Raw genomic sequence first — 144,179 nt, forward strand, 5'->3', positions numbered from 1 at the left:
CTTCTATTTAGATACATATGCCTTAAGTGATATGTATCTAATAGAAAAAATTATTTAAGTGATATTAATTAAATTTACTATATTGGGTACTTACTTCCCTTTAATAAATGGTTAGAAACTGGGTAGTTGAGTTATTTACTACATTTAACGATGACGATGAGTGTTATATATCAATCAATCGAAATTACCAAATAAATTAATAGTTAGGAGTAATTCAATTATTTTCGTTGCTCAGCTCAATAGTGTGTATATACTCAGTCAATTATTGACCTCACCTATAAATATTAAATTATACTACAATAAATAAATATATAATATATATATATATATATATATATATATATACAGTTACAAAACTGATAGAAAATATACGTTATGAAGGAAAGGAAAGGCGAGCACACGGACCAGGTCTGGTGTAGCAGTGAAGCTCTCCTGGGCCGACACGACGGGCTCGGAAATGAGCTCAGTTTTATTTACTTCCGGTGGCCACTATGTTATTACCAACTGACCTGCCAGTTCTGGCCAATCAAGCAACTGCCGTGACGTGACCCTGCGCGAGGCTAGCGGTGTGGGAGATTAGTTGTTCCCACATCTACCCCTAACTGACACTCTCTTAATTGTAATTTACAGCGCAACCTTCGTCTCCCATCACACAAACGCCCATTTATAGATTAAACCAAATTAACTTCAATCTAAATCGAGCATTGTCTAATTCCGATTTCCATTACACTTCTGGTCAGTTCTATGTAGACCATTAGTTATTGAACAAAGCATAGGAGACTATAGACAATACTCAACTAATAACAATATAACGTATACGTGTCTCTCAGGAGCTCCCTAAGAATGTTTCGCCCTTCAATTCCAGGAATATATTCCATTGCTCTTTAAAAGCTTAGTTTTAATAAAACTCCAAAACTAAGTGTATATGACAATGCGGCTATAATGCCATATTACAAGACTAAATAGCCTTGATCTAAGAAAATAAACGAATGATAAATAATGTATAATAATTCTTTTCTATCAACACAGTGACATATCGTTTACTAAAATGCCAATCGACCGAAAATATCTGGGCGGCATGATAAACTGATACAATGTAAATGGTAGAACGTAGCAAGAGTAAAAATATAAACTATTTCCTGGTCGTAATTTAGTCTTTCTTGAAACTAAGATACGGCCAAAATACCAACAATCTCTTTTACAAAACTAGAAAGACACAATGTTATTAAATCTTATTATTAAAGTTATTAGGCTATTTAATGTAATTGAAAATCAGCAATTATTAGAGAGCTTATTTTGTTATTGAGTTTTAAACTAATGAGGGCATTTTCCTAACTTTATATTAAGATTTATCATGATGGACAATTTATGGTAACTTTTTGGTTCCCAATTTTATAATTATGAATATTAAATTATCGTGGAGTGATAGGAATAAATAATTTATTCATACATCATAACAACGTACAATTCGGACGTGTTGTGTTGTAGCTTTTTACTGCACGAATAAAAAGTAGCAAAAACTACAATAGCAGAATATTCTTTTTAGTCGTTAGAAATTAAAAATAGTTTTATTTGTGTTATTACGTATTGCTTTAATTTTCGGCTCTATCGCTGAGTAAATATAGTCTTTTAATGACATTGTTAATAAAATGGTTACATGGTTGAAATGTTTTCTCTCAATTATAATATGTAGGCTATTTCGAAATTGCAAGATCATTTTTACAAACTAGACTTCTGTAAAAATATTGTGAATAGTTTAAAGAAACAACATTTGAGACAAAGAAGAAACCATTTTTGCCTTGTAGTCCCATAACTAATTTTGATAATCCAGTTGTACGCAGTTTTCACTTGTTGAAAATGTACATAGAATATGTGAAATCATTGTCTAAAAGTGTACTGCACTATTCAGGAGATAACGAACAGTTGAAGGATGACTAATGTATTTATATTATTGTCACCTCTGTAATGTAAGAGCCAATTTGTTCTGTATATCCAAACTGGTTTGTCGTGAAATCGATGGATGAATATTCCTAAGCAAGAAACTAATCCTCCGCCACACTAGTTTTGGTGGATGTCGAAATGATAGGGTGGTAATATGTTTGAAATTATTAAACTTAAATCTGTCAACAGATTAATATTTTCTAGCTTGATACACCTTGATAAATACACGGTCATCAGACACATAAACAATATTTATGTCACCATCAGACAAGTACATAAAGAGACCACTTTAAGATAAATATGATTTAATAATAAAATAATCACTTAATATTTTTAACCCTTACAACACCCAGCCATTTTGATCTCCACCAAAACTAGTGCGTCTAACGGTCGATTTCTTTTTTAGCAGACTCTATGAATTTTAAGAAATGCCAGGTTGTATGCTAATGCAGTGAAAATCGCCTTACGCCTCTTAGGCTACTAGCAAATTATTCTAAGAAAAAATATTTTCGATCAAGCAATACTGTGGATTAATAATCCTGGTAAATTCTTGATACACGAGTCTTGATGACAAAGAAGATAGTGCGTGTGTTAACAGAGTTAGGCTATCATCTATAAAGTTAACTATAATATGGTTATATTATAGTTAGTTACATTCTTAACTGACGCAAAACAAGACTGCGTCAATCCAACCTAGTCTGTTTTTATACTTTATGTTTGATTATACCCTATGCACAAAACGTGGAAGACGATCTTGAGAATTTCTGATTTTAATACTAGTGGAAAGGATTCTGCGTTTTTTAGAAAAACGAAATATTTTATGTTATTTTGTCTATTTGATCTTTTTACATGTTCAATCATTTAATTCCATTTATTTGAAAACATAACAAGGTAGGAGGATTGGGAAGGACACCCCAACCGCTAAGTAGGTAGGAATCTCGTAAAAGGCTTCACTGGAAGTTGCATGCATAATTTCAGGTTTAAAGCTCATATCATTCTTGAGATGGATTGCTGACATGCAGATAACCGAATAGATAAGACAAGAAAATATGTCACTTAACTATAGAGTTCAAATTGAAATAACTTTAGACATGCACCTCCATCAATTTAATTCTTATCTGCGAATAGATGAAGTTTCATACAACATTTTTAATTCTACAAATGGAATTGTTCTCGAAATATCTTGAGCATACTTAGGCTATGAAAGGCTCAATCAAATTCCGTAGAGGGACACACCTATCATCAAATACGATTTTACCCACATAGAAATTACGTTACATCAAAACTATTAAGTAATTAGCTCAATTCTTTCTTGAGATATCCAGCGTAATACATACACACAAGCACACAAGATAGACAGACAGAAGTGCATTTTTAAGAGAAGGCGTAGTGATGGTTTAGAATACCATACAAAGTTTCTAGTTTCTAGTTCAATTTACTATCGAGATATAGCCCTCACTTATAGCCTTTACTAACGCTCAGTGAAATACCATGTAGGAGACCTTTGCCTATATACAAATAAATTACTTTCTTAAAAGTTTTAACAGAAAATATTTACATATGAATACAAGTCTGGCTTGATATATACTCAAACATGTTTGTGGCTCCGCTCTCCTGATAGACGACAAAGTCCAAATTATTGTAACTTAATTGATTTTGTTTAAAATGAGAACCCAATTTCCTTTTAAGACTTATTCTACCCATTCTCATGGGCAACTGGTTTGTGCGTGGATATTATCACACAGATTAACGGAGAGAATCGATATAGTACAAGGTTGATGGCAATAATAAAAATTGCTACTTTCACAGACCTCAATTGAACCTGACCTATCTCTAGATTCAAAATCCGACGTCTTAGACCATTCGGACATCGGCACTTCCTATTAATTGGCACTTAGGATGGTCTGTTCTTGTTTTTTCACAGTGTTTCTTGTTGTAATTTAATAGAATTTTTCATTGTAGTTTCCATAATTTACATATTTTATACTAATACACTACAAATACAGAAAGTAACGTAACGGTGCTAAGTTCTTACTAGACATGGAATGATACTCTTCATGGACTGATAAATATTTGTTTCCCAAGCTGAGACCGTGGGGTGCTCTTATGTCAAGGGCAGTGTGCACAAGCAGTAGAATAGACTCCCTTGCATGTCCATCTCGTCCGAAGAGTCGGCATGGCCTGAGTTTGGTAAACAGAATACTGTGAGTTATTCACATTATAAAAATATTCCTAGAAAAACTGAGTATAGTTTCCCGGACAAAATATTTTAAGATTAATATCAATTACACAATTAAACACCGTGTATGTATATAACAAGATATGCATACATAAATTGAAATACTTTTATCAAACGTCTTCCTCCAAAGTATTTATTATAAAAAGGTACTTTTAGGTTTTCGCTACACATAATACAACTAACCTAACCTAACCTAACCGATATTCTTCATCGCCTGTCATTAAACGTTGATAATGTATCAATATTGCATCTTAAATATGTAATACCTCAATTATAATACTCCAATATGAGGTATTATCACAGCAGTATTATTATTTTAGAGGCTAACTTACAGTATCTGAGTAGTAACTTACTAATTTATCTGCAACATATCATCAATAAATTAAAAAAATTAAAGAGTCTAGTACCAAATTACCTCAAAGTTGACAAATAGATACCATTGTGAATTGTTGTTATTGCTGTTGTTTTAAGATAATGTAACATGTTATGCTTTGCGTTTCAGATTCCCTGAGAATGCGTCGACAACTACATAACTACTTTGACAAACTGACCTGACATCAAGCTCTATCCTGATAATAGCCAGATAAAGAGTGTGGTTGGTAACAAAATGGCGGGCGTGTTTGGCGGGAAGCCACTCCCAGAGCGTGCAAGTAATTGTTAGCACGGTACGGCAGCGTGGCGGTAGGTAATTGTAGTGGGTCACGGTTGAGCGCATACCGCGCCATATTGGTGGGTGAAAGTCCACTTCCCTTTCCGGCGGTTTCCGCAAGATTTCCATCCTCCGGGTGAAACAATGGACAATCAAACAGGGTGTGAACCAGTGGGCAATCCGCGCTGAGTCACGCCCGCTTGCGCTCAGGACAGCACAAAGACGACAGCTGACTGCCTTCGCTGATTCTTTAACTGTTAGAAAGTTGCAAACTGGCTGGAATAGTATGTAGGAAGATCCAAGAAAATCCAAGAGGCATTAACAATTTTGATAAGTAGACTGTGAGGATTCTCTCTGAAAGACCCGACAGCCCAAAATCATGTTGATCTATCATGATAGAAAGATCCTAGAGTCTTGAAACTATTTAGTAAATAGTTTACTATGGGTCTAAGGAAGAACTCTATTGATTTCGGAGTCAAATGTAGCAAAGGTTCAAAAATTCCGCAAAGCACTGACATTCCTTACAATCTGTCGGATCCTTTGATACTCCATTATTTCGGTTTATTCTTTGTAAGCTATAGACTATTTATAAAATTCATAAATTTAATATTAAGATTGATAACAGTACTGTTCATAATAACTTAAACATTTATGCATGATATTCATGGTTAAGAAAATTAGTAATACATCCAGTAAATAGTAATGAAAACTGGCTACAAAAACCAATTTGAAAGACTTTGGTCGACTAAATGTTTACAATCTGCAACGTTAAAGCGAATAGTAGAGAAATCGTGTTGTAAAGGGTATGTAGCCCTTGTTTGAAAGGTACAGTTGCACTTTTGGCAATGCATCCATATTTAAATGTTTGCAAAGTTACTCTAAAAAAATATCTGAGGATTAGGTAATGAAAACTTTATGCTTGAACTCAAAAATAAATAAGAGAAACTTGCTAAGAGCCTTCTGATGTTGATAAAATTCAAAGTACTTTAGTTATTTTAGTTAATTTCAGTCGCGTTTTGGCTGTTCAAAGACATTATGAAAATTAGTAACGTTAAGGATATTGTATTGGATATTGGATCATTGTTAGTTAATATTCTGTTATAAGTTTCTGTAGGTACATTTTTTTGCATTAACAGTTTTCATTTACTGCTGTTGTTAATGTTAGTGAGTTGATGAAAGTTTTTTTTAAAATTTAAATTCTGACATTTTTAGAAACAGATCTCGTAAACAAACAGGTGTATTGTAAGCTTACTCTGCTGGCACTCTTATCCCTGATTCGAAAGCTCCCGCATGATCTGAGCTTACTCTAATGATATTAAGAACATTATACAAGTAGCTGTCTTCGTTTGAAGACAAGTCGCATAAACAGACACGTTGCACTTCAGTTTAAAATATTACAGCATTTTTACATAATTTAATGCTCTTAATCATTGTGTAATATGCATTATTTTAATTAACTAATATTAACTAACTAACTTTGAGATTTAAGATGGTTTATTCTCTTCTCGGGTAAAAACATAAACAAAATATCGACAGAATATCTCCTTATATTGTTCATTTTAAAAACATCAGCATTCCAATGTATTATATTTGAGAATAATACTCTTTACGCTGCCAGAAACATTACAACTGACTGATAAATATGTTTTATTGTTTTTCTCAAAGTTAAATCACATATTATACCTTGTTAGCACATTCTCTTTTGTAATTAAAACATTTAAGTTTTCAATAGTTTACTTAATACGCAAATTTTGTTGTTTAAACTACCAAGGCGTCTTGTAAAAGTTTTTTTACTGCATTACTCTGGCCTTTGTATACCATAATATATAAAATTGTCAATGGTGACTTGAAATAACTAAAAATAAATGTATCTAATAATTTATCGCTATGCGGGTACACAGGTTTTCTTTATTTTTGTTTGGTCCAATATAATATATTACATTATTTATATTTTATACAGCAACTCAAAATTTTTAAAAATTACATAATGTAGCAGGAAATTTATTAAGTAGATTTAAAATACTCACCTGTCCATCACTGTAAACCCCAAACAAACTGTATTCTATCTTTTGAACTGTTTTTTAATTGCTTATTTTTCTGTTAAGCCTACTATTATAAATTCTACGTCACCACGTTTTTTCGTATGCTATATAAACATTACCCAAATATCAGTTGTTCATAAAAGAAATAGACTTAATCTTGTGAGAAAATTAATAGATATGACATTGCTGTTGTCCACGGACAAAAGAGTAACACTATGGAAAACAAAGTCATTTTTGACTTTGGATGAAAAATTAAACAGAACAGAATCCGATAGCCAATTAGCATTGTATACAACTATGCGTGGTCTGTTTTTGATTTATTTATTTTGTTTGTTTTTGAAATCGACAGAATACATTTTCCTGAGAAAGAAATTGATCGTGTGCCAGCAGCGCATTTTTGATTGAGGTTGAAATGAAACTATGCGTGGTCTGTTTTTAATTTATTTATTTTGTTTGTTTTTGAAATCGACAGAATACATTTTCCTGAGAAAGAAATTGATCGTGTCAGCAGCGCATTTTTGATTGAGGTTGAAATGAAACTATGCGTGGTCTGTTTTTAATTTATTTATTTTGTTTGTTTTTTAAATCGACAGAATACATTTTCCTGAGAAAGAAATTGATCGTGTCAGCAGCGCATTTTTGATTGAGGTTGAAATGAAAGGGTATCGAATGAGTTGATAATCTGAAATAATAATATTTTCTTTGATCGTATTTTTTGTAGCTTTACACACTTAAAAATAACCGCAAGGCACATTAATTGGCTGAGCTTTAGTGAAGGCCATCAATCATGGAGCAGGACACATTTGATATGTCTGTCCGCACGATATCTCGAAAACGAACTAACGTAAATACTTGTAATAAATAGTCCATTAAGCTTCATTTCTATATGAGGAACACTGAGTTCAATGATGGTGCATGTCACTAGATGGGATTTGCTGAGCGTTTATGGGTAACCATTGTGTAAACAAAAAATTACCGAATCAGTAACTCTGTAAACAAACTCAATAAACCCATAGAGATTCAAGCATGTAGCATATCAACACATACAGCTTAACTGAAATGTACAACATAATTTTATAATGACTTGTGTAGACTTTCATTATAGAAACACTGATCAAAACTCAATCTAATGAACACAATTCTCAATGAGGCATCACAAGTCGAGAATATGTTCATATCTAGATATAAATCTTTGCTTGAAAGTTCGTGTCTACAAGTATTTGTTCTATTATGCGCCATTTTGTGTCAACGTCTTTTCTGTATAGTTGTTTGCATGTTACCTATCTCCAGTAAATCTCGAGAATAAAATGAGTTATAGATTTCAAATTTTGTACGCAAACTCAGCGAAGCCTGTTACGACACTTAGTACAGCGTACTTATACCTTGTAATAGAAATATCATCATCTGACAACTAGAAGAAGAGACTGAAATTCGTCTTTATACGGTAAACCGACCCTTATTAAAAATATATTCTTACAAATGGTTTTATGATTGTTTAACGATTAAAATATAGGGAACAAATTATTGTTTCATTTTTTAAACTTTTTTATAGTCTCATATCGATATCTACCTAAAGTAGCGCGGAATACCTTTCTCAGAAAAAATGTCTCTATCGATATCAAGTAAAACAAAATTTTGGTTATAGCCTACCTGCAGGACTAAAAGACCGATCTATTCTTTTGTATAATGTGACTCAACTATTGTAATTTTAATAATTGACCACCAACGGCGAAGAATGTAGAAAAATATACAGAATTGATTTACCATGATTGATGTATCTTCTCCAATCAAATATGCAATAGTGGAATAATGATCAAATTGAATTCTTTATTCCTGGCTGTTGTAAGTTGAGGAACTCCCAGCCCGCCAAGACCGCGGTGAAGACCGAGCGAACCCTCCAGAACGCAACGCACCAGATGCCGGGCGTTCCGTTCATTAGCTGCACTGCCAGGGCCTCCCACATGCTCCTAATGTCGGTATAAATTCCTTCTCTGACATTCCTAGTGCCAAGACGGTTTTATTAATCTCTTACAAATTGGCTGCACGCAAATGATGATTGAGACATTAGCCAGGTAAACCCTTGCTTCCTCTTCCTCCTCGTAATGGTGTCGTTTGTCTTCTGAACATATGTCCGGATCGTCTTAGAACTCAACGGCTGTTAAGTATCGCCCTTTGACTCTTCTTAGAAGAGCACTCTAAGAGTCCTCGTTAAATAGAGGATGAAGGATTAAAGTATATTAAGAGTTTGGGTATTTTGTTCATATTTTATGATTATTAAAAAACGTTACCTTAATAAATAAAGTTGGTAAATCTCGAATACAAACAATTAAATATTACAATTGTAACAAGAACATATTAGGACAGCCTGTGTCATCTCATAATGAATATGTCTCGAAACCTTCAATATCCACTGAGATGACTGTGAAAATGAGATTTTTCACTGCTTAATATCAAACAAACTATAACGATATTTTATACATATCTGACTGAAGTTAGGGAGGTGTGATATTAAACATTACGTGCATCAAGTGATAGTTGAGGGCATGACTTTTAAGCGGTTTTTGGAAGAGAGATTGATTGAGGAATTAGACTGCTCAAGGAGCCAACCCTTCTGACTTATTTTCGTGACATAATTTAGTTAATATTCCTGAAAAACTTTGAAATATCAGAATGTGTAATCAAATTCAGCTATTTTACCCAATTTGTCTTACACGTACCGAATTCACGTTTTCCTTTATATCCAATTAATATAAGACTAAATAATAATAAAGTAATAAAAAAAATTACCTGTAGTGAACAAAATCGAGATGAGGCATATAAAGGAAACTCCGTTTCATGCAGTCTAAAGCTAATGCACTGGAGTGGAGTGCAATCATAATATTGCGTACACTGTTCGCATTATCTGGACAGTAATACAAATCAACAATACATGTTATTATTGGCATGTAATTAGACCAATACATTTTGCTTGCGACAAAACTTGTTAACATACGGAATATGACCACGTTTCTTATAGAATGAAATATATTATTCTTTAAAAACCAAGCATAATTCTCGCTATAGACCTGAATCAGGTATGATGATCCTGAATGATCATTAATTCTGGATCGTTATTTCATTTAGTCTAAGCGTACCGCAATGGATTTAAGTACTTTAGGTAATACTGTATGTCGCAGTTCACCACATTTGAGATTGTAGAAATGTGTAGTTCTGCCTGCATTGTTACATGTGTAATTCAATTAAAAATACATTGCAATATGGTGCACAAATATCTATAAATTGAAAATCACGTAGTTAAAATAATTGAATGAGGAAAGAAGAATAGACAATAGCCGGTAGTTTTTAATTTCCATAGGAGATAAACGTTAAATTCTACTACACCAACGAAATGGGCAGTGGACGAACTCTGGCGGGAAACCACGCAAGCCAGCGTGGGTAGGTGATGCCATCTCGCGGAATATGGCTGAACTAACAGCGCTGACCGCCACAGCCAATCGTTAAACCACCCGGCCAACTACTTGCTCTGTCTTCCCACTTTTAATGAATATCTCTTTCATGCTTTGACTTTGCAATTAGTTTAATCTGCCTTCCACCCGACCTTCCTTCTCCCTTCGGAGACCTTTGTGAGGACCTCCGTTTACTTGCTAACACATCGTATATTTATTCCACTCTTATGCTTGATATCCATTTCTCAGGTTGTTTCTTCCAGTTTTACTTTCCTTTTAAATACTCTACAATTTAAATCTGAAGATTAATTTAATACAATAAAAAATATTAAAATATAGTATGAATCTGTATTAAATTTTGTACATTATTATTACGTAAATCAAAGTGATGAACAATCAAAGGTACAGCGAGCGTCATTCAGCAAGTATTAAAATAAAAAGTTAAAATAATGAAAATTGTTTAAATACAACCCCCTTTCAATGTTCATACGTTTTAAAAAATAAAACATAAATTAATAAAATCACTTAATTTTCATAAAGTATGTGATGGCTCAGATATCACAAAAAAGCGGGTAGTACTAAAAACAAACATACTAGGAATAATCTTTATTGCACCTCTTAACAATATAAAATTGTACCACACACTTTGAATTGGTAGTGTTTATTTCTTTTATGATGGTAGAAGTAAACGTGTTCGTTCTTTCAAAAAAATCACTCTGCTCCAGACCCACTGTATAATTTTGTAACAAGGAATTTTAGAGCTATATCCCAGCGGTTCATGTTACCAAGGTAGAGCGAAACTAAGAGGCGTTAAGACGTTTTTCATTGTTGGAATCTTTAATTCTTTAAAGGAGCTTATTGATTAGCCTGAAAACAATGTGTTGCGGAAAATGTTAGAATGCTGTATTTGTGATTTAGAGTTCGAAAGTTGTCATGGCCTCGGACTTCATATTGGTGAACATTCCTGCCATGAACTTCTACAGTTATTTATTTATATTATGTGTTATAACAATACATAGTATAAATTAAAGTCGCTTTGTGTGTTGGCCTGCTTGTCGTTAGATATTTTCAAAACTAATCAACGGATTTTGATATGGTTTTTTCTGTCGGTTTCGTTATTAACTAGGGCAGGTTCCTAGGTATAATACACTAATATGTTAGTCATAGAAAGTAGAGTAACGTTTTTATAATGCGAAAATTTATATTTTTGACCACTTTCATTGTTAATACTGACTAAACCTTACGGTATATAACAAAATAATGTACCACGGAATTATAAATTTCAAAAGGTCCAACAAAAAAATCCGCGGTGGCACATATTTAATTCCAAAGAATAACCCACAGTAACCATTTTTCTCATTTAAAGTTTACATTTTTATAATCATTTCCGAAGCTATTTTATTAATCAGGGTAAACATCAATACTACTTATAGCACCAGAAACATCGCAAATCATAAACGCTTTTAAATCTAAGTTGGATTCCACATATATGTTTATTTTCTTTATCAGTGCAACAATATAAGCTCAACTGTGGAACCATAAATAAATTGGAATGGAAGTGTGTTTGATCAGTCTTTTGCGACTCTTTTGCAATGCAGTAACTTTTCGGTCGTATGTAAGTTATATATTTTATTAAAAGCAAACAATGACTTGGCGCTTGAAAAATCTTAGGCAGGAAGTAAATTTAAAAAGTCGACGCTAAAATTGGATGCTTTTTAATCGAAGGTTTTGCTAGTATATATTTTCTTGATCAGGGCACAAGTCAAACTCAACTATTGCACTTGAAATGCCTTAGATAGAATGTTAATATAAACTGACGGAAGTTGACAGTGTTTTACCAAATTAGGCTTTTGAGACTTATATGTATATATGTTTTCATACAACAAAACCTAATATAGAACCAGTGAAAAGATTTTTTACGTTTTGAATCTCTCAATCTTGGATACTGAAATAATCTCATATGTCTACTTATGTTTAAGAAAATTGTAGAGCTCCATCGTATAACATCATAAATGTTTTCTCCATCAATGGATTTAGATTTTGAAAATTGCAAGTTAAACCACGGTAACTGCTAGTATAATATAGTCTATAATATAATATACAGAGTGTAACTAAAAGGTTGGGCTGGTTATGTATTTTAAAATTTTGTGTAGGCCTATAATTCTAAGCTAAAAATGAAGAATAACTTTTTTCCAATTTTTACTTCGTTTAGCCAATAGACGCTATTTTATATTTGTTATTAACAATTAATATAAAATAAAAAACTAATACTGATATCTAAACTAATAAAACTAAAGAAACCAAATTTGGTACATAGATTTGAATAGGTAAGAGAAAAATTAAGTCGATTAACGAAAAATAAAAAAATAAAAAACAGTAGTATAGTTGTAGAAAGTGTAGTAGACACCAACTATTTGGAAAATTTTATTACAACTCTAACGCTACTTGTTTGAACGGGATCCGTCAAGGTATAAGCGAGCACAACAACTTTAACGGTACGCTTGCCCAATCTGTGAGCAGCAACAAAGTTACCAACTATTTTGCAACTTTTATAAAAATTCATTTTCATGTATTTTTGTCATCGAAATCCATCAACGCATAAGCGAGCATGACCAATTTGAAAGATACGCATGCACAAGCCGGGAGCGCCAAATATGTCATAGTTGAGAGTTGTCAGTTTTTTGTTGCTCCTGGCTTCTACAAGAGTATCTTAATGGATTTCGTTGAAACTAGTACCGTTGGAATTGCAATAAAATTCTCCCAATAGTCGTTTCTTAGTGCATTTTTTATAACTATACTGATTCTTTCGTTATTTGGCTAAACATTTTCAAAAGAAGCCATTTTATTAATATTAAAGGGAAAACACATTATTATCCTCTTAATATTCAAATCTAGGCGTCTCGATAAATGGCTAATCCAATCTTGATATAGGCGAGTTCTTCTACTTTGATTTTTTCTTCTTGTTTCTTCTCTTTTCGACTTCAATTCTTTTGGGGCTACAAATAGAGAGCTCTGACGTCTAAAGTCAATGTCACGCAAAGTCTACCGACTGCGCCAGGTATCAGTCGACGTCAACGTTTAAGTGATGTTAAATCTTGTATATTAGGTTCGTAGACAATATTCTACAGAACAATGGATCCACTAGCTCCACCCCAGATAACACTTGAATTCATTTTATTCAATTTTAGCAAGATTATATAGATTATACTTTGGTAAGATTATATTTTGATTTAATATCTATAAGTGGTGCTTTACAATATTCTCGTCACGATTAAAATTACATACAAACTGCGTTTTCGAGTATTTATCACTACAACCTCAGATATTTTCACCCCATCTGTTTTGACAATTCGGTGCAAATTTTAGCACACCTTGGTCTTCTGAACAAAATCACCTAACAGATACGGGATGAATAAAATTTGGTTTTACGCTCCTCAAAATGAGGAGTCACTTGAGAGATGTTTATATCTGAAATTTTTTATTTGCCCCCAAAATCCCGCATTTTTGGGAGTCACAAAAATCTTCAAAATCATCAAATCAAACTTTCTTTCCACATTCCACCACTATCCAAAAAATATCTCTTGGTATAAACTCTAGAAACGATAGAGGTGGGTTCGGACTTTTTATTCATCCTGTATAAATACAGGGTAATGTCAGCAATCACAAGTGTCTAAAATAAATACAACCATTTTATATGTTACAGTGTACATGCAACCACGTTTCTCGGAGGTTAAATTTAATCGTATCAATAATAGAGGAAACACGGAAAACTGAACAGATAATCTACCTGAAGACGATAGAACAATTAATTTTCCTTTGAAAACACTTGCCTTGCAGTTTTATACCTGTAACTCATGCAAATTCTGCCAATACTCCCTTAATCCTATTATGCAAGCAAAATGAATATGATCACTAATCACTGGAACTGAAACTCTGAAATTTTATTAATTTCATTGAGTAAAACATTTCTGGGATATAAAGCACAAGCAAATGCGTAATAACGGTGAGACAAACATGTATGTATGTGTTGCATATACATATTAATGTTTGAAGTTTTGTACTTTCATTTTAGTATCACAATTATTATGCCTGGGAATTGTATTGATTTTATAGATTTCAAGGAAACGAGACCATGTTTTATATTGTTAAGTAGGTCAAAACTGCCTTTTTTTACACAATCAAAAGGGCTTGAAGTTTCCTAACATAGGACCCGTCAAAGGAGTTTGTGCTTAAAGCACTTAAGGACACCTTGTATTTGGAGATTTCCACTTCACGGTTAAATGCTTACCTAATGCCATTAAAGTAGTCATAAACAGTGGACAACGTAATCACCTGTTTAATTAATGTAGACTCTCTTTTGTGTTCTAGTTTTGAAGCACAGCACCAGGAGTACTCGCTTCACAGGTACTTTGATATTTATATTCTAGCCGAATTGCAATATTGCAGTTACTAATATTTTTAACATTAGAGATTAAAGCTTAAGCTTCAAATAAGAAAAATCAAAACTGAGCCAGGGTAATTTTTAATACTATGTCGTGGCTACTAATATGCCCAATGCCCATGAGAGTCAAAATCAGAAGGTTCAAACTCCAACACTACAAAACCTTCTTTAAAATGCGTTTGAATGCTGTCTTTCAGATATTGCATGTGATTCAATGCAGTTACAAAACATACTATAATCGGCATTCTTTCATGATACAATAGGAGTAAAAAATAAATCACCAGTGTTGTACTGTAACACCACGCCTCCCCTTGTGCGCCCTTAGCACCCTGCGCAGAGAGTCAGTTTTCCTTAAGAACCCACATAGAGTTCACCTCATGGGTGAAACACCCTTCGCGATTCCACTCAGTGGCACCCTTGGAGACGAAAGCAACTGTTCTATTTGTATAAAATTCAATACTCACCCAAGGGTGCTATACGACATAATAGATGGTAAAGGACAAAGAACTGCTGAAGCCCTTAGGGTGGTTACGTTGCTTTTGTTGACAAGTTCTATTTTATTTTATTGACGCTTTCATTCTCTTAAGAGTGACTCATAATGAAACAATGTTCTCGTGCAGTGATGTTAAGTCAAATAATTCGTTTATAGCAAATGACACGCGTTACTCGGGTCAGTATGCCACACATCTCGTATTCTTTAAGATCCTAAAATGGAATTTATTTTTTAAATAGCATTGGAACTATGAGTTTATCACTTCATGGATTACAATGTTCATTATTAATGTACTCGCATTATGTCGTAAAAGAGACGCATTAGACGGGCAAGGCGGAGTATTAAAATACACGGCGAAATGTTACAAGGGTTATCAAACAGAGGCACAGACGGACTGCCATTCGAAACTTTTTGACCCCAAAATCAATAGCGTTCTTTCTTGGACCAAGAGGAATCTAACTTATTCACAAACCGAGATTTTCTAAGATCTTTCTTTCAAGAATTATCAAATAGACTGACAGATAGAGGTGCAGAAGAACTGCCTTTTGAGTTTTTTTCAATCCAAATTCAATGTAAGTGTTCCTTACACCAAGATATATTTGTACAAGTTTCAAAATTATAAGTATAACTAATAAAGGACAAGGTAGAAATACCCCACACTACTTTTAGTTACACCTTCACTTAGAAAAATTGCATTTGCATGCAACATTTAAAATCCATAGCTAATTTCATTCCAGAGATGTCTTGAGAACAGGTGGACAGAAAGACGATCATACAAAAACGTTATACGAAAATAACGCGTCATACAACTCGTTTTTGTAGAAATAAAAGTTAATGCAAAATTTAAAATCTAGATATGAAGTCTTTCTATAGATATCTTTCCACCTGATACCTGATAGATTTTTGTTCATTAAGTTGTGTTTCATATTAGTGTTTACATAATAATAGTCTAAAGACCAAGTCACTATAAAATAATGTTGAACGTGGTGGGATAGTTAGGGTACATAGGTTAATATGAAAAATACACATTTGAATCTCTTGTGAGTGTACTGAGTTTGTTTAATTAATACTTGTTACTATGCTATTTTCTCTTTGCCACTATGGTTACCAATAAAAACCAATGAAATTTTGCTAACGCTCAGCCAAACTTCATGAAGTGACATTCTTCAAATATACATGGAGTGTCATGCATAATTTAAAGTCAAAGGTCAGTTCGGTTTCGAGATATTGTATGGACAGAGGCAATCAAACAGAAGGAAATACAGACAGATGTAAAATGTCGACTCTGAAAGTATGTTTATTCATGACTTTTTAAGCAATAAATACGAATTAAATGATAACTCATCTTTTTCATTCCTAAATCAAATCCAGCTGAATTAAATCGATAAAAGTGGATATTTTGAATTTTAATTAACCAGTTAAAGAAAAAGAACCCATAGCGCAAAGGTATCAAACTAAGTTATTTAGACGGATACATTTTGGAATGTCCATGTATTATTTAGGTTAGCTTTTCATTGATCCGAAATGCCAGTACTGCATGTATGATTTTGGTTCAGAAATAAGTAAATCAGTCTAAAGTTCCTCTACCCCGCCTCATCCAGCAGTAGCCTCTTGATGAAACAACATAGGGAAGAAGAATATTTATTATTTACGTTCAGAATATTAACGCTTCGCTCTTTGGAGCTATAAGACGACGCAGAAAAGTGGCAAAACAGTTTTGGGTTCACCCGATCTTAGATGTTAAGTGAAGAGAAAAAGTTTTAAAACCTAACTTCGCCTCTATAATATACATTTTTCATCTCATTTCTTTAACTCTAAGCTTGTATCAAGTCAGTTTTACTTAATATACTCAATGCTTCAGGAAGATACTAATAAGTGTTTTATTACTTGTTTCTGTATGCCCGAAGGATTATTCAACGCACTTAAAATCGAGCCTAAAGAATGACACATTACTACATATTACAAATATGTAACCACCTATCGACCCTGAATAAAGATTTAGTGTCTCTCGGAGCTATTTCTTAAGAGTCTTAATCATTTTAAAGGAAGGTGTTACTTACATGTTTACAGTTTAAACGTGTGTACGTATTTTCAGAAAGTAAGTCTAAATACAAAAACATCTTATTTATTTTTTTACATATTTATTAGCTCTTTTGACGAGTACAAGGTGTAATTTTGGGGTATGTTGACTGAAAAATCAACTTTATTTATTTTTACTAATTAATGTTGAAATCAAATTAGAAATCAAATTTTTATTTGTATATTTTTTATTATAAATTTTAGTAAAATACTTTAAAAATCTGTAGTTTCTTACAACCTATAAAACCACAATAAAAGTAGGCTATTATTGTTAAAAAAAGCTTCAGACCTGTGCTCTGAGATTCGTTCATAACCTCAAAACATTTTACCGTATTATCGAATATCGCACAACTGTTCAAAGTTCTGTGGATTAAGAGGTGCTGCCTTATTCAATCTGTCTCGACTATACATAATGTACTTTTGACACAAACTCTACACTGTTTAAATAGTAAGCTAATAAATAAAAGCCACGTGAGTGAGTGCAGTACACGCTAGGAGAGATTGTTTCAGCTGCCACGAGTCAGGCTTGAGTTGGGAAAGTAGGCTTTTTCCTACTTTGTAACCCCTTGGATACAATATCTTGTCACCCAGTCTGGTGGTCACAAGACATTCAAGAGGAATATATAAATAATATGGAGGATTTGTTCCATAAATGTAAAAATGTTCATACTTGTTTGTATGTAGGCTCTAAAATATTTGTATAGTATATAAATAAATAGAAATATATGTAAGTTAATAGTAAATTGGCTTAAGTTGGCATGGAAACCAGAGTTTATACTTTGAAGAACAGTTGGGAATAAAGGCATTATTATAATGGCTTATAAATACACCCGAAAGAGAACGCTAAAAGATAAAAAAAAATGCAGAAAAATACGTTTTAACGTTAAATCAGTGTTATATCTTCTCAGAATGGTTACAGTAACAGATATTGTTACTTTAAAAGATCATTTGCACCAGTTTTATCAGATGATGCGGGAGAAATAATACTGGTCATATCTTCTAATAGTGAAGTCATTGTTTGTGTTTAGTACGGTGACAGATCTAAAACAGATGCGCATCGTACCATAGGTTTGCTGTTGAAATTTTGTTGCTGGTATAGCTTGTAAAGTAGTTGGAAGCTATTGCTGGTCAGAGGTAAATGATCGGTGGTTGTGTCTAGAATAACTACACTGGACAGTTTCATACGTTGGAAGGTAATGTATCCTTTTCCACTTAAGTACAACTAGAAGCAGTAAGAAAAATTTTACTGACTCTTTATGAGTATGCTTCGTTATTTACTGTTTTCGGAAAGTATTTTGGACATGTCCTGCAAAATATTCAGTTCAGTTGCCATACAGCATCGATGTTTGCCTTTTTTGAAGGTCACGCTGGGCGTACGAGCGCCCCCGCTTCACGGGAGGCGACGTTTCAGGTAGTTTAGTTCATGCCCACACTCACATCATCACAGCCCAATACGTCTTCTTCATTAGTTTCATTTTGCTGACGATCCTGTTCTAAATTTACATTTTATGGCTGGCTGTTACGAGAAATGGTCGGATTAAGGTTATAGGATGTTTTTCTTTTCCTCACAGAACTTCACAAGAAAAAATTGATTAAAGAATAAATTTTGTTTCTTCACTAATTTTGCAAAGACAACCTTTTGGTTAATTTGAATATTTAATACCCCCAGAAAACTAGGCGTTTCTACTTTTATCTCATTCAGGATTCAGAAATAAGAAGGTAGTATACATTTCCGGAAGAAAAACAATACACCCTTGTTTTTATGTAGGCTACAATATTATCGTTATACTATTTTAAGGTACTTGAGAAACGGATGCCCTTTCACTGATTTCCACTTTATCTACAGCATTGGAATATGAACGAATTCAATAGCAGTTTGATAAGTCTTTGCTGTTATATGCCAAACTCTTAGACCAACTTTAAAATTTTGAAAAGTGTATATGACTGGGTTTTTACAGAGAGAGAACTTTCCTAAGTTTGCAGAGCATATACATGGCAAAGACATCAAAATTTAAAAAAAAATCAGAGCATGATGGTTTTTTATGCTACAAAAACGGTTTCTATTTCCTTATATTGGCCGTATGTGAGTCAAACTACGGTTTCACTTTTTTGGACGTAGATGCCTATGGTAATAACTCTTACTCTAGCGTTTTTACTCATTTTAAAAAGGTGCTTGCTAATGATTTGAACATTCCAGGTAAGAAATTTGTACCTAACTTGAAGACTCTACTGTTGCATAGTTTCTTTGAGACGTAGGCTTTCATTTCTTTCCAAAAACCTAAAATGATATTATGGTAGTAAACACAGTTTTTTCACAGCATTTACAACTATCGACGCAAGGCCAGACGCTATATCGAACGCACCTTTGGGAATGGCTAACCAGTTGAGAATACTTCATCGGCCATTGATCTAGATTTGGTAAAAACCATGTGTGTAATTTTGTTAGAGTTTGGAATGGGCACGCATTTGAGGAAATCGTGGTTCACCGCAATAAAAGAGAACATATATTCAATGCTGGTGTTTGCTGACCTAAAAAGGTGCCTTTAAATTTATGAAGCTAAAGGACAAAAGCCAATATTTTGCACTATAGAGTATGATTAAAAAAGGGAATTTAAATATTGCTATAAACTTGATTTTTAGAGCACAGTAAGTTACAGTCGTTGGGCTTGTTATTACGCACTATTTTAATCAATCTAAGCTGAATATTTTGTGGTTTATAAAATTACTGTAACATTAAAAAATTATATCACAGTGTGACGTTTTTATTAATAATTATTGATAAATGAAACATTAGAAATAATGTATAAGAAATTTAGTAGATCGATAAGAATGATCTGGTCTCCACTGAAGTGCTCTCAAGGTCCTTAGATAATCCCACCCTTACCTCCCATCCCACCCCTCCATCAACTCGCAACACCACTTCTCGGTGACAGTGATCTCATCTGCAGACTCTCATCCTCCAACCAGGCTACATTGTTAAACTTCGGTTTGATAAAACCTAGTTTCTATTTGGCTGTAGCTGGCAATATAAATAGTAGATTAGTGAATTCATCTTATCTCTTTAAAATTATAGATTTTTTAAGGGAATAGTTACAGTCCCATACAAATAAATATTACAATGATTTGATGTCAATGATGTAAAAGTGTTATTTTGAATGTAAAAAAATAATTTTTATAAACAGAGTAAGAAATATACAGGTATTTCTTATTAAAAAAGTTTTAGAAATATTGTTTGTTTTTATTTTTATTCTTTGTTGTAGAATATATTTTTTCAGTCATGGACGCGTAATATTAATTTTGCTTTTGTATATGGAAAAACATTGGTGAGAGTCTGAAGTTGTTTGTGTTTCCATTTATACTTCCAAACTAGACGGGAGAGCTCATATCTTTTATGCAGGATACGTAGTCATTACTGGGTAAAAGTGTTTCCATGGGAGAACATATAGCTAGGTAGTGTTCTATTGTTTGTTGCTCTAAATATTACATATTTTACAATATGCTACGCAACTATGTGTCATAACAAAGCAAAAAGAAATGTCAACGACTCAGTTTAAGAAATCAGCTGTGTAAATCTCAATAGCTATTTTCCCATGCATTGGAAAGTAATAGAACGTATTTAAATCCATACTGATGTAAAATTAACTAGAATCTTCAAATAAAAATTAAATTACTCATAATTTTAAAATTATTTAAATATATGATGTTTTTGTTGGTTGTGAAAGACAAAACAACTGCTAAATTTACTCGTATATTCTATAACTTAATTCAATTAGTAGTTAATAACCAATACACGTATTGTGAAATGTGTGACCTACTGATAGGGTAGTTTTATGTTATATTTTACTTTAACAGTTCATTTACTAACTGAGAAAGTTACATTTTAGCAAACTTAGCTAATCATGTCCCTAGAGGGGTAGACGTTGCAAACGCTTAGCCAATTAATTCGTATATTTTTTCAGCACAAAATTTATTTCTGCTGGTTTAAATATGATTTCATTCCAATACATCTAGGTAAGTTCGTTACGGATTTCAATTAAAGACACACATTTTTGGTAAATATTTTTACGTTGTATATTGATGTCTCATGTACCGAAACATTCTGTCTTCCTACACTTATTTTTATACAATAGAATTGCTGTTGTTGTGCTTGTTGGTTGATGGGTTATTAAACACGTTGGTACAAGAATATTTTATAATTAAAGCTTTGTTATTATAGATTACATTTTAAGATGCATGCTACCACAATGAAGATCTTCAAATAATTCAGTCATGTTCAGAATAGTTATCTTCAGTTTAATAATGCTAGCGGAGACTGACAGAGCCAATAATGTATATTCGCTTATACAGGTGAGTTGGGGGAGCAACCTTAATGTGAAGCTCACCCAGACATAGATCAAAATGACAAATCGGCAACCAGTATGACGAATTAGAGATAAGTATAATTTCTTTATGACACTGTGTCAACTTGATGATCTGATTCTAATTTGCTGGGCTATAACTATATAAAGTTCATAGACGTCTGGCGTGAAACCGTCTGTTTTACTCTTAATACACGATTCTTACATTTTTGAGCCTGCTTGAATATAATTTTTACACTATTTATGTTTAATATCTTGCACATTTTATGAGTTGTTCTAGTTTGTAAGAAAGATAGGCAGACTAGTTCTGGATGTTCTTCAACTAGATTTTGAATTTGGCTGTGACACTTCCTGTCATAAAACTCTCATTATTAGTTTTTTTATGACATAATATCTCAATGTTTTAATATTGTAAGAAATGTTTCAACATTTAATGAACTAAGAACGTAGATAATAGTTATAAAAAAACAGAAAGAAAAATTCTAGATGGTGGTCATTTCAGGTTTTGTGAATAATATATCAGCAATAAAAGTACAATTGCTTGAGTAAATTGCTTAATTGTAACCAATTGCTATTAGTCATAATTTTACTTTCACAAGTTTTGAATGGGTTCGGAAAGAATTTCCAATGAGTTAAACCCCAATCAATGTACCGCGAAAGTTTACACAGGTTATATAAACGTTCTGCTTTTAGAACAGATTTTAATGCATCGTATTTCTTATTTCCTAAGAACTTAATTTTTATTTTACAAAAATAGTTCCAATGCTATAGAATTCGTTTGTATCGCATTTTAAAAATTATAGGCAACCTGTTATGATAAAAGTACTAAAACGTGTGATTAAATGCTTCGTGTTATGTGTAATTATAGTAAAGTTTTTAAATTATGACGTAAAAACGTAGGAAATGGTTTTATCCACATTGCGTAACATCAATCAGATTAAGTCAACTACGTAAGGATACCCACTTTAAAATAAGGTTCAAACTAGACGTTGTAGATAGAAACATGTGTTATGTACTTCTCGAAATAGTACTACACATGGCCTTGAAGCCAGCTAAATTTTTGTTATTTTGGCGATTTATTCCTTTTATATTAATTTATGAATGTTTACCTTATATATTACATTTTTTGTTATATTCGTATAAGATACCGATGACAAAGATCCAAAATGTCATCAAGCCTTCCTTTAAAATAATCCAGTTTTAATCAGAATTTAATTCAAAGAATTGATTTGCTTTTAAACATTCCGCATTGTACGTAAACAAATCAAAATACCAGGGGAGGGTTTTGATCGCGAATAATAAACTCACGTATCTATAACTTCCTAAGATTGTTACTTCTTGGGAATAAACAACAGAATAAAACATGAAATTCTACTAAAGAAGAACTTTATCGGGTATGTTTGTATATTTTGAATAATGTCAAAACAATTTTCAAACCAATTTTTAAGAAGGCAAAAATAATCTGAACACACATAAATTTTTTCTAACAATCATTTTCATTTGAAGCACTGAACATGTTTATGCAAAATATAATAATTTTAGCTTTTACCTACAGCATAAGTTTTGTTCTACTGGATATTAAAAAAAAAATTCTTATCCACTGTCAGCTTATATTAAATTAATTCAAATCTAAGCAAATTATATATACGGTATATCAACCTCAAAATATCAACCGTTTAAGAGAATCAACTCAGAATAAATTAGCCGTGGCAGAGGCCTGCTGACTGATTTTCCTTACTGAACTTTTAATATCTAACTAAAGGTTTCTACCTGCAATTTCAACTAAAAAACGATCATGATTCAATTTTTGTCAGATCGTCTTAGGTGTTCAAAGTTCATAACAAACTTTAATTGTTCTCTTTACGACATGGTAAGTTTGAAGCCTGCCTAGCCAGTAAATTATGTTAATAACTACATATCAGTGGATCTTCTGAGAATGTGCATCACAATTTCCAATCTCAAGCAATCTTCTTCTCTTCTTAAAAATAGCCTTTAGAATTTGTTTCTCGATTGCTTCCAGCTACGCCTCGGAGTGGTACACGCGAGCATCAATTAAATCATTTAAATCGCGTTTCCATTTTCAGAGCAAGATACTTTCTTCGAAAACCAAGTTTTAATCTAGTCATAATTGGTTGTATTTTATATGGCATGTCTATTATCTGTGCTGAAAATAAAAATCCAAATTACTGCAAGGTTGAATACTGAAATTGGCTTGAGGTCAATGTGTATTGGAACCGGATTTCGCGGTTATCTGATCAATTTGCTTAACAATTAGCGGTCACTTGGTTTTCCCGTAGCTCTTAAATGTTTATGGGTCTTTTTCTGTCGCTAAGACCTGAGATGGGATTGACTTGGATAAAAATGTCTGCATTTAATAATTGGTGGGACATGGAACAAATTTTAACTTGATCGTATAGTGTTTAGCTTTAAGTTTGGAATCATCGCAAGCTGAAAAGGAATATTAAGGAGAGATTGAGGCTATATCAAGTCCGATGGCCCGATCAAGGATGAAAATTTAATAAATGGTTGTAAAAAATAAAGTTTCTCATTTTAACCAAATCCGTGGGAAAGTTAGCTTTTTATCTGTTTTTCGAATCGTGTCAAAAATATTTAATATATGCAAACTGTAAATGTTTGATCGCAGTAGGTGATACCTCCAAGGCGATCACAAACAAACAAATTTGCTCTCTAATCATATCCTTCAACTGGACATGAAACTAACATAACTGTTAGATTTCTGAGATGGCCGGTTGCAATTTACAACATCGTTGTTTCATGGGAGATGTCTTAGAAACGTGTTTACATTAAAGTTGAGTGTCCAGCGTATTATAAAGTTAACAGAATGTTGGAAAACTACACAACCTAGTTTTAGTTAGTCTACAGCAACACAGACACTAAAAAATCGATTCTTAGACCTTAGAGTTCCACCACTTTGTCCTATTGGAGTTGTTTATAAATTGTAAATAACAAAAATCCAAAACAGGGAAAAATTTACCTAGCATATGATATTCATTAGTGCTTCTTGACGTTTTGTCCAAGTTATAATTTGTCTTATATAAATGCTTATTAGACGAAATATAAAGCAAATTTAATCATTATGAAGTGGTGTTGTTGAATTGTTTAATTTCTGCTAACTTGTTTTACATACGAGTACATAAGTAAATTTAGTGTTTTTAAAATACTTGTTGACTAATCTACTTTAAATTATTGTGACGCAGTATTTTTAGTTTAAATTTCCAAAAACATAGTCTAAAGTAACAACGATGTGGACGAAGCTAAATCAAGCAATATTTTACACAGATTTTAAGCCGTTAAAATATTAACCGATTTCGGTAAAATGCAGGCCAGAGGTAAAAATAGTAATTGGAGTTAACCGAACACTTAGTCACTTTGCGGTGAACCCATTAAAATTAGTAAAGTGAAAATCAGCGCGTTGTGGGGAGAGTCACTAAAACCAAAAGGCCATTAGTATTTTTTTACTATTAAATATAAATCGCTATTTATTGTCAAGGCAGATGGCGGGGCATCGGCTGGGCGGACTGCGCGGCTTTCAAAAACCACAAATAATTCATGGAAACAAGTGCGCGGCAATCGTTATTCACGGCCAAATATGTAAATGGATGCTGCACGAACAATCAATTTGTTAAAATGTTATGGCCCAGATAAAACCCACTGGCCGGCCCCACGCCGGGAGGATACTGCCAGAGGCGGGTATGACACCGCGCTCATTAAAATTCTATGAGCGAGTGCATTAAAAGCTGCACTTTTCCAATATAAAATAGTAGTCATATGCGCTTGGCCAACACGCGCCGCAAAATGGGAAATAGGGGCTGCTGAATTGTTAAAATGTAATGATTGCAAGTAGCAGCTATCGGACCGGACACTGCGAATCAATAGGGGAGACCCGTTTGAGGGAGCGGTAGTTGGAGTTTAATATAAGTAGTCGTAAACATGTCTGCATTTTACCCGCTGTCGAAGTTCCAGATTCATTGATTATGTAGGGTTGCATAAAACTGATAATAAGAATAGATCTCGATATAAAATGGGGTTTGAACACCCAACTGTTACATTAGTAATCTAAGTTTGGGTTAAGTAATTTGATAATGAAATAAATAAAATATTTGCTAGTTTATAAATCACAAATAATTTATAATGACGACTGTCGGTACACCTACACAAAATTATAGAATCATCAAATAGTCACCTAAATTCAATAAGAGGTAGTTGAGGTTGAGGAATGGAATCCATCCTTTTTCGACTGCAATTTGGCACAGGAAGAACTCGGACCCCGTATCCCAGGGATGGGCAAAGCGAGGCTGGCGGGCCAAATTTAATTATTTTGCAGCCTTTGACTGGCCTTATAACTTTAATATCATAAAAACCTAATGGAAAAATCAACCAAATCAGGTCTTACATCCGTTGAATCGAACCACGCAGGGCTTTGACTTGTTTCATAGTTTTACAAAACAGGTGAATGAATTCAATCTTGACTTCAAAAACTGAACCAGTGTACTGCCTGGTTGTCCTTCTATGGGTTGGGGAGATGCTGCTCTTACTCATTATCATTGGATAATACACAAACAACATCTTTGTGTCAGAAGAATAGGCATTGAAAATGTAATGAATGTTGTAATTAATGTTACATTAGATCCCAAGGCTTAAATAAATTTGGGTTATTAATTATGTTTTTAATGTTCATTGGCTCATTGGAAATATATGATAAAGAGAGTGCTCGTCCAAAACATCTAAAAATTTTTGAAGATGATGTGTTTTAATTTAGGTTGATATTTCCTCTCTATTTATAGTTAAAATATTTCTTAATATTCCTATTTTTAAGGGCAAATTATATTTGTTCTTTTTATAACTTTGCGGAACTTATAGCCTCTTGATTTTTCAAAGTTATCAACTCATGACCAAAGACTAAAACATTTTGCAAAAGATGTGACACTTTGGGAATCTCAAGTGGCAATTCGCCAACCTGGTCAATAGCCAATTGACAGTTTATAATTTTTCAGCTCGTCAATAGCCTTCACAACTGACTAGTCTACTATCAGGCTCTAACTTTTGCTCTCACTGGGGAACTCGTTCTAGAACTATATTCCCCAGATTTTCCTACTTAGATTTGGTTTACTGACTGGTAGTGATTTATATATGGTTGACTCTTCGTGAGCAACTCGGTTCAGAACTTTATTCCACAGCAGACGCTTCCAACCGACCAATAACAATTTGCTAAGACGGTCTTCTGAGTTTCCCAGTCTACTCTCAGGCATTGGACTTCTACTCAGTGTGGAGAACACTAACCAGAGCTGTATTCCGCAGTAGACGCTTCCAACCGACCAATAACAATTTGCTAAGACGGTCTTCTCGAGTTTCCCAGTCTACTCTCAGGCATTGGACTTCTACTCAGTGCGGAGAACACTAACCAGAGCTGTATTCCGCAGTAGACGCTTCCATTCGACCAATTAAACTTACTACAATGGTCTTTTCGACTGTCCTAGTCCAATATCAGCAGATGTGAGAGACTATTGCTCTCACAAGGGAACTCGTTCAAGAACTGTATTCCCCAGTTTTTCCTGGCTAGACTTAGTCTACTCTCCGGCATTGATTCCTACCCTGCGCGAAGAACACGGTTCAGAACTATATTCAGCAGCTGACATTCTAACCCGACAAATCATATACAATAATACCAATGAAACTTATTACAATGGTCTTCTCGACTGTCCTAGTCTACTCTCTGGCATTGATTTCTACTCTCCACGGGGAACTCGTTCCAGAACTGTATTTCGCAGCTGAAGTATCCACCCGACCAATGGCACTTACCACAATAGCCTTCTCGACCGTTTTCCGACCGACCAATGACACTAACTACGATGGCCTTCTCGACTGTCCTAGTCTACTCTCTAGCATTGTTTCTACTCTCCGAGAGGGACTCGTTCCATAACTGTATTCCGCAGCTGACGTTTCCAACCTATGTATATTTGTCTTCCTAAACTGCTATGGCTCGGAAGCGACGCAGGTGCAAATGTTGATGACATCGACAAATTAGTTGTTGCCTTTAAAGAGGTAAACCATAGGAAAGGTAGAGAACATGTTCGATAATATAAATTACTTTATAATTTATTTATCTCACAACGTTAGTATAGTCTTTTTATATTTTTGTTGTTATTATTTTCTTTACTATTATTTGCCCATCGTTATATTTTTATTGCTGCAGTTATTATTACTGCTTGTCTTTTTATGGGTTTTATATAGGTATTTCCATGTATAGGTAGTATTGGCCATGTTGTTATTTGCACCTTGTGTTTGTAAGTTTATTAAATAAGACCACTATGTTATACCAATATTTTTTATAGTTTAGATGTTTTATTACCACCAATTATTCCTACTATTCGGTTCATGATATTTTTTCCTTTTATTTATCAGTTTATATACGGATTATAATTTTGCCATCTTGTGACTGCTCTTTTTGCATCATCATTCCTTGTAATATTGCTGTAACCTGAACCTAATTTAACATATAAGTGGAGTGTCTATATTACTTTGTGTGGTGCAAATGACTGAAAATGTGATAAGGCTGAGTCATTGATGTGCTTCCTTGACTGCAGAGCCTTCGTATATTGTCAGAGATGGGACACAAAACGTTCCCGTGCTTAAGGTAGGAGCCAGTTCTCTATATGCACGTTCCTACACTCCGACAAAAGTATAAATACCCGAGTTGAACGTTAACCACAAACTAACTAGTAGAGCCACAATAACGAACGCTAAATACAAATTTAGCTTGATTATTTCTTATTTTATAGATACAAATTATTTATAAATAATAATCTCAATTTTTTATACTGTTAAGAATGCAACATTTTCCAGTTTATGAATTTTTTTCAACCAACTAAAGTTCACAGGTCATAACCTTGAAACTTGTACATCGATTAAGATCAAATCTCTATACAAGATAGTTTAAAGTGTACTATGTTTGAGAATGAAATTTTACAATTATGGAATAGTTTGAACAAAGTAGTAGTTGAATTGCCATCTTAAATTTTATTCTTGACTGAGCAGATTGAAAATTCGAATTGATCTCGTTATGGAGATGTTAAAGTCATTTTCTGGGCATGCAGTTTTGTTAACCACTATTTAAATATTACTAAACTTAATGAATCTTATAACAGAGGTTTAATTGAGCAGGTTTGCGTCTCCTCGTTTGAACGCGTAATCCGCTAGGCTGTCGAAGCAAAACCTCTCTTTTGCCTTATGGTCTTGATCCTTTACCTTTTTCCACTCTTTAAACTAGAAGTTATTGTTTTAAATAATTTGCTTTATTTGTCTAAAACGCATAAATAAACAACCTACATTTTTAATTCAACTCTTAATTATTTTTGTGGCGTTCAAACTCGTGTATCCATATTTTTTGATTCGAGAGTACATGCATCCATTAGTATGTAAATAAATGTGTTGAATCGTGGAGTGATTTCGCCTTTTATTGAAAACAACGTAAGATGAGGCAACAGGTGACATGATGTCTACCAAAACTCGTATGTCCATGAGTCAATCCTGTTATATTTAAGGAAAAAGACTATTCATATAAAATTTGGATACCCTCACCGACTCTTTCTTCCTTAAATTAATCCATACTTGAACCCGTTTTTTTCACTAAGCGCGTAAAATATTTGTGTGAGACTGAATCAATTTAACTTCTAAAAGTTTAACAACCAAGATTGGTCCATTTCATCCATCATATTTGGAGAGAATATTAGGAATATGTGAATGAAAAGATTCATCGACAGCAAGGACCAAAGTGAGTATGAACTCTGGAGATGTGCTCTATGACGATGGAGAAGAGAATGCAGCACAAAATTGTGTTCGGTTTTTAAATCATCGTAATACTGAGGTCGTCCCAGACCGTTAACTTGATGGAGTCAGGAAAAGCTGACATTTGGCTCAGTAAAGAGTTTTCCGCATTGAGATAACAGTTGAGGATCTAGAAACAGTTGCAGATTCTTCGTGCGCCTCGTATATCCCCAAACATGCAAAATACGTTAACTTTACTGACATAGCCTTCAAGGACTTTCTATCTACGGTCTGGAGTGTTTAACTGATAGTACAAGCTATCTATGGTTGGAATTTCTATTGTACACTTCACACTAATTTCTTGAAAATTCTTTTGTACAAGGGAGCCTTGACAGATCGTTTTCACAGAGTTTTTTTACTGGTTCCAGAGGCGAGAAATGTCACTGAGGCTCACAATAGGCAAATATTTCGCAACCAGTTCTAACAGATTCACCTGTATCTCGAAGCATGGTTTATCCTCTGGGATTCGATAGTATGTATATGAGCGGTTTCTCACTCTCGCCAACATCACGTTAAAACTCTCTATGAAGTCACAAAGATATTTGGCACTGGAAGAGTTTACCATTGCTAGTGTTTTAAGTGGTAAATAAGTTTTGGATACATTCTTTAGCATTCTTTGAAGATCTCCTCTTTGAAGAATTTGGTGGGGTCTTCGCACGCCTCCTCTGAAAGACATTCCATAAAATCCTCGTAGACATCTATTTGCATTATAAGTGTGACTTTTCAAGAAAATTACATGCGTTTTCTCTATAGTATTCAAGTCAGCTAAGGGTGAGAAAACGTTTGAATCGATTTCTTTGGCTTTACTACGCGATACTAGATCTAAAGTTTTGAACATATCTTTATGTTTTATATGCGTGATTGTTTTTAAAACTATCTTGTTGTGTAGTATAAATTAACATACACGGAAAAAAAAAAAAAATGTAGAAACAGGCCAATATGAAATTGTAAAAACCATTCAGAAGAATGGTTTTTAACAATTTCATAGTAAATGACGGACAGCAAAATACATTGAGGAAAAGACAATTAAGAAATAATCAATTTTCATAGGATCTCAAAATCACATCAGATGTATATCGATAACTATTATTTAAGTAGGTATGGTGAGAAGAATTTATTCAATGTGAATTTTGGGTTTAGCTGCAGTTTACCTTCGTCTCAGCTTGGCAAACTGATTTTCAGACACTTAATGTGAATGTGTTGATTTTAGCTCCAATTCACCTTCTTATCAAGACAGGATCTGAAATTTGTCACAGATTTGGTTACAGAAATTGGAGTCATGTTCGTCTAAGATATCTAAAAAAGATCAGCGATAAAGAAGCTAAAAACGAACTCTTTGCATCGTACGAGATCAGATACACCTGGACTACAAAATATAATTTGATTTGTGAATTGGAACTAAACTCAACACTCTCATTGAAAAGCCATCCCACATAGCTACGTTTTGTGCCGAAAACTCTACTGCTCCACCGTGCTTTGGGATCATGTCAGAAACATCGTAGTGTATTCAATTTTGCACCTTATGGAATAATGAGAACACTTCTTCATCTAAATTATTGTACATTTTGTAGTCCATGTGTCTATGATACTTAATTTTGAGCTTCCTCGTTGCCAGATATGTTTGGATCTCTTCAGGCTTGTAGTCATGCATCAGGCAAATATTATTGCAGTGTTAATGTTTAATAGGATCAGAGTTAATCTGACACTTGTATTATGTTTTGTACGTGTTAGAGCATTTCTGGTTTTAATTCATTATATTTTCGACGGTACAGCAAGCCTTATTGCCCTGATCAAGAAAATACAAAAACATAGGAGTTGGATACCTATTTCGCGTAAAAAGCTTTTACTTGTAGCCCTTGTCATTTACGGAAGGTCTAAGATTTCTGGTGCCATAATTTAGTTTGCAAATATTGTAAGAAGAGTTAGCCTAATTAGTTCAGCCGTTCTCTAAATTGCGCTTAGCAACACGTTTGTATAAGAAGATAAGAATTAATACAAATCGACAGAACACAAAGTATTTAAAAAAATTATAAGTAATTACATACTACCTGTATAACTATAAAGACATTTTGATATATATTAATGTTTCAGAATTAATGTTTCGTATGAGTGAAATTAAGGAAGTAAACTGCAACATAGCAGTGAGATTTAAACTAACTAAACTTTATTCCGGAAAAAATTAGTACTTAAACATGCCTTTGATAGGTCTGTTAGCTCAGTAAGTTTCAATATGGTGAATGTACGATTTTTTGAGAATTGTAAGCCTAAACCTAATTGTAAAAACAATACGAGAATGGTACCACATTGTGATTATTATCTGGATATACAAATCTTTCTACGGTTGTATTTATTCTGTTCTGAACAAGTTTGTAATTCATTTCCTATTAATTTAAATTATTTTTCGATCGGTAATATTTTATTTGTAAAGATACAATTTCAATGTTTTTATGAGCCATTTTTGTCGTTTAAAGCTTCATTAAAGAGCTATAACAACACATAGGCTTGAATCATCTTAGACGCATCCTTGCTGATGTTTATGCTCGGTAAAAAGTACAATTCTTTGTCACTGTAAAATGAATTGTTAATATGATATTTCCAGATGATACATATAAACCAATCTTTCTGTCGACTTTATCGGAATGGATATATTTTATTGTTGCCCATGAACGAGCAATAAACATGGCTTTAGTAGAATAAGGGAACGCTACTCGGATTGCCAGAAGGGATCGATGTCTATTGACCGAGGAGGTGGTCCAGACCAGAAATACCCCAGATCTGTGGCCACCATGCCGTTTCCTGTGCCCACACTCTGGCCCCGCTGTCCGCATGTCTTGGCGACCCTCTGACCCGCACCACTCCGAGACAAATTGGGGCAGCACGTGTCCAACATACTTCCGCCCGTCTCCCATAAATAAGTGTCACCTCGTCTTTGTTCACGTCGTTATTTGTTTTTGGGTCAAGAATGCACTTTGTCCCTCATCTGTCCACCAGTTCATTTATGGTTCACATATGTCTGGGCTCGGTACAAGCGTATTCTACAGGCTTTTGTTGTTATGACGTTTCCTTTATAATATTATATATATTGAACAAGCCGAGAACCAATATGATTAAATTATAATGTTGAATGGTCAATTAAATGTCTAATCATCATAAAGTAACCATATTATATAAAACGCCTTCTTCATTTAGTTTTCTAACGACGATTTAACTACCATTTATGTGTCTCAAGTCGGGTTTCAGTGTGTCAAGCTAAGTAAATTGTTACTGTCTTTTTGTAGACTCCCAATTTGACCTCCACCAAAATTAAAGCAGCCGAAGAACAACTTATTTATTTTTTAAGGAAAAAATCGGTTGTGTTCTTGTACAATGTAGATCGGCTCTCAGGTCTTGGACTAATACATTCAAGACTCATGAAAATATAAAAATATATAAAGGGATAAACGTAATAGCATTAAACAGGTTCAATTGTGAAATGTAATTTTTGGATACTAAAAACATTGACGCAACATTGTACCAGGATTTACATTGGAAGCGTATTAATATGAAACAAAGATGCCTATTAATTTTTGATCAAATGTAAAAAGATAATTTGTATGATAGAATATTTTAAAATGCCTAAGATCTAGTCCAGTTTTATTTTTTAGAATAGTTTCTTCAGACCATGGTATTTTCTTGTACTCTAGCCTAAAGACAATCCAATTACAGACATCTCACACAAAGGTTATCGCTAGGATCAGTAAATTAATTTGGTTGTGATGTGCTGTGGAAGGTCCTAGGTCTGGCCGTCGGATCGTGTTTTAAACAGTATTCTAATAAACTTCTTAGTTTCTCTTTTCTGTGCTAAAGAGATACCACAAATGCACTTTGGCATAAAAATTATTAGCCATTGCAGGCAAGGTAAAAGTACGCCACATCACGTTCACCATTCGTGATATATCATGGGGACAGAGATACAGAAATGCAGTCTTACAAAAAAGAAGTTTAAATTAAAATATCGTATCATAGAACTAATTCTTGTAGAAATAAAGTTTTATGCAAAATTAAAGTCTACATATAAAATATTTCTCTACATATCTTGCTACATGATAAATTCAACTTTTTGCTCATTAAATTGAGTATCAAATCAGTGTTTAAATAATAACATTCTATATAATATATGCATATTCACAATAATAGTGTGTTCATATGAAAACACTGTAAGACTATGTATGGGGGTAGTTAGGATATATGTGTTAATATGCCACTGTTTAAATTTGTTATGGATATACTGAGTTTGTTATTTGCTATTTTTGCCATCATAGTTACCCATAAGACCTACTTAAAAATATTCGCTAACGTTCAACCCAATCCCATGGAGACACCTACACCACAATCATACTCAGTATTCTTTACATAAAAATGAATCAGCATGCTTAATTTCAACCCTATGACTCAGTTCGTTTTTGAGATATCGTTTTAACAGTCAGAGATATAGACAGATATACAGACAGAGGGTTATTAGACAGAAATTAAAATTATCTAACCCCACGAATGATAGGCTTCGCTACAGCTCAGCTAATAATCGAAATATGAAAATAAATATATGGGAAGAAATGTTTAAGAGGCCACAATTAGTTTAAATTATAATTGGATATATTTCATTATTTTAACAAAGTTTTAAAGTAAAATTTAATTAAATTAGCTTAAATGGCGTACACATTGTGTATGGGCAAAACGTAACGTGTGTTAGAAGAAGCATGTATTGGAATTGCTAATATTAATAATAGTTTATATTCAATAATCATACAAAAGATAACTATCAGCATTAAAAAAATGCTAAATAAACGAAAATATTAAAGTTTAGTTGTTTAGTTTTAGCTGTATTCATTAACATATATTATTGATAAATTGAAATATATTTGACAGCTTTAACCGTATTTTTGTTATATTCTTCGGAAGATCGTTACACCGCAGGTGTGTAGTTTCTCTAAAGTTTGCATACTTTTAAGTCATGTTCCTTAGCTTCTATTGCAATTCTCCGATTATTAGGCTTAGACATGACCTCCCATAGCAGAAAACACACAGACATATCAGTGTTTTACCAATGAAAGCCAATTATCTTGATCACAGAAAACTGAATAATCCTGAAAATATATCAAAACACGTTACATGCTGAAAACAGCTTATGGTGTTGGATCGGTTAAATTCATTTTAATATTCACACTATTTTAATATGCTTCTAATAAACACTGAGAGATGGTAACCACTAAACGGTGTAATTTGGGCCATATTAGAATGAAGACCATTGCAGGTCGTTAATATCCATGAAAAGCAGTTGGAGATAAGAATATAAATTTTTTATAATATTTATTGGCTAAGCGTTAGCAAAGCTTATAACTCGAGGGACTGGAGACACTTTATTTTTGTATGTCCGCTGGATATCTAAAAAAAGAAGTGATCTACAGACTTGCTTGAAGCTTCATTTACAGTATATGTAAACAACATTGAGTTCGATGATGATATATGCACTAATGTAGGCAGATTTGACTGAAATTATGGAATATTTTTACATTGGTCTTATGGTTTAACCATGATGGCGGCGAGAAATTAGCGAAATAAATACATTTTCTTAAAACTGATTACAATCATGTGTCATTTACCTTATGTAACCTATCTAGTGCATTACATAAAACATAATCTTTTAGTGACTTATTATTTCAAAACTGCTTTTCTGCTATTTCCCTTGATTGTGACTACAAAATAACTGTTTTACAGCGCTATAATATTCTGTTATCTTTAGGGGAGGGATCTTTAAAAGTCGATGATGGCTTTGAAATTTAATAACATCTACTGATCCAAAAACCGATCATACAAATCATAAATTCCATACTTAAGTTGTAGTTATAACACTCAGTATGGTCCTGTAATGTTAACTCAAGAAAAGAGGTATTTAGAAAAAAAGAAATTATATTTTATTAGCTGTTAAGGATTTATATACTGTTTATATTTCACGGTATGAGGTTACGGAGGCTTTTAAATTAAATATAATTTAAGATTGTAGATTGTGATTAACTATATAACTCATGAAATGTGATTTCGATATATAAAATGTGTACAGATTTCTTTCACGTATCTTATCCAAAGTGGAATGGTGATTGGTGAGAAAGGCCAGTTTGTAATGAGGCTAAGGGTACAAGTACTGGGAAGTTTATATTGTTGATTTTTTTACCACTTGCCCATTGAAAAGTTTAGTACATTAATTAAAATCCCACTTGCGTGAATAAATCTCACAAAAATGCCCCTTTGCAATGATTACTCACATTATCGTCCACTCCAAACACAACAGGTGTCGAAATCCACGGGCCGGCCGCACATCCAATAAAACCAACGCTAACAATCACTATGGTGACCGATACAATTTCGACGCTAAAGTAATCGATTGTGGAGTTATGCAGATTAATAGATTAGTTTAGAGGGAGTGCCGGTAGGCAGCTAAGTTAATTTGAGCGGCGTTGCCAAGTTGGGCAACAAATGACGAGAGGTCGGCCTGGGGACGCAGACTTAGCACCGTGCGTATTGATATACGATGTACGCTGTACGATGCTTCCTCCGCCTCCTCTCTCCGTCTTGGGTAATTAAAGTAGCCCCGAAAGGGGGCGAGCGCTAAAAATGTCCGCGATATCGAAATGAATTGGATTACACAGCTAAACAGCGACGATTTATAGGGGTGGTCCGACTGCTGCTGACCGAGCCCCGACCGTATGTTACCGCCCTCATTAACTCGCCCCATTGTTCTAACCCTTTCTTCCGACAAGATTGCGTGGCCCCATTCTAGACTAGACAATGGATCTGATAACCCTGAATACGGTACACGAGGCTCGTACTGGCTTGGCGTGTTCCTACAGTAACTATATACGGTACTTGTTACGTCGAAACGTCTGCATATAAGCTATGAATCCTTCACATGTATGTTATTTACTGTTTGGTTGAGGGGAAATACAACAGTGTCAAGCAACAGGGTATTTAAATTTAGCACAATTTATTACAAACTACAACCACCTTATTACCGTTTATTTAACCAATTTTCGATAAAAGTCGTGTTAAAAACTTATATTAAAAGTCAAAAGCAAACAATGAGATTACTACACGAATATATTAATGGTTAGGTTTACGGTGAAATGAAGCAGGGATGATAAAAATTTTAATAGTCCTTCCGGCTAAGTCGGAAGAAATAGCTAGATTTCATTTATTGTATTTCATTAATTTCTTCTTATTGGACCTACGTGAACTCAACATATAAAAATATTTTTATTACAAAAAGTTAATGAAAAGAAAATGTTAAAAGAAATAAGAGTATTGTCATGTTTTTGTTTGTCATAGTTTAAACGATGAAATTAACATAATGAAACATCGTACCAAGAATACCAAACATTGGCCCCTTACATTAAAATATGTCCTACATAATATATATATACATATATATATATATATATATATATATATATATATATATATATATATGTATATATATATATATATATAATTATCATGATGAGTTCACACTAGTATAAAACATGAAAGTAACAAAATATTATATTGCCATTAAAACGCCTTACAACTTCAAAGAGATGGATTGAAAACAATTGTATTGATCTTATTATACACATAATATATATTATGTGTATCATATATATCATATATATTAAGATTACATTTGACTTTTTGAATCCTAAAACCGTAACAAATCTTATAGCAGTACTATTTAATGGTTAAATATTGTACTTGGTGTTTGTTACGTTATGCTTGTGTGATTTATTGGTTGCTGCTTAAGCTTTAATTTGTCTGTTAGTTGTTCAGTATTTTTTCTTGCTGTGTAATTTACATATGTAAATATTCATTTCATGATATATATATATATATATATATATATATATATATATATATATATATATTCTGGATTGGTCATCCATGGTGGACAATTTATAATAAATTGTCACTTACTACATTCATCAGAGAATTTATCCAACGAACTTACAATTTTCGACATTAAAACAAAGACCTTATGAATTAAGACATAAATCAAAATTTATTTACCTGTAATACTTTATATATTTTAAAATTTTCATGTCTTACTTGTAAAGCGAACCTAAATTACGTTACTGCACCGAATACCGCAGATCGAACGACACTTTACACTCATTCAACGCTTTCCGTCACAGACCGCAGCGAATAACCTCTACATACATTTTTAAACAACTCAAGATATATAATGCTACACTTACAAGTACCCGCTGTATTTAATTCGAAGTATATATCGTTTGTAATTCATACTATTATATACAAATACAATGGTGTCTCGGTGTATTCATGTGTGTATATGTGTGTGTGCGTGTTCGTTTATGTGTCACTCAAGCGCGTAACTACTGGACCAATTGTACTGAAATTTTACTGCTAAATGTAATGAACTGTCTCGTATAAACATTGGTTCATAGCAGCACAACCATATGTTTTAGTAAAAACTATTTTCAATTTGTTCAATTACAGTTTTAAACAAGAAAATTAAAAGTTTTAGTAAAAGTATTCTTTCAACCATACATTTTAAGCAAAAATCAAGTATGTACTGGAACATTTTGGTTGTTGGTTGTAGTCAGTATTGTACGAGATATCGATGCAAAGTTAAAGTCTTAGTTTTATTACAAATTAAAGAATATTATAAAAACCATCTTAGGTTTCTTTTGACAGAAGTAGGTTCTCAGACCTGTGTATATAACTTTTAATTTTCAGGAAAACAAGGCAAATCAACTATGGCACGAAATTATAAATGCGAAGTGAACTTCAAGGACTATAAATATACACTTTTAAAAAATTTTCCTTGATCGTATCAACAAGGAAAACACTGGAAATGCAAGTTACTCGATCCAGAAGTGCTCATACACGTGTAAAGCCTAAACAATTATGTGTGAAGCAGCGGGTACATACATCAAAACTGAAATATGTATATTTCACTCATAACTGGTCTTAAAGTTTCTTTGGATTTGTTGAGGTGACGTGGCACTTGGTCAATCTCTGAGCAGCTGGACTTGTTTCCCGTGTGGGATGCTAACGCTAGGGAATCGATCTGCGTATAATCGAGCAGCACTTGTAAAGTTCTGAAAACATTCTCCAACACCATAAGCGTATCAAAAGCTTCAGCATTTGTAAAACTCATTTCCAATCCAAATATATGTGCCTTGTGTATAACAAGTGGCCTAGTAGTACAAAATTAAAAAATGTAACTTAACACTTCTACTGCTAAAGATAAACTCAATAAAAGCTTCGTATTTAAGTTTAGCAAAAAAGAAAAAATGATAACTATTTTCAGAAACAGAAAATAATATAAAACGATTTTGATGTTGAGATAACAAAAAAATCAATTTACCAACAAGTATAATATGTTGTCAATCACTTAACACATTCATTCCACAAGTTAAGAAACATATTTCCGTAGTAAGTGTCATTCTTAATTAGCTGTTTTAAGTTAATTTTTAAGTATATTTTAGACATTTAAAAAGGCTTTAATGGATCTTGTGTAAATAACCACCTGTCTATTCAGATTTTAGGACTTCTTAGCGTATCATATATATATTTCAATTAATTTGTTTTATTGTTATTTATATTTTACCAATAAGAATGATGATTGAGTCATATTAAAATACAGTTTTTTCAAATAAATTGTACTATAATAGAGAGATATAAAATTTTAAATTTTAAAATGTTCCTTTATTATCACCCTTAAATAGTGATATGCCATGCAATGTACGTTTTCATTTAAAATATTTTGGTCCCGGGACTGAAAATTATTTTCAATTTGAACATTTTTGTACCGTTACTGTAAAAACAATTGAGAAAATTTTTATAGATATACTGCTTGAAAAATTATCTTCTGCTCTTTCTAATAACAAAATTGACACTCGCAAATTGCAAAAGTATAAGATTAAAAAAACCAAAAATAGCTACCGTTTGGACACGACTTTCAAACATTATTTACAAAATTGTTCAGTGTTCAAAGACCTTCAAATTGGCGTGCCAAATGACTTATCTTGTCATAGAGAAAACCAAGATTCGAACCTGTGTCTTATTTTCGTGCACACTCTTTATTTTTTTAAATGCGACTAAAACAATTTCGGATGGTCGCCGTATGAGATTTATTAGGGTTTTAGTTCATTGCGTCGCTCAATGTCAAATGGTTCGACCATAGGACATTCTGTATATTTAAAATTATTGCCAACCTATTTCTCACGTACCCGATGCATATACTTTAAAACATATGATCGTTCGTAATACAATATATATATACTAGCAGATCGAAAAAATGTATACTAGCAGAAACCTTTACGTTATCACAATATGGTGTTGTTTTAGAATAACAGATTTAATTCACAATTTTGTTTATAAATAAAAAATTTTTTTAATTTAAATAGTTTTAAATCGATATAATGTGATTTTAGTATATTAAGACAATTTAAACTAAAGGAAAAAACTGTTATAAGCCTCAGTTTACGTATGCCATTTAAATAATATAACATGCACAACATCTTCAGAAACACCCGTAACAATACAAAACCATTGTGAATTATTTTTTGTATAGTGTCTTTAGTGCAAAGAGTAAAATTAAAAGTTTTAATTATTTGACAGTTCACAGACTTTAGAGATTTAATACCCTCTGCAGAAGTCTAGGTTTATTTCTCGTAACATACGAAACATTGGTTTTCATTATTTTCTATTGTTAACCAAGGACAAAATATAATTTTACTGCACCACTGAGGAAATATAAGTTTTTTTACAGTACCCTGGTGCACAAAAAAATTAAAATTATATATCGTCGTACAATTTATTGAAGCTCCTTAAGTTGTGCAAACGTAACAAACATATCGATGAAATAGCCTTTTTTTACTTTTTTTTTACTTTTTTTTACTACTTTTTTTTACCAGGTACATTTTAATACATCATTTGATTTTCAGTTCTTTATTCATTTAAGATATGAACTGATTCCTTCTAAATTTTATTTCTTAAATAGGTTAAGTAAGCTGAGTAAAAGTTTATTCTTCTTCTCATTTTGAGTTGTTTTTATTCTTTTAACACAACTTGCCCAAAGTTTGAATCTACAGAGAATATATAATAACTAGGAATATTTTATAGATTAATTAAAAAACCAAAATAAAATATTGAAAAATTCGACTTGAGTTCAATACGATAATCAGAAAAATTATTCAGAGAAACGAGCCCACTCTTATTGTGAGGATTGAATATTATTCCTTATCACAATGATTTGAATTTGACAAGACATTTTACACATGACTACATATCACAAAGTAATCCGACGAGAATCCGATATAATTTAATACTTTTTCAATAATCACTTCGGCTCATTCATCAACTTAGTGCTCATGTATTTCAAATTTCAAAAATGGTTAGAGCATTAATAAATTTATAGATACAATATTATTTTTTAATATAAAGTGCCGGATTTCTACGATTATTAGATCTCACGTTAACACATTTTCATTTGTTCTGTAACTTCAAAAAATTTGGGGGGGGGGTGAATGGTCGGTGTGTGTGTCGTTGTCGAGCGATCTAAGACGTCAGACTTACAAATCCTGTCTCTGTCTTTAATACATTTTATCAGTACTATTGTATTGACCTTTCACTTTATCGGCTCTCCCCTTTATTATTCTGTTTGATAAGAACTTCGCACAGGCCAGTGGGTCACGAGAAGGAGCAGAATTAGGCTTAAAAAAGGGATTAGTCTCTCTAAAAAATATTATCTCTGTGTATATTTTCAGTAATCTTTTTTTAGTTACATGAACAGAAATTATAACTTAATTAATTTTTTTAATGGACTAAACGTTTTTATAAATACATTTTGAATACAAACAACCCCATATTTAGATTATCTTGCCTTGATAAAATCTAAAAGTGAATGGGTTACAAATTTAACAAGTTATATTGACTTTGATGGACTGTTACATTGAATCAGCTGTTCCAAATCTAATGAAATGTACATGCAACAAGTTTCTATATATGTTTCAAGTAGATCCTTCAGATCGAGGTCGTGGCCGCATATTTCTATGCGTAATAAACCGTTATTGATAATGAGCCATTGAAAAATATATTTAAACTTAATTGACTACTATCTAAGCAAGAAAATCACTTCACAGCTGGAACATTTTGTCATTTAATATAACAAGAAAATACTTATTTAAGTTTAAAATAATCTCTAAAACTAACATTGTGATTTGTAAAATTGGATTGGAAACAGTTCCATATAACTAGACAAAGAGACTGGAATTTGTTACTTAAAAGGTCTATGTGTCATTAGATGATACTATTTTATTTTTTATTTACGTTTCTCACGGTTTGTTTTAAATGTATTAAGCTGGGAAAAGTGTAAAATTACAAAAAAACTATTGTTTTGTTTTTTTAACATTTTGATATCTTTCCGTTTCGACCCCCCTTCAACTAGCGTGGCTGCCGGTAGACTTCTGACTTAAGGGAAATTCCTCTATACATTTCAAGAAAAACGATGTGCTTATACATTGCAAACTGGCTCTCGGCTCCGGGACTGTTAACGACGTTTTACATATCAGGATATTCGCATTCACTGTGGCCTTCGTCAGGATTTACAAACAATATTGGGATTTACGAGGAAGGTTAAGTTAATTAGATATGTAGATGGTATGCCTCAAATGTTCATTACTAATACACACTAAACATAGTGTACGCCAAAGCAGTTATAAAACGAAAGGAGAAAAATACGCGGATGTGTATTTCAAATAATGTAACACCTCAAACAGAATAACATACCTAAAAACACGGATTAAATTAACTTCTGTAGATGAAAGTGTAATAGGTGTAATAAAGCCTATGGTAACACAAATTCATTTTGTTTCTTTAGATTATACATTCTAAAGAGTGACATTAAATCCTTAGGAGAATTTGTGAGCGCATGTCCGCATGACTGGCCTTAAGTTTGTGCAATTGCGTGCCATCTATATAGCCATCTACATAGCTTATAATCATGATGCTCTAACTCATATATAGTAACACATGTAAAATGTTGCCAATTAAGGATCCACGAAAAAGTCGTATTTGTTGTTTTCCAAATTGATATTTATGTAAAAGAGAGTAACCATTGCGACCTTAAACATGCTTAAAGACATGTTTAGGCATGTTATTAAACATGCCTAGTATCTTACTATTGCCAATAAAATATTCCATAGAATCCATTTTTTAATCAATAACCTTCTGCCTGATGAGGGGGGTTTGGAGGGATAGGGATTCTTCATATGTTGAAAAAAATAGGAGAAAAATTAGGAGACAATTGCTGTACTATTGATGTTGTCCTTCTTGGAGATCTGGAACATCTGGCCCTGCTATAGTGAAGTTGTACAAGATGAGGAGATGTATATTCCAAACAATTACCTTAAGTATGTTCAGAGACATTCAGCTGAACAGAAGAGGGTGACCGATGACATTGTCTGGTACCCTTAAACTTCGTGACCTGTTATTGCGAAGAATAATGGTTAATATAGAAAAGGATACCTCCTTGTGGCTCAACTCATGGTGACTAGAAAAAGCCTCTATTAAAGTGTCCAATGGCAATCAGAACAATCTAATGGCCAATGTACAATCTAATCCAGGAATCTTTGGTAATAGTACACTTGGGATCGTTCTCTAAGATATTATAATAGATTTAATTCTATATATTTCTCAAAATCATTCTGATACATGCTTCTGGCACCTTCCGTAATATGAAAAAAATCAACTTTGGAAAGTGATCGACTAGCATGTGGGAGTTTCCATCGAGTAGGAGCACCAGACCTCACGGTCACCCCATCCTTAAGGAGTTATTACCTTTTAGATCTCCAGGTTTGGGAAACTCTCAACATGTTTCTAATCTCTTGGGGCTCACATAGAATGCTATGGGCCATAGAGTCCGGCTGTTGTGGCTTAATGTATTTGGTTTTCAGTCAATTAAAGAATATCTAACTCCCCCCCCCCCCAGGAAAACCTAAATTTGCGAGTACTCGACTTGTGGGAGTTACTGGCGGGTGAAATTTTTTTTAAATATTCTATTGAACCTGACTCTGGAACCATTGGCCTTATAAAGGTACCAGCCCCCGAACTATAATAATGTAACATTTTATGGCCTATATGAACGTTCAGCGTATCGAACCTCCCATCCTCCATCGTACCAACGGCCGATAATAATTTCCATGCTCTGGAAGATTTTGATTCCTCTAACGATCCGATTATAGCAATATAAACTTGACATTCTGTAGTCTCTGATAATATTTCCTTAGAGTTCTCTGCCGTTGGAAACTCACTGCCTACAAGCCGCTGGAATAACCTGACGTGTGGAGCTCTCTTTTCTAAGAGTACCAGGCCTCTTAGACCTTTAGGGGCTTTGGAATACAATCTCTGAAACACCCAGTTGTTTGAAGCTTAAAAATTCTGGTCATTGAGGTTTTTCCATATCAGTGAGTTTCTGGCATTTGGATCACATAGTAGAGGATATTGTCTACTTTTTTTAGCCTTTGTTTAATACGAATTCACAGCATATTATGAGAACCGCTAACCTCTGAACCATTCTGAAACGTGAAAATTGATTTCCTTTGGACTCTTCCGACCTGAACACTCCCGTCTTTAGGAGCACACGGTTAGATGAAGGGTTGGCATCTGGTAAATCAAATATTTTTGATTGTTTTTTATGCTATTCTCTGTGTAGCAACAAAAATTAAACAGTATTAAAGATAAAACTCTTGATCATTCGGGTTTGTAAGAGGTTCCGGCATATCGAAGTCACCGATCACTGAGAGCTTTCATTCTTTTGGATCACTAAACCTAACACAAATTATGGCCTGAGAGCTCCCATTCCGTAGGAATGGAGCTATACCTTCTACATGGGATTATACCGACTTCTTAGCTTTTCGATGTAAACGGCCTTTGGACTGTTTTGGGCTCTACTAATTTTTTGTTATTTAAGTGCTTTTAGTCTCTGATAGCTCCTGGCTAGGATATACTTTGACTTATACTAAGTTTAATAACTTTAAGAGCTTCTAATTTCTGAAAACCAGTATGTTTAAGTTTTTTATACCTGTGGAAATTTCAGTTTCTGAAATTCTGTACGCAAATACAATTACTCCCATACTCTAGGAGATCTGGGATATATTTATGACGCTCTCTAAAGTTCTTAGCTTCTTATAAATAACAAATTCTAAACAAATACGTGAGTCCGAAACTTTATGATTATAGGTTATTAAACATTACAAATGTACTGACATTAGAGATCTAGACTCTCGGCGACCTTAACGATTGCTAGATTTCGGTCTAGAAGAATTATAGTCTTCAGAGCTTATTTCTGAAAACTCTAGCCATCTGTGATATCCTGGTTTTGGACAGTATTAAAGGTCTGGAAGTTCTCATTCTCAGTAACATATCATCTATTTGAATGTTCCTGTCATTTTCAACTTACTATTTCTAACTGAGAATCTTCCAGGTTTCAAAAAGATTACGGCCTCTGAATTCTGCAGGCTCCTGCAGTCTGCAGGTCGAAAGGGAAAGCTTTGGATGTTACCATTCTAATATTTGTTTCACAGTATAGTACTATTGAAAATATTTATAAAAATTCACGCAACAGTACATGCAGAGAAGCAGAAGTATTTTTCCAATGTCATTCTTCAAGAAATAATTTAAATATATTATATCTGTCTACGCCGACTTTTCGCAAGAACTGTAAACATTGCGGTATTTTAATTATTATTACACACAAAGAGGTATTAGAAATTTACCACAATATTAAGAAATTAAAACGCTGATTAAGAAATATTGTTTACTATGAATGATAACAACCTATGTGTTTTATGACATTAGCATAGCAATACAGACATTTGTAATTATTTCAGTAATTCCTGTTTTTATTGGCTGAGTACTAGCGAAAAATAATCTAATGGAGAATATCTAATGAACGGATTGGGTTATAGAATTAAAATTTTGTAAATTTTGCTACGACTCGGTGCGCTGCAACATTTATTCTATCTATCTGTCTGTCTGTCTGTCTGTCTGTCTGTCTGTCTATCTTCAGCAGTATATCTCAAGAATTAAAAGATCTATAAACTAAATTTAGTTTGAAGCTTTATTACTACATACACAAGACCGGTATTGGCTATGTTACATATGTGTCTTTTGAATATTCTTTATTAATACATAGTAAATTATTCGTGTTCGATAATGTTGTATGCGTCTTCATGGGATTTTGATGACCACGAGCAAATCATGATACTCAAAGGGATAAATAAAATTGTATTGAGTTATATTTGAATTGGTTTGATATTTGAATTAAACTTCATTACACTTCAAATACACAAAATCAAGTTAGATGATTTAGAATGCCCTTTCATGGAATCTGGCTGAGCGTTAGATAAGCTCCCTGAGGAAGACATTGAGAATGAACCAACCAAGCTATTGGATGAAGTTTCATTCTATATAAGCTAGTGAATTTCGTTTCCATTTACTTTCATTGCAAGTACCGCATTAATGCTGGGGCGGAAAGTCTTATGTATTCCTGGCATTATTGGAGGTACATTTTGGTACTTTATTCTTAGCTAAGCCTGTTTGTGACGAGACACATGGACTAGCATACACATACATTCTAAATATAATTTTACATCTTTTCTTAATGTACAAGTATTCTTAACAAAGGTGGAGATTTCAGTCAAGGAAACTTTTTAGTTGAATAGGCCAGATTAAATGTTCTTCTTACCAGTTCCAAGGTAGTAAATTGGTTAAAACTAAAAAAAGTCCTGAAAAACAAACACAATTAAATCAGAATCTATAAAGAATAAAAAAATAAAAAACACGTTTTAGTGCGATATTTTGATGTTGAGACATTTTCATCATTCTATAACTAAAAATAAGATTGTAAATGTATAGAAGTTTAAACTGTTCTTTCGAGGTGAAAATAAATATGGTCGCCATTACAGTTCGCTATTTATAGGTTTAAACCTCGTGTCCTGACTTCTTACAGGATGTAACAGTAGGGCTCTCAAACTCAGATATTTGTTTTTTAAGAAGTTTAAGAGGACGACCACGGTTCCACGGTAAAATGTTTATTGATTCTACCTGTGGGAAGTATCTGTATTAGTAATGTGCGCTCCAGAAACTTACTATCTTCCTTTCCTCTCCTATTATTTTAAGTTTTGTTTTAGTTTACATTCCCTAGGGTCAGCTGTTTCAGGGTTCGGCAAATTTAAAATGGTTCTACGTAACTTATGAAATAAAACGGAAATCAACCACAATCTTATGGCCTCAGAGCCAAAAGTTTTTTTATACTACATTACTCTCTACATTAACGAACTGACTGATAAAAAACATATAATTACAAGCCAACAACATATAATTCTTAACAACTTTATAAGTTCACTTTAAAAGACGAAATTGCAATAAATGCATTAAAATAATAGATAATTATCTATCAACAACAACAATATCAGTAATTATATGTATGTTTAGCTTATAGCAATACATTTAGGTGTTAAAACAAAATTAATGTTATTTCCTAGGTAAAAGCAGTTTTTTAAGAAAATATTGTTTTCTAATGTTAATAATAAGAAGCGACTATTGTAAGTCGACCTCGATTTCTACCCCGTAAGAAACATGTTAAATTACAACACGTAGAGTTATGGAAAATTAAAAAAAATATACTTTGTAAATATCTAAACGCTTTATAGCCGCTCCACTATACGATTTGAGTATTTGAAGTAAAAAGATAATTTTTTCAAACTAACCCCAAAATACTATTTTCATACTATATCTTATTTCATAATATGTAGAATATTTTCTATATAAAATAATTTTAAGAGATCGTTAAACATTTACCCCTTTAAAACTGCGTATGCTAATCGAGTGACCTATCACTCTTTTTAATATAATCGTTTGCGGCCCACAATATGTACAAGTTAGGAGTACATCATACCACGTGTTGAGGAACAAACCTTGCTGAAGTTTTCAATACTTATTTAATTCTTGACAGGTGTTGCGAATAGGACACTCATAGATAAAATACATTTTTTCATCGCCCTGATAGACAAAAGGAAAATTGTGCCAGCCAACGTAATGTAATTTGACATGCTCAACCATTCATGTCATGTAGACATTAAGTTTAGTACAAATTTAATGTCTATTGATGAAATATTTGTAAATATCTTGGGAATACTTAAGCTACATGTGTTATATGTTACATGTGTGTTAAAATGGCATATGGATGTACTTTGTATGAATGTACCAATCATCAAAGTTGGTGTTGCTTATAGAAATGAAGCCTCGGGCAAAATGTCAATAAATCAATTTGTTATCAAGATATAGTGTGGAGAGACAGACAGACATAAGTTAAACTTTTCCTGCCCCTCGAGTGGTAGACTTCGGTAACGCTAAGCCTATTCCCGGAAGTTATAGAGTTAATGAATTTTGTCAAAAGACCTCTTATTGAAATCCTTATGATAAACTATGTCAATACTACGGACTATAAATTACCGGGTACTTATTTAAGTGGTTTTACAAAATCGCACGTATAAACTGCTATACGGGTTTTTAAATTGTACATATTTTGGGAATATAACAATAAATAAATAGCAAGTGTCTGTATTGAACCTCAAAGTATGTTTACTTAATATCATAACCTACTAAAAGTTTTAACCTAGATTAAATATAATTGGTAGGAGGTTCAGTTAAATATGCTAATACCCACATGAAGATTAGGAGAATACCTATTAGGGCTCGTATGGTATATTGTATACGGCTCGAACGTACTAGGCGCCACCCGGAACAAAATAGAGTTCACAGATTATTTTAGATTTTTCAATAATAACATTACTTCAGACATTTCTCTGTTCAGCAGGTTTTAGCAGTTTTTAATGATTGGATAGTTTATTGATTATGCATACATGCGGTACAGGAATAGGAAGATTAATACTGAGATATCAGTGGTCTTTGAAATTTCTAAAAACCTTGTATATAAGATGTTTCGTTTAGGATCGTGAACACAGATTGCTGCAAAATACCAAATCTATTAAAAGCTAACCTGTAGCTCAGTTCTTGCTAATAGTAGAATTTTTTTGTAACATGTGTTTATATAGCGTATTTAGTCACTATATCCTTTGTTAGTAATTTTGCACTCATTAAGTTGAATGAAGCAGAATTTAATACAAGCAGTGTATTTATCATTAATAATTCACACTAATATGCTATAATGTATCAAGAAAAAAATTTTGAATGAAAACTTTAGCTTGCGTACCTTATATTTTCTTATAAGGAATTTGAAGAATAAAAAGAACCAATAACATTAAATTCTTACCGGATCATTTCGGAAATGGACTTATAGTTAGCTTTCAAAAGCTAAATATTTAGCCACTTAAGCAACTCTTTTTTAATAAATGATTACGATTACTTGATTATGTAACATGTTTATTGGTAGTCGACAAAATATTTGGAAAAGTTTAACAACAGTTAGTCTAATACTTTGTATGTTATTTTTTAAAAAATTCCAAAAGTTATATTAATAATTGTGAAAATAATTATTTGAAAATGTATATTATCCATTTATTCATCGATGTATAATAAGTAAACATCTTATTCGTTATACAAAAAGAACAAATACCAGTATTAAATTTGTAATATTTATATTCTTTTGTGTTAAATATTTATTTCTTGATAAAATATGGAAGATAACTAAATTTTTTACTTATTTATAAGCGTTTCATCTATTTAAATGATTTTTATAGCATATAAATAATGAGAGAAACAAATGAGTTCATAAAGCTCATTTCATATATATGGGACATTATATACGAGTTCTAAACATGAACCATTTTCCTGCCTGGCGACTTGATTACTACGAGTACATTAGCCACATGCTGGAAATTTAACATAAAACGTATTTTGAAACTGCCCATTTTTCTGTTTGTTGAAAATACTTATAAGCTTTTAATGGCTTATAAATCTGTAATTTGTATTTATTAATTTAATACATTATGTTATATTTATATAATGTTATTAACAGTATATGAATAACTTTTTACGTTACTTTTTATATATTATATCTGTATATAAGTACGTAGTTAACAGGATGTAAATTACAAATGTCCGATTTTATGGGTAATGTTTGAAATGGTTTTTTATAGTATATATGTAAGATTTTCAGCGTTCGTGGGAAGGGTTTAGTATTTTACTACATAATTAATAGCAAACAATTCTTGCATTATAATAATATTATTGATATGTAAGTGTATCAAGCGTTTACTCTTATCTGCCATTACACATAAATCTGAAACAAATATAGATAGCAACTCATAGTATTATACTTACAAGTATGTAGTGCGCTTTAGCTATGAATTGAAGGTAATTGTTTCTCGACTCTTCTGCTACTCAAAGTACTTTATTCTCGTTCTAAAATTAAAAATTGTTACCAAGTCACGCTGGTAAAATAAGTTCTTCGATGCAATTAAATATTGTATTACTGTGAGGAGGATATATTGTTTCCAAAAAACACATATACTGACAAACATGAGTTGACTTCGGAGCTGTGGGGAAGAGTCCTGTTAAAATGTTCTGTCTTTTAAATATATTACAAAAACTTCCCTTCGTCGTCCCTCGGCCTTTTATAGCGCTCGGGTAAAACACTTTTATAAAATATCACTCTTAACGTATCGTTTCATCTTCAATATTTAAAGGGACGTAACATAATTCAGGAGGAGGAAGCGTTTGAGCAGAGTCCAGCGTGTCGGCACCGTTATTTACCGAGGCGGGAGTCGGTCCAGAAAATATAATAACTTTCTGAGGCCGAGGGAGATTTACGCGCCGGACAAAAACTCAGTGTCAAAGGACGTTAAGGACGGGGTTAGGGAGAAGGGTCGGAAACAAAAGGGTTGAAAATAAGGGACAACGAAGGGGGACGCGTGGACAAAGCTCTTCAGTGGGGAAGCCAAGGCAGGGTCAGTCCGTGATAAGGAGTTCGGTATCACTCGGCATCCCTTCGGTTTAAAAAAGTTAGCGGGTGAGCGGTGCGGTGGGGGAGGGCGCCGTGTGTGTCCACGTTTAGAGTTTGCGTCGTCGACTCCCCGCCCTCCCGCCGCCGCACCGCCCCTCCCCTCCTCATTCAAAAAGCCCTCATTCGCTTGAAAACTGTAAACTGTAAACGGGCCGCGTGGTGAGTGTCGTATCTGTGTGTAGAGTGTAGCCACGACTCGCGGACTGCTGACCGCACGCTGATAACAGCTGATAACACGTGGTGGTGACAGTGCGGTATGAGGAGACGGCCTCGGCGCGTGCCTCGGTGGTGAGTGCGGGACAGAGATGCATCTGACCGGAGGAACCGTGTCCCCGTCCGACGGCGGGACGGCCATGATCAACGACACCTACACGAAGATGACTTCGGACATCTTGGCGGAGCGGACGCTGGGGGACTTCCTCTCGGAGCACCCCGGGGAGTTGGTGAGGACGGGGAGTCCGCACTTCGTGTGTACCGTCCTACCGCCCCACTGGAGGTCCAACAAGACGTTACCGGTGGCCTTCAAGGTGGTGGCGCTGGGGGACGTGGTGGACGGCACCGTGGTCACCGTCAGGGCCGGCAATGACGAGAACTATTGCGCCGAGCTGCGCAACTGTACCGCCGTCATGAAGAACCAGGTGGCCAAGTTCAACGACCTCCGGTTCGTCGGCAGAAGTGGCAGAGGTAAGGGCGCGCTTTCGTTTGAGGAAGAAGTTACACAAAGTTGTGCGGAGTGAGTAAAAGTGCATAAATTTCCATACTTAATGAGTGAATAGTATATTTTATTGCAAATATAAATCTACTACGACTTTTCAGTACACACTTGAGTGCTTCTTCTATGTATTTTGAAGTATACATAATGTGATTATACAGTGTTCCATGAACACTGTCGTTCCAGTTAACTATAACCAAAATTCAACCTTTATTTTGAGATAAAACTATTGGTGAATTAATTATTGTTATATTTTTTGGTTTAAAATATTCTGTTTAGTACTAATTTTGATTAAAAAGCTTTGTAAACACCAATAAAATTTGAAAATTAAAGTTTTCTGATTGAGTACAATTCTATATGCTATTTTAGTTTAATACCAAGATAAAAAATTTGATTTAAAAATATTACGTTACATAGTTGTTCTCTTACAACAATTCAAAAGAACATTCATCTAGTATCTTGATTTCCATTTCAAATTCAACAACCAATCAAAAAACGATAGCAACAAACAAACAAACTTTCCAAAACAATCAAATTGTCTTCCTCCAATTATGAAAGGATATTTACCACACCAAATGGACAGTTGTTAAAGTTTGATTAAGTTATCACATATTTAACCCTCAATACTAATTATTGTTAATAAACAATCAAGTCTTATTTGAAAGAAATCACTTTCACCAATGAAAAACATAATTTAATGTGCAAAACACATAGAAATAACAAAAGGTATACATTTTTGGTTCCTTGAAATCAATTAGCACAATTTTTATTAACATTTTAGTTTTTGCTACGTTTTAGACTCCGGTATTTTATATAGGAACTTGTGAAACTTTGATTATGAGAAAATTAAAATTAGACCCGTTGTTATAATATGATAAAATTTAAATAAAGGCAATTCTAAATTTTTTATTATAACTGATGAAAAATGCTATATTGTTTCCATAGATTGTAGTGACGAACTAAGCAGAATTTAAGACAAAAAGCTTGAAAGAGATGAGGCGCGGCGCGGCGTGTTGAGAGACGAGCGTCGCGGGAGCGCGGGACACGTCCCGTCGGCCGCGGATCTGATGACGCTTTAAGACGGCAAACTTTTCCCTTTCTTCGCCCTCCCACCACCCCAAAACTTCTCCCTAAGTTTTTCGCGCATGACACATTTTTATCGCGACCTAAGACATTGGGGTAGTCGCTCAAAGTTGGTGCGACAGTAAACTTTTAACAGCGTCGTCCCCCTCGCGACATCCCTTGCACCCCTGGGGTGTGTTCAACAGGGCAGAGTGGTGGTTTCCTGCAATAAACAGGCTCAGTCATTAATTGTGGATTTCTGCATCCAAACAGTTGGTTCTTATTCCAGAGTTGTTTTGAGTTGATTAACATTAATCTGTTCTTTGAAGATAGTGTAGACGTTTCACATAATCAATTATAATTTGAGTCATTATATAGTACGAAGTAAAATTTCATTATTTTTACTTGTAATAAAGTATATTCATCTAATAGAACAAATGAAATTCTGTTTGTTTTGATGTTTTCAAGTTAATTTATGCATTTATTAAAGAAAATTAAAATAAGGCTATTCATCATTTTAAAATATTAGAAAGCTCCACATACCTGTAACATATAAAAATAACATATTTATAGAGATAGTACAAATTATTATTCATTTAATTTATATTTTTGATTCAGCTATTCATCAAAATATAGCAACGAACAAATGTTTGTATGACGCATGAAAATCCTGGATGCAAGATAAATTTAGTTATTTAAACGTGTTTTAGTTCAGTGTTTGCTTTATATCCATGACTGGACAATCCATACAATAACAGTTTAAATTACTATTTTGTTATAATTAATACATATAGTTTATGTCATATTAAGTTATTTATAACACACAAAGAAATTTAAATGTTCCATTACGTTGACTGTTATTTCTTAACTCGCATTTACAAACAACGTATATAATCGTCAAAGAAAGTTTGCTCATATTTTAAAATATAATTTATCCCGAAAATTGTTACAAGAAACCCAAATTTGATCAAAGTTTCTAATAAAAATTATAATTTCCTCGGAAACATCGCAATAAACATAATAGAAAAAATTACATTTAACAATTGTATAACTATATTTTCATAACAGAGTGTTTCAATTTTTTATAATTACAATAACAAAATGTTCATACAAAATGTATTTCAATAGGTTTTAACATATAAAATAAATAAGTAATTTAAATATGTTAAAAGAAAGATTCAACAGTATTTCATCATATACGAAAAAGACTTTATTCACTAATTTCATTACTATTAGCTACAATTGTTGTACTAATTTCAGTCCTATTTATTTTTATTATTTGTCGCAAGTCAAACAAACCTGTAACTGTAGACTTAAAAGACAGGCTATTTCTATAAAAGAAACATGAACTATTTCGCGTAGTAAATTTAGTACGTAATAATTTCAAAAATACGTGTTAATATAACTATCAAAATATCAATATAACGAAAAATTTTGTAGCTTATGACTTGTATATTATTTAGTTTTTATTAAAAAGAACAATGATGATAAATATTGTTTATTATTGTCATATTTTAGTGGAGGTATTTAACAGTTCGGAATATTTTTAAGCTTTACGTAATGCTTCCTTTATTTTCAATTCACCTGTGTTTTTTTATTCCCTCGTGTTTTGCTTGAAAGTGTACATACAGTAGTAGGAATTCCTGATATCTTTGTATTTTTACAAAGTTTGCACCTTTTAAATTCGTACAATAACATTAAGTTCGTACATTTTAAGTTTGAGAAAATGTATTGAGTCAATTCAAATGATAGCTAAAAACAATAAAGACATATTGCGGCCCCTACTAAACATCCTAAACCATAAAAATGTTTTATGTTTTGTATTTCCTAATTTAATTACACACTTGTTAAAATGAAGCTTTGTTAGTGTAAATAACGCACGGTTGATGAAAAGTAAAAAATAGTACAACAATATTCAATTTCGCGTAATACGTAAATATGATATAATCGTGGGTATTTTGTACAACAAAAATAAGGTTGAGATAAAATGTAATACTATATATTATTATTTTTTTTTTATCAAAATATAACTGTTTTTGCCGACAGACAGACATAAATTAAGGGGAATGTACGTTGGGCCCATACGGTAGATCCGCAAAGGAGTTGTAGCCTACATCCCGAGTACTTGTACGTAGTTGTACGTCAGCATAAAGTAAAATAACGGTAATACGTTTTCATAAGAGGCAGAATATAGCGCCCATCAAACAGCGCAAACCTTTTACCCCAAAATATTATACCACAGTCCACTTGATATCTCCTAGTGCAATGGATTTAAACCTATAACTTCTTACCAACAATAAATTAAAAATACCATTTTCGGTGTTAGATTTAGTTTCATTTGGGAATTTTACTGACTTCCGTTTTTTTTTTCTAAAATCAGTCCCTCTGCCTTCGCTATGTTCTTATACTGGAATGTATAGCCGATAAAATTTAAATTTCATAAGAAAATTAAAAATTCCTAATCTGAGGCTTTACCCGTATTAACTGATCGAAGCGGTTATTTGCGGTCTTTACTTCTTCTTATGTATAAGGATGTTTTCCATTGTTTTCTTTACAGTTTAATAACGGGTTGAAAACTCAGATTTCATCTATGTATTTTTTCTCAAAGTTTTCTATCCACATACTATGGAATAATTTAAAGTTTGCAATAAAATAATCGTGTGTTTACTCAACTCGTTACGACTTTCGTTTAGAAAACCAGTTTAGTTCTTTAAAGATTTCATGGCATACTTAAAAGACAGATGTATAATAGCCCTAAATTGTTAAATTTTAAATATTTAGATATTATATATACGTGATTTAAGAGTGAATTAAACTATATCATAAAGGTAGCTTGATCGGATACTGGAAATTATATAGTAGGCGTTAGTATAAATATATGATTTGTATATTGAATACTACAATATAATCTGATAAATAAATACGTTTATTACGAAATTAAATGTTATCACAGGCGAGTATCACGTAATAAATAGAATACGATGTATTTATTTATTTTACTGATGAATATTATATGGAATAGGGAACTGTAAAGAATAAGGATTATAAATGCTACGTAACAATCTCAATTATTTTAACTAATATCAATTAAAAACTAACGTTTTTGTGGCTAGTAGATTTGTATGATATTCATACGCATATTATTTGTTAAAAGCTAAAACACATTTTTTAATAGTAGTACGTTATATACTATTCTTATTTTACCCTTGGGAGTTAAGATTACTCAGTTATTAAAACCTATTGTAATACTTTAAAAATGTAGTTTTTCAAAAAATAATTTTAATAGTTGTTTTGAAATTGGTTTTTTATATTCCCTGTTACCCAGAATATCAAAGTTATTCTTATACCTTGTTTTGGTTATCTGACATGAATGCAGTTGTTTTAATTTTTAAAATTAGTTTTAACGCTACAATAACCCTTAAATTACTGAATATTAATACCGGTCATGGTGTTCTCAGTAACATTGCAATTGTAGCTGCTATGTTGAATTGTTCCCATTTAAAAACTATAAATTTTTTGTATTTTTTTTAAAAGTTGGTATCTCATATAACAGTTGTTGACAGGAATAAAGTTATTGAATTGGATTGCCGCCGTATGAAAATTTTGTTTAAATTTAAATTTAATGTAAGAATTAAAAAAAACACTTAATTTTCCTTAGGGCACTAATAAATGAGATACGACCCTAGAATTGTTTAAGCGTTACGCTATACATTTTATAGAGGGCATAGGGAACTATCAACAGAAAAATTTGCAAGAACATAAAATTTTCCTTGTATAACATTTCTAAAATACTTCTCTCATTTCTTGTGTATTTTAGGTTACATTTGTGATATAAAATTTGCAATAGTGCATGTTGTCGAATGCTTTTCATCCTTTTCAAATTTTATTATATTGGCTGAAAATTTGTATAAAGCATGTGCATAACTTCATTAAACTCTATTACATGAAAATTAGTTTGGAATTAGTTAAGAAGTATTTATAGTAGTACATAATTCTTCTTCCAAAACTATGAATGCTTTTGAAAACGCATGGTTGGTTATCACAAGAACAAACTCCTTTCTTTGAAATCGGCCAAAATATAGAAAGACTTTAGTGACAAGTTATATCCTAGTGTATATAAAAAACCTAAGAATAGTGGTTTGTTATATTTGAAAATCACAGATAAGTTTTTAACTTGATAAATAAATTCATTTATATCAACTGACATCAACTATGGCGTAAAAGTACCATCGTTCAATTTGTATATATATATATATATATATATATATATATATATATATATATATATAATTTAAAGATATATATAAGGCAAATCTTTTTTTAAAGATTGGTCCGCACTATTTCCTAGTTAATATTTTGTTAAACAGAAAATATAAATGACATTAATACCTCAATCTCCACTTGTTCAGTTTTTACAGTTTATTCTTTAGCCTAAAATATTCTCAAGGGCGTGTAACCTATTATTCACGTCAAAATCACACTGTACCATAAGAGATTGAGTATTCTACCAAAATTTTAAGAAGACTATATTAACTTTAAAATAAATCATAAATCATTTAAATCCATTACTTACTTTTGGAGATATAGAGCTTCAAAAATGGCACTGTAAAATCACAAAAATACTATGTTTTTAATTTTTTCACCAGGTTAAAATTTTACAATGCAGTTTTTTATATTATTGTATTTTTTGATAGCAAGTCTCTCATCATAAAAAAATACTTCAACTTATTTATTGCTATTTTAAAAAACTACCCTTTTCAGTAGCAAATCCCCTTAAGAGTACCTGTGATAAAAAAATATTTGTATCTCCTTCAAGACACCTACTCAGTTCCAAACAGTAGACTGGGAAAGTAATAGTTGACTTCCGTTTAAGTCGCTTGACCATTAAGAGACTTATTTACAAATGCTATAGTTCTCATCTACCCTCAAACACTCGCATCCGCACACCAGGTTAATTTTCGCCCAGAGCTCCTGTTTCTCAAATTGTGCCATCGGAAAAATGTATACCGTTATCTTTTTTTGTAATCCTCCGATGCTAAAACTAGATTTAAATTAAATGAATCGAGTATAAAATAAAACACACACACACACACACACACACACACACACACACACACACACACACACACACTGCAATGCTTAAGTAGTTATTTGGTTTTCCCTTCCCCTATGAGTACAGCTTTCTACCGTACATTGAGAAAAATATGTCAAAAATCCTATTTGCCCTTTTCTTTTCTTCACCCCGTATTAGTTTTTTCGCCATGTACAATTTCATAATATTCTAAATCCGATGTTTCTAGCCCAAATAAAGCTTGTAATATTAGATTTGTGAAATTATTTTATATAAACGTAAGCTTTAAATTATCCTTGATTTCACTAACCACGATTAAATTTTTAATATTATAACAACTGTATAGGAGAATCGAAAATGACGAAAATAATATTAAACCCATTTAAATCGTCTCTACCGGATGTGCTCTTTTGAGTATATTGCCGCACATTGCCTACTACATAGTAGACCAGTTAAGAAGTTAATAATTGTTTCATTCGAAATTACGGATGATGTATTTAGATAACATATAATTTTGGTTCAACAGTCAGTTTTGTATATTTATTCTCTATTCTAAACACAAAAGATGATCCGTAGAGGTAAAGGGTTCCTAATAATTTAGTTGTGTATAGGTGATTTCAGTAATGCTCACATTAGTATTCTCTATCATGAAGTAAACACAGTTTTACTTTCATAAAAACCGTATATAAAATAAAGGTTAATCATGACAGCCTGTTAGCCTACATATACATACTGTATAATACGAAAAGTACGGGTTTCCCAGATGAGTGAGCATTTTTACCCACCAGTAAACTTGTTAACTGATTGTAAACGAGATTTGACTGTGTAAATATTTTTATTTTACAATGTGTATTAAATTTAAGCTTCCTCTATGCATTTACAATAACTAAAATTCCGATCACATTGACGGCCTACAAAATTGTCACTTCACGAAATGCTTCACAGTAGTCCCCCTATCCGGCGAGACTATGCAACGTCAGAGAAAAGAATTCAAGTGCATTGAAGTTTAAATTAGTTTTTAAAACCCAAACCTCAAATCTTACTCGTATTTAATAGTACATGGATTATTTTATAGTTTCCCATCGAAGCATTTTGATCTCTCCATAGATTCAGGGAATTGTCAATATTTTAAAACAACAATGTGTTTATAAACTTAAAGTTGTCTATATAGAAAATAATTTGGTGTTGCAGAAAATAATCTAGTGTATTTTCATTATGACTTGAGACTTACCCTATGTTAATCCACGTTAGTTACTGTGATTAGTAAACACTAATAATGAATTCCCATATTTTAAGTAAAAACCATAACTTTTAAAGAGAATGTGCTGAAGTGTGTTGCAAAGAGAATGCTAAAAATAAAATAATCGAAATCGGTTACACCATTTATATAGTTTGAACAATTTGCAATTTACAGAATAAGTCTCCTTGTCACAATTCTATATTTCCTAAAAACCTACCAAAATGTATCGAAACAATATCTTACACGATATATATCAAATTGGATCTTGTAAACATTAATAAGAACACATTTCAAATATTTTAGATTTGTACGGAACCAAATTATTAGTGTCAGCTAAGTGAAAACCCTTTGGAAACGGTAAAATAAAAGTTTACAGTTTTATTATTTTGAGTTTTATATTTCTCAGTATTATTTTTATTGTACTTATAGTTTAATATGACAAAATAAAGTACCAAAAAATAAGATTCATTATTTTAACAGATTAATAATGTGAGCTCTAGCATAGGAAGTTCATTTGTTATCATGAAATAAGGGCTTGTCCTCTACCGTAGAATACTGGATATAGTCTCGGCTCTCTGACAGAGATCAAGGGGTAAAATCCCATGGAGGCCCAAGCTTGGATATACATGAATGCAGTATACATCGAAGCCAGCATAGCCAACCGCGAGATTTAAGAGTGTTAAGAGATTTAAAAAAAAACAACAAAAAACTAAACGCCACATAATTTAATCATTTAAATATAATATTTGCTTTACAATGCATGTACGAGACAGAGAAAAACAAATGCCCTAATCAGATATTGGAAATTAAAATTACATGATCTTATGCTTTAAGAGGTTATGTGGCAGAGATGACTTTCAAGTGCTATCCTAGCCCCTATAAGAATTGCAGTTTTCATTCGATTTCAACCTATATTAGTAACTACACATAAAAATCGTATATATTTTGCATTAAATGATTTTGTTAATGTGGCACAGGTGTGTTTTAAAAATAAATATCGGAAGTGGAAAGATTATTGAAATCCGTTAGAATTGTTGCGTATTTTATTTTTTTATTTTCGTAATAATTAAAAGAGTCAAAATGTAAAAAATTACAAAGCTACCCTTTAAGTAATATTTAATTAAAAACTAGCTCTTTGTAGAAATTAACGGATATAGACTATTTTGTATTGTGACTGAGACTAAGATTTAATGTTTTATTAATTTAAGTTATTAGATAAGTATATACAATGTTATCGTACTTTTAAATACATTTTAGGATTTTAAGCTTTTAGATAATCTTAGAATATTTACACATGCGTCTTAAAATACCCCTTTCAAGTTTTTATAACATAGTCCAATGAAAAAGAATCTAATCACTGTCAACTCCGCAAGCTAACATCCGGAAGAAAGTTCCATCTTTTACTGTATAAGTCTGAAGAAGGCAAATGGGTTTTTAAATATTTGCGTTTCATAATGTAACAGTATTAAGGCGTATTACGCTGAAACATATTGAGTCAAGCCATTTTAAACCTCAATAATATAGCAAAAAAATTTAAAAAATACTTTCGAAATCATACACTAAGTACACCGTTAAATAAATACACACATTTCAGTGAAAATTATATTAAAGATCTCTTCAGTCACGAAGAAAGTTAGAAATGTACTACAATCATCTCTAATGCTGAAGATGCACCGTTAGGTTTTAAGAATAATTTGTAACGGTATTGGTATGTTATCAAATTTTGATTGACATATATTTTTATTCAGTAGCTATACCACCTTGAAAAATGTTCAGATTTAAATAGTCATATAAATATAAATATTTTTTAACACTTTTTTGTCATTTATATTCAAATGGTGTTATGATGCAAAATTCCAATATGGATACGCTAACCTTTGATGGCCATTTTAATGGTTATACATTCAATATATATTCAATTAATTGTCCATGTGATTTTTCCATGGAAAATCTTCTAAATTAATGATATGTCCACCATACCAGAACGTTTTACTTATGCTAAATGCCCTTTAAGCTATGCTAAATATATTCATTCTGGATTTTTGTTGTAATACGTTATTAATCATGCTTGTAAATGTACTGTTTACAAGTTCGTCTAATCGCTACGTTATAGAAGGCTACATTTTCGAAAAATGTATTCGGCATTTAGATTGAAATCTCACGAGATTATTATACAGACTTATATAAACAATATACATTGTAAATGATCTGAGAGAAAAAGAATTAAAAAGAGAGTTCAAGGACTGTGTTCTTAACATGTTTAATTTGAATCTAGTTTTAATTGCTTTAGATAAGAAAAACGTCTATGAAAGTTTAAAATGAGACATATTTCTCACCGTATACAACGCCATATTTCTTTTACAAATATTTTTATCTCTGCTTCTTTTAATTTACAACGATTTGGCTTATGTCATTAGTGCTCCCTCATTTCATTCAAACCAATTCATTCTAAATTGATATACATGGGGTTTTAATTCACAAAACAGAATTTAATTGGCAAAATAGGAATTTTAATTTTATTTATCAAATCAGAAATTACCTATACTCTGTTTTCATTTAGAGAATATTTGTAACATGTATATATGCATTGGACTATGAACTTTGTTATGTTAAGTGAATTGATTTCGTGTTTTGCGAAATATTAAAATTGTGCGAATATAATTTGCATAGCAATAATGTGTATAACAATATCTGCCTTTAATTTTGCAACCAGGTTGAAAAAACTAATAAAAAGAATTTGGTGCAGACCTATGAGGGCAAACAATGCGTATCCGATCCCATTTTCAAGCTCAACACCAAAATGTAATTAATTAATTTAAATTACAAAAAAACCTATTAATGTAGTTTTTAAAATAAATGAAATAATTACAATAGTTAAATGATGTGCAAAAGCAAACAAACACACGTGGTATTTTCATTTACTTCTTAAATATGCGTATAAACTAGCAAAAATTAACAAATGAACAATTGAACTTAAAATAAATTTAGCCGTGAAGGAATTACTGAGCTATATTTCTAAGACTCAATTATAATTTAAGTACTGCGATAATTTTTTATATTTATATATTTTTTACAAACTAACACATAAAGGAACTCTAATTAATATAGGATACCATTTGTTCTAGGTAATGTTCAGCTTTTAAAATTATGTAAACATTGATGGACAGGTTTTAATGGGATAGTAATTACTAATATAATTAATTTGTATTAATAGCTGTAATAATATATAATTTTTGCAAAGTACCGTGTATGGAGAAGATTATGATAATAGTGGAATATTATGAGACAGATTATACTTTGGCTCAGCGGACTATGCAATCTTTAACTGTTTTTATGTTGGTACCATGCTGTGCCACTAGACTTTAAAATACAAACACAGAAATTGAATTATACTGAAAAAAGTTTTAGGTATTTTATTGTGCTTATGAAAAGAACAGAACCATTGCATTTGAAATTTAAAAATATGTTAAGTCAGTGAAAACTCATTGAAAACACTTCAAACTGATTAAAATGTTTTATTAGTTGTTTTTAACAAGTTGAAAGTGTGTTTAAGTTCTAATAATTACTAAGAGCTAAAACAGAATAAAAATGTAAATATTCAGATTCAAACGAAAATATAAATAATTAATAATGTTTCCTAGTCATTTTAGTTCAATTATTCAGCAGTTATTTTTTGTGCATGATTGTGCACATAAATTTATTTGAAATTTATATTTATTATCAGAGACAAAGCATTATACAAATGAAATACATTTATTGCCAAATTGTTTATTAATTTTAACAGGAAGAACTTAATTAGTCAAGTGTTTTATAATACCATTATTTTAAACAGTGGAGGAGGCACTGCTGATCCCATCTTGAAGCTCTTTCTAGAACTCTAAAATCTCAGTTAAAACGCCATTTTTATTAATGTAACCAGGATAATCACATGATATTTATTGTTTACTTGAATTTTCGTTTGTGGATTACAAATTGTGAAATAATGTTCCTGATGATCTCGCCAACTCTGTCAAATCTTGGTTCAATAGTCGGTGTGTAGTAGTCATCTACTTCACAAGAAAAAAATAACTACCAAAAGAGAAAAAGCACCTCAATGATGACCACAAAATAAAATTTGGAATTTCGGTTTTGTAATACAGTAAGTTACAGTACTGTAAGACATACAGTAAGTTACGAAGCAATCCTATAAGGTTACAATCTTGCGCTAACCTTCGTACCCGCTATTCTACGTCATTTGCAGCTTGATTACGTGCTACTTTATTAGTTTATAATGTTAAAAATAGAAGAAAATAAGATTACACAAACGGCAATTACAATAATATAGACTACCAAAGTCTCCAAAGGCAAAATTAAATCTTGAAACTGGAGAGAAGACGATTTCTGTATGTTATGCAAGGATCGCCAGGCACAGAAAGGACGGCGAGGCTGCGGATCATATTTCCGAGTAATCACACCGTGCCGTGCCGCAGCAGCAGCGGATGTCGGAAGTACAAAGGTCGAGAGTAATGACGGCAATCAAGGCCTCCTCTGCTGTAGTTATTAATTACACACATTAAACAGGGCACTTGTTCATGATCAATAGGGCCGCCACTGCCGAGAGGGCGCTACTAACGGTAAACATACGTTATATGGCGCTAGCAGGGCGGCAGGCGCGGGTGACACGATACAAACAGTCTTTTCATCAATTTCTCTGTAATTTCTACAGATTCTAAGAACTTTAAAAACGATACTCTGTAAAAATCTAATCATCTAGACGTCAGTTATATATAAAATACATAAATATTCAACACTAATCTTCATTTGAGACGAAAATACTCACTGAAATAGTTAAACGCGTAAAACCATAATGGCTTTCGCTATCAATGCTACCCATCACTGAAAGAATTACTCAACTAAATTCCAACTTACTGATATAAAAATATAGAAACCACTAACGTTGTACTTTGATATATAGTTATATATGTCTGCAACAGGCCATCTCGAAAACTTGGAAAGTTTTATAAGACAATAATTTTGTTAATAGATATAAATTTCAATTTAAAATTAATAAAATATTGTTTACTATTGAAACCTGATTTTAGAAAGCATGCAAAGATAAAAATGACAATATTCTAATTGATGTAAAATTAATCATAAGTACATAATTTAACAATTTTGAAAATTGTGTTCAATATTTAGTACGTTAAGGAAGGAATGTTAGAAATGTTTGTACTTCAACACAATTAAACATTAAACGCCCACTAATCCCACGCCCACAAGCCTACAAGTTACATAAAAACTTTGAATTTTAAATTCATATATACATATAAATGGTAAAATGGAATTTAAACAAGACAAGCTAAATAAATATATACATTAAAAACATGCAGAATACAGAATTATGTAGAAAGAAATTAGATCGGTTCTAAATCTGGTAATATAAAAGTTTTTCATAACCAAACAATGAACTCCAACTATCATTAATTTGGTCTACACTTATTTCTCTACAACAATGAACCTCATTTATTGATAACACTGAAAAAAAAATTAAATTCGTGTAAAGATAAACCAAGGAAACCACCGGGGAATTATAAGTAGTATGATGGAAGTTTTTATACTAGTGCAGGAAACTGTCATGCAATTATTCAGTACTGTATACTGTTCATTTTATGTACCGAAACTTACCCAATGTACATTTCATTAGTTACCGTTACTAACTAAATATAATAAGTAATAATATTTCCCAATATTTATTTACGTTATTCTTTTATAATGTTTAATTTAAAGGATTTTTCAATAAAAAAAACACACACAAATTATAACAGACCTTGAAATGAAAGTACAAAAACATACGTAGCGTGGGCAAAAGTTCATCCACCATCATGAACGAGCCTTTGCACACCGGAAGTGCAATACGCTCGTATCGCCCACTGCCAATTACTTCCGTGAGTCATTAACAGGTGAATTAGCGGCGGCCGACTCGCAAAAAACCGTCATCTCATTGACGATCCCACTCACCTCCCTTGATCGCATCAACACCCTGTACGTTGTCACGGGTTCAAATCAACCAGGTTAATCACTTTTGTTTACTGTTGAAAGGTCTAACACGAAAAACCTGAATTTGTTTCGGTTTAACTGTAGGATTGATTGTTAAATCTGGGTCAGATAAGGAGCTCTGTTGAGTATTTTGGTATAATAAATAACTAAATTTCGTATAACAAATAGTTCACACTAGATTTATAAGTAAATTGCTGCCCTCTATTTAAAATTAACGAGGCTTGTCATTTTGAAATTCAGAAGAGCTATATCTATAGACTTCAACTATAAATAGACCCAGTATATTTTTAAAGTTAAACAACAACTTATTAAAAAGTATAAAAATACGCATTTTTTGGTCAAATGATGTATTAGGCTAATTTTGACGTCTATCATTTTTAACTATCCTTGATTGTGCCATTACTGTGGTATTGAGGCTTAACAAACTGGATTGGAACAATATCGCAATAATACTTATTGGCACGTGTAGGCTACTGAAATAGATTTACACATGTTTTTATGTCAAAGGTTATACGACATGAGTTTTAAGATCCTGTTTTCGTAATTTTTTGGAAATCATATCTTCATTCGGTAAATTTTCAAATACTATTAGTATTTTTAAGAATTTTTCAGTCAAATAATCTGTTACCAGATTAAAAGGTAGTTTTATATTGAAATGCGTGAAATTAATTATTTATATTTACTTTTACTATATTCTAAATTTATCGTACAAGCACTATCGTACTATCGTACAAGCGATAGACGTACAAGCACTAAATTATCGTATGTTTTAATTGTAAAATATAACTCTTTCTCTTAGAATTACATAATCATTCTTCAATTGATATTGAAGCATTCAGATCTGACAATAAATTGAAATAAATATATAATATAATATTTTAAATAAATAAAATAAAATTTTAAAGAAAATAAATATTGCTATAAATATTAAATTTGTAACACCAAAGTAAGAGTAGGTCACACCACGTGTCCCTTAACAGGCTTCGCTGAGGTTGCATGTAAAATTTCATATCTATAAATCATTTCGTTCTCGAGCCGTCCTGCGGCCAGATATACAGACATAAAACCACAAAGAACAAAATTTAGACACACAAATTACGTTCTGCCACATTCCATGGTTGGACATACACCGTCATAGAACACGGTGGAAATGTAGAAATGAAACAATTATATAGTCATATCGTGCAAAATGTATAGTCTACTATAAAACGATGATGTCTATTTTGGTATATTTAGGCTACATGTGTTAATCTATACCACATGTTTGAATGTCTTATTGGTCTATTGAGTTTGTTTACAAATTTATTTATTCTGCTGTGTTTTCTGTCCCATCCTGGTAACCCATAAAAAAATGTAAAAATCTTCGCTAACGTTCAGCCAAAACTCATTGATTGACAAGCACCATCTTCGAACTAAGTGCTAAACTTTAAGCCTATGGGTCATTTCGTTTTCGAAATATCGCGCGGACAGTGTCAGATAGACAGATAAAAATGTACTTTTATAAAGCCTCTCGAGTGATAGGCTTCGATAAAGCTCAGCCAATATTTAAAGTTTTTTAAGGAAGCTGAATATATCTTATTAGAGGGAAATATTAAGTGTCAATTACAATAAATTTCTACTAATCGATGTAGTCTACACTTAATTTATACATGACATTGGCTTCCAGGAAAGAAATTACTGAGCGCGTGATATTTTGTTATAAAAAAAATAGTATTATTTTATTTTCCAAAAACTGTGACAGGTTATGTCAAACATTAAAAATAGTGAAATACAGAATTTTTTTACTATGGGGGATTCGTATGCCTCACACTCAGAGTCAATTGAATTGCATTATTTTCATTGCATCCAAGTATTTGCAGACATTATTATAACTTTGGTAGAAACTTAACTGTATAACCATAAGGCCAATGGAAATGTTAATTCTGAGCGGTTTGACCGATTTGTAAGAAGCGAAACGTTTTCTGTAGAATTGAATTTTATTCTCCGTTCTGAGTATCGCTCGAATGCTTTTACTTATAAAATTTCAGAACGCTTTAAAATTGAGTGAGTGTTTACTGCATTATTCGGTTATTGAACAGTATAACTATGTAAAACATATAATTTGTTAGAACTTTTATATAAATTTTAAGGTCTTACTAAATCGAACACGTTTTCCAACAATCTCTTGGTAATTATTGTATACTCTTTCATTAAACAAAATAAATTTGATCTTTTTGATATTGGGCGTTGAATAATTTCAATCGCCTTTAAACCGTGCATGCTTATATTTTAGTGGTCTAAACACAAATTTAGAAATGTTAACCTTTATATGAGTGAGACTGAATTATTAATAATTGTCCGTAAGCAATTTAGCATTTAGTATGTCTGGAACTTCGACATGAGAGACAGCATAATTTATACATGTCTCTTAAGACATACATAATTTGACATGAGATACGGTAAGAAAGCGAGCGTAGCGTGTTAGCACTGGAATGTGAAGCGATGAGGTTCAGATGAGATATCACATTATTATTTTGTCATCCTAAATAATATGTGGTGCTCTTTCCTCATAACATGTTTTTAATAGTAAGTTACCACAATATTTTATCTTGGTGATGATGAAGGCACTAATTCAAGACGTATACAACATGTAGAACGTTTGAGCTAAAATATTTAAATACAGTTAGCATACGTTTTACCTGAGGAAAATTATGAGTAACATACTGATTATTGGAAGAACTGTATTTTCCTCGTATAAAAGATGGCTATAACCCTTGAGTTGTGACAAATATGTAACACAACTCTTGCTTCAAAAATCATAGTTTCTCGAGTTAAACGTTAAACAACAAAAAACTAGCAAAGCTATAAAAATATAATTTATACTAAAATATTATAATTTAGCTTGCTTATAGTGTTGACTTCCAGTCTTTTTCTCGGTAACAACGAAAAATTCTATCGATTTTTGTTGCTTTTTTGAAAAGTAAGTTGTTATTAAATTATTGTAAAGGTATCCAGTGTGGTTTGCTCTTTCAAACGAGTAGGCTCTGCCCACGGTAGATTAACAAAATGTATTCAAGTAAATCGGTGTTAAAGATTAAAGTGATTTCCAAATTACATATCAGAGATTTATGAGTCACACAACGACCAATGCTCATGAATAAAAGTTAAGAAGTCAATTGTTGAATAACAATTTGTTTGTATAGTTAAATCTAAAACTCTAAAACGAGATTTGGTCTTAATCGAACCACAATATAAATAGGTTTGTTCAGTATATGTTTCGTCAAATAGAAGATGATTTACCAGAAGGCGTTATCAGGTGCGGACATCGCCAACGTGTTATTGCCAGAGGTAGCGGATTGTTCTTCCGTTAAGATTTGATAGCTTTGAAATCATACTTTGGAGCCTTGAGTCATCACCACTATGGATGAGTGAAACTTTATTTTACGACATCACAAAACCATACTTCAGTTCGATGTTAGTTCTATCTGTAATCAGAAAGTCATTTAGTGCTGGGGAATATTCTTCCAGTTCTTGCTTTCTAGTTAGGTTTGTACTGACCAAGTGTCTCATGTTAGTTAGATTTCTTAAAAACATTTATAAAAAGTCCCACGTGTACGATGTGGCTGTCCTTACAATTTACAAACATGCAATTGCGGCTCTCATTACAGAACTAATGATAGGCAGATGTACTCGCACTTGGTGGTCAGACATTCGGTCATGGAGCAAAGTGCAATTTTGTTTTAGCAAGCTAAATGCAATTTTTGCGTATCTTAAGATTTTTTATATAATGGTTGTGATAGTGAACATTTTCGCATAAGAACCATTTTTAAACTCGACATTGGGCACCTACTTCTTATCAGAAAATAAAGTTTGACCAGTAAATTTTGTAGGATGTTTTAAATACATTAATATTAAAGAAATGTATATGCTTCATTATGTATCAGTTAAAAACTAAAACTTTTAAAATTAAAAATGATTTCTAAATATTTTCAACGAACAATATATGCAAAACCACTGAGAAGAATTTTGTTAATTTTTTTACAGAACAGTAGTTTTGTTCTCTAATTTACAAGATTAGTCAGTATTTTCGTAATATATTATATTTTTTAACTTTCATTTGAGTCTAGAATGCATGCAGTTTTTATTTGATACAAAAGAATATTCTTTTACTAAAACGAAAAATAGAAATGTTTGAGTACACTTCTTCACCTCACCGTAACTATTATATTAGCATGAACGACTCATGTCTGTACCAGTAGACTCAGTTAATATTTTGTATATGAGGGGATGAATTTTTACGACCGACTCACGAGTGACGAGCAACATTGATGAAGTGCAGACAGACTGTTTGTCCACAGAGATACGTGACATGTCCGGTGTTGGATTCTAGGTCTAGCGCTAGGGTTGCTGCCACTGCACAGTCGTCCGTGGTGTGAACAATAGGGTGTTTGTGCGTGGCGTGCAATCAATAAAACACATACACACGTACACACACGCACGTACACGCACACACGGCACGCACTCTCTCGGCTCTAATCACAATCACAATAACAACTACCATGTCACCAATCAGGGCAGGGACCGGCCGGTGCATAACTTTTGCAGCCGTACAAATCGCCGGATGCACTGTCGGATGCACCCCACTAACCTCGCCCGATTGCTTTTCAATATTTAATTTCCATCCTGTCATTAACAGCTGGCAATTTCGCACAATAAATGAAAATGACGGTAGTGGGTAATTTCTACGATTTATGTATTTGCTGCCCAGACGTTTCTGCCCGTCGGGGAAGTGCCGTCTGGGAGTCTATTAAAGTTATAAAATTATTAGAATAGTTTATCAAGAACATTTTAAAAATAAGGAATAATGTATCTGTAGTGATACATTATAAAAGATGATATAATAAAAATAATGGTGTCCAATTTTTACTTTTTCATGTGAAATCGTAATGAAAAATAAACATTATTGTAAAAATGTATAACAAATTTAATAATGCCCGACAAAGACATTATGCGCATTTCATTGCTATACTTTTCGGCCATCTGTAAATTTATATAACACTATAATCCCTTTTTATTACAATAACTTAAGTATTTGTAATGCAAAAATGGGTGTTTATATAGTTGACGCCTTATTAAGAAACCTATGTGTTGTAAAAAATCGATTAGATATTCGTGTATTGTATTACAAAAAAATTAATGTCAAGTATGTTTGCTATTATACATTTTTTAGATAAGCGAATATGATCACTTCAATTATGACTAAAAATAGAGTTATAACTATAAAACTACTGTTAAAAATTCAAGGGATTTTTCTCGCTAAAGGAAAATTATTTTCTTGTTTTTTAGTGCAGTAAACTTTCGATGTATTAGATTCCTTGTGAAAATCGTTATTAGATTTTTATACAGATAAATTGTTTGTGTTATCCGTGATGTGGATAACTTACAAGATCAAGAATGTTCTGTGTAGTTAATTCGTATTTCTTAAAATAAATATTATTTTTCCATTATAATTTTGCTTTTTATTTAGTTTTTGATATCTAATATTAATATATTTTTAAAGTTTATGATTGTTTGTAGCCTATATGTTAACATTTTTTGAATGTTTCAAATTATGAAATATGAGGTGTTACTAAACTTATACAAATATAACCGAATGGTTTATTGTTCGTAGTAGGCGAATGAATAATTTAATTGGATGGCCGTTATATTGTTTAATCAAATCAAGTCTGTTGCAACGTATAGGTAAGTAAATCTGTTAGGATACAAACGTTTTAAAATACTGGATTCGTGTTACAACCTTTCAATCATGTTAATTCGAGGTTACTAAAACAATACTTAATTATAGAAGTTGCTATTAATGCATATACAGGGTCAACATCTTCGTACATTTATTAATCAACACTAATAACTAGTCAATAAAAAGAAGATATTTTTTCCCCAAATTCATAATTGGAAAGCAAGCAGCTTTCAGACCAACAGATAGATAGGTATGCTCACATCATGTCCTCACAGCTCACATTACGCTCATACACTTCTCAGACAAGACCACATGCCAAAGTCTCATTGTGGGATCATGCGGGTTTGGCAAATTTGTCCACAGTTCAAAGAGACATGTTGGGAACTTGAAGTGTCATTATTGAATCCACATATGTGCATACTATGTATATCACCTGCAATCGCTCACTAGAGAAGATACTAACAACTTTTAGGCTCTTTCAATATCCGTATCCCCATTTGGTCACTAGAGGGGGTTGTTTATTACAGGGACTGAAGAGAGTGATAAAAAGTCGGCCATTTTACCACGTTATATGTTAAGAAATTTAAAACACAACGTTTCGAGGATTTAAAAACCATGCTCTTCGTCATATGGGAAGAAAATTAGTACATGAAAAATAAATAAAAGAAGAAAAGAAACGAAAGAGGCCAAACGTACCCGAAAAACCGCTTGGAGTCCAAACAGGAGAAAATGAACCCAGGCGTTGTGACAGCACAGGATGCAAGTATCGAGCATAAGTCACAAGGACGAGAAGTGAAGAGCACGACACCAGCACAGGCGAAGTGCCTACTCCCAGTGGCTACTCACAAACATTCCAGGGTTCTTAAGCAAAGACCTGAAAATGGTGAATGAAATAACGGCTATTGGTGAACATATTTTTCATAAGGTGTTATTAGACATTGATGACCTACTTCGTAAGCCTGTAATCTGCAAGAGAGATGACGATATGTGAACAACCCACCTCATTAGTGACGCCAGTGTTGACTGTAGTGCACCCTGCAAAAGTGGCTGGCTGTCGACAACGGTTTCAGTGCACGTTGACAGTAATTTGTACACTGTTTATAAAAACACTGCACTTTTAAAAGTTATTGATAGTCTCAGATATTTTATTTACTCTTAGTTTTATCATTATTAACATCTTTGCGATATGATCCAAACAAACGTATAAATATCATCATAATGTTCTGTTCCTTCGCTTGGATAAAACTGGAAAATTTTTATCGTTATTAGAATTTGAGCATTTTGTTTTCTAATATTACGTTTTTATCTTCTAGTTAGGTTTGCTTCTTAGTTTTTTTTTTTTTTTTTTTGGATATATACTAGTTTTTATTTTTAAAGTCCTAAAACACATAATGAGATGTAGCCCTAAAAGTATACTCAAAAGGAATATAGTTGACATTTATTTCATTTCATTCCAAATAAAAGCAGTGTACAATTATTGATGACTTTTATTTATATTTTAACCAACTAAAATTGCCCGAAATATTAAAAATTAATGACTTTGTAACTCATATAGTTTATATCCTCAATATTGATTACTACAACTAGTAACAAAGCGTGAACTCTTTTGATTTTTAAGGAACTACATCATATTTAAAATCAAATGGGTTTTAATTTTTTTACAGGAGAATGTTTAACACATGATCATCCACATTTATAATGTTTTTATATGAATAGTGAACGAACAGAACATATTCAAAAGAAAAAAACGTTTTAAATTCTTTCTTAAACGGTACATATATAAAGTTATTACAATTCTTAGTTCAACAACATATTCCTTTAACAGATTTTTCAATAATGGTCCACAACCATACAATGAAATAAGTGATAATTGTTGTGTTATTGACTTAAGTACCTAGAGTAGTCTCATATGTCTCAAAAATGATCATCACAGTGGCGTGTGTAACTCGCATCTATAACGTTCCTTAACTTACTAGTGGAAAAATAGTAACGTGTCAATGTGGTTCTTGTAACCCTTTACGTTGCCTATTCTATCCTTTCAACTTCTCTTTGCCAATACATACCCAGAGGGGTATGTATGAAGTATTATGCTATAATATGCTAGAGAGCATATCTTTATATTGTTGAAAGAGCAATACTGATGAAATAAAATAAACGTGTGTCACCAAGAGGTATTAAAAACACAACAGCCTCAGTGGGGAGCAAATGAAAATTAGTGCAGCGCACAAATATGTAAGGGTGTGCGTGTGGGGAACGATGACCAGTGAGTCATAGCCACCCTAGTAGGGGAGATGCACCCTTCTGCACCGCTGCAATCTGTAAACACAACCCGCGTCCCGACGCAGCGTTGCACCGAGCGTGATCATCCGCTTTGGGATACTGACGCTCGTCATTACCAGGCTTGCAACCCCAACGTTGTATAAGGCTTCTAGAGGTATAGCCCCGTCCGCCCGCAATTTTCTTATCATTTCAGATAATTTACTCTGGTTTTCTGGAAATTTATTTAAGTTCCAATTTCATTATAAACATTTTTGGAATTATTCACATTAAAATTGTGAGGTGATTGTCAAATTATTTAACAGGAATAAAATGTAGGTATTGAATAAGTACGGTAAGAAAATTGCGAAGTCAACTATTAAGTTAAAACATACAAATATTTGTATGAAGCGACAAAAGTTCACACAATAGACTAGAATTTCACAATAATACCGCTGTTTATATTTAGAGTTTTTGCAATATTTTAAATTCAATTAATTCCTTGGATCAACATATCTAGTTTATTTTTAAAATAGTTTAATAAAATTACAGTCTGGAGGGATGTGTTGCAAAATCATACATTTTTTACAGTGCTAATGAAATCAAGTGAAATTCAAAAATAGATGTAATAGAATTGTGTTATAAGTTTTACATTTTTACAAACTAACCTCCTACATACACTCTTGAAATTAAAGTTAAAGATGATCTGGGGGGGAGGTGTTGATGTAATGTTGAGTAATCCTTCTCTATCAATCAAGTCATAATATTTTACCATTACTGTTGAAGTATAACATGCACATGGTTAAATAAATCATCTAAGGTGCGGTTGAGTTAGAATATTTATGCTGACTTAGTTTAGTGAGTAGCTTTGGTTAGTGAGAAGTGTAAACAAAGAGGTATATGCGGACATAATTTATTTTTAGAAGTGTATCATGATAAATAATTTACGCAATATTAGAAACTAGTACATGGAATATATTGTTGATCTCTAAGAGCCTCAAATGAAGATGATATAGGTAGATAAGTACAGTTTTCGTTATGGGCAAAAGTGTAACTGAAACTTTGCCGTCCGTGTTAAAACCAACAAGAGCCGTCCTCAGTGAATTAACTCAACCTGTACAATTAAGTCTTTGTTAATAATTTGAACATTGTAAATAGTGGTTTAGAAAATCTCATATCCAAGATAATGACTTGAAGAGATTAATAACGTAAACAATAGTGACTGTTAGGGACTGCCTAGCAAAGAATAAAGATTAAGACTGTTATTTAATAAAATAATATTTTTATATAATTCAAAATTACTTGTACATATATTGCACAAAAATTTGGATTAATCAGATCACAATTTTCAGAATTTATGGAGCTTCTCATTATGGACTAATTCTCTGGTGGTTGTCAAGTCAAAGAAATTTTAGTAGGAGTTTAGAACTACAATTATATTGCTTGTGAACCATTGCTAAAGTGGACAACAGTATTTCTTGTAAGACGCTGTTGGCAGAGTTTAATTTAATAACGTATGTTGGACCATTGAGATACAAGTGTGACATGTTATTCAGATCACATCCCAAATTATTTCTCAAGAATGGGGTTTTTCACATGTACCCTACAAGAGAGAGGATATATTGCAGTGCCGTTTCTCTACTTACGCAGTTACGAAAAATTACCATTCTACATATATATCTAATGAGTTTTAATAAATTAACAAGCTAAAAATGGTATATGAAACAACACCTGCCTTTAAAAAATTGTAGGGGACCATTTCATAAAGAACTGTTTTAGGACATAAATATGCTAGGTTAAATGCCATAAAATCTTCCTAAATGGCTAAGTTTGTTATAATTTAGTTTTTTGTTTTATTGTTTCCATTTATTGAACTTTATTTAATATTATGAGAATTTTATTTATCAAAACTATTGATGTCTTCATCCTTTACATGCTTTGCAATGAAGGAATAAAAGATAATTGATTATAATTATTATTATCCGAGTTGAAATTGGAAGTTGCAATAAATTTGTTCATGAATCTCTCCAGGTTGTTAATCTTCTGCGAATCCATATGTCCGCAATCGTCACATAATCTTCTCCTCATAACGACTCCAAACAATGTGTGCCCAGAAGATTGTGTACAGCACCATCAATCACAGGTATTGAGTCTTCAGGGATTATGTTGATTGTATAATGAATCAAATAATGAGACTATTTGTGGCGTAAAGTAAGAGAATTTCAGCTGTAGAGCGTGCACCGATATTGGACAAATTGAAAAAGGTTTCCATTAAAGTTTAGTCCACAAAAAAGTAATTTAAAAAAAGAATACATTACTCTTTTTAAATCAGCAACACTGAAAAAAACAGAATTCCAGTATTATACTTGATTTCTTGTATTTCATCATATTCTCTAATAGGGAAAAATGTATTATTAAAATATCGTGGTATTGTGAAATATAGTTTTTATTAAAGCTCAATGGAACTATTCCAGACACATCCTGATATGAGTATTTAAAGACGGCATCAATAGCATGCATATTAACACTTTAATATAAATTTATAATAATTACTGTACAAATATTAACTCTGAGTTCTGCATTTGTCATGATCACCTATTGCTATCTCATCGAAGAATGGAATAGGCAACAAGACGTGCATATACTCTAATACTTTGGATACAAATGTTACATATTAGATTCTAATTATTGTTAGTTGTTTTCTGAACTTGAAATTTCACAGGTTCACCTTGGGAAAACTCTTTCCGAACGATTTACGTCTCTAGTTCTCATTTACGTAAGAGAGTCATGTACTGAACTCGACGTGGGCGGTCCATTTTCTCACGGACACTGAAACCATTTGCCAAACATACAGTAATAACTCCAACTCTAAATGGTTCTAGTTGTTTGTAGCCCAAGTTTGATGACGGAGGCCGACAGACGTACGGACAAACAGCTCCGCCCTCGCCCGGCCTCTACTCGCGTTGCCTTCTCTTGCGAAACAGACGTTCGTCATTAATCGTTTGTAGCCGCTAGCTTTCTGTTGTTGCCAGCCACTATTGTATTTGAGGACTGTAAATAAATACGCTGCGAAGAAACGGGTGGTGCCAGTCACAAACAAGGCGTTTCAGTTTGCTTTGTACTTTATAATATTGTTGTTATTGTTATAATAGAGTTGTTCATTTGGATTTGGAAACTATTTCTAGAATTAGATACCAACAAAGTGGCAGAATGCACAAAGATTTATATTCAATGTGTGATTTTCATTTTCAGTAGTTTCCCGTAATAATCTAGAATGAACTAATGAAAAATGATTTAAAAAAAGTTTCAGTCCCAATATCTTGTTGTATCCTTTTTTTAGGCAACATACACAAATTTAAAATAAAAGAAAACTTTGGTTTATCTCACGTTTCAAACGTTTTAATACATTCCGACAACGTCTTCCTTATGATGCTGCACATGATTATATTTTTCCCAAGGCAGTCGATGGTAAAAATTATGTCGTGTGCATGTAATAATGATAATGTTACGAATATTATAACTAAATATGTATACATTGTGTCGATGTTTTCCTGATGATGATGCACATGATGATCTCTTTCTCAAGGCAGCCGATAGTAAACATTATCTCGTGTGCATCTAATACAGATAACGTTACGAATACTACAACTAAACGTTTCAAGCGAAAGGTAGTTAAATTCTGAAAAACCCCTGGGTGGCTTTAAAGTTTTAGACCATCGTGAAATAGGAAATAAGTGCATTTTTTTTATTAAAAAGGGAAATATTTACAATCTAAGCTTTAGCTGTTAATTCCACGTTCCTCTGAAGAACGCGATCTGGCATTGGTGGATCATAAAGAATCGGTAGCAATTCTTTAATGTAACCATAGTTCATATCAAACATTTAAAACTTTTGGAGTGTACGATAATGTAACGAAAGAATTGGATGAACTTTAAAAATGGTATTTATCTAAGAGCTTTTACTTTTAATTGTAATTATAACTTATTTAAGTGGTGGTTCTCAGTCTCGATCCTCTAGAGACGGAGGCATAAATTCATTTGCGATGTACTTGACTTGATTATTTATTTTATAATATTGATCCTACCCCTTATTTTACATATACATATTTACTTAGTTTTAGATATTAACTCAACAGCCAATATACTATTGCTGTTGTTTAATAAATCATCTGAATTCTTTAATTTATTTATTTAGTTCCTCAATATTGCACCAACCTATCCATCCTAAGCTATATAAGTTAATACTCTTTACTACTTTTATATTAGTTAACATGTTGCTTTTTTACTCAGCAATAATATATATTGCCTATATATTTTTTTAAAATGGATCATCTTTTATTTCATTTGGTTTACACCACCAAAAAGTAATAAAATTTAACCTTAACTTAGAATAATTTCAGTTGATGATTATTTTGCCACAAGTGGTGTTCCAGGAAAAGAAATCTGCATTAGTTGCCTTTTACAGTGTATATAAAAATAGATAATATTTCATAAAAACGTATCATTAAATAATACATTAACTCAAATCAATCAAACTATATTTAATAAATATAACAATTCTAATACCTATCCACCATGCAATCTATGAAATATACTGTAAGTTTAGCATAAATATTCGATTATGGCGAATTGAAGAAAATATCTCAAATGTATAAATTTTTATTTTTAAAATATATATGTTACAAAACATATTTATCTCCCAAAACTACTGTCGATAAAATCTCTTTTTGGAGTGAAATAATTTTTCAAACATTTCTGTTTGGTTGCAGAAATGTTTTTATCGGAATAAAAAATCAGTATTTGAATAAATTTTAATTATTATGTTGAAATATTTAGACCTTCGGTCGATTATGGTAAATGGCAAATATCCGACGTATATATATAATTTTTGACAAAACTTTTATATCTCACATCGTAAAGTTTGGGAAAAGTAGGTATGTGATATTCATAATGCTGTTTGAATTGTTGAACAATTCGTTTCTTAAGCATATTTCGCTCTTTGTTTAGTTATCAAAAGGTTTTGAATTGAATAAATCATTAACAGGAGTATGAATGTATTACATTAGGAATGGCATAGCTTTGTTACAACCCATGTAAAATATTTTATTCTAATAATCTAAGCTTCAACAAACCTCTTGATTAAATTTCAAACAAATCATTCTGGCAGTGGCAATTTTAACAAACAACAGAGCAGCAAGGGACTATCGTGCCGGCACGTTCCATGAATTATAAATGAAACCACGTAGTTAACTAGAAGTACATATATTTTCAACCTGATCGTTATTTTCATCTATATTGCATTAATTCAATCCTGGTAATTTGTTTGAATATTTCATCATGACAAATTAGCTCCGCGTATTTTCGGATTTGTCTGTGGTCGTACAGTTCGCCATTTTTAAGTTAATTTCACGGTTTTGATGTGGTTATTAAAATTTTCGAGTAATTAACTGCTTGATTACTATATTAAATAGACCGCAACGTTCAAACTGACCGAATCAAAGGACTCGATTCAGCTGAATTTATCGGGTTAGTAAAATAAGTTATTAAGTCGATGGGTTGAGCAATTAGATAAAAAATAAGTTGTTTTTAAATATGTTTAGTTTAAATTATAGAAACACTCAAATAAAACGATTATGGAAAAATATATGAACCTATAGTATTTACCAAAGGGTATGAGTTAAAACATTAAAGTATTATCAATTTGGTTATTTGTCTTTCACGAATTATATATAATACTCAATGGTAGAAATTTCCATATACATCACATATACACGTATATTTTATATAGGGTGTTCGCAAACAGGAGTTAGAAACTTCTGTAAGTGATAATATTCATTATTTTAAACAAATATGTCACACTCAAGAGTTGATAGATTTATTTCTAAAGAGTACCGTTGGAATTTGAAAAGAATAAAAATATAGTTAGAAGCTTGTAAAATTGTTAAACCCAAGTAAAACAGCTGATGCCTAACAAAAAAAATGTTTGCTTTTTCCCGGCTTGTGCAAGCCTACCTTTAAAACTGTCGTGCTCGCTTATGCATCAACGGATTTTGTAAAAGAAGTATCGTAGTAATTAAAATAAAATTATCCAAATAGTAAATATAGTATTTTTTTACTTTTCTTTTATTCATTTTAACCTTTGTACCTAATTTGGTTTCTTTAGGTTAACCAGTTTTAGAGATAATATTATTTTAATATAAAATACAAAAAAATGGCGACACCATTTTGTGAACACCTTGTTTGCGCGCGCGTGTGTGTGTGTGTGTGTGTGTGTGTGCGTGCGTGTGTGTATATATATATATATATATATATATATATATATATATATATATATAGATGGGTTGTAATACATGGATTTCAACATAAGCTGAACTCTTGGATCATTTAAAATATATGAAATCCATGTCGTGTATAAGAAATAAGAGCAACAGTATTGGCGCTATTTAAGTTCAAATTATTGATCCCTTTAAACATTGTTTATTAGTTAGAGTACTCCACACCACGGGTCACGTGACAGGCTTCGCTGAGGTTGTATGCATAACTTCAAATCTATATAGCACGTTTAATTCTCTCGATGTACTGCGGTCAGATATAGAATCGCACAAAAAAAAATGTTTCATACTCCGAACTAAACATTGAAAATTGAAAATTCAAATTATGTTAGCCTACTGAGAGACAGGCATCAATGACGCTTAGACTAATTCATTGGTTGTGGACGTGAACTCGTTTTGTCTACGTAGAAGTGAATTTTAATTCAGAATTCAAAGGGTTGTTCATTGAGTTATGTTTAAATAGTAGTATTTAAACAATAACATTTACGGAGTTACGCTGTAAACTAATCTTGTCACAGATTTTATCATTGAATTTCCACTGTATTATTATTTTTTTTTTTATTTTTACTCTCTGAATCAAAGAGTAACTTATTAAAATTTCATATTATTGTAAACATTTATTTTACAAACTTATTTATTCAGCTATTTTCTCACTTCCATCATGGTTCCCCATAAGACCAGTGTAAAACTAACGCTGCCATATCCCATGCAGAGACATGCGCCATCATCGAACTCAGTGTTCCTCATATATAAGTGAAGCAGGTTTTAAACTCTATAGGTCAGTTCCTTTTCTAGATTTCGTCTGGACAGAAATACAATTTTTCCAGCCTCAAAATGTTCGGGTTCGTTGCGAAAATACACTTCAAATAACATCAAGGTATATTTATTTCATTTCAACACTTTATTAATTGTAAGGTATTATTTAAAAAGATATATATTTTTAGACTAATACAACTCAAAATAATAATAACTTAGTAAAATTCAACTAATAAATATCAAATAGAACTGATTAAAAAAAACTAATATAACACTATCAGTTACACCTTTAATTTAAAATGTATCAAGCATATAATAAAGGATTTGACTGTTTACTAAACCAATCATAAAAATTTATCTGGAATAAAAAAAGCACATTGCATTGCTTGAAAGTGCTGTTTAAAACATAATGGATTTACAGGAACAAAGTTGACAGTAAAAGCGACGAACTCTAGTAGGTGCAGCACTGGATGTGTTTTTGTTGAGTGAAATGCAATCAGTGGTCACAGTCCACTGTAATGAGTAGCCTCGCATTAAAATATAGTTAGCGTTGATGGTAGGATAATTTGGAGCTTTGCATCGCTTTGTGCGCCAGAAATATGGCAACACTGTAACGTACTGTCTGGTCAGGTGTAAAGTGGTGCTGTTTGAAATATAATGAGAGTCGCAATTTGTAGGTTTACATTAAAATACAGTTAGAGCTGATGTCGTGATAATTTGCAGCTTTGTACCGATTTGTACACCGGAAACGTTGCAGTGCTGTAATATATTTCGTGATTAGTCGAGAATAGTGATTCTCCCTTAATTCGATGTCACTATCACCCGCATTTGTGCAGACTTCTGTGATAATATATACAACTAAAATTTATTTTAACGTTAACACTTTTTCACAAATGAATAAATCTTTATATTTCTAAAAATTGAGGGAATAGTTGTGGAATTTCTATAAAAGAAAGATTTGTATTTCTGGCAGTTATTAATTTTGCTTCATAACACCTGAAGTTTTAACAGTTTTTCTTTCATGAGTATTTGGAACATAGTAAGATTAAGTTGAACGTAACAGTAGGTATTATAATGATTTTAAGATATTATAAATTACGTCTAACATCCCTGTTTAAGAAATATGTACTTTAAAAAACGTAAACATAATGCCACGAAAAACATTTCATTGAAATTATTTCTTTTAATATTGAGAAACATATATTCAAAAATGTCAAAAAACAGATATGGCTTCTGACTACGTACTTAGGAGATAGCAAGAACTCAAAATTTCTTAGAGTTTATTTGGAACGTTTACGGTTGGGCATGGTCAGGAATTTGGAAACTATGGCGTTTCTTAAGAAGCAAATCTACTTAAGAGCTGCAAATGTTACACTAATTTGAGCTAAAACGGTAATATTTTTGTAAATTTTTACATTTTAGGTCCTTTACACCTTTAATTTTTTGACTAAGATCACTAATCACAGTCAAATTCCAATAATTTTAAAACTACTTCACCTAGGAAGACATTCAAGAAAAGATCTATATCATAAAGGCCACAAGAAGATGAGATCTTTTCAAGTTAATTAGAAAAATTATTTTTATTGGAATAAACAAATACATATTGGCATAATTATATGTTGTATATGCAAACATATATTTTCATGTGTGTGTGGGGGGGGGATACTTTAAAACGGTTTCTTCAGATTAACATCATGCTATAATTTATAACCCCTTAGCTGTGTTAAAATGTATTGCAAAAATTAAATGTACTATGGGAATTCATAAGCAAAAGTATATTGCAATCAGTTATATAACCTGAGTAACAAGGTAATAAGAATTAAATCAATTAAATATTTATCATTAACAGTGATTTTACCGTTCATTTCAAAAATAAAATTTATTTCAAATATAAGTCTCACCAAAAGCAATCACAATGAGAGAAAGACAGTACCATCCTTCTGATGTAAAGATTTGTATAGGAATAAATAAGATTCACAATTACAAGATTCAATGAAGATTGTGAGGAGCGTATAGAAATTGTATAAGTTTTAGATTCCCAACCAATATTTGACTTTTATAAGATATAAAAGTGTTTTAGAATAAAAAAAAAAAACACAATTATATTATTAACGTAATTGTAAAATAAACCGTTCTAGTTGAAGGAAGCAATGTTCTATATTTTCTGATAACTGTTATACATATCCTATTTATACACATAGTTTATTGGACTGGAAGGTATAATATAATTTAATTTCGGTCTCATTTTAATATAGAGTATTTAAACACGTAAACCTCGGCAAACAACGGGAAGCGATGTTATGAGCGCGCGTCAATACCATTGCAACATTAAATTTAACGGGCGAGGTCATATTAAAATATGGCTGCTGGTGATGACGTGTTAGTCGCTAGTTTTGCATGGCTTCACACGCAGGGACGATCATAATATATTACGGACATGTGCTGACAAAACGGTCATATTTTATGGACACGCTATTGGGAGCTTTTGGGAGAATGAAACGTGTGAAATTCAAAATGTGGTTTTAGAGATTTATGGTAGATATGTAAAGAAATGGTAATAGAAACATGAGTTATTATTCGGTTTAAGGTTTCCCGTCCTCTTCCATACATATTAGAAGACTCTGAATGTCAAATATAAAATATCCAACAGTAATAACGGATTGACAAAACGACCAAAATTAAAAATTACTTTGCAGGTCAAATATATAACCGTGTAAATTTAATGTAGTATACTTAAAATTGAGTTTTACTATATTTTATTATTTTAATATTACAATTAAAACTATACTAAACTATTAAACTATTCTATTTTCCACTGGCATGTATAAATTATCAAAATTAAACTCGACGTTAATTTATGTGGGTTTTACGGAAATATTTAATGGCTGAGTAAAGTTTTGTATTTTTCCTAAATTTTACATTTTAATACAAAATATATATTTTAAACTGTGTTTAATCTTTTATTAGTTTTTTATATATTTTAATAGAAATAATAAATTGTTGAAAACCGTTTATTTTGCACCAATACAAAAATTGTACAGCGATGATTGCAAATTTGTATTTAATAATATATGAATAGATTTATTAACATAAACATGAAAATTGCTATACAATTTCTTTGTATAAAACTTAAATGACCCTATTTCTCCTCCATTCAGTAAATAAACTTTACATTTAAACTTACTTTTCAACTAATCTTTTTAACATTGACGTAAAAATGTCACTTATCCAAGCTTTAAACAAAATTGCAAATGAAAATGGTAAAAACCTACCACTATTGTTAAGACCTGCAGCTAATGAAAGTAATACAAGAATATTTAAGGTGAATACTAAAATGTTTTGTTAACATGTGTAGTTTCTGAAGATAAATTATTTATTGTTCATCAATTGTTCATAACTAGATGCGCATTGTTTGCGAAAACCATCATAAGAATAACTTTAAAGTAGGCTCAAAAATCTGTTTGTTATTTTCTTGTCTCCGGATCTTTAATTTACAGTTTTATATTTTTAACTTTTTCCAATGACTTTTCATTTTGATGTTTGTCAAACCTAATTGAATTGACAATCGATTTCTTTTTTTAGTAAAAAGAATGAATTTTTAAAATATTAAAAACCAAACCTGTTAGAATCGCATTATGCTGCTAAACAATTGTGGTTATGCGGATTTTTCTAGTCTTTCAAGACTTAATCAACATAAATAATTTAAAATAAATTGAACAATAATCATTATTGATTATTGTTTTAACTATTCTCAGGGAAACTAACAAACTAAATTGTTTACTAATTAACTGATCCCCAACTACCGCAACAGCAGCAGGCCACGCTAAGGATCGTTCGCTCCTGAACCACAGAAATGATGACATGTAACAGGGAATCTGGCGTATCAACACAATTAACCTTACAATGATGATGAGAGCCGTCTACATGTGTCCAAACATGACACGGGCAAACATGATCATCGCGACATAATCAACGTGATCAACACTGACACACCGTGTCAACAACTACTCCACATATCGCACGGTTTCTACTACAAGTCTCAAACATTTGCAATTTACTTTTGGTACAGTCACCGGGAAAGGTATTTTTGTCAGTAATACGCAATGGGTGTAGAGTAAACCAGAAAACTTACATGATAGTCATAACAGCGACTGCATAACTTGATATTTGTAATATAACTTTTTTATTTTTACTAGAAGTGAAAGTGACCAGTAAAGTTATGAAGATGAATTCGTGGTGCGCCTATTACACCTCTGAATACTCCACAGAATTTTCTATAATATATTACATTGTTATCCAATTATTGCTTAATCAATTTACCATTGAAGAAGTCAAATCTTTTTCATTTTAGAAACATGGGTTGAAACACAATGGTTAATCGAGAACATACAAAAAAACCTTACAATTATTGCAATAAAACCGGATATAGAATATTTATATAATAATGATTTGGTGGATACATTTTATCTTCTTAGAGTCAATAACACCTGTGGCCTGCAGTGGTTTCTGTTATAATTATTCAGAATTACCAGAAGAGACAAGTGTACCTCTCTTTCACTTGTCGTTTTACGACGAGAGACGATTATGAACCTTATTCAGATCTTTGTAAAGATGTTAAGACATATTGGATCATGCTATTGATCTTGTAAAGGAGTTCAATATGGCAGGATGGCGATTAAATATGGAAACGAAATTAATTTTATGGTTAGGTCGCCCAAGCACAATATTCCTGATCAATTGTGTATATCTTGGTCAAAAAATATCTGGGAAGTTATGGTTATAATGTGGAATGCTGCTAAGATACAGATACGAGTAGACTTTCTTAGAGTCAATAGTTGCTGTGCGGCCTGGTGGATACTTTGTTTACTGAAATAACATAGGCTAACCGTTTTTAGATTACAAGGTTTAGGGTTAACAACCCTCCCCTCCAATCCTTAATTGAATTTTGGTATAAGTTATTGTGTAGGGATTTCAATAGAGACTTCATTAGACTTACTAAACTGTCTGATATTCATCTAAAAACAATTTTATAGTTTAATAGTCAGGTATTATATGTACCGTAGTGCTTTTCTCTTATTGTATATATATATAAATATATATATATATATATATATATATATATATATATATTTCAATCATACTATCCATTATATTTATAAGCAATCAAACCTATAAAGTTGAGGAAACAATTTAAACTACCAAATGTATTATACAAAATTACAAAAATAACTCACCATTTAATATGAAAAAACGCAAAGCTACCGATTGGTAATTAGCGGGGACCCTCAGTGGGTATAATAACGAGCTCGAATAAATTGTGAATGGCAGCTGAACGAGTGCTTAACGAAAGTAGAATGTCAAAGGCTGCGATTACCCCCCCCCCCTCGATCCACCCGACCTACACAACCACTGTTTATTCGGGCAACCTGTTTGCTCCCGCAAAAACTGCGGATTACACTGAGGGTGAAAAATACTCCCGCTTTGTTGAATTACTCGTTTTTTAATGCCTGCGAATGGAGCGTCGCGCCAGTTTTAAAGTTACGTTGCTGGTTAATTACTGTCTGGTTAGTGCCGGGAAGGGAGGTGCAGACTGGACATTGATAACGGGCGCGAGCATGTTAGGGCAGGTGACACCTCTGTTCCTCCATACATATTACACTGACAGTGTCCCCTGTCTAATAACACTCGGTGATAAGGCAGTGATAAACTCTCACCTCGTTTTAGCTGTGATTGCTATTCGGTTTAATCACTCGTGCCTCGGTACTCACCTTGACAATAAGTCAACATCGAAATTGACATTTCGTAACAAAAGCGATACGATAACGATGACCATCTATTGATATTTTTTTACTATCAGTTTACTACTTTAAAAATTTTATAACTAGTAGCAATTTTTCAAGTGTTATTTTTCTCAACCTAAATAAATGTAATATAGCTATAATTCAGCCATGGCTACAAAACCATATAATTCATCATATAATCATCAATTTACTAATAGATTATAGTAGTAATGTGTGGTAAACCAGAGTAAATGTTGACTTTGATAAAAACAGGCAGTCAAGGAGAGAGTAATCACAAAACCTTTAATATTAAAATGTTAGTAATTATTTTTTGTATTATGAAAAATACTAGGGAAAACCCCTGCCCGTTTCGCAGACACCCCTGTCCGCTGTTTTCAACTCACTCGTCTACAAGATTATAATATTCGACATAACTACATCACTACTATATCACTTTTATTTTGAACAGTTCCAAATATCTGAGAGAATATTAGAAATCAAGACAAAATATTTACATACACCTAAACAAAGAGTATGAACTCATAACTATTACTTCAATGAGCAGAAACATTAGATACATTTTTTAAATGTACTTAGTTCACCGAAAAAGCCAAAAATAGTGATAGTTCTAATACGCGGTCAGTGTCACGACTAATACTAATAGGTAAACTTTTTGGTTTACACCACGTTCAAATATATCGTTATGCTACGACATGACTTTACTTGTTTAATAGCGCTAAATTTTACGGCCTCGCGGTAGACAGCCATACTTAATCCTACACTGTTAATCTTACGATTTCAGCCAAGTGATTTCAGAATCAAATTCAAATTATAACTAACACAAGCGTACGTGCCAATGTATGTTTTATATTGCTTAACTATACAAACACTTAGTTCAATAGGCCTGTCCATAAATTACTTCATCAAATTCATAGGTCATAAGTGATTTGACAGGTCATAAGTAAGGAATTAAGTTTGTAATGCTCATACTTTTTCAACTGTGTATAATAGCTTTGTATAAAGTATCCGCGGACAATGAAGTTTGAAATAGTACATATGACGGTTTGAAAATTTGTCCATTGTTGAATCATTTGTTATTTATTGCAACTTCTTTCAAAGTTGCTGCAGATCTCACGGTGGTATCAAACCCCTGATACAGTATGCAACTTGCGGAGTAGTGATCACACCTTATCAACCCCTCTCTATCAAACACCTAGCTACCCACGTAGTTCCGTCTAGTGCCACAATAATGACATGGAAAGCTGATGTGCTGCACAAAGAGCGAGAAGAGGAGACATGACAGAAAGGTGTCGGGGGGCAGTTGCCATAGAGATGACGCACACATGAGCCTCTACTAGCCGCCTATTCACATCAACACTAAACAGTTTTACTGTGCAAATGCATTCTAATGGAAAATCACCCACTGTTTTAACATTCTTTTATCGACTTTAAACTCTATTGATTCACCCATTCATGGGATTTGTACTCACACAGCTATCTTTTTATGACCAAAAAATCTTTACAAAAACGGTTTTTATATAATTTTAGTAATTAAAAAAACTGTGCCTTAGTTCATTTATATATTAAAATAAAAAAATTAAATAAAAGCCATCAAAACTGTTGAATGCTTTTGGATTTAAAAGGACTCGAATTGATCTTACGAAAATGCTTGAGTTAAACTAAGATTTTTAATAAGAATGACTATTTAAACTATAATTTCAGCATTCATTGGTGGGATTAATGGACCACAATCCCTGGGACAGTATGATGGTAAAATGCTCAAAACACGGGTGAAAAACCGGCTGTACTGGCGACTACTTGATTTTAAATCTTGATAACAATATTAAACCTTAAACAATTTGACTCCATTATTTTTTATCGTTGAAAATAGCGGCCTTTTATTGAAGGATATAATTTTAAACATGTAAAAATTTATTTGTATTTGAAAATACATTAGTTGAATATTTAGAAAAACCACTTAAATTCATTTAGAATTCATCGTTTAATTATTCAAAGGTATAACCTTTCCAAAAGCTAAACAAAAAAACCAAAAAGTATTTGAATTGGTATTAATTGGTATTAATTTGTCCCCAGGTTAAGTGTTAGAGAGGGCTTCTTAGCCCTAACTTCGCCTGGTAAAATAAGACATTCTTTACTTTTTTTTTTTAATAAGATTCTGTGATCAAGAAAAAGAAAAGAAAATGTTTGTAGTAAAATATTGTTCTAGAAAATAAAAATCATCAGTAAGCGTACTTATACTGCAATTATATTAAAACATACACACACACACACACACACACACACACACACACACACACACACACACACACACACACACACACACACACACACATTACAAATTACGAAGCATGAGTTTATCAAATTTGGCATTGCAGTAAAACTACTTGAACACAAGCAAAGTTAAATCTTTAAAAATTAAATATAAAATTAATTGTGAGTTTTTAATAATAAACTACAGCCGCGCTCATATAATGCGTGATACACAGATATCGGTGACGAATAAGTAAATTTATTTCACTAAGTTCACTTATAACGAAATTAAGCATGCTATGATTTTAGTTGAGACTTTATAAGACTTCAAGTTCGACTTATAATACAGAATGATCTTTAGAGTTCAATAGTAACTAATAGTAAAATATTGAGTAATGTTAACTAATTTCAGAATGATAATTGGGGGAAGAAGGAGTTTATTTTAATTGACTTAATGTACAATAAATTTTAGAGGATATTACGTTGTACATTGTTTTTACGAACTCAATGTTAATATTTTTGGATTCATTTTTGGTGTCCAGAGAAACAAGACGTTTTATATAACGGTCTTATATAAACAGTTTTCAAACATAACTTTCTTATTAATTATCAAAGTCATTATGTTATGGCTGTTTTAATTCAATGAAAACAGTTTTTAAACATTATTTTCCTCTTCAAAAGGGTGAAAAAAGTAGTGTAGTGTTTCAATAGCAATTATCCCCGGAGATGACTTTTTCATGTGATATCTGTGGTTGTGTTGAAGTGACCTATTTTCTAGACTAAACATATGTTGTATGTAATTTGAGTAGTGTGCAATATTGATGTTGGACTGGCCATATGGCCCGACACTTTATATCACTCGATAGTTCTGTGTGTTAGCCAACAGATGTCGTTATGCTCGCCCATAAACCGGCGTTGGAATGCATAACGCTTCTCCTGTTGCAACTGCAGCCACCATTCTCAATTCACAAACGCGGATTTCATAACAAATAAAAATAGTTAGGGTTTTGACTGATTCGAGTTTTGTTAACGATTAAATCGTGAGTATACCAACCAATATACAACCCCATTTGAAATTTTATATAGATTTAATTAAAAATACCTTCAATTGCCATTTAAGCTGCACAATCTCAATTCTAATTACTTTCATTCTAAATAGCTTCGTATACTACACAATTATGGACCTTAGATCGCATTTGCATCTATCTATGTATAATTTTACTGTTTTCATTGGATATGAAATCTCCATAGCAGCGTTTTCATATTTAAATACATCCAAGTGTTCCTTTTTGACGTGACAACGTCTTAAATTAGGTTGCGGCTCGGAGTCACTCATGAAAAAGTGTAACGCCCGGTAACGTTACGATGCCCGTCCAGTGGGTCCGCCGCACGGGATCCGCACGGGATAAAGCAGATAACTATGTTTATTCGTGAAAATGTGGAGTGCTTAGATTCGTCATTTACAACAACTACAACAATAAAGGTAAATAATTGTACACTGATATTTCATTATCGTAAACTATGATTGATTGATTAATTATTGTTAGATTGACACAAAAGTTGAGAAACTGAGTTTATAGGTTATGTCATACTATTGACAAATGTTGATAGTGTTAAGTAAATTATTAGTTTAAATCACTCTGCAATCAATCGTAATTCAGTCGATTGAGAAGAAACAGCGCGTATTGCTAGTCAAACATTTAAAATAACAAATTATAACCTCTAACCTGTCATAACAGTGCGACCAAACAAACGAACTAAACCGACCAATCACCACGCGCGGAGTTAGAATTTAACTGTGTTTAGCAAGAATTTCAAATTCCAATTTTAGTAAATGTTTTATTCAACTTTACCATTTACAATAACAAATTTTAATTAATTTCAAACTATGTACAATGTTTTAGTAAACAAAATATATTTCTATAGTTAAAATTTGTGCAATTCTTATTTTTATTCAATTCCTTGTTCCTATTGTGCAATTTAATAATATTCATATCAATAAATATTCTACCGAGAAAAAGACGTTGTCACGTAAAATCTTCGCCCGTAAAACCGACTTTACAGGCAACCATAATTTTTTTTTTTTAATCAGTCTTCATTGAAACTAAATTAAGCGATATCATATACAGGGTGAATCCCAAGTTCGAATCTCAACATTTGCAAATGTAAACCTGTCATATTGTTTGAAAGCTCGATTCGAACACGGAACATCTAGCTTTTCTTTGTTCCTTAAAATTAGAAGAAAATATTTAAAAATAGATTCTCTGTATGTGATTTAGGGGGGCTCAATTTCATTTATTCATTATAGCTTTAACTGTTCTCTTAATACTCGTTTAGGTTACCCTAGAAGACTAATCTTATATTATCACGAGTGATAACACTGGGAAACGGCTCGGTAAAGGAATTTTTTTTTTCTCTCTTGACATTAAGAGCTGACTGTAGTAAAACTATCTCTTGTAATTTACCATAATAAAACAGTTTTAAAGTTATAACAAAATAATATTTTTACGCCCTTATATTTTGTGTTCTAGAATTAGGGAAGATGTATGATTTTAAAGATATGAAGTTTTTCTTGTAAAGCGTGATGTTTTAAATATTTTAACAATAAAATAAAATATTTGAGTTTTTTACTTAATAATAAAAGTATTAAACACCAAAAAGCATTTGAATGCGAAAGTACCAATGTCACATCTAAAATGCTTCTCATAGTTCTACGACTAAAAATAAGACCATACAAGTATTTGAAGTTCAGCATTGTTCATGTGGGGATAAAATAAAGATGGACAACCGGCTTTCAAACCATTTTTGAACGTTATATTCTGTCCGTAAGATTACCAATGCACGTAAAGTTATATCAATGAATAATTTAATTAGAATATTAGTATGGGTATTAGTATGGGATCTTCCCCTAACTCAAGAGCTGTAGTATTGCTTGTGAATCAACTGTGTTGCAAAGGCGCATAACCCTGAGTTATTGTTTTAATTTTAAATCCATTCTATTGCACATGGATCAACACACATTTAATAGAATTTTCTACCTCTCCAATTAAATTACTAAATAATTAGTTAAGTTGTTGATGATGAATATAAAAATACAGTTTGCACCTAATATTGTTGTGTTATGAGAATGACGACTTTGCCCAGACTAACCTTAAAATTGTCCCCTCATCAGGTCAACTACAGTATATAGGAGATCACTCTTTCATTAGATACCGTGAAATATGAAGACCATTATTTCTTGTTCATAATATTACTATATATTGTTTTACTATAATACAATTTCAAATTATACACTTTTAGGTGATTATATTTTCCTGCAATATACCATTTTATGGACTGTATGACTAAATTTCACATAACAGCTTAGTAAAATAGTAAGGTCAAGAGTGAAATTTCTATTATTTCAATTAATTAATCTAGTATCTTCACATAACTTACAATACAAAAATTAACTTTTAATTAATTAATTTTAATTAACATAATGAAGAAAATGGTCTTATACATATGCATATGTTTGATTAAACCGATCAACAGGGAAATTAGTTTATTTAGGAAACAAAATTTAATAACAACTTGGCCAAGGTACGGGTAATTTTAAACTTTATATTTTATTTTAAAAACATGAACATAAACACATTTTCATATCACTAAATTCATGTACTGGATACTAAATTTACTCTAGAAGCAGTATGATTTGTTGTTCTATTTTAATGTTGGGGCAAGCATTACATTTTTGTAAGACTGTTAAATGTACAGCTAAAAATTCAACAAAATAATCCCATGATCATTATTACATGATCACAAGTAAATTGTATTATCTCACAAACTAAAATATACTATCTGATTTAAAAGTAGTCAAAAATGCAATGTATTAGCTGCAAGGCCTTTTAGGTAGTTTGCCAATTTAAATAGTTATTTTATAGTTTTCTAATGCATCTATTGCTAGTTGTCATCAGAAATATGAAGTGGAACACAATAAAAGGACCCGCATCGCTGCCCCTCGCTACACCACATTAAAGGCCTAAGCCAAAACATTTTTATTTTCAAACGATTGTTCTCTCCGACTCACATCCCTTTTAGATCACGGTTTATGATTTTACCATAGCAGTATTCATCACAAATCTAATTTTTGAATTTAAAGTTTATTAAAAATAATATTTATTAATAGTACAAAACACGAATAATAATTAATTTACGTCTATTGTTTTCATTAAATCACTTAATGATACAAAAAAGATATGAAATAATACAGTAATATAGGTGTATCAAATATCAAAAAAGCATAGGTTCTATATAAGTTACAAAAATGTTAGTCCGGTTTTACATTTCTCTCGTAATAACTACTGCATATATATTAATCTATATATATATATATATATATATATATATATATATCTGTATATATATACTAGTAATCTAGGCTTAAAAATCATTTAATATAAGTAATATACTTACAGTAATTTTAAAATAAGTTCTATGTAAATTTCAATCTCAAAGAGACCATTATAACATACTCCAGAGGTTATAAGAGTCAGTTATCAATCCCACTTCAACACGTTTATATGTGGCATTGTATACATATAAATATACATTTGATATTTTAAAGTTTATGTAAGGTGTACTATTAACTCTTTTGTTGGATTTCCTAAAGTGGAATTACAGCCATTAAAAACAGGAAATTCAGACAGTTTTTCACCTGGTCTGAATACAAGATGCCAAGTATAAAAAGTTAATATTTTAGTGTGTGTACAAGATTTATAACTTCAAAGACGATATTATTTTTATTTTCCGACTAGAAATAAATACATATTTTAATAATGATATAACATTTGGAATATAACATTAATAAAAACTTTTTGAAGGAAAATATTTCTTAGATAAATAAAAACATCTCATTCTCTTGAGTCATCTTACATGTACATACAACAAATAATTCGTCTCCTTAAATTCAAAAGTTGTACTTTCGGCCTGATTGTAATTTTGATGCAGATGACTACCACTCCTAATGAAATAATTTTAAACAGTTTTTTTCGTTTCTTAGGCATCTTAAAGGCACGTGTCAAGACTTCATTAGTAAAAAAATATATCAAAATGTTAAATGCGTATTGTGTGGTATAAAATAATGCTTTTTATAACAGGGAAATTTAAGTAAAACTATTTTGCATAAAAACTTTAGCTGTATTCATTTATTTATTAACAAGTAAAGGCTGACTAAAACATTGTAAAAAATAATCTTTCAAACAAGTGATCATGAGATAATAAGATGTATCTTTCATTTAAAAAATCATTTTAACATTAAATCGGACATATAATACGGATTGTACATATTGTTCAGCTAAGAAAAATACTGTAATGTATATGCTAGTTATACTTATGATTCTCTTTTTCTTTTCAAACGAACTTAAAAAATAGAATCAAAGTCGCTACGTCAACCTAAATGTCGAGCTCTCTAGTATTATTTAGTGGGTCAGCCTATATCATCATAGTAATTATTGTTCCAGGGGTGCTTGAGCATCACCGTCTCCTCCATCCTTTCAGGTCATCACCTACTACACATATTATCTTTGTTGTTCCTGGGAAGAGCTATACCTTGACTATCACCATCCCTCCAGCCCTCCACAGGTCACCTACAACCCATATAATAATTGTAATTTTAGTACTTCATTGATGTTCCAGGGAAGAGCCCCACCTTGACCATCGCCATCTCCTTCAGCCCTCCACAAGTCACTACCTACAACCCATATCATAATTGTATTTATATTACTTTCTTGATGTTCCAGGGAAGAGCTTTACCTTGAAAATCCTCCAGCCCTCCACAGGTCACCACCTAAAACCCACATCATAATTGTACTTATAGTAATTCCTTGATGTTCCAGGGAAGAGCCCTCCGCAGCCCACCTTGACCATGTTCTTGACCATCATCTGCTTCAGCCCTCCACAAGTCACTACCTACAACCCATATCATAATTGTATTTATATTACTTCCTTGATTTTCCAGGGAAGAGCTTTACCTTGAACATCCTCCAGCTCTCCACAGGTCACCACCTAAAACCCACATCATAATTGTAGTTATAGTAATTCCTTGATGTTCCAGGGAAGAGCTTAACCTTGACCATCACCATATCTTCCAGCCCTCCGCAAGTCACCACCTACAACGCATATCATAATTGTATTTTTAGTACTTCATTGATGTTCCAGGGAAGAGCCCCACCTTGACCATCACCATCTCCTTCAGCCCTCCACAAGTCACTACCTACAACCCATATCATAATTGTATTTATATTACTTCCTTGATGTTCCAGGGAAGAGCTTTACCTTGACCATCACCATATCTTCCAGCCCTCCGCAGGTCACGACCTACAACAAGGCCATCAAGGTTACCGTGGACGGTCCCCGGGAACCGAGGTCAAAGACCAGTAAGTACAAAACACAAAATATCATAATGTTATATCATATGCTAAACTTGCCGTTCAATATTACAATATCGAGATACAGATCAGACAATAGCGATTTTTGGTAATGGTATACGTATTTCGTTTATCAGAAGCGAGTATAGTACACAAGAGGAATTTATTATATAAATTATTGGTAAAATCATTTTTATTTGCCATTTATAGTCAACACGGCGACTGCCAGAGAAGTATGGTGTATCCTGAAGGTGGAGAGGGCTTCAGTTAACGTGAAGATTAAACGTCGGTACTATAAAGTCACTACATCTATTGTGGACATCATCTATATCGTTCGGAATCCCCATTAATCTATCTAGATTTTTCTGATACCTAAGCTACTTGTCTATTAATACATAACTAAGACTAATTTTTATACTTAATTTAAGTTATACAGCAGATACACTACACAAGGCTCCCTTTATCATTTTGGATACCTTTTGGATATTTATTCATAACTTAAATTCTGAAAAATTAAGTATTACGTGTACTGGAAATACTTCATCTTACAAAAATCCGTTACAATGTAATCCTTTTACATTGTAATCCTGTTACAATGTAACAATGTAACAAGTTTGTTACACTTATTATTCTGATTTCATATTAACATTAACATGTTATTAGTAAGTAGAAGACTTGCATTTTTTAAGTTTTCCACGTCTAAACCGGATGACTACAGTTGTGAATCAGGACAAAGACAAAATGTTACGGTAAATGTAAGGTGAAATACAGTTACATGTGAGTTAATTTTAAGATTTAATGTAATTGTATTAATTGTTCATACACTTATACACTCTACAATCGTCAAACTATATATGTTTTCTAACATCATATTCAGTACATCAACATCTGTCTTCTCAGTAAATGGAAATAACACTCCACTTACGATTATTTTTTATTGTGTCTCAGTAAATTGTAAGTGAAACATTACCTCTTGCTGGTTAAAAATCATTTCGTTAATTTATTTTTTGGCTCTCTTACTTAATGAAATAAACTTAAAACTATTATTTGTTATTGCATATTTAAAGAAGTATTTAACAGTGTAAAAGATTTAGTACAATTTGCATGGATATATTTAAAACGCTATCTTTCAAGTACATATTAAATATTTTAAAATACAAAAAAATGTATTCAAATATATTTTTTCAATATATTTCTTTTATTTATTTTTTTATATATGTGCATAACAAAAGATTTTTTTTCAGTTGAAGGGCATCAGCTATCCATTATTTTGCAAATGTTGTAACAATTCCAATGGAAATCTGTTAACTTACCAAAAGCTTCCTCCTCTCAACTGTGACATGTTTGTTGCTCCCGGCTTGAGGAAGCGCACCTTAAAAATGGCCGTGCTCGCTTACGCGTTGAGGTTTTTCGTGAGAGAAAACTTCCGTTGGACTTTTTATTAAAATGTTAAATAGTTGCTATCTCATAAATCTTTTATAACTATATTGGTTTTTTGTTATTAGAGTTTAAACGTTTTCATCAGGAGCCATTTGTCGATAAACTAAATCACACATTTCCCCCAATTATTTGTTATGATCAAATAGCAAATTTTGGTATCTTTAGCATTTCTAGACTTCTAAAGATAAAACTTTTTTAGAAAAATACAAAATGGTAGGTAACACGTGGCTACGTTTCTCGGTCAATGTTAACAGATCATTTTTTGTTTGGAATTATGAGTCATCAGTCACAGAAATTTGTGATACCCTTTTTTTAAATATCCTGTATTTAATAAGAGTTTAATATTTAATTTTCTGGATAACCAATATATATATATATATATATATATATATATATATATATATATATATATATAAACACTAAAATATATTTAGACGTTTGTATTATTTTTTAAATGAGTAATTAATTTTTCATCATTCCTAGACCAAAAATAAGGTTGTAAAAGTTCACGAGGAGGCTTAACATAGCTGTTATGGGGTTAAAATCAAGATGGCCTTATGTACAGCCGGTTCTTAAAACAGAAAGCCGTTCATTGGCTTAATTAGTGTTAGGGTAGGTTTAAAAAAAATAATATCATCAAATTAAATACTGCAGTTTTAGCAAATAAAATTGCTTCTGTACCGTACAATGAGCCATGTCGTATGATATGAGCTGAAGCGGTGTATCGTAAGCGGCATGCTAGAGCGCGTGTTTTTGACAGTCACCAACACCAAGTAAACTACGTCTAATTAATTATTTCCATGAAATTCAAGTTACCGTGATTAATGGTTCACTGCAAGAGCTTCATTATCGTAGTACTCTTACTTTGCGAAATTTAAAATCTCTTTTATGAAATCATAATTTTTCCATGTCATGTAGCCATTTTCCGTATAAAAACCGAAAGGTTCGCGGCCTCTATTGTAGTCACAACTACTGACGGTAACTACCACATTTCCGGCGGCGAGGCTACCAATGAGGAGGTTTTGCGGCCGTTCTTCACGCGGTCGACCACAGCGGACCGGATATTGAGAGGGGCAAAGAACATGATGAGTTGCCGCTCGCAAACCAAATTACAACACAATCAACGCACAAATAATCCGGCCACACCTGGAATTGCACTGCGCCATCTGCACACGTCATCATTGTCATTTAAAATAGAATTGCATCGGTGATTTCATACCGGCACGCTCTATCATGCTTCCGCTCTTCTATCAGGCTGGACGTCCAATCCGATGTGAATTGTGAATTACAGTGCTAGTGCGTTACTGTGGTTCCGATTGAGGCTGTAATGAGATTGCTAAATAAGTTACAGCCTACGTGATATTGGACTACAGTTAATGGTTTCTCTACTTAGCTACTAAAATATGTTATGTTTCATTACCATGAAACATTTTCTAAAGTTTAAAACTTATCGTGTATTGGAAAATGAATAGCAGCCTATATAGAATGAGTGAGGTTAACCTTTTTGTCTGTTCGTATTCTTGGTCGCTGGCTTAGTACATAGATAACATCGAGTTTGGTCGAAATAATAATTGATCTTGTACATTTTATAATTTATTATTATTATGTGGCATTTTGTGCTTTGATAGTCTATCCCTTAATATAAGGCCTCTGTAGAAAGAAAAAAAGGCACTTCAAATTTTTGTGGCTTTGAAACCACAATAATATTTAGCTGAAAACTACATGGAGCTAACAGGTAAATATTTTCTAACAAAATATCACATTATTGGCTGATCGTGAGAAAAGAAGGGGAAACTGTCAAAACTAAGATGTTACATTTACAATATAGAATATTCAATTGGGCGCTTATTACAAAAAGTTGTTTGTCAATATGAAATTCAATAAAGAATCTCAACATTTTGAATCTAATTTCTCACTTATCAAGGGAAACTGGACGCACCATAGAGATTAAATAGACTTGCAAGCCAAGTATTGCTGTAACACCGTGATGTTAATAACGAAACGAATACTCGCTACTTCTTAGGCCACAAATATCCAGCCTCGATGTACAGGTTCTCCGAGTTTCAATGTTTCTATACGCAATAGAAACATTAGTATATTTTTCGTTAGAGCTTCTTCGTCGCCGACTTTCTTTGAATCTCTTCAGACTCCAGATTCGAAAAGTCAAGTCTCAGGCAGCGTCAGAGACCAGACGCTGAAATAAAAGAAAGGTGAACTGGAGTTAAACTCAAAATTCAAATAGTAAGGTGTGGATCTTCGCAGCTACTATAACATATGCTCTATAGGCTATAATATCACCTTAGAAAAAGCAGCATGGCCCTCAAAATTGTTAAACACGTTTATTAACTATAAATTATTTTCAGCATTACAGAATTACTATTAAATAAAAATAAAGATTATTTTAACGGAGAGAAAAGCTTATAGCATTTAGGATATATTATTTTATCACCTCCTAGAACACAGAACCTAATCGATTTACACATGCAACCTTAACATGCTACATTTCAACCTTAAATCGCCTTTTTACAACTGGTCTGCAAGTTACATTAGATCCTGCTACTCATTAAAAGCCCCATTGCTCTTACATTGCCTGCTAGAAACACACGAGGGTGAGATGCGTCCAGTTAAACTGCGAAATATTCCCTCTACGTCTTTCCGTAAATCACGCAAGTGTGAGCGGCTGCACGCGTGTTGTGGCGGGTTGGTGGGTGGGAGGGGGGAGAAGGGGTCGGGAAGAGCCCTCTGGGACATGTTTGGAAACAAGCAGCAAGATTTACAAACATTCTTCTGCACAAGAATGTGTGCCGCCTGGGCCGACATAGAGGCTCCATTCTGGCCCCACTTCGACACAGTATTATTTAAACATTGTATTGTTTCGAAATAATCAATAATTATTTGAAAAAAATACACAATGTTTTAAAAATACAATTTGTTTTATTTATGTATATTAAATGAGGTTTGGAAGGAATTTACTATTATAAATGAGTAAGATGAAAGTATTGTTTCAATTGCATACAAGTTACTAGTAGGCGAACCCACGTGTCACATAACCGGCTTCACTGATGTTGCATAAATCTATAGCCTATTTCATTCTGATAGTTAGGCCATATTTATTACCGTGCCACATGTAAAACATTATTGTGCGATTTTTGTGTTGCTATCATAATACCAATATACAAATTGCTACTAACGCTCAGCCACATCAAATGGATAGATATCACCGTCCTTGAACACGATGTTCCTTATACAGAAATAGGACGTCTTGCAACATTTCAAGTCTGTAGGTCAGCTTGTTCTCGAGATATCGTGAGGACAGACAGACAGACAGACAGAAAGCTAGACAGATAGAGAGAGATACAGAAATTAAATGTTCTTCACTAACGCTCAGCCAGTAATGCTATGTTTTGGTAGAACCTATGTTATCGTCGAATGTTTGATGACGTTAACCAATTTTTTATTTCCACAGTTCCTTTAAATTAAATAACGTTTTGCCGTTTATATTTATGCGTGATTACGAAATTGCTTAATTTTTATACTTAAAATTACTGTGATTTTTATAAAGAGTGATACAAGATTAGTTTTATACTTTCTATATTGAGGAGAAGCATCTTACAGAGATTTCTATTAAATACAAAAATTATTTTTCCGAACCTTAAATTCATTCACCTATAAATTTGCCCAAGATAGTTTTTTAAATCAATACATGATACGTGTCCAGCTTCCACATTTTAAACCCTTTGTGCCACGATCTACTTCAGTGTATCTAAAGCTAGCTAGTATACACGAAATACACTCTCACACGCACACACACTAGCAGGGGATAATGAAGCGCACTTGTAGGCAGCGGCTAGAGGCAATAAAGACACATTAATAGACCGTGCGTAAACACCGAGCGCTTTGAGAGTTGCCGCGCAAACACGTTCACACACGGACATGGCACACAGGGCTGTCGGCAGTCTGTTAACTGATACACCAGCACGCTGTGACACACAACAGGGCACAAAACACGTCTCCACCAATTAGTAAACAGTCTTTGAACACGCGATCCTCGTCCGCGTTACAATTGTCACTCTCCCTCCTTGCTTCACGTTGTCATCACACCTGGGGGGAGAAGAAAGCGAGCCATCTCCAGTTTGGCATTGGCCTTTTGGTTTGGTGTCCCAGCTTACTGAACATTCTCTTGTACGTGCTGTGTTCTGAAATACGATTTACTGAAAATATTTTTATGGATTTCTTCATTGATCTTTATGTCGCTTTCGTGTACTCCATAATGAAAAAACTCCCTTTCCGCACAGTTGGGAAAAATCGAGTTTTCGTATATGGATGTCATCGTGAAATATAAGAAACATGAATAATATTGCTACAGAGGTGCTGACGACTCTTAAATACTACCTTTGTCAAATAAGTATGTTATTTCCGAAAATTTTAAAATGCCCATACATAATCGGTATTTTTAAGCAAATACGAGTAAACATTAAAACACAAAAGAAGCATAATTTGTTTATATGTAAATAATAACAAATAAATAATAAACTTATATTAAAACGAAAAATTGCGATTCCTTAAGTTGAATTTATTTTGGGATGGTGAGTAGCAAAGATAAACAAGGAGGTTCTGAAAAAAATGGGAATTAATTCAGCAGAAAACCGATTCCAATACAATTTACATATGAGTGTTCTTATATCTTTCACTTATTGGTGTAGTAAAAAATTATACAATCTGTAAAAAGTTATTGACATAAAGTTTAGCATTTATAAAATTATATGTTTTCCTCACTTTCCCAGCATATAATTTGGAAAGAATAGTGTTCCAATGGTTTCCAAAACAGCTGCTCCTTTTCCACAATCTCACAAAACTCACAGAAACGTAAAGATAATTTTCATTGTATAAGCACAAAACTTGATTTATCTTGAAAAACATAGAAGAATTACCCCTAAGATATAAATTAGAAGTCAATTGCGACGGTTTCGGTGGTCATCAAAAGGGAAAGTATTAAAAGGGTAAAAAATATTATATGGACATTTTTTACTACTCATGTTGTAAATTTCACACACTTTAAGCCGACGGATAGGCATGAAAATTAGTGTTAAGTCAGCGTTGGCTAATCGTACATAAACGGATTGTTTTTACGTAAAGTACCGGTTTTTACGCGCTTCGAGCTAAGAAATATATTATTTCCAAAATAGTTCTTATTTAATCTTTTAATTCATTATATTTCCTCCTATTATGACTTTTACTAAAACTAGCGAGGCTGATGATTTATTTTCTTCCTCTGGAGAAATTCGTCTATTTGAAGAAATTCGGGGTTATTGTTATAATGAAAATTGGTTCTCATTATATGATTGTTCAGTCTATATACTCCATTCTCGTCACTGCTTCTGTGCTGCAAGGCGGATTAATACTCAGCGTGGCCAGCCAGCTCAGCGTGTAGACGAGAGCCTTAGCGGATATCGAACAGACGCCGTACTGCACGGGTTCTCACAGAAGGGAGGCGATTTCATTAGAAAGTTGTAGGCTTCAGAAAGTTGTGACGGGCGTAACCGCAGCGACCGGCTGCCGGTTCGCACCACCGCGCCGCGCCGCGCCTCCTCCCGTCGATAACGGTGTATCGACTCATCGACCGGCGCGGACAGAGCCGGACACTGCCCTAATTAAGTGGCCTTTAAATTAAGACGACAGACCGTCAGTAGCTGTATTTTCGTTAAACATATCCATGCTTCTGTTTTTATCAAATTTTGTCAATTTCCGTAATTAAATACTAGGTAAATAATTTTTTTTGTAAAAAGTACATTTGGTACACAATCTTTGGGAGAATAATATAAATTTTTATCAACAACATACGCTTTGAGTAACTACCAAAAGGGTGGATACATGAAATATTTTTTTTATTCGTAAATAATGATTCTGAACTACTTTAGATACCATACGATATGTTTTGGAAAATTAATTTATGCAATTGGGGCCGGTTTTTTAATGTCTAGCACCATTTAAAATTAAGAAAGGATGTAAAGAAAAAATCGGCTGACCCAGCACTCAATCTTTCCGAACCGGGTAATGGAGGGTCTAAGCAAACCGAGCCGGGTTAAGTCCGAGTGCTTTCTGGCGCCATTAATATTTAGCGTAAATCAGTCCGCACTAAGACGGCTGCTTTGCATGCTCCTCTGCTACAGACGCTACGGTACGGTCCGGCCTAATTAATTAAACAAGCGATTCATTAGTGATTCACCCTTCACTCTGGATGAGCGGAGAGAGCCTCACTTAATCCCTCCCCCCAAACGCCCCCTCAACCCTCTTAACAACATTGCCGGCAACCTCACTGAGAACTGTTCGCTTCAATTTGCTTACATTTCCTGAGCAAAGAACGCTTCCCAGACCACCTTCCAGTCTTTGATAAGGAATTAGACTGCTCTTTCACCTTGGCCGACGAGCGCTTAAAGGAACCTCGTCGATTTAAGGCCGGTCATTTAGAGCAGTTTCTTTGCGTCTTGTGCTTTTCCAAAAGATCTACTTCATTCATTTGGTTATCGTTAAAAGCATAATAAACAGAAAACGTGCAAGTTACTGCTAATAATATTATTTCACATAAATGAATAGTTTGAAAATTATTCAGGTAGCCGTTTCATAACATTATGTGAATTTTTTCATGCACAAAGCCTAGTTAGGATACGCAAATAGAAGGTTTTCCCTGGTCTAAAATTAAAAAAGTTAAAGATATCTGTAATAAGACGTATATCATTGTTATGTATTGTTAACTGGGATTGATATAAAATAACTGAGTGTTCAATGTCTAACTAAAAGATCATAAGTTTACTATTGGACTTCACAAGTCAAATTGGATTTACCCTAAAAATTATAAAACATTAAAAGCTAGCACATGCTTTATAATTTAATGAATTATATTTATATCTCCTGGAAATCTTTATATGTACAAAACAATATATGTTTGACATTTCACATAAGCAGTTGTTATCATTTCTAAAAATATATCCAAAATAATAAAGCATTAAGGTAATTTATTGAATTTAAATCACAAACGTAATTAGGAATTTGTATTCATAGTATATGGCGTTTTGCGTTTATTCACTCCCCCTAGCAGAAATTCTCAAACGGACACAAGAGTGAACATTATAGGCTATAGACTTGCATGACCATACAATAAAACAATTTCTTTAACATTTTAAACGCTTCCCTATATTTTTTCACACTTAAAATTGCGATGTATGATGTTTTAATTAGACTAACTTCCCTTTTCACATTGGAAAATGCCATGAGATATCAGCAGAAGGCCGCCGTAATTCTATCTCTGCCTATCCTAAATACCCTGATACTCGCAAGCAGTGTAAAACAATAGACTGTAGGTTTCGATCTTCTTGCATAATAGAGTATGTACGTGTAGTCTCAAGGCATTCATAAATTTATAAGTTTATCTAATCGGTGTTAATCCTTTCTTTGGGCGTAGCCCAATCTAATGTTGAAAAGTTTTCGGACCAAAGTGTAAGTTATTTTATAATTTCTTATAATAAATAGCTTTTAAAGAATGCGATACAACGAGTTAATGGTCATAACATAGGTCTAGAACCGTAACAAAATCGATAGATAAACTTCGTTCTTGAAAGGTGGTCTTTAATTTATAAAATGTTAGTCAAAATATTTTATGTGACCACAACCTAATAACTATTCCTATGTACTCTAGACACAACAAAACGATAAATGTACTTATATAAACTCTTACCTTATATGTTATGTGTTATATGTTATAAACTATTCTGTTAATGGTTCGTCTTTGCATCACCGAATGCCCCAATTAACCTTGAATTTTTCTATCTGATGTACTAGGCACTATATTTTAGGGTTCTATTTTCGTTCTTCGTCCGGACAGAACCGATATATCCCTATTTTAACTCTCTCTAATTGTTGCGTCGTTTAAGTATGTTATATATTTTCAAACGAGATTCTAAGACTATGAACTGATAACAAGGTTAAAAAGGGCTGGGCTTTTGGGACATCCAGTTTATATATAATACATCATATAATACTTTAAGAAAATGCAATACATTAAGAAAACCAATTTTTTTAAATTTGACAAAATTGTTGCATAAATAAGGAACTTAATTTTATGTATGCGTAAGGGATTTTGCGCCTTATTTTATAAACTGATTGGTTTAGCTGGTTAGCTAAGAGTAAACCTTAATACCTTAAAATCTTCACATCCTTTTAGTGTCAGTCAAATCGCGGCATAAACGAACTTCTCAAAAGCGTAATCGAGGGGAACCAGGTTGGTTGCGGGTCGCCCATGCTGACGGGTGGTGGTTTCCGGGTTAGGGGTGGGTAAATCGGTGATGGTGGTGGTGGTGGTATAGGTGGAGGTGGCACGCGTGTCGAGGGTGGCGTGCTGCGTCTTAGTCTTCATAATCCCCGTCGCTTTCAGACAGCTCATTTGTAAGAGAAGGCTTACAGGGAGATGATGTTGGGTGAGTGAGTTATAGACCAGGTTGTCGCTGATATTTAGCCCCTGAGAGCTCCCTGCTGTCGCATTGCCTCATCTGGACCATGTGTCTTCGACGGGAATACCACCCGCTCTCACGAGATTTAGGATAAATTATTACTCACTTGACGTGTGAGACCTTCACAATTAATGATGAATTAACCACTCTCTTCTGAAAGTTTTAAATGATCTTCTGTGTTTTTGGTATTCGAAAACTTAAGAATGAAAGTGTCACTTAGAATATTTCAATTCTGAGAATGTCACTATTCAGTTATATGTAACGTCTGGGATAGTTCTATAATAAATCAGTTTGAAATAAACAACGCAATGCAAACAGCCTTTTGATAAAATTATCAGTCATGAATGCATGGATGGAGCAATACGTGTTATATAATTTCAATGTCTCGATTGATGAAATTATTTCACCTTATTCTGTAATTTAACTTTCATAAATGACGCAGTGTCTAAACAGAATTATTAAGAAATGTTCGTAACTTTTTCATCGGTGTAACTTTTGTTACAATACAATCTTAGATAATCATTTGAAAAACAGTGATACCTAATTGATTCAAATTCTTGAAACAAAATAATTAAATTGAATGTAAAAGTTTGTCCAAATACGGAACTAAAAACAATCAGTACTCTTAATTCGTTTACCCTTCCCAAATAAAATACTCTTTTTTCAATTTTTTAAGTTTATTCCTGTAAATTGAAGTTTAAGTTTATTTCATAGCCTTTGAACCAGAGTGACTTTACATTTTCTGTGTTATCTAGTATTGCTTTAATTTTAATAAAAACCATTTATAAAATTCCTTAAAACCTTTTTAGATACAAAAGGTCCTAAAAAGAACCTTAACTCATCTTTTAAAATATACTTTTGTATTATTACAATTCATTGCGACCTCACATATTTTGTATGGAAAGTAAATATATGTATAAAAGAACAAGAAATTCATATTACTCTCTAAGTCGATCACTTTAAGCATCAAAACCGTTAGCTTTATCTATACTTGCTGTATATAGGTTCTGAGATTAGCGGTAAGACATAAGAAGCAATAATTTCCAAGTGTAAGCAGGAGCCTTAACCAATGCAGGTTAATGATTTATTGATTGATAGAACCACCTTGTAGGTTTACTCTCTCCTTCTGTGTGAATACCTTTCGTGCAACGGTAATACTCTACAGCGATTTGCTACTTTAAGATCATCTAACATAAAATAAAAAATTAACATTTAACAAAACTTTTTCTTTAAAATAACAGTTTTACATTTAATTGGCAAATATTCCAAAATATTTTTTTGATTTCAATAGGTATTTAAGCATAATTGGTTGTTTTAAAAATTGTTAAAAATGTAAAAAATTAGCTTAAACAAACATCCGATCATTCAGAGAGTTTAAAACCGTACACACATATGCAATAAAACAATGTTTTACAAATTACATGGAATAAAAATCTGAAATTTAAAAATAAATATAGTTCTTTTAGAGAATCAATCCTATTTCAACCTCTATTGCTGGTTTATCCTCCTTGGCTATCCCTTTTCTGTTTACCTCATAAGGCACGTGTGTTCAAATTTTATATTTTTTAGGACATTAGGAAGTAGAAAAACAAAAGTATGGTTCATCGCTTCATCGGTGATTGGTCTTCATGACTTTTTCTATTTACACCATGACGCCCAGATGGGTGAGTCAAATTTAATATGTTTAAGATATCGGGAAGTTGGAAAGACAAGTATATTGTTCTACTTGGGGTTAGGCAACCCCATTTCAACCTCAATATCATCATGAAATGCATTTATCTAACTGGGAGCATAAGGTACTTCTGTATCAAATTTAATCTTTCTAGGTCACTGAAAGATATATTTATTCTTGAGTTTGCAACCCGATTTGAACCCTTATGAATATGAATTATTTATAAAAATGCTTTAGTTTTTTTAGTTTTAGTCATAAGTAATAGAGTACCATATTAGAACTTTCTGGGATATCGGAAAGTTGGAGAATTATTGGTGAGTAAGTGAGATTGAGCGAGGGCCTTATATAGAGAGATTACTTTGCTTTTATTTGACAAAAACATAAACAGAGTGTAGTGAGGTTTTGAACACCTTTCTTCATTGATGATAAAGTTCCAAAATGGTATAGCTTTTACTACATATATAAGCTAACAATACTTTAAATATAAAGTAGTACTAAATTATAAGCTTCAAAGCTTCACATTTTGATGTGTATTGGCCAACTGAAACTAACCTAAGCAAGAGGCTTGGCAAATGTTTTCAGCGCATGATGTTTTTTTTATTTTTTAAACACTCACAGATTAAGGAAAATATAAATCTATGACAAAAATGCTAACTAATTTTATATTCAAAAAAGTAATTTACTGTACTAATACCTTTTTCGTTTACAAAAAAAACATGTTTTAATCAAGTGTGTGATTTGAGTGTTACTCGTATTCAGCAATTTAAGTTGCAAGTCAATTAATAATATTAAAAAAAGTATTCTGCAGACAAGGCAACACATGAAAAATTCAGACAGAAACTGCATATGATCCGAGAAATTTACACATTTGTATCTCCTGTTAGGATTTCCTACCGAGGCTTTCAAACTCGTCCCAGAGCAACAAAAAGTTCATCTTTTGTATGTATCTTATAAATATTATGTAATGATGACTTCCTTCTATAACACTGGAAAAAACTTCACGTTCATTTTTTACGGTGTGGTGACCCTTTTGTGGGTTATATGAAGTATTGAAATAGGATGGGAATTTAATTTTTTTTTTAAAGCAACTTGCCTCAAAGCGCTAGATAAGTTATTTTCCCCTGTTATGTCACGTTAACATTGCCTCTAGGCAAAGTTCTCCTGAAAGTCTTTGGAACATGACGTATAGCATCGATTAAGGATAGGTAGCAGAGACGTTTCCTTTCAACGACCATCACTTTTCTTGAGGATGGCAGGGAAAATTATCACTGTTTTCCGGTTGTGGGCTATATAGAACCCTTTTCGCAAAATCGGGAAATAGATTATAGGGATTGAGATCAATGTATTTACAATAACAGATTAAAGTGATTATATGAAATATTTCGCCGTTTAACCTTCTGCTTCAGTTAATGGGCTCCTGATAAAATTATACAAAACCGGTAGTAGAAAATCCATGAATAGAATTATTGAGTGTGGGGTATTTCTCCCACTGACTATCACGCCACAAAGGATTGTAGCCTATATAACTTTTTTTACGTTATCATAACGTTTAAACTTTGAAAACTGCTAAGTTTCTTTGTATATTGTAAGCTATATATATATATATATATATATATATATATATATATACTATATATATATATACTATATATATATATATATATATATATATATATATATATATATATATTTACTTATTTATTTAGTTACCTTTAGTTTTTTGGTCTGGTATATGTATCAAATATTGAGAACAAAGAATTCTCTAAGATAAATGCAGTATGTAGCATTCGTGACACATTGGGTAATGCCAAAAAAACTTAAATGTATCATGTAATGTTGTAAACAAATTAGCGTTCAGTTTAATTTCTCATATATGTGTTATATATGATTTCTATTGTCGTTTTAATTTAATCGTTGAAATTGTAAAGGAAAGAAACACAGATTTTTGTTAGCCACCGTCGAGTTTACTCTGGGGCAGGTGGCAATGCTGATCCAGTGCTCTCTGTTCTAGGGCAGCAGCAGCAGTTCCATGCCTTCGCCTTCGGTCAGCGGCCCTTCCTCTCCGGGCACTTCGGCAGCCCCTTGGACCCGTTGCAGCGCACCACCGACCCCCTAGCCTTCCGCATGCCCACCATGTCCAGCTGTCAAAGTAGGCGCATATTTCTTTAAAAAAACTGTTTCAGTTAACTGACAGCTCTTGTCTGTTTCTTAATACCGTGAAATCTACTATTGAATGCAAAAATACCTGATACTTGCTACGCTTGTAACTGTTATGCAACCTTTTAAAATTCTGGTACCTAATCTGTTTGTTTTCCTTTTTTGCTTCTCTATACAATTACTTAATAATAATTCCTAAACCCGAATAGCAACATGTTGACCAAGTGTTCGGATACATTTTTTATATTTTGAAAATATTATGTTTTTTTTGTTTTTAGTAGTATATTTATTTACATTTTATCTAGTTATTTGAAAAAAAAAAACTATTATTCATACAGGGGAGGATAAAGCCATTTGTCCCTGTAGTAATGTAGAATAAATTCTTCGTAAATGTTTAAATGCTCAGCGTAGAACATACTATCACTTCAAATAGCTTATTCAAAGAGATTTGTATTATACATTAATATACAAATACAATTTAAACCACGTCCAGGCAACCAGAGATTTTTTGAGTCGGTTTAAGTTTAGATGATTTGGATCTATTAACTATTTTAAACTTGATTTTAGTAATTAATATATTAAAAGGCACATATAAAATTATTGAAATTTTACGTTTCTTTAGCTTCAGTTCCTTTTAATTTACTTATCAGTCCCACTGTATTTATTGCAAGCAGTAAGATATTATTTTTTTAGTGTAAAAATAAATTCATTCTGCATTCTCCGTGTATTATGTAAGTGATTAGATTTCAATTTGAAATCGAAAATGTTACTGCTCTCAAACCAAATCCTATTGTACAATATTGCTAGTTTAATTCTTCAAATTTACGTACAAAATTCCATTTTATCAATTACAGTTTTACTATTGCGCAATCTTACTCATTGGACGTAATATAGAAACTTTACGGTAGTAAATAAACAGTAATGTATGATGAAATAACGAATGTTATTATACCCGTGCCAACCACGCGTAACAACATAGCCTGCGGACTAATCGATACCGAAAGTTGCAGAAGGACTGCAAGCGTCGATACAGGCCCAAAGCTGTGAAAAACAATTAATTGCTAAGTCCCGTACTGCACTGGACGCAAAATATTTTCATTAAAACTGTCCCCGAAAAACGTGAAAAATTCGATGCGAACGACTCGAATTGACGGCGGCGCCGGCTCGCGCTGCTGATTAAAAATTTCACTTCTATTTTATCAACGGAATTCTGATCAACGGCTATATGAAAATTCCATTTCTTGTTGATATTAAAAACTACGGTCGGCGCTTTTGTCGTGGTAAAAATGCATCGCAGTGGGGTCCGGCTTTACAGTGCTTGATTAAACACGACACCCCCCGCCCGTCAAATCTGTCACAGCAACAGGACTGGTAGTTCGTCTGCGTGCATCCCCCGTCATACCTCTCGGGCTGTTTGTATGTGTGTTTTTTTTCTTCTTTAAGGTCGTCAACAAAACGCCTAGTAAATGCAGAATTATCAACTCTCCAAATATAACTATTAAAGCACTACAATAAACTGACTAACATATACATAGTTATTTAAAATTGTTTAAGCTGTTTAAGTTTTCAAAGCCAAATAAAGCACAATATGTTTATATTACTGTTTTTATGAACAAAGCCCTACCTCATACATTTTACTCTAGAGCATATGCCCATGGAAGTAGACAAACAAACCTACAGAGACATGCTGTATTAGTCTATTATATCTACAGCATATTTACAACAAACATTCAGGGAAAAAATAGTTACTCGTATAGGAATAATTTTATGATTTTTTATATAGGCAGTCTATAAGAAGTATATTTTGTTATTTTCCAACGATGAAATTTATCACACAAGTGCCGTATGCTCTCAACAGACAAAGAAAAATATTTTTCATAAAGATCAACTACGTATAGAGGATTTGAACCCCATTCAATTCCTTAAAAAACGTTATTTTTGTTTACAGAATCAAGTTGTCCACCACTTTTTTTGCCTGAATTAGACTATTCAGACTAATTTAGTTGATTAGCTTTTATATCGCCGGGTATACTACAACCGGAAGAATATTTTAAATATAAACGTAAGCATTGTGGCCGAAGTAAACGTTTTAGAACTATGAACGTATATGTGTTCTTGATTGAAATCACAACGCAAAATCAACTAAGCCCCAAAAATACCTTAGCCTGCATATAAATTACAACGACCGGAAGTCACTTTTTACCAGAATACATATTCAGAAAATCGTATTATACATTTAATTGGAGCAACAATGTAAACGCTTCTATGGTACTGGAAGTAGATTACAATTACCAAAATCAGACGCTCTTAGATTGGAAAAGATTTTTCAGACCTATTTATGTATATATTTTCTTGATCGGGGCAACATTGCAAACCCTACTTCAGGGCCAAAGATACCTTAGACTGGATTAAAATTTATAATCCCCTAAAATTGACGCTTTTTGAATGAAGTAAGACATTTCAGACCAAATGTATAAATTTTCTTAATCGAGCAACAATGCAAACATTACTAGAGCGCCGGAAATAACTTCAACCGGAATAAGATTAAAAAGTTCAAAATTAATCAAATTCTTTCTGGGGTATAATTTTCAGGTTAAATAATTTTTTTATCATGGAAACTCCATAGGCAACAAGCGTTACATTTTGGTAATATAATTTATTTAAACCAGAAATGCTTCTTAACACGCCAAAACAAATAAAAAACGGTGGAAAATTTGTTTAATTTTTGAACCTCTTAGCTAAGAACAATGAAATTGTTCGTATCATAAAAATATATATTTCTAACTCAAAATTATTATAGGTTTGTATCATATTGTACAATTCCTTTTACCTTATTATTCAGGTAAAAGGCTTGACTTATGTTAAGTTTTCCTGAAAATTGTGGATGTTATACATTAAAATATTCTTGAATGTTTCAGAGAAACGTTTTTCATTGGTACTCGTAAAAAACTATTTCACTAACACACTTTAGGACCCCAAAACTGAGGTTTTTAAACTTAAATTTTAATTATTCCGAAACTTATCAGGAGATTTGAGTATTTTTCAGTAGCAATCAATCTGACTTATCGCACGAGTAAGACGATTTCTTGCTTTAATGTTTCTCGACCTTCACAATTTTTGATATGATTGCTTTGTTTCCTCAGACATGGGTCAGTTTGGGCTGAACAACTCCCACCACTGGGGCTACAGTGCAGCCACGCCATACTCCTCGTACTTGGGGGCAGGCTCTCTCAGTAGCTGCGCGGCTTCTGGAGGCTTCAATACCCCCGCCATAGGCTTCCCTGCTGGCACCGACCATAACCAGGATACCTTCCACACTGCCAGCACGACATCCTCCAGTGAGTTCATTGTATTAACGAACTGTTTCGCCAAATTTTTAACGTTTTCCTGATAGTAAAGTTTTAAGATAATAGCTATTGGATTGACAAACATGCTGCCAAGGCAGCGTACGTACGCCGACATAATGGAGATAATTTTACAATGTCTACTTAATAATCATTAGATTAAACAAGAAGGTGGTATGCAAGTAGAAAATAATTGTGCTACTTCAATGATGCGAAGTGCCTGAATTAAACATTTTTGTTAGCAGTGATGGCGGACTCAGCACCGGTGGGTGATCTGGATCAGCACCTGATGGCACCTCAATCGCAGCAACTGCACAACAACTCCGTCAACACCTCGGTGAGTCTCCCTCGGTACTCGGGCTCCGACTTCCTCAGCGGTCCTCGTTCCCTCAGCGACTCGTCCACCGCCGAGTCGCCAGTGGGCAACGAGGAGCTCCCGGGCAACCAGACCACCTTCCACCACCACCACATACACCACCACAACCCCGCCACCACCTACCCCTCCCACTACCCTGTGCTGCCGTCCCTGCTGTACTCCCAGCTCTACCACTCGTCCGGCCCGGACTTACTCTCGTCCACCCAGCTGCCTGCCCGGGGGGACGACCACAACCCGCCCCAGCGCACACACACGGCGGCGGACAACTCGGCCGTCTGGAGACCTTACTGACCCCAGGACTCTCTGGCAGACCCCCTGGCCATCTAACAGTGGACTAGAGAACCGCTCTCTCAGAACAGTGCGTGAGGGGACTTGGCGATGTTCGATTTGTATAGTTCTTTATCGTTACCATGGACCTACGCCGAGACATGACGTCACACGTGAAGATTTTATACAGTGTACCACAAAGACTTGGATGAATACACTATCGGGTTGTATATATATTTTGTTTCGTATTACAGGTTTAATTTTATTTTCAACATATTCTTAATTTTAACTGTATTATCTCTAATAATAACAATTTTCTTCCAGATTGTTTGTTACAGAACACGTAATACTGTTATGCAAGTTTAATAAGTTTTTTAATAATTTTAATGTATGTTTCACTATATGTCACCGATGATATGGCAAGCCCAGAGTTCTCAAACTGTGCACACCTCAATGTTTTCCTGTCACAGTGTCAAAAAGCTACCTGCCGTGTTCATAAAAAACGTCTGCTCCATTTACAATCCGAATGTTAATAATATATATAATACTAGGTGTTTCAAACACGACTCGGACGATTAGGGGTAATGTAGTGTCCAATTCTTTTTCGAAATCGGTGGCTCAATAATTTTTCAAAATTTGCTAAGGATATACAGTTATGACGTGTACATAATTACACTTGAGTTGTGACTTCTAAAATAACCTTGACGATTGTTATGTTTGTTATGTTAATGTTTATTTGTTGTATTTGGGTTGCTTTGTGCAAATATAAAACTATGTGCAATATAAAATGTGTAAGAAAATTGTATAAATATAAGAATAAATTATGTTTACATTTAATAACAAGTTGTTTCTTTTTATAAAATCATACTTGTATGTACGTACATGGACCTGTGATAACTTGAATTTGCGTACTTTACCTTGTCAAACGTTTTAAAAGATTATTTATTTTGAGTCATTTTACGCTCTGGAGTTTAAATTATAGGTCGACGACAGTTAAAGCACTGATCACATCATTTAACAAGGTAAAAAAATAAATTAATAAAAACACCACTCTCAATGAGGAATTCCGCTGTTCATCGATTGTTGGAGCTCGCGGTTGTGCTTGTGCGTGTGTTTGAGCGTGTGTGTTTCAATATTTTATTAATTGGATTTATTTTTCTATAATATTTTGTATGGTTTTTAAATTTGTAGGTCCTCGTTTTAACCACCTATCGGTCTGGCATATGTCTCGAAACATGCAGTTCACTGACTTCTACACACCTTGGCATAGTTTGACAAGATGAAATACAATACGTTTCTTTATTTTTTTGTTTTTTTACTCATTACTTCTACCTCATTTATCTAGTTATAACATTATTACTTAAAGTTCGTTTTAGCGTTATTCTACTTTCCAGATTGTCGTTGACTAGTGTACTTATCGAGAATCTCATTTCGTCTTATCAATTTGTTAAGAATATTTATTTATATGAGATGTATGGTCAACGTAAACGAGCATCCTTAGAAATCTAATGCAGAGATGTAGTGAATAAATAAAAAAATACAGTTCACAGACTTAAGTTTTATATATATAAAGGTAAGAAATAAATATTCAGTTTTATTTCAAGTAGAATGGGAGTTGAAAATTTGTATACATTTTATTTTGTTGAACTTCGCGATAGATTTGGTTTTATACTTTTATAGTTACAGTATAAACGTTTTTTAATGTTAATTTGCTATTAGTTCATAAGTTCACTATACAAGAAAGGTGACAAAAAGAATTGTGCAAACTATCGTGGGCTCAGTGTTACAGCTTCAACTGGTAGACTGTATGGGCGAATACTTAGAGATAGGATAGAACAAGAAATAACTGATAAAGAAGAGCAGAATGGGTTCAGGCCAGGGAGGTCCTGTATTGACAATGTCTTCTGCCTAAAACAAATGATTGAGAAAACCTTAGCACATAATGCTGAATTACATATAGCCTTCATTGACCTGAAGAAAGCTTATGACAGCATACCTATAAAAAGATTATGGGAAGCCTTGGAGAACAGTGAAATAAATATCAAATATATAAATGCTGTGAAAAACATGTATGAAGGTAATATGAGTTGCGTTAAGATCAGAGGAAAAATGTCTGATACTTTTTATGTGAATAAAGGTTTGAGGCAAGAATTTTGTGTGTCACCTACTCTGTTTAAAATTTATTTAAGTGCAGCATTAGAGAGGTGGTGTAGGAAATGTCAACAAATTGGAGTCCTTATGGGAAGAGATCAAATTTTTACCCTTTTATTTGCTGACGATCAGGTTGTTGTTGCTGAAGATGAAGAGGATTTGGAGTACATGCTAAGGAAACTTACAGAGGAGTATGAAGGATGGGGGCTTGAAGTGAACATGGACAAGACGCAATATTTGGTTATCGGGAGAGAAGGAAGAGACCTGAACATAAATGGAAATGTAATAAAGAATGTGGACGAATATAACTATTTAGGATGTACCATAACAAGTGATGGAAGAGATGAAAAAGATATCATGAACAAAGTCACAAAGGGAAAATCTATAGTTAGTCAGTTAAATTATATACTGTGGAATCTTAATATAAGAAAGGACATAAAGAGAAGGATTTATGAATCAATCATCGAAAGTACAGTAACGTATGGTGCAGAAGTATGGACAATAACTCAAAAGTTGAAGAAAAGAATAGAGACAGTAGAAAATAGTTATTGGAGAAGGTGCTGTAGACTGACATTAGAAGATAGAGTTCCAAACGTGACAATAAGAGAGATAATGAATGTTCAATCATCAATTACGGACAATATAGAGAGAAAACAGTTACAATGGTATGGTCACATGAGAAGAATGAATGAAGATAGGATCCCTTGGAAAGTATGGAATTGGAGACCAACAAGGAATAGGAAAAGAGGAAGACCTAGGTTAATGTGGAAAGATGGAATAGAGAAAGAAGAAACATTGAAGAGGATGCATGGCTATGCAAGACACAATGGCGTATTGACTGCGACAAACGGCCAGAATAGCTGTAAAAGTCGCCGTAAGTATGTAAGTAAGTAAGTAATTTGCTATTAGCGGTTATCAACATAGGTTTCATTCACTTTTATTTATAATATAGTCACATAAAAAATTCACCTTACGTAACAAAAGGATTTATTTTCTGGACTATAAAGAGCACATTTATATTTTTAAGTCTTTCCTACCTTTAAGTAAAACATTTCAGCCACATTAGATGGATTGTCAGGGTCTTCTCCAGCTTCATATTCATCTTTCAGTCTATTTTTGCCAAACCTATTTTCTTACGATTTGTTTTCAATTTAATCAATGGTTTTATCAGTTTTCTCAATGCTCACAATATTTAAGTGATGAACAGTCCTACACCCCTTGTCACATACCTTACACCTTACAATAATGCGTTCTCAGGCTTCCAGGCGATGTAAAACAATCAAGGTTGTAATTGTAATAATTAAAAAAAATATTACAAAACAAACACTCCGAATTTCATCAAAAGTGACTTAAATAAAGGGCAGTAAAGAGTAAAATTTAGAATAAAAATATGTTTTAGGTTTTTTAAACGCGTAAATGAGACTAACATTACACCTAAAGGTTTGTTAAAGTGAGTATTTCTGCTCAAATTGTAAATTTAAAATTTGATATTGTTTTTAAACGTTAAAACCTATACAGTATCTCAGGAAAGAATTTGATCTCTTAATTGTAATAACAATTGCTTTAATGACTGTTTTCAGATAAATAAAGAAGGAAAATTTATTACGTTATATTCTGTAAGCCACTAAGACTATTTGGGGAAATTGTCACAAAGAATCGTATACTTTTTACACGTGCCTGTCTTGTTCACACTTGTGCACAGATGTAAGGGCTAGCACATACGGTTTCGTTAAGTCCCTCACTTCAAATTCCACCAAGTGTTTCAATGTAAAGGGTGTAGGGTCGGAGGGTGTACAAAGCACTGCTCGGGTTTACAAAGCCCGCGGTTGTCATTGACTACATTTCTCCCTCCCTAGCTTCCGACTTACTCCCGACCAGCTCGGTTTATCAAAAGTAAAGTTATTGGGTTGGATGCCAGGACCGCCCCACCCCGCGTGGTCAGTCAGGCATGTAGTCCTAATCAAAGACGGCCCCAGAAACGTTTGTATATCAGATTCCACTTGGATTCAGCTCGTCTTTTAATCCCAAAGCAAATATGTCTACCGGACTCAAAGCTCGGCGCAAGCATCCAAGATAAACTGTTAATATTTCCGGGCCGACCACTTTTGTTTAACTTAATTCGGTAAAGTATTTGAAGGGTTGGATTGTTCCGAGTTTAACGGATTATGGAGATTCTTGAAACTCATGTTCTTCGTTCAACTTGTGGTACAATTGAAAGAATTCTTTAAGATATTTTCCCAGTAAATTAATATCTTGTCCATTACTGCCTACTGCTTAAAAAATTCTTCACTGAATTGCCTTCGTAATGTTTGGAAAATTGCTTCTTCTACTTAAAATAGCAAGCCATTTAACTAGTTTATCTTACTCCGCTGAAAATTTAATCAAAGAATTTTATATAGGCTACTTTGAAAACTGAAATAATGATTTAAAGATAAAAAAATCATTTCAACTGAAGAAAATACTCGAAATGTACAATGACACATCTTTCAGGTCATTATGAGAAAATAATTATTTGAAAATTAAACTATAAAATTCCATTACAATGTTTTTAAACGTTTTTTAGTATTTCTTTATCGTTAAGTCGGCAAAAAGTTTTACCTTCTTTTTAAATCAAAAAGGAATCAACTTATTGTGCTAACTTTAAATTTAAGATTTGTGGAACATTTTTGCACTCGATTATCGAGAGCATGAATTAATTGCGCCCCTAAAATGTTATCAAAATGGTTTACCTCACAGTATAATCTGTATATAACCCCGTAATCCATTGTTGTTTGTTTTTTATTACGTTAATATAAACCATACGAAACCAGTTGAGTGTATACATCAACATGTGTTTGGATCAGACTCCTTGTAAACCCTCTTGTAACTAGGTTAGTTATTTTAATTTTTTTTACTTTTTATCCTAGTCTTAAATATATGTATATAGCTTAGTTCTAATATAGTAATTGTACCTGCAATCATATAAAACATACAAGGAAATATAGAAAAGCTGCACTATTGTGGAAATTACCTTTAATGAAAAAATTACAAAAGTAGTCATATTTTTCCTGAACCATTAAAGTCACCACGAAATCTTCAAAACGCGACAGTTGAAACCATGAACCCATCTAAAACAAGCACAAACTAATTATCTTTGGGCCGTGATATTAATTAATAAAATTAAAGTTGCTTCCTTAAAGAGGTTAAGCAAGTACGATTTCACTACTAGCAATAATCATCAAAATAAAAAGGTTAGAACTCCTTTATAATTTACTGCAAATACATTAAGGTTAATATTTATAATATATTCTCGGTTTAATAGTTATTACAAGACGGCAAATTAAATATTCACAGACAGAGCTAGCAAAATGTTCTCTTAGTCTTCGTGACTGAGACAAGCCAATATTGTATACCGCAATTTACTAAAATTATAACAGAATCGGGTGTTTAACTCAGCTACATATAAAAAAATATAAGACCTGTTAATGCGAATTGTTTTATCGCACTTTAAAATATTGTAATTTATTATATGCTAAGGATTACGATTGATATCAGATATGCACGGAGTTACGTGCTGTACACTAAAGATTTCCATGATGCCTAATTGTGATCATGGGCATCATGGTGTGGTGCTCAAAATGATATGGAGTGTAGTCTTTTCTTCCATGACTACCATATAATGGAGTATGGAGGGACCCAAAAGAAGGAGATGAGTTAACGCACAGACGGAAATACAACTCTTTAATTTGTAACCTCAAAATCAATATTATTCTTGCTTGGATCAAGAGGAAAATATTTCTGAAATTTAAAGTCTTTAGGACCTTTCTGTAAAGACTTTTCGAATATACGGGTGGCCGGGTGGACAGATAGAGAGATGGACAGCCATTTGATGTTTTACCCCAAAATCAAAAGCGGAATCAAGAGGAACCTATCTACCAATTTTAAAGTCTTCAGAAATGTTCTATCAAGAGTGCACTGACGGAGGACAACGGACCGATTTCAAGAGGGCCCTGCTGTGTCGTAAGCAGAGGCAGGACTACGCAGATGAGGAGTTCTACATCATGCGTATTTTTTATTTGATTGGGAAATCTCACCAATGAGTGTATTCTGATTATTTAATGTCATAAACTTTGCTGGATTAATATAAAAAGTATATTTTGTACAGTTACATTACTGTGAATACAGCGATTTCTCCTATTAAACTGCAGATTCACTTGAGGCTATATTGCGATATAGGTAAGATACCAATGACAGAATTTTTAAATATTATATTTAAGGCATTAAATGTATATAGTGTTTAAGATTGAAAATCTGTTCATAACTTTACAGTAAATAATAATATTGTGTACGTCGTATGAATACATAGATTAGATTACGAGAGATATAAAAAACTTTCGTAGCGCGTCAACCTATAATTGTCCGAAGAATCGTGGCCCCCCCGAAGTATTATGGACACTTGTCCACCCACGCACTCTCAAGCTATTTCTAGTGGTTGGGATGCCCAGTCAGTCATTATTTATGTTCTCTACGCACACTGATCACTTTTATTAATTTTTTAAGTTCGATTAAATTTTCAATCCTTACAACAAAAAGAATAGAAGTCCAAATACGATATACGAAGAAATAATACTAATGAGATATCAAAACTAACTTTTAAATGCTCAGTGCCGCATATTACTTACAAATACTAATAAATAAACTAATAAAAAAGAAGTTTGTATCTCAGTTAATGAGCCAGGTTAGGGCTGCAACTATGTTAGTTTGTCTGTAGTATTACAATGTATATAGGTAATCATTTAGTGGCCACAGTTCCCCGAACATAACTTATTGACATATGCGGGAAGTAGGAAATACCTCATTACGCATCTTCAACGAGATCAATGAGTATCTAACAAACATGGTTCTTCTCGTAACCTATATTCCTGCTACGATGAAAAATATGCTTTTGGCAGTCTCAAAGTGGTGAGACCTAGAGTATACAATTAAAGTGATCTTGCCAAATAATGAATGAAATTTCTTGTTTCAAAATTCCTTTATTTAGCTTCTTTAGTCAATCCCTTGTACATTGTATTAGTGTCATTAGTTAACTCACTAATGTGGGTTCCAAAAGTGGGTCCACAAAACTATCATAGTGGTTTGATTTGATAAGACATAGGATATTTATCGTTAAATCACCATGAATGTAACTCGTCTTAGTAATTATCAATTTTGTTTCATAAATAATGTGCATTCTCAATTCAAACATTATTTTATACTATTAAAACAAGCTTTTTAAAACATTAAATGGCAAAAATTGTTTGGATTACAGTTAAATATTCGAAAATGTGTGCGTAATTGTACTAAATCCATGCAACAAGTAATCCTACTTTCACTCATCTTTTATATTAAAAAAATATTTAAGTGTGGTAGGATCACTTCATCCTACGAATGTCAATTTCTGTAAGTAATTAACCCTTTTCTTAGAAATCATGCAAGATATCACTATGGACACTGTTTGTATTACTACATTTTCCTGGAGGCTTTGACTCAGGATTTTTCATTTGTATAGTTTAGGATTTTTTCCAAAAGAAACTAGTAATTTTAAAAAATATTTAAATTCGTAATTTATAAAGCCCGGATTAAATCGTTTACTTTAATCTTTCATACAAGTAAAACATTTGAAGACTTACAGTACTTAGTACGCATGTTAAGTTTAGGTCGAGAGTAATATATAAAGTAAACGTAAACTTAAAATCTAAAGGCAAAAACCTGTTTTATTCTGTGCATAAGTAATACGCGAACAGAGGCCCTAAATATAGTTTAAGTTACTAAAAAAACCGCTACGAAAAAAGAATTTATTTACGGTATTCAAGAGATCACATTGCACGTTTCCGTAGCAATCTAGTTTCTCCCAAGTTATAAAACATTTATATAACATGAATTGCAAATTCCTGTGAAATATTACAAAGAATATGAAATGAAGCGTGGAATGATCTCGCAGTATTTACATAGAGGAGGAAGGAATCCCAGCAACAACGGGGCACAGCAAGGGTATAACCGTGCAACTTTTAATTAGACAAACTGAGGCAGATGAACTTTGTAAGCAGCAGCACTGGCATTCTGAAAAGATTCAATTAAAGGCATCGAACATGGGCGCAGGGGGTGGAGGGGGTAAACCGCCCTCCCGAGACCAGTTTTGTGGTCTACAGCGCAAACTTTGCTTCATCCCATATTCCGTCTCAAGACAATGTTCTTAATTATAATTCATCCTCTGTAGCTCATAACAGGCAGCACATGAGCCCGCTTCTATTATTCAACGAGCTCTGTTAGTATTACCGCAGTATTTTCGCTTTGAAAATTAATACTCTCGGATAATACTGATACGTTAAAGTTCAACAATAGCTTGGATGATGACATTATCTTTGTTGTTTAACTTAAGCTAATTGATTGTGTTGAGTTACGTTTAATCTAAGAACACATTTCAGACTAGATTACTTAAAACATTTTAACTATTTAAAAAAAATAAATTTATGTATAAATTGGACTTATACATTTGAAATGTATCACAGTATAACTATTGATTTTTCAACAATCTTAAAAACATAATGCATAACGTCTAAGGAAACGTATCTTACATAGACAAATCGTAGAAGAACTTTTGTATTTTACTGATTTTTAAATTTAAATAAAAGAGTACCAATATTAAGGACATTTATCTATATCATTTGGCTATAACCTCTATAACTCCAGGAACAATATTGCGGTACTCCCAGAGACTTGTGGTCTCTAAGGATTAGACAGAGTGATCAACTCTAGGTGCCAAACATTGTTCTCAGAAAGTATGAAACTTTAAATTGGGAATGTTTTCTTATTTTCTATGTCCGTTACAATAAAAATGTTAAAATATTACAAGTCAGTAGCCAATATCTAATACGGTGGTAAACTTGCAAGTTAAGTCTTAATCGAGTCTTTACAAACTCACTTTACAAACATACTTTTGACAGTAATTTAAGTATGTTTTTTTGTACGAAATAAATTATTTGTGAAATGGTACAAGCTTTCTAACATTCCATTGAAAAAGTATTGCACTCTATGTTAAATTTTCTTCTTTTCAGATATTAAAATATGGCTCTTTAATATTTAAAAAAAGGAGTTTCTGATATTTTCAGCACTGCTAGTATATATAAAAATTACACCAAGTATATAAAAATTCTGAAACTTGTATTTTCAAAATCCAAGTCATTGAGAAAAATGGAAAATCCATAATTTTTTAGTTAATCGCCATAATGGTAAAATTGCGGATTGAAATAAGCTTAAAAATAAGGTAATGTTCCCAAATTAAAGTTTGTTGTAAATTAATACTTTCTGAGATCCTAATGGTGCCATCCTGAGGACCGCTCTGCATATCTATACCCCTACACAGGTGCACTACCACAGCTAGCCACGCAACACCTCTACCTGTAAGCCCTGAATCATCAATTGAGGTCAATGCGTTCAAAAAATAATTTAATATACGTATCATGCATTTAAGTAAACTTATAATTTAACTCTTAGAAAAATAAATAAACATGACATGTTAAATTTGTTTTATAGTTAGCTTAATTTAACCCATTTGATCTATTTCGTAAGTACATTGTATCTATATTCATTTTCGTTGTTTTAATATTATTTCTAGTAAATTAAACTATGTAAGAATTTTAAAAAACTGGTCTTGACCCAACGGAAATATATACAATGATTCAGAGAACAGTCCGATCATTACGCTTTCAAGTACGAGAACGGTTGGTTTTGGGGAGAGTTCGTACTACCAAATAATAATCATACCATTCAGGCATACTTCAGGTGCCACGGTTCTTTGGACATAGTATAATATGTTAGACGTTGTTATCCTGGAGTTACTCTTCATGCAATATGAATATTTGTTATGCTGCTCGGTTAAGGACGTTGTTGACTAGTTTAGAATGTAGCCACGGTGATTGGCATCATATGGGAAGCATCTGCAGATATCTCGTTTCTATCTGAAAGGTGAATTTATTATACACTCCTTTTATTTATAAAACGTTTCTTGTCACAGCAAACCAAGATATATGAGCCTATATAGGGTATGATAGTGGGTAGTATACGGGTGGTATATCGTCTTTTCGGATATGGTGACCTGTTGGGAAGATCTGAGCAACTTAGAGTCTCTTTTACCTGTACAGAGACTTGGTATCGTTAAACATACATATGATAGCAGATTATAACCTGCGTAATAAAATGCAAATCCGTTATCTATTTTACGTGTGTAACTCTATTATTTCTATGCCAAATGGTTTATATGGAAATTCACGTAATATTACAAACGTTTTGTTGGATAACCTACATTTTTACAAACTAAGATTTCTAATTTAAACCGGTGATACGTGTATAAAGATGTGATGTTTTCAATTTTAACAGAGCATTTTCCAGAAAAACATTGTGTTTAAAGGCGTCGTAAGGCGTCGGGACGAATTTACGATGGACGAGCAACCTAGCAATACTGAGGAATTGATTAACTTTACACGTAAAACAGTATTAAGTATTAGTGTTTCTAATTAAGAATGACACACATTTTTATTTTAAACGAATTATTTTTAAAATTATTTATTATATCACTTTGTAGTGCTGTTAAAATTTGTTAATGAACAGATTAGTTTAGCCATATTACATTACTTGTAACAATAGAGTCAAGTAATTTTCTAAATTTTTAATATGACATAGGTAATCATTTTTTTAAATCCTTTTGCCTCTTAAGATTTTTTTTAATTTATAGGCGCTATTGTATAGGCAACACCATTACAAAGCTCCATGTACCGCCTAATAATTCTTGCTAAAGTTGTATTATTGGGTTTTTTGTTATTTCCACCTCTTATACTGGTTGCAATTTTAACTCTTATGCTAGTAAATGATCTGCATCTCTAACCCGATTACCTGAAGGTCTTCCCCACATTTCTTTAAACCATATTTAAAAAAATGTTATACATACTAAAACTGTCCACACCAAGTGGAATAGGTAACCCATTTAGAGGTTTAAGAGCTCCCCATAGTCTTGTTATTTTATTTGAGATGATCGTATACTATTTGTAACAAAAATAATCGAGAAGTGAGTTTCCATACAGGTTTTGTGAGTTGTAGTAATTTAGTAGGGCTACACAGCAGGTGAGCTGGAACCCAGTTAAATATATGAGTCGATGTTCTTCCTAGGAGCTGAACTGTTAGCATCTCGTCTTATAACTCCAGGTTTTCAAGTTCGATTCCCGGTTGATCACTGCGTTTTCGAAGGCAAAAAAATATCTGGAATTAACCAGAAGTAACGAGGCAGATGTATGGACTAGACATTCAAAACTTATCAATTAAAATAAACACAAATATACTCAAACAAATCGCTTGAAAATGTTAGGATTTCAATGTTATAAAATTATATAATGTGTTTTAAAAGTCACACGCCCTAATTACAACATTATCATTTGTATTAGTATAGTTCAATTTCTTCAGGTATAGTTTCGTTACTTTCCGCCAAGAATATTACTAAAAACTATTAAATTTTAAATGTGGATTGCGAAAGTATGTTAAAAGAACAGCTACCCAAATGAATATTCTAGGAGCCGAAAACTAATTTGCATTTTGAAAGCACACAGCCTCGCTTTTATTGAAATCATAGGGAAATGTATCCCAATAATAAAATCTAACAGTCTATTTTTTTGGAGGTCAAAATAGGCGGGTATCAGAGAGGTTAAAAGTTTGAAATGATAATTGTTTTCCTGAAATCGTATATATCCGGTAAATTCATGTTAAATTATTTCATATTTTTTACCCTTTTGATGCTCTCTCATTTTATCCTCTACCAAAGCCTGTCGGCTATCGATCGAATGCACTCATAAGATAAATTGTGCTATCAATTTCAAAGAAGACCTGTTTCGGCGCTAATAAAATTGGAAATTGGCCCTTGGACTATTATAAAAGCTGGAATTACTTGAATTATAAGCTAAAAAGAAAATTTCATAATATATTTTTTATATTTTAAAATATATAATTTATATTAGTATATAAAATTGTATTTCATTTTGTTTAAAGACTTAGTTATTTAGTATTAATAAATACCGGACATATTTTCCTTCAGATTATCGAACGGATTAAAATTATTGGTACCAGCGCCTTTTCCTAACCTTTCTTTCCTTTCATAGATTCAGTTTTTTATTTTATTGTTATTGTTACTAAAAAAAGGAAAGAAATCCAAATATGAAACTCAGTTTTCTAAACTTTATTTAACAAGGAATTAATGAATGTTTGCATGAACGGGGATGAGTGATATCAAGTTATTATCCATCCATTTTTGAGTAGCTCCTCACCACCATTTTGGAAACGTGTCTCCCTTTTCCTTTGCCGCTCTTAAGCTGGTCTTCTCACTGGAAGTTCCAACGGTCCTTCATGTCTACAGTGGGTAAAGAAGAATTTGATTCCTTCTCAGAAATATTTACGGGCGTATCGAGAAGTGTTTAAATATCAGCAATGGCGGTATCAAAATTTCTAGATGGAACAGGCTCTTCAAGACATTATAAGAATCGGAAATTACAGCTAGGAAAAAAATTGCTTAACTTTGCTAAAATAACTAAAGTTAACTAACAAAGATTAGAACACATATTGTTTTTATATCGTATTGAATCACATTTATTTAGCTCCTTATCAGTAGATACAATGATCTTAGTACCTTATTATTTTATCGGTGGTCTACTGAATGACAGGTTTACTCCCAAGTAGTACCATTTTCAGAACAATTGTACAAGTAACTTGTAAGCAAAATATCCACAAGGTTACGATTCCATGTACCTGTGGTATTTAATAATATATATATAATTTCAATAAACATTGAATCACAAAAAGTACTTGCTCCGCCGGGACTCGAACCCGGATCTCTCACTTGCCGGGTGAATGTGCTACCATTACACCACAGAGCGCTTACTTTTTTCCGATTCAATTATTTTGTATTTGGCCGTATCTGTCACATATGCGTTTAAATAAGGAAACTAACATATGATCGGAAGACCAAATACCTGTCAAACGACTTTTATTTACATTAAAACTGTATAAATGGCAATAGCCTTATTTAATTTCAATAAACATTGAATCAAAAAAGTACTTGCTCCGCCGGGACTCGAACCCGGATCTCTCACTTGCCGGGTGAATGTGCTACCATTACACCACAGAGCGCTAACTTTTTTCCGATTCAATTATTTTGTATTTGGCCGTATCTGTCACATATGCGTTTAAATAAGCAAACTAACATATGATCGGAAGACCAAATACCTGTTAAACGACTTTTATTTACATTAAACTGTATAAATGGCAATAGCCTTATTTAATTTCAATAAACATTGAATCACAAAAAGTACTTGCTCCGCCGGGACTCGAACCCGGATCTCTCACTTGCCGGGTGAATGTGCTACGGCAATATATATATACACACACATACAATTTTCAAATCCTAGACATTGAAGATGCACATAATCATTGAAAGAAGAGCACGCAGATATCTTAAATAACATAGAGCTTTCTCTCACATTCAGATGTTATTCAACACATGTTCTGGCTAAAGGCGCCATAACTCAGCTTACGTGCAAAAATAATTATTTTAAGCAGCGGAAAAAGGAGAAGTCTCATAAAATAAATATAAGATTTAGGAACTTTAAATGAGTAAGTCATCTCAGGCACGTAAGAATCAAGATTACCCAGCAGGGATCACTTCTGGCTGGTTTATACCTTCCAGTTGAACCCACCACTGGGCACAGCAAAAACTTATGTGTCACTTTAATCTGGGCAACCTTATGGATGTCCAGTAGCGGCACATCACTAACCGCAAATGTTGAGATTCTGTGGTTCATGGTCAATTCGATAGGTGTAGTCTACTGTGGAAGATGACTGTTGGAGTTGGTGGAGTTTGTTCCCTTACCTCAGAGGTTCTTGTTAACCTTAACAAGGGTGTGCCAGCCCCTGCCTACTTTGACTGGAGAGGCTGGTTCAGAGCTGGCCTCCCCTTCTACCGGGATGACTTTGAGATGTAGTGCCCTAATTCTTCCTCATGGATCTCGATAGGAGGCGGCCCCTACTACCTAACCTTGCCCATCCTGAATATCCTATCACTCCGGAAGCAGTGCAAAGGTTCTTACAGGACTAAGTGCAATTTATAAGCTTCTTGTCCTAAGAGAGAGAGAGAGAGAAAAAAAAAAAAAAAAAAAAAAAAGAAGAAGAAAAAAAGAGGTTCGTGAGAGCTTAACTACAGAAAAAAAATAAATAAAACTGCCCAAAGATACATACACCAAGAGAATGGAGGCTTTGATCTCCGTTTACTGTAACATTTATTATTGGCCGTTAATTTATTTAAAGTTTCACCCTAGTTACAATATTAACTTAAACCCTAGCTTTTTACTTACTAAAACAGAATATATTTAAAGAACGTGAGTGTTCATGTTTTGATACACCTTGGGCATTTTAAACCTCACATACCCAAGGTCCTTATATTAATTTAAGCCTTCCCTATTCAATATATATTTCCCATTATTTTAATATTCGAAGATAATCTACGTAACATTTTATTATTAGCTCAACTGCAAAACAAATATTTCATAGTTAGACTGAAATTTGAATTATCATACCATATTTTAAATGTAAGTAACTATAATAACGAATTACTAGAAAGTACTTCATTGGTTACTTATAGAGTAACGTTGTACTTTATTTTTGAAATATATATATGGAAAGTGTTTTTTCTCTTACGGTATATAATCAAATTCCCGCCTATTAATTATATTCTCAGATGTTCCTCGCAATTACAATCTCAAAATCATCCAAACTTTACTTTCCATGTCAGTCTTCGGTTTTGCAAAGTATCGGGATGTTTCAACACAGTCGTATTTGGTTCAATATCCCAAACCCTAATAACAAAAGGCTGTTATTTGTCAGTGTTGCAAGTTACGCAGTGCCACGAAGCTGTTGGATGTTAATCACGTTAGGAATATTACAAAAGTAATGGGAAATAGAATAATAAAGAATAAAGAATTTATTTCTCTTTTTACATCACAATATATACAATATACATATAGTTGACAATTTTTTTTTATATATGTACAGTAGACAGTTTTACGTATTTATGTCTTGCCAGGACTGACTTTAAAACTATAAGTTTATCTACAATATTTTAAATACAAAAACATATCACAATGAACACAATGAAAAAGTTTACAAGGTTTTTTAACTTAAACAAATTTACTCTTCATACTCGTAAGAATACATAAAAGTAAATAATCTAAGTACAAGAATGAAACTAAAAAATATACTGAGATAACAAAAACATAAAGATAATTATCAACTACATCTTACTTTTTATATATAGAGAAATATAGGGCCTCCAAGCCTAGCCTGTTCGGAGGTTCCAGCATAAAAACAATATATAAACAAATAGTTATCAGCGAACAAAAATCACACAAAAAATAAACCAAATTTTCGCTAAGGAAAAGAAATATATATTTACATAAAACTATTCAAAACAAGATATTTAAATCTGTATAACCTGATTTAAATTTGAATTTACATCTACTTAGAACTAATGTGTTTGTCAAATGATTAAGAGGATAATATTAAAAATTTATATAAAAACCCAAAGTGATAATATTAAAAGCTAAACTTAAATATTTAGAATAAATAGTAAATAAATATTTACTATAGAATAAATATTAAATAAAACTATATACTAAAATTGGAATATAAAGCTCAGGCTTTTACTGCCAGAATTAGGTACAATGTGAGGCTTTTCTGTAACAAATGATACTATTGAGTGTCAAAGTAGGGTAATGACACTGATTCCATTGATGAAATCTTCTGAACATGTATAACCTCACCTGTGCATGAAGTATAGGATCTGGCAATGTGACGTGTCAAAAATTTACCAATGCAGCCAAACTCTCATTTTACTTTTTTTTAACGTAACCTATTTTTTCTTTGTAAAAGAAGAGGCAGATCCCCTTTTAATTATTTATTTTATAAGCTATGGATATAATACAAGCTCAAACAATTACTTAGAATAAGTATCCTCTCAGTTTCAAGATGTCTTCAGTCCGCGGTAGGTCTTTTTACTCATACGAAGTATAATTATTGCACACCACTCTTTTTTAATTTTGGAAAGAAGTCAGTAAACTTAAATGTTATGGTTTTCATGGCACCACTAAAACGTCGTAGTAATCAAAATCAATGTGTTCTAAGAAAATATAGCGTAGGATTTACAATAGTTTATTTTAAGATGGAACATACATGTTACATTTTTTATTAAAGTAATGAAGTATCCCAAATTGCCCAAACGAACACCATATGTTTGAACGATTGAACGTTTTAAAATCTCTTTTTTTAATATGTGGTAAAAATGCCAGAGATCGTTTTTTCATGGATGCCTCTATCATTCTCAAAATAGCAAACTCAGAAAATTGAAATTTGATGACCCATCAAAAACGACTCTAATTAAAAAGATCGTTGCGGATTTTTTCTATTTGAAAAATGCAAAAATTTTACTTTAATCGAGGAATATGTTGGATGGATTCATTTAAAGACCTCTATTTCCATTACTATTTTTCTTGTTACAGGACATTTAGAATGGGCCTATTAAAATGTCTTAATATGCCAAAAAGGGCGTTTGTAGGGATTAGTAATTTCGAAATTCACAGAAACGTATTCATTTGATGTTAGTAGCCTATACACCCCGTAAGGAGAGTGTATAGTTTTTAGTTAACAAAATCTAAACCATACATCGGTTAAAATTTGGAAGGATTGAAGGATTGAACGTAGCGGTTGATTGAGCCATCCAGCAATAATCTACGATTCATGTATTCTGTACATCGGAACTAAAAAGTAAATATAAAATAAATCAGATCAGTCTACTTTCAAGTGCAACAGTAGGAGTTAGGAGAGTTGAAGCTCAGCTCAGCGACAACTACGATAGAGACGGAGTCTAGTTCGTTGTGTGGTGGTTCCAGGCCGAGTCCGGTCCGACGCAATGGGGCGGAGTAATTGGTATAAGACGCGCTATGCCGGCTCCACCTTACAGCGAGTTAAGGCAATTACGTCAATCAATGGCCACAATTAAGATCGCCAGGACAGCGCTGATGTTCACTAGAGCCAGTGATCGATACTTACCAACCACTCTATTGCTTCACTCGGTTGTGACGCAAGGAAACTTTTGTGCAAGGAGAAATCCCCGAATGGACCTAATCAATATTATTATTGTTTAGTTTATAATATTTTTTTACTTTAATTAACCCTAAAACAAAATAAGGTAAGAGGAGGTGAATGGTACAGAATACTCACAATTCACAATACTTAGGTAAATTTTTGTCTAAAACCATTGAGATAGGGGTCTATGGGCAGTATTCAATATATATATGCCTTTATCACCTTTTAGTTTTATAATTTTATTTATATTATTAGAAAGATTTTATATATTTAAAAATTAACTGCATACTTTAAGTTTTTATTATAAATTTTTAGTACCTCTTTTAGACAAATAAGTATATTTTTATTAAACATTTCTAACATTATTGTTCTTAGTTTATAATTAAAAGTAATTATCATATTCCATATACTTATTGATTTATATGTAACTAGCAGTTGCCCGCGACTTCGCACGCAATTTCATATTGAAAATCAGTACACTATAATCACGTATTCTTTTTCTATCACATTCTAAACATTCCTGAGATAATTGATAGTCGTTCCTTCGTGAGCCTCTTGGGCGCATTATGAAGGTATGTACCATATTTCCTGCCTTTATCTTTCATGGTTTTTGCTAGGTGCTGATAATTTATTCCGTACAATTACAATGGATGAAACTCGATAAACTAATTAGGATATAAAGAATCGCAATCGGTATGTTAAAATTAATTTTCTGTCTAAGACATTTCCAGTATTATTGTGGAGTTTGCGTTGTGCTCCGACCAAGAAAATGTATCAACGGAAACCAATTACGATCTTTTAATTTACCTTCGATCTAACCAAATTCGATTACCTTATATGCAAACATTCACGGCTTTATACAATGAGGTGGTCTTTATAACAGCGTCTAATAGTATTTTCATTTCATTAGATAGTTTATTGATCATTGGTTCAAAATAATTTTAAAATTGGGCAATAATTTCTTCTGTGCAATCTGAATTATACTGATCAAGCTCTTTACAATAATAATTTTCGAAAATATTAAATGTTTCTGCCTCTTTGACGAACTTCAGCTGAAAGTGTTAACAGCTGTTAAACATCAGTTCACTTTGTATTACGTGTCGTAGTGCAGTCTGCCGGATCCAACGTAAAACACTCCAAAATCAACAACTACTTACAAATGAAAAATTAATTTTAAAAAATTTTCCAGTGACCAAATTGTGAATCTAAACCACTCTCGAATTCCATTGAAAACACACAAAATTTCATCAAAATCGGTCCAGTCGTTTAGGAGGATTTCAGTCACATACACACGAACACAAGAAATATATATATATATATATATATCTTTGTATATACATATATATCTTTATATTATATATATCTTATATATAAATATTAATCATATAAAAACTAAATTATCCATAAAACAATTTTAATTTTTTTTCTTTTTTATTATGTATTGCAATACATATAAAACACTCAACAGTAGCAATGTAGTCATCCCATCCTTTCTTCCTTCGACTTTCATTGTTGCGTAGAAGTAAGGTTCTAACCAATGTGTCACGGTTTGATTCTTCGAGAAATTATTTAAAATTTAAAGTAGTTTGGATCGTTTTCCATTTTATGTGATCGCTGAATATGCTATTCTAAAGAATAATCTTGATATTGGAGTGTTATACCGTAATATGTAAGTAGCTACCATTGTACATAATAATAGTTTAGGAATTTAGAATTAAGGGACTGATGCATAAAGATACAATAGAGTGGAGGAATGGAGGTTTTTTACAATAATGACAATTTTTAATGTATGATATATTTTTAAATTATAGGCGCGTCGAAATATTGCTTTTACAAAACGCTTCAAAAAATGTCCTTACCTCAAATACTCTCCTTCACTGTCCAAATCTACAATTGAAGTGAATTAGAAACAAACAGATGCCTTGGTGAATACTGGCATCTCTGAGTCTTTTATTAGTGAAAATCTTGTTGATAAAAGAAGAATAAAAAAAATCAACCACACTTAGTGTTACAATGGCATCTACTTCCTATCAACCAACAGCTGCACGATATTGCATCGTTAACCTAACTATTCAGGGTCATGATTATACCAAGGTTAAGTTACTTGTGCTACATGGACTTTGTCCCAATACTATATTAGGGCATGATATTTTCTAGATTTCTAGCTTTCACAAACGTCTCATCCAAAGACAGTGTTTTGTGTTCCAAAAGTGATCTGATTTTAGAAATAAATATTCCTATAACGAATGCATCACCATTATTAGTTTTTAGAGGTAAATTGTGTAAATTTTCATGGTTTGCATAATTCGTTAAGTGAATTTAAGTATTTATCAACTGTTTTACCTAATTGTGACAACACTTAGCTAACATGTGCCATGATAAAATTTAATTTTTTGGGCAAACATATAAGTCATTCAAAATATTGACTACTTCATGAAGTGTTTTAGCTTCTGATCCAATATTGAAATACGAGTATTTAAGCCTCGCTGTGGGAATGTATCTTCAGGGAACAAATTTTAGACCAAAACTAACCAATAAAAAATTATTTATTGCGTCGCAATGTACAATTTCGCTATCTTAAGTATGATCTCATCAACGACACATTTGGGGTTGTGCATTTCAGAAATAACCTGTTGAATTATTGAATAATTGTAGGCAAGATTTATTTAATTAATGTTGAAAAAGTATTGGTATAAAATTGTCGACTTTGCATTTACTTCCAATGTTGAAACATAAGATGAATTCACTAATCTCCAAGATAGAGGTTCTCTACCAATGGATATCAAAAATTGGGATTCAGTAAAGCCCTTGTAACGTAATTTTAATAAGCCAGAAATACTTTCCACTTGATCCTGGGAATTGTTCCGCAAAATCAACAATTTTAAAACAACATAAAATAGTTGTTACCGGTAAGAATCTATCACCATTTTAGTACAAAATGTTTTACTTTATTTAGAATTCTAAGGATGCTCCAGAGCTTAGTATGAGAAATGTGTGTAGAAACATATGGGAACCAATCTTGTCCAAAACTGCTTGAAGTCTATAATTGACCTCCATATTCTTCTAGAAATGCATACCTCCTCTTAGGAATCGCCTGAAAATTTGTAATATATCAAAGAGTAGGAATTATTGACCTAGAAACAATCCCTAAGACTTATTTTTATATCTGAAACATTTGTAAATTAGGCGATAGGGTCTTTATGACTATCCTTTATGAATGCTATTATATCATCAATTGTTGAATAATTAGAAATTCAATAGTTTTATACTTATACTTACAAATATTGTATGATGTTAAGGAAATATTTTGCATAATGTAGATCGTCTACACTGTGCAAAATATGCTACCATTGCATAAACTGTGTTTTGCATGGATGCGATTTTAAAAATTCTGTTGGTTTTGAAAAAAATCAATTTATTTGTACGCTAACACCATCGGTGGTGCGGTGGTGTATAAGTAATAAATTGCAATTTTCACTCTAAAAATATGTTCCTACGCCGTTTTGCCCCTATATTCAAATCCATAGTGTGTGCACAAATTGTCAAACAACTGCTGTTAGTTCTTCCTAACAACTAGATATTCAATGTTTGTAGAAGAACGATGTAAAACAGTTTGCTGGTCACAAATAAAAAAACTTAAAGTAATGGAGATATACGGAAAACTTGTACTTCACACGCTTACTATCAGAAAGTGTTGGCGTGCAGTCTATCAATAGACCTGCTGACATTTAACTAGCTCCGTTACCCCGGCAGATGAGGGTGTGGTATCCCAGTTTCTCCACAATCTTGGCCTCACCTCAAACCGACGTTCCCACCCACACCATCAACCCCAACCACCGCGCCACCGCCACCCAGAGCTGGTAGTCTGCAACCACGGCGTTTCCGACACGCTACATTCAGTTTTACTGCAAGCATCTACCCTCTCCTACGCATCTACCCATGACCCACCTACGTAATCATCAGGCCAGAAGTTTATAGTTTGTAAACCCTCTATGAGAGTGATTACCACCATCCAGAGAGAAACACAAGCTTCGTAAATTTAGACAATTAAACTCATGACATAGTGCTTGAAATAGGTCTAAAGAAACTTTTTGGCCTATACCGAAGGAAATTTCAATAGACTAGAACCTTTTGAACTTATATAGCATTTTATATAATTATTAGGTTATCATGAAAAAAATAATTATACTTATTTGTATATATATATATATATATATATATATATATATATATATATATATATATATATATATATGTATATTTTATCACACTTAAACGCGGCTTTGCCAGCAATGTCTCTGCTACACTCTATATATTTGATTGAATAGCTCCCACGATTTACAGTAACGCATGAAAGCACTTATGATGTAATAACGACTATTATGATATTTTTGAAACAGAAGTCATCATATTTCATGAATCAAGTACACATTTTCAGTTCAGAGGATCAGTGGTTACGCAAAATCGCAAGCAACTATGATTGCAAGGTTTATGCTTAATCGAATTAATTTATATATCTGACACCAAATTTCAGTTTTCTTTTAAGCCCTCATAAACAAAACAAAAATATATTGAAACCCATATATAATTTTATTGTGAGTTATTCAAATGTTATGGATATAGAAATTCTGTTGGAAATAAAAAAATGCAAATCAACATAAAAAATCAACAATTTGTAATACAGCCATCCCACGATACGATTGAGTCCTATAATACTTTAGAAAAAAAATCCAACATCAGTTTATATTTTTCACTGTTAATGGTTAAGAGGAAACAACAACAATAATAAACGAATTGATATCATAAGCAACAGATTTACCATCAGCTGATTTGTAGAATAGTTTAGTCTGAACAACAAAATGCAATGTGAAATGAGGAATACAGATTTATATTATACTCAAAACGTCTAGTTACCTAGAGTTTGAAATTAATTGATGTAGTAGTTTAACATTCCTTAAGTTTAATACATTTAAATGAAAAACTCCTTTTCGGTTGAAGCAGTTGTGAAATAACTTTTGTGATGAATTGAATGGCTAATTGTGATCCGTAACGACGGTGAATAATATAAACCAAAGATTAGTTATTTTCACTCTTAAAAATAGTGATTGTTTCTTAAAATATATTCCAACATAGTACATACTTTGGACTGAGAACCCCATTACAGTTATAAAAACTATCTATTACCGCTGTTCTTGTATTCCACTTCGGGTATAAAAGACAGATAGAAGAATTCTGACAGCTGTGCCTTACTCTGAGATAGACAACATTGGTACTAAATATCCTCACTTTATGTCATACGGATTAAAAGAAAATCTGTAGACAAACCTGTTTGGCTACATCGACATCTCCATCCCAAGAGGTACTAGATCGAGGACAATCTTCCAGAGAGGATCCATGCCCTCTTACTATGTGTACAACTAGTCAGTCCCAAGACTCTTCCGCAGTGGCAGTGACGTGGCCCCACTGATTGACTTCTTGATGAGGCCAACTGGATTCAGAAAAGAACTGTTTAAAATTATCTATAAGAAACACTAGTTAGGCTTTTGTTGTGGCAACATCATAAAAATATAACAATTTCTGATGTGGGTAAATTTTCTAAACTCTTTAGTTACACTCTGTTTACCTAATTTATTATAATTATCGTCCTGATTGTTGAAAGTTTCTTCTAGAGTTATCTTTTGTTATTTCTTTTGGAAATTTAATTTTGTTTTCAAATTTGTATCATATTTTTAAAGTCTGTTTTCAAGTTTATCTCTTGTTATTGCTTTAAAAATGTTACTGTTGTTATAGTTGTTCAAATTTTATTTTTAATTGTTGCCCCCTTTTTCTTGTCTAGACACTAGACTTGTTACACTTGTTTACAGATTTTGCTCATCAGCTCCTGTCTTCTTATTTTTGTCTTATTTGCTGTCCACATATTTAATGCATGTTTTATTGTATATTTATATAGTATTGGTAGGTCTATATTGGTATATTGTATTAGTTATACAATAATATTGTTAATTGTTATTGTAAAAATTGTGGATAGCGTTGATAAATAAATAAATAATACTATTTGTCATAGCTATAATATGCATCATACAACAACAGCTGATATTTATTCGTGAAATTACAAAGCAATGGGTCCTGCGTGTCTGTGACTCTATCAGCTGTCAATAGTTAAGCCCATCTTTGCTGTAAATAACATTTTATTTTAATCATGTTTTATTAATGTTAGATTCCTACATATAAGTAATGTACTTGCAAAATTTTGTCCCACTAGATTTTTTGTGATTGAATATCAAACATCCAGACATCCAAAGACCTTTAAAACTTTCGCATTTATAATATACAGTATATGTAAGATGGGTACTATACATAAATGCTTTTTATTGTACAACCCTAAAACATTTTAACTAGTTAAGGCTCTTTTTAAATATCGGATCAAGCTTCTTGGTAGTAGGTAGCTCAATAAATATAGTTAAATAAGTAACTTTATCTAAGTACTATGTAGATAACAAACGTTGCTGCAAGTAATCTAAGAATTCAAAAAACCTTCCCACATTTCATTTTGCGATGTTTAATGGTTATATATGATTATTCCCTTCAAAACGTTTAACGTCTATATCATAAAACCTCTACAGATGTAAAAAATGTAATAATATTTTTTTTAATTGTAATAAATTCTAAATGACTTTGTACCGAATTTTGTGAAAACATATCATTTTTCGGAAAATATTCTGATTTAAATTCCATGTGTGCAGAAATGTTTGTCTTGAGACGAGACGTTAGGCACTGATTGTGAGACTGTTTAATACTTCAGTTTTAAGACATTTTTTATTTGTTTTAAGAAATACATATTTATAAAAGTTAATCTGTAAGTTGTATCATGTCCTAATGCAGAATGCTGTTCCTCTTAGTATTTATGTCATTCACACGTCCTGTCATTTCAAGAATTGTGAAGTGTATGCAACACATCCTGAAACATATTTTGTGTAAAAATATTTTAGATTCTCAAAATAAATGTCATATATTACAAAAAAAATGTGAAACTGTGAATGGTTATGAATTGGATCACATAGTCCAAAAACCAAGTCTAAATTTGTATGGTGCAAGTGTATTTCATAATATGTTTTTCTTTAAATCGACAGAAAAGTTCATTTATGAAATACATTAATTGACAGAAGACCCAGTTTTTTTAATGGTGAAATTGAGGGGTATAAAAGGGTTTATAATATTAATCGAAAATTGTTTTTCAGATCATGTTTCTCTTTGCCTTAGGGCACTTAAAATCAACAGCCATACACATAAATGAATATTAAATAAGGTTTAGCCAACCATGTACAATACAGACCGACTATATTTAGATTGTGTAATTTTCAGTCTATTTATATAGCTGTGTGGTGATAATGTAAATATATGATCCTAACGGTCTGTTTTACATTTATCAAGCTGAAGAAATATGACGAGACAAAATTATATTTTGACATTTATAACCCTATTTCAACACAATCCCATTTCGACCTCCACAAAATAATAATGTGGCTAACGATAGGTTTCTTGTTTAGGATAAATTTCTCTTTAAATTCCAATAAAATCCAAGTTTTTGTAATTAAACAATGCAAATTGGCTTTTAACTCTTGGACTAACATGCATTTTAAACATCTTTAGATGTTGCACGGAAGTGATATGATTATTGTATGTAGTTTCGTTTTTTACTTGCATTCACTGAATGTTTATAAACTTACTTTAGCTGGCAGTTTTCAAAAATTTAATTTTGAAATGAGTTTGAAATTGTGTTGCTTGAAGTGGAGCTATCTAATAATCTGCATTATACACTTAGAATATTGTTAATATTATAAATGTCTGGGCGGAAGGTTATATTATCAAATTTATAATGATTCAAACTAATTAGTCACTGTCAAAACTCAATTTTTTTGAATAGAGGTTTGAGAGGATGACCCATTATAAAACCAGAAAACTTAAAAAAACTAAATATTAATGTATTTTCAAAATATATTTCACTGTATAATTTTTTTGTTTTTGTTGGCAGACATTTTGGTATGGCTTTCTTGATAAGGGATATTTGAGAACTGTTACAAATGCAAATATTAGAATATGTTCTTGTCCTTAATGTTGAATTTGATTTATGTAAACACATATATATATGTATATGAATAAATACGTATTTATACAACCTAGTGTTTCTGATACATACATACATACATATATAGATACACACACACACACACACACTTATATTTAAGAAAAACTGATAATTGTTTAGCCTAATTCAAGCTAGAGAAGGTTTCAGATATAAGAAACTTCAACACAGAATTATATAATAATATATTATTATATAATTTAGTCTTGAAGTATTATATAACTGAAACATTCTATCTAGCATGTATTATGGTAAATAAATATAAATTGTACCGCTGGTATCTGTGGAAATATTAGTGAGGGAGGTAGCAAGTAAGGATAACGGCGGAATACGGAGAGTGACTCGCGTCGACGCCGCGCGCCGCTCCACGACACTGCTTTTTCAACTTTCAAACATGTCGTGGACATGCGCCGCGACGCCGTCTTCCCGCGCTCTTTCAAGTTTTCTCGATTACTTTAGCGCCGTTTTTCTCCCGTCTTAGAAAGAGCGCGCCGACTCCATCTCGCGGAAGTCGGAGGAAAGAAACGCGACAGCGACGACACCGTGGCGAAGAAAGCAACTTCGAGAAAAGACGCTTCTCCCGCCCCTCGCGACGCCCTCCTGACTTTCTTAAGACGCCACTTTTCTCGTGTTTATTTTTGTCGCCGATACTTCCAAGAAAGTCTGAGGGAGCGCGTCAGCGTCGAGTCTCAGCGCCCTCGGGTCCCGTCAATACTCGGCTTCATCTTCACTTATTTCTTCACCTGCCTTCTTTTGTGATGTTTGCCCCCTTCAAGACACTGCAGTTTATTTAAAAGTAGGGGATTGGAAGCTCTAATGACCCTATTTTTACACGTCTTAATGACCTGTACGGTTCCTGAATTCCTGGGCTTTGCCTTCTTTCGATGAAGTAAATACTGAAAGAAGTTACAGAACCCTCGCCATTTAATGGTTTTATGATATTCTATGATACTCATATTCTCATCATATTCCAATGCCATGCACTAGTTAATAATAACGGGAGTATTAAATTTAAACCTAGATGAATCATTCATCTACAGTTAAAGCTGGTAATTTTAGGAAGGGTTTTAAATTTAGTGTTTGTTAAGGATTTATAAACTATAAATCTTATCTAATCTTATAAACACAGAAGTGCTGTACTATCCTATATAGTTTAATTTCTTTAAACAAGTAATGAAGTAAGTGAAACGGAGAATGTTTGCTAATGTAATGGTTTTGCATTAAATATAATTTCGTTTTAATGTTTTATTCCACTTTTTTCCGATAAAAATAAAATGTATTAGATACTTTTACACATTTAGTATATAACCAAGGTTATTATTTACATAATTCGAAAGGATATTATTATGTCAAATTATTTTTTAACCAGAGTTTTTTTACTACAGTATTTATGTTTTTAACTTAACATTGATTACTCTTTATTGTAATTTATAACTTTATGTTTGTAAATATATATCATGTAAAGTTTTCAAGTGATTGGTTAAAAGCGTGCGCGTTGCTTAAATAATGTGAATGTGACATTAGGTTTTATTAATAAAAAGGAAGAAGTATGTTACACTACATGTCGCTTAACAGAGCATCGATGAAGTTTCATGCAAACTTCGAGGTGTATTGCTCAACTCATTCTCAATATATTCTATTTACTAACACTCAGCCTAATCCAACAGATTGACATCAGTATCAAACTGCATCTGGACATAATATAATTTAAGTTTCATAAATGTCTGTATTTCTTCAAATATCCTCCGGAAGAGTGACAGAAGTGGAATTTAGCCAGCTTCCTGAGTGAACTTGAAGTCTATAGCCCACTTCATTCTTGGGATATTTCATAAAGAGTTAGTCATGCACCAATACACACATTGGCCGTGCACGAATACATAATACTAAGGGCCGTGCACAGTCGACGAAATCGGTACTGTCTGTGTAGAAATGGAGCTTCATGTAACATTTCATGTGTATACCTCAGTTAGTGTTAGATTATCATACAGAAAGACAAGCAGAAAAGATATTGCTAGACCCTTAGTGATAGGCTTCACAAAAGCTCAGCTAATAATAACAATCTTCCAAATTGTTCGTTCAATTAAATATGTTAAACTTGCCTTTAAATAAACTTGGGTTAGAATAACGTAATAATCATTTATAAGTTATTATTGTATTGACATTTCTTGTTATTCACATACACTTTATATTAAGAAATGTTATTTATCAGCAGGAAAAATAAACTTTTGATACCTAAATATTATTACTTACCAATTACACGTATTATTTTATATCACACTCACATACCAATTTAAAAATGTTTGCAATGTATATTTGTGTGTTATAACTGTAATAAAATTAATGACAATCCATAATCCTTCCATAACGAAACATCCCAGTACAAGCTTTCTACTATTCCAGTGAAGAGACGAATATTGGACCATTTCATACAATAACTTTATTTAAGTTAAAAACAAACATTATTCCCGTATTACTTCTATGAAAGACTATGTAACGTTTTCAAATTCATTATTTACGTATTAGGTAGCGATGCATAGCTTGGATAGTTATTGTTAATGAATTTAAGATACTAATATCTGAGCACTTTTATCAACAACAACAAAACACACTAAAATCCCATGCTCACAACATTAAAAATTCTTTTAAAAAAGGCGGACGTTTCGATAAAGATTATTTCTGCTCACATAGGAAATTTATTTTGTCATGATGTATCACAGAGTGAAAGTTATTCGCAAAAGTCATGTCCGAAGATGATCGAACGAATAACGTTTGACTTGTACTGTGAAATCTGAATTTCATTTACTTCCCTTAATATGTTAAGTATGATTTTCGATTCGTATCTCCTTCAGTTAAAGAGTAAGGTTCCATTGTGTTAATAATTTTACTTTGAATAATACAGTGAAACATATGTAAATACACTTGACTTGAAAGTTCATAAAAATATCCACGAAGAGCAAACTTAACTGAATTTATAGATCAAAGGTATCGTTTTTTTCATAATGCTAAAAAGCTACATAGAGTGAAAGTTGATTTGGTGGCTTTAATTATATTGCGTCTGAATTTTCCCATGAACTTAATTTGTAAAAAAAAGAAAAACTAAAAATGTTGTATTATGATTAATAGTTTCTTTACTTATCGCATGTCAGAATAATCTTTTGCCAAACATCCACAGTGCTTTAAAGAGAGAAAGGTATTAAAAAAATAACTAATTGGTGCCACTAACTTATTGACTTATTTCCCCCACGTTAGGCCTTAAATATCGTTTTATAAAAGGAATATCTTATTTATTAAGTATCGAAATAGAAGAGAAGTAGACTTTTCATGAAAGACTATAGAACAATCCTCAAATTAATGAATGGATTATATTATTGGTTAACCGTTTTAAAATTATATAAACGAATACGCTATATATACTGTGAAAGTCAACGTTATCATTCCAAACATTCTAAACCACTTTCCACACTTAAGCATAGATGATTGTTAGATATAAAATGTACTCAGCTTCATTTAGAATGAGATACAGTGAGTAGTTCCAATTCCAGGCATAGTTATGTATGTTTTAAACTCAAGTTTTAAAGGTACTGTAGAAATTGTAACTGCATAGAAAATTCTAGCAAATTTATTTAATTTTTAATAAATTTGTAGGGACTTATATATATCTCTTATTTCATGATACATCTTAATAGTAATTCTGTACCATAAACTTGTAGTATTCTTGAGTAAGATTTGCACTGGGGAGTAGGAATTTTCCACTGTTAGTTAATTTTGTTATTCACATCAATCCTCCAAATTATCAAAATCGATTTTGCAGTGTTGTTATCGTGAAAACGAAAAAGAGAACACCTCTTGCTCGTCCACTTGCCGAGTGAGAATTGTGAAAAGTGGGCAGTGAAGGGGTGAGCAGGGTGATAAGATTGTATTTTGGCGGAAAGAGGAGAGGAAATGAATCGTGTCCCAGACATTCTTTACAGGGTGCGATTGTCTCTGCTGAAAGGTTTGATGACAGTTTTGAGTCCAACATCAATCTTAGTACTTGAATCTTCCTCAGAGAAGATATTGGGTCGTGATGTGTTTACCAGACTGTACTTCTTTGGTTGTATTCTTTGCTAAATAATTTTGTCATTCATCCTTGAACCGTTAATTATTGTTAATTAATCTTAATTATTTATATATTTGACAGATTCTACCCAGGAATGTAATTTATATTATTTTTAAAACAGTAGTGCTTTTAATTAATACACATTTTTTCATGCTTACGTTTAATTTCTTAATACAATCTTATATGCAACGTCTAGTGGGTAAGTTGTGGGTATTTTATAGAATTGGAACAACAAAATCTTCATTAAATCGTACATCTCAGTTGAGAGCGGTGTTGCCTGGGCTTTAAAGCCGTGAATCACATATGTGTTAAAAATTAAATTCTTTAAATAGTGATTAATAAAATATCTCACGTAAAATAATGACTTATGACAAAATGTTGACAAGTGTCCTGAATAGGAAGGGCTCTTCCAGAGATTTTCTTGAGGCAAGATAATTCTCAACGCCAAGAACACTTATGGATATGGTGTTAGAGAATGTTAAAGATGAAGAGATCCAACAAAACGGATATTCCAGCTGCAAGTTATCATAGGTTCTATGGATTCATATTGTTTAATCTGGTGCTTGAGGCTAACGGTTATTGGGGGTTTGCAACCTCATCGGGCAGAGTCCCGGATCGATTTTACTTGGTAGCACATTCCAGATCTAGGAATAAATTACACATCTATCATAATACTGGGACTTAAACCTATAAAATACTTCCTGATAATTCTTAAATAAATATCAGGAGTTTCTGGAGAGTAAATAGTTCAAAGGAGATAAGTTCTTGGTAGGAACCAGGTTAATGAGGCTTCCGTTTTAAGTAGTTTCAGATGTCACGTTATGCAGAAGTGGTTAGATTTCAGAAATAGTTTCACATACAGGGGAAGTTTAAATTATTGAGTTCACGTTAAATATTCCTAGAAACTAGTTTCTGAGGACCTAAAAAATCTGAAACCTTCTTGAGTATGCTCATGGTCATCAACCTTCATGTAGCTTAACAAGATGAGGGATCCTTTGTAGTTCCTGAGATCAAAATTTCTCCTCCCACGGTCATTTTGGTTCCTTACTGATAAAGAAAACAAAAAGTTTTAAGAAACAATTTCAGTGTGAAGATAAAAATTATAAGGTATCCAGAAGATCTTGTAAACACTATGAAATGATGGAAAAGTAGTAATCAATGACTGATCACTTTGTTCATTCACCATTTCCTTGGAGACAATTACTCATAATAAAATACACTTAAGCGATTTCAGTAAAATTATCAGGAAAAGAAACTGTAATTTCTTTTCTTTCACTACATCTAACGGAAAATTGTAAATTACAACACATATAGTGTTGTTGTTCTTGATGTAATTTTGATTGAAAGTTCAAGACACAATCATTGGGAAAATGTAATCTAAAACAATAAAGAGCCAAGAGTTTAAATCCTAAGAAATGAGGATAACCTAAGGATAAACATAACTTGAAGTATAAACAGGAAAGTCTAGATGAATATTTCATGGAATACGTTACATGAATGAGTGACTTGAGAAAAGGAGCGTTATCATGGATTGTAGTCACACATAGCCTACGCTAAAACATAAGCTGGAGGTGGTTGGGAAATAACAATAATAAGAATATAAAACTCAATAGTACCAAGGCTTTTAAGTAATTTTGCTAAGTGGTTTGGAGAATGGTGTTCTTAAATAAGTAAAACCAATTAAAAACCTACGAGAAGGATGAAAATATACAGAAACAGGTGTATAGTATAAAACTGCACAAGTGAAATTTAAGAGGAGTAAGTCAGAAATAAGTTTTAGAAAATAGTTTTATGAAAGAAGAAAACAATTGCTGTGAGGAAATTTCATACGTTTATTGACTGTTCAATGAGAAGAAGAAGTTTAATAACATTTAGATACATATAGATATGACGTGGTTTCTGCGAGAAAGAATTTTTCCACGAGGCAAGATATTGTTTACGTTACCAAATACCTTATCACTGTAAACCTTGCCTGCGTTGCTTTCTTCAGTAGAGCATAGCATAGAGAAGTAAGAAGCAGTTGTATAGACTCTAAGGGAAGAGGACACATAGTTGACCCATATAACGTAGGCAGGAGGTGGTGCCCAATATATGAGGCAGTACTAGAGAAATACGAAAATATACATTATCCGATGTTTACTTCCTACAAACTAGAAATTGGGATGGATAAAATAGTGAGATTGAATTTGAAAGATGGAATTTAGTCGTTTTTGCCTTAGGAACCACTCATGCTAGATGAAAAAAAATGGACGATAAAAATTTGCGTTATAACAAAACTTATGAAGAATAGGTAAGCAGTGCAGTTGTAGATATCTGGATTATTGAATTGAAGTGGAGCCAAGGATGCATGCATTAATAGATAATATATAAGCGTCGTGTTAGAGATTGTTGGAGGAAATCTGTAAGAAACAGGCCGAAGTTGTAAGAGATAACGCAGAGGAAATCCTTGTGTTCGGAAAAGCCTACAGTGCTGATTAAGGTAATGGTGGAGTCGTATAATAAATATAGGAGGCAGTGTCAAAAGTTTGATTTTACCATGGGATCTGGAAGTAATAAATAAACGGATAAGGTTGTATAATATCTATATGTTTCTAAACATGATAAC

At 32.5% G+C, this 144,179-nt stretch overlaps 1 protein-coding gene across 2 annotated transcripts; it reads left to right on the forward strand.

Annotated features, from left to right (window-relative positions):
• The first annotated feature begins 50,785 nt into the window (after positions 1-50,785).
• On the forward strand, positions 50,786-112,692 carry LOC124363868 (runt-related transcription factor 3-like). Of its 2 annotated transcripts, none has more exons than XM_046819133.1 (5): positions 50,786-51,278; positions 94,128-94,241; positions 107,845-107,997; positions 111,149-111,343; positions 111,595-112,692. In XM_046819133.1, exons 1-5 carry the CDS (start codon positions 50,900-50,902, stop codon positions 112,014-112,016), a joined length of 1,263 nt encoding a protein of 420 aa, XP_046675089.1. In that variant the 5' UTR covers positions 50,786-50,899; the 3' UTR covers positions 112,017-112,692. The 2 variants fall into 2 exon arrangements, with proteins under 2 accessions (XP_046675089.1, XP_046675090.1); XM_046819134.1 differs by having other exon boundaries at positions 107,860-107,997.
• Positions 112,693-144,179: the final 31,487 nt, after the last annotated feature.

Source organism: Homalodisca vitripennis, chromosome 5, assembly GCF_021130785.1.
Source record: "Homalodisca vitripennis isolate AUS2020 chromosome 5, UT_GWSS_2.1, whole genome shotgun sequence".
Classification (NCBI taxonomy): domain Eukaryota; kingdom Metazoa; phylum Arthropoda; class Insecta; order Hemiptera; family Cicadellidae; genus Homalodisca; species Homalodisca vitripennis.

What these genes read in the sequence shown, in the direction of transcription:
- LOC124363868 (XM_046819133.1), top strand. Translation starts at nt 50,900, where the DNA reads ATGCATCTGACCGGAGGAACCGTGTCCCCGTCCGACGGCGGGACGGCC. An exon ending in CGTCGGCAGAAGTGGCAGAG is followed by an intron (nt 51,279 to 94,127) that starts GTAAGGGCGCGC and finishes TTGATGTTCCAG; the next exon opens with GGAAGAGCTTTACCTTGACC. An exon ending in GGAACCGAGGTCAAAGACCA is followed by an intron (nt 94,242 to 107,844) that starts GTAAGTACAAAA and finishes ATGCTGATCCAG; the next exon opens with TGCTCTCTGTTCTAGGGCAG.